We start from the raw sequence: 144,179 nt of genomic DNA on the forward strand, positions 1-144,179 counted from the left end.
AAACATAACAGTACTGTGAATTTTCTCTTAGAGCCAGACATTTTCTGTCAGTAGGCGTCCAGTCTGTGATGACCCTTGCTCTGTCCTAGCTTTGTTCGTTATCTCCCATTCTCCTGAGGGTAGAGGCTTACAATTAAGGTTAATGTTTTGCCATGGTTCAAAAGTAAGATTTGTTTCTCTTTAAAGTAATCTGAAAATATTAACATGTTATCCATCCTTTTGGGGTTTTGAAACACAATTACACATGCAAAAATTCAGCATTTGCCAAACAAGAGTTTCAACAGCAACTAGAGAGATTTTTAGGATTCCAACCTCATGTAATTGACAGAAGTGTAATTACAGAAGGATTTTCTAAATGCTGTCCCGAAATACCAAAATTTCAAAAGGACACACTTATCTTGTCAGGAAAATACCTGCACAAGGTACAGAATTAGATAGTCAATACAATATAGATGAATAAAATATTACTGTTTTACATAACTGGTAGTGCACAAAAACGACACACAACTGGATGCCAGGCTGAGGCCCCTAAGAAAAACTTTCTCAGCCTATTTTTTTACAGCCTGTGTAGAAAACAGCTCTGTTGCCAGATGTTTTGTTGAAGTTAGATCTGTGATATCCCCTCTGGAATGGCCAGCGTCTTTGTAAGGAACAGCTTAGCTTATGCCTTAGCTTTCCAGCATCCCACTGATTTTGACAGAACTCTATGTCCTCCTTTCTGGTTTTGAAGCTGCAAAAGAAAGTAATGTTTAGTTGGCTTGTGAACCAGTCTGTGAACATCTCGGGACTGTAAATTACAGCATGCTTACTACAGTTTGCTTGGATTGGCAGAAACTAGTTGTACACATGTCAGCATCCTGTGATTATTAGCAGCAGCAGAAACTGGAAGAGCTAACATAATAGGGACTAAATGAGATATCTGGTAAAAATATTTTTGAGGGTTGCTGTTATTCTGTTCTGATTCTTCCATCCATGTGATAAATTATTCTGCTCTTGTTGGTCTGAAAACATTATGTTCTGGTAGGCAATCATACAATCTTTTTGAATTTTAAAAAAATAACTCCCAGCATTTTTATTTATACCCTTTCAAATTTATTTGCTTGTTTTGGCACTCTTTTTCTCCTATATCTAAGAATTGGGTTTGTGCACTTTTTTTAAAAGATTCTAATCTGACAGAGTCTAGGATTCTGAATTCCATGTCATCTATGTCATTTACTTCCTGTGTGACATACATTGTATGCATTTACTTCATCTGCAAAGACAAATAAAAATATTACTATCATAAGGCTGTTGTTGGATCTAGTGTTTGTAAAGCACACTTTAATCCCTTCCATTCAGAAGTCTCATGAGAGAAAATTTACATTGTTCAGAACATTAGCTCTGAAGAACATATAAACATATAAACCACACATATAATTAAAAATCTCACACTTTGGCTTTGAGTTGAATAAGTCTATATTATGTATGATTCATAGCTATCCCCTGCATTATACCCATACCAATATGGAAAAAAAAATAAAAATAAGGCATTAAGGCGTTTAAGTTCTTATACAGTGAAAAGGGAATGTAGGAGAAGTTGACAAATTACACGAAATAAAGTTTTTGTAATTTCTGTCATTTCTTTATCCCAGATATCAGATTTCCCCTCATATTATTGCTTATAAAGTATAGTTTTGTATATTTGTAATAGCATCTGTCTTTATAAGAATAGTTTTATCATTAAGCCTCATAATACCATATGGATGAATTTGAAATATCCATGAACATCAAGGAAAATGTGAGAGGCAGGGTCCCAGGTAAAGTCTGGAGTAGGATTTAAAGGACAGAATTTAATAACCTGCTGTACCAGAGACTTTCTTTCTGAGAAGTCACAGTCACTGTGTCTTAGGGTCTTCGTTTCAAGGAAGGGAAATAGTGTGCTAACATAAATTTGCAAGAATGTAGATATTCTGAGAATCTTATGTTTCCAGATACCTGCAGGGATTTCTTAACAGGATTTCATCAGAATAGTTTGTGTCACTCCATGCTGACTTAGATGTACTTTTATTAGCTGCTTACATTGAGAACGTGGGTGCCAGTAACTGAAAATTAATTTCTATATGGATTCTTCCATAGTGTTGTTAGATGAATATGCGGTTTCTAAAAACTTCAGTTTTGTTGAGCTATCATGCCTTAATCTGCTTTGTTTTCATGGAGGACCCACACCAAGTCCAAATAGAAAGAACTCGGTAGGAATTTGCAGCAAAACATTTTTCACTGAAAATGCATATCAGCAACAAAACTGTTGATGGAAAAGTGCTGTCTTAATTAACATTTCACGGGTGCATAGAAAAGGGTGTCTTAAATTCTAAAAATGGGACTACTTTGAAAATGAATAAAATGTCTTTACTTTTTCAGTCACTAATTTTGAATTTTGAGAAGTCTACATAAAGACATTAAGTGCTCTCATTTTATCCTTTCTAAATTTTTCCTCTATATTTTTATCTCGGTAGCAAGATACAACTGAGGGGTATGAAGGGGTTGTTTGTTGGATAATACACGTGACGACAGGCTAGGACTAGCAAGCTCCTAGGTTAGATATTAAAGGTGCTCGCCATCGCTTTGAGAGCAGCTGAGTCCTCGCGGGCCAGACAAGCTGTCAGTCGGCTGGGGAAGGGCCAGGCTCCTCCAGACGGGCTGACCTGCCCTGCTGCTGCTGCTGAGCTGCTGTCTTCCAGTTCCCCGGAGCTGGCAGGGGGGAAAGGTCCTACAGTTCTACATCAGTACTTTTCCCTTTGAGTCTTGGAGCTGTTAACTGTTGCTGCTTCAACGGTTGCACTTCCATCTGTTTTTACTTTCCTTATCTTGCCTAATTTTAGCTCGCCTGCTTTCTCACACCTAAACAAGAGTTTTCTCAGTGAACTGGAGCCAAGGTCAGGTGGAGGGGCCGTACAAACTAGGGCTGTGGATCTCGGACGGCTGAATCCCACAGCAGAGGGTCACGCAGCAATTAATGAGAGAAGTTACTGGGAGAAAAGTGCTGGTAGAGAAGCCAAGAAGGCAGTGAAACAAAAAATCAAAGTCAGATATGGGAAAAATGGGCAAAAGAGCATAGCATAAATGGTTTAAGACACTGGATTCATCGTATGAGTATGATCTATTCAAAATAGTCTAGCTTTGAATTTCACGTCCCTGCATGCAGGTATGAAGTCATGGCCAAGTATCAAGGTATGATGATGAAAGAAAACTATTAAAAGTATCAAAGATAATTATATCTTTTTAAATTCATATATGTAATTAAGTTGACTTCTGTAATACATTTTTGATTTATATTGATTTGTTTTAAAATATCCGATATTGACTGAATTGGGAAAAACGGCAACATTTGATGCTTTGTGTCATGGCCCTGAGGCACCGCGAGCCCTGCCTGTCCCTGCCCAGCCCTGGGGCTCCCCTCACCCTGCCCACAGCCCAGCACCCCACTGGGGCCCCTGCCCCAGCGACGCCCCAGCCAGGCCGGTCTCCAGCTCCCCACAGCTCTCTCACAGCTCCCCGGCCCCCAGAGCCGGGCCCATGTCCCAGCCTCAGCCCATCTCCATCCCCATCCCCAGGGAGGTGCCCCATGCCCAGCGCTGGGGCTGCCCCGGTGCCCCAGCTGCCCTGCTCCTGGCAGGAGGAGGACCCGTGGGGAGCCCCCGCCGCCCTCCAGCCCCTGTGGTACCCTGACACCTTGCACGAAACTGTATTCAGAGAATATTAGCAGTAAAAAGTCCTACTCACAGGACTATTCATCAAGGCACAGGATGTCCAAAAGAAATGTTACAGTCTCATAATGAATATTTTGGTATCGATTCAAAGAGCAGGTGAAATTTAACCATGAAGGAGGTGATATAGACCGGTTACTACTGCATTGATGCTCAGGACATTATTTTCTTTTTTTCATGGTTCTGCTATTGAGCAAGTATGATAAAGTCAAATAACTTTACACCTAATTTCTCTATGGGAAGATGAGAATAATGATACTTTCACTTTTGTTGAAATCTGCTTTGTAGAGATTTGTTTGGGGTTTTTTTTTGCCAAGATCTGTGGATGAAGAACTGGTATCTACTATTTCATACATGTGCATGATATGAGTTAGCCAAATTCTGCTGAAATAGTTTCAATAACTATTGTGCTTTACAACACACAGGTTGAATTATTATTCAAATACCTCTGTATTGTCCCAATCTCACAGCAGGTTCAGGCTGGGTGGAATTCAGTCAATAAAGTTGTTCATCTTCACTCTTCAGGGTCTGCTCGCAGCGTTCATTTCTGGAAACGAACCAGGCAAGACTTCTGGCTTATACATTATACGTGATTTGATTTTTAAGCTTATTTTAACAGTACAAAAGCTTTATATGATCACACAGTAGTGTTGAGTTTGGATACTATAGTCTGACTCATAGTGCATAAGGTACATAGTGTTCCACAGAACAACAAAACATTGCTTGTTACTAATTTTTAGGTCTTGTAAACATCATCATGGATAAATAATTTACAAAGTTACTTAACTGTTTATCAATATTTCCTTGGTACCCTTCATTTGAAACAGGTTATTCTTAAGCCCAAGTGCCTGTACCATTGTCTCAGCTTCACTAGTCAGCTCCAATCAGAATAACCTACTGGTAAGGACTCTCTTAACTAAACCATTAAAAGTTTTAATAAAACTGATATAGGAACTGATTTAATCTTTTCCCATGCAGGAGCCACATGGAGTAAAGTTGAAACAGTATGTTTCTAAATACCTGGAAACATGTATCCCTCCCAGAATGTAGCCATATAATTGAGCAAAAAATATCTGAAAACACTAATACGTGTGTCATGTATGTCCGGTCTTCAAAAGGTGGCAGAACTGATGTTTTTCACATGATTGGAAATGATAGCACATGTGCTGAGAATTCTCCCAGAACATTTTTGCTGCTGGGAAAAATGGAAAAAAAATTCCATTTACAACATTTTTTCTCTTTGTATTTTGCCATGGTGACAAAAGCCATCATTTTAGTCTAACTATAGCCAAGGTTTCTTTGTCAGAATCTGAATCTGTAGTTTCATACCTTATTAGATTTATAAACAATGACTTCTGCAGCACAATTATTGCTCCAGAAACAAGTATTTCCTAGAGAAGGTTTGTACACTATCAGAAGAAACAAATAAAGATAAATAGATAGGAAAATAGTTATTTAAAATATTATATAAACAATAATATAAATACAAAGATATTTTCAAAAATCCTAGTTGTTTCTATAACTCAATACATTTCAGTTTTGCAAGCTTGCAAATTATTTGTATCATAGTATATGCAAAAGATTTCATTTAAGCAAAGATTTTCTTGGTTTCGGCACAATTTCATATAGATAATGTAAATGCTTTTTAAACTGCTTTATTAGCTGTTTCTATTAAAATTCTCCATTTCTCCTACTCTAGAATATTAATATTATAGCAGAAAAAAATCTGAGCTAACTGTGGTTATGTGCTCATAGGGAAAAAAAGAGATACCAGAATAACTTCTAACTTTAGTTGTAGTCTACTTCAGGAAACACATACAGAAAGCCTGATTATAACCTTATGCTGTTTAATATTAGATAACCTATTCTCTTTCACAGTTGTATTCTGTTGACTTTTACCAACCTCAATTTGTTTGTGTATTTAGTTATGTTAGTATAGCAAATGACACATCATAGATATATTAGGAGAATTATAGAATACATAAATGCATAAATATTGAGTAAGAAAGACAATATTTGAACAGGTAGTTAACATTTTGTATTAGACATTTTTACATTGTTGAAAAAAAAAGTCATAATTTTGGGCAAGTTTTTTTAAGCTATGTTACCTCTCCCAAAGGTCTTGCTTCTTTCATATGTTTAGGCGATCATGTATCTAACAAGGCTTAGAGGAGAACTTGAACGGGAAATCTAATTGGCAAAATACAAAATTGTTCAGTGCCTTCAAACATTAAAAATATTATACTTAGGCAAAGTAGGAGCAAGCTATCACCACTTCTTTGGTTCTGTACATTATCCACTTTCCTCAAGTGAAGAGAAGTACGTTGACAAACTACATCAATTCAACCTTTCAAGTTGCAGCTGTTGGCACTGGTTGACGGTGATTCCTTTGTAGCATAAAACATCAGCATACTCATAATCTTTTCTGCTTTTTACCCTTAGTTAGAAGTTAAAAAGTTTCTGTCAATGTTCTTTCTGACTTCAGTTAAATCTAGTTTTCAACTGGCAAAGAAAATTTTTTGGCCTGGGGAAGAGAAGGCATCAGGGAGACCTTACTGCAACCTTTCAGTACTTAAAGGGGGCTTATAAGAAAGATGGGGACAAACTTTTTAGCATGACCTGTTGTGACAGGAAAAGGGGGAATGGTTTTAAATTAAAAGGGGGTAGATTTAGACTAGATACAAGGAAGAAATTTTTACAATGAGGGTGGTGAAAGACTGGAACAGGTTGCCCAGAGAGGTGGTAGAGGCCCCATCCCTGGAAACATTCAAAGTGAGGTTAGACGGGGCTCTGAGCAACCTGATCTAGTTGAAGATATCCCTGCCCATGGCAGGGCGGTTGGACTAGATGACCTTTAAAAGTCCCTTCCAATCCAAACTATTCTATGATTCTATGATATTTTTAGTTTAATCAAACATACCTCCAATGAAATATTATACGCTAGTAAACCATACTAGTACAAATTAACTGTGTGCTCAGCCTTATATAAAAAAACATGGAATGAACTTTAGGAGAGGAAATTTTGTCATATATCTCCTTGGTTTCATCTAGAGATACTGCACGAGTCAGAGAGAACTAAGGGGAATATTAAGTGACTGTGAGAGGATTGGAAGGAAGTACTTTTCTATCCTCATGGAGAAATCTAGGGCTCTAGTGCAAGGCACTCGGGCCAGGCACCTTTGGCAGTTCTACCTTCCCTGCCAGAAAGGATCTACAATTGGCTGAGTCTCCCCACAGCTGCCCAGAGACAGCCACAGCAGAAAATGCAGTAGAAGCTAATAGCAATGCAGGTGTTCTCACTCATCATGAAAATCAGACATCTAACGATTTATAATCTGCTGAAAGCAGTTTTTCCAGTTTCTCTATCCTTCTACTTGCTAATTAAATCTTGTAGAGCCATTTCCACATATTGCTCAGAATTTCAAGCTTTAGAAGATAATAATCTTTTAGATGAGATAAAGTAAGGTAAATGTGCTCTGCAAGTGGTATACCTTGGCCTTGGAGGGCACAAGCCACCTGTGCACATATAAGATATGTTCTAACTATATGTGATGTTGAAACTGGAAAAAGTAATAACTAAGGACTAACAGGTCAAATTACAATTTCATTTAGATTTATAAAACAGAATTCATGGATTATTAGTCAGGTGTCAGATCTTGGTGCACATAAAGAAGAACAGTGTAAAGCCAAAAGCATGTGGTTGATTTTAAATAACCTGATGTCATGTGTCTCCTCTTAGAATTTAACATTTGCTAAAGCCAACGAGGAAGAAAAAGCTCATGCCAAAGATAAGATGTTTTTATTATTTCATGAGTGCTTTTTTGAGTATGAAAGCATATTAGTATCAGGATTGTGAATCTTTTTGATTCATTTAAATTATCTCTGCCTTATATCCTTGTATATTCTCCTTTTATTTATACACACAACCTTCAGAAATGGTAATCAGCTGGTAGTAGGTTTTATCTCCTATTTCAGTGAATATCACCTTGCCATCTAATTTATCTTTTCATATAAATTAAAATACTTCGTAGCCAGGCTATAAAATTAATTTTCACTAAAATATATCCACGGTCATATGCATGAGCGTGGGGTTTTTTCCTGCATTGGAGAGATAATTTTGTCACAAGATACATAACAGAACACTGCATTACTTGTGAATAAAGACAAGGCTAAAACCACACATAATTTAAACTGACAAGTTAACTTCTTCAGATTGATGGATTCTGAAGATCAATGGATTCAAATTCAGCCACAGATATAGAGAAAATGTAATCCTACTGCATAGAAAATATACGCATATGAAAAAAAAAAGAATGGAAAAGGAAATGATCTATCTGTCTTTTAAATCTGTTCTTTTAGTCATGGGACTGTTGGCAACTAGATCACTCAAGTTCAGGGTCATATAGATATATTTAGCCAAAGGGAAATAGTGGAACTTTTACACTTACCTTCATCAGCAGTAATTCTTACTGCCAGCTGAATAAAAGCAAGTACTGACAATTTAACAGAAAGTGGCAGTTTTTCTTTTTCTTAAGAAAAAAGTTATTACATCCAATGTTCTGAGAGCAGAATTGTAGTTGCTTTTCTAAATGCCACGTACATTAGACAAAATTAGCACTTACTTGGGACGTTTCTTGTTTTGCTTATTTGAGAATTAAAATAATTTCCGCTTCACTTCATGCCAGCATCCCTTCACAATACTGTTGACATTTCAATTTACTTACTTCAGCTTAAAAAGATAAATACTTGCATAGTTTTGATTTGTAATCAATAAGACATTCCTGTTGTCATTAAATCTTTTCATTGTGGTAAATTAACTTGCTATAATACATCACATAATACATCAAAATATCAGACAGGTATAACAGTAATTTTTTGTTTTTAAAACATCTTGTATTTTCCTTTCTTACCACCTTTCTGTCTTTAATTGCTCTCTTGGAGTGTGAGCGGAGAGAAGAAAAAGACACAATTGGGCAGGAAGGTGCAATAGAAGTTGTATATTGAGTTTTTCTATGTCTTCAGAGACATATCATCAGCAAAAATTTTTAACATTTTTAATACAGATCCTTTGATCTTTGTAGATAAAAGCTCTAGATGTACAGATATGATAACAAATCTCCTTTAACATTTCCATAAGACTGTTTGTAATTTATTTATTTCAACATTTTTCAAGACTATATTACCTAGAAGATTTTAACTGTACCTTAAACTTCTAACACTAGATGAATTCAGACTTGGCTAAAGCCAAGTCAAAATGATGCTGATCCTAGCCAAACTCTGACAAGTGAAAAACAGATCACGTGTTCAGGTATTAGGCAGGCCTTAATTCTCAGTCCCTGTTTATAGAACAGTAGAACTCATCAGGCACTAAAAGATTTAAGGCTTATCACTGTGACAGACTAATGGTAGCCACCGCCCATCTAAAAAAATAAATTTATCAGTAACCTAAGTACGCTTGAGTTACTAAATTAGTTAATTGATGGTTTCTGTTTCTAATTCTGATATCTGAATTTGCCTGCATATTTCTTCTCATTACAAATCCATATTTTTGAAGCATGTTTTTGATTTACAACAACACAGTTTTTAGTGATCATTAAAACTGAATCTTCATAGCTAAATTACGAACTTAATATGAACATAGCTAAACAGAAATCCTTTTGTGTTAGAAAGTGGTCTCTCTCAACTCTAGCACTGATTTTCTTTAGGCAAGGAATAGAATGGAGATTTAGCAGAACAAGGAAAAGAAAAGTCTCACCAAAGAATACTTTCTTTGGTGAATGCTTGCACTCTAAGACAAAACTAATTTTTTTAGAATACAAATAAAGATGCTGCTGTAAGGGTGAAGGGATCCTTATTTATAGATATTTTCATACATAAATTTGGTTGGTTTGCTTGTGTGTGGTGTTGCACACACACACACTTTCCATATGTTATTCCCACCTTCATTTAACTATCCCAAATTTAGAATGAGGGATTAAGTTACTAATATTTAGAAATTTGAAAATGATCCTTGTAGCTGCTCACATTATCTGTCTGAATTTCATTAATGAGCAAAGTTTCTACAAAATAGTTTTTATTCTGTTTCTTGCTTTCTGTCCTGGTTTCAGCTGGGATAGAGTTAATTTTCTTCCTAGTAGTTGTTATAGTGCTGTGTTTGGCCTTTAGTATGTGAATAATGTTGATAACACACTGATGTTTTAGTTGTTGCTAAGTAGTGCTTACAGTAGTCAAGGACTTTTCAGCTTCCCATGCTCTGCCAGCTAACCCAACTGGCCAATGAGGTATTCCATACCATATGATGTCATGCTCAGTATATAAAGCTGGGGGAAAAAGAAGGCGGGGGGGGGGACGGGGACGACATTCGGAGTTATGGTGTTTGTCTTCTCAAGTAACCGTTATGCGTGATGGAGCCCTGCTTTCCTGGAGATGGCTGAACACCTGCCTGCCGATCGGAAGCAGTGAATATATTCCTTGTTTTGCTTTCTTGCGTACACGGTTTTTGCTTTACCTATTAAAGTGACTTTATCTCAACCCATGAGTTTTCTCACTTTTACTCTTCCGATTCTCTCCCCCATCCTACCGGGGGGGAGTAAGCGAGCGGCTGCGTGGTGCTTAGTTGCTGGCTGGAGCTAAACCATGACACTTTCCTGTCCTTTTCTTCTTGTTCAGGAGAAATGCTAGCCATCGACTTGGGTCAAGTTAAACAGTATAGAATGTATTTCTTTAGCTTATCTGTGGTAGGATCTTGGATATTGGGAAAGTTCATCCATTCATTTCTGCTAGGCATTCCTGTGCTTAATTATGATGGAAAGCCACTAAGAATAGAAAGAAAGAATTAGATTAAGCAGAATACATTAGTGAGAGGATACTCTGAAGCAGTACAAGATTGTGCTGAGCAGTTTGCTATTGAAAAAGGTGAAGAAGTTAAAATATAAAAGAAAGTGTTAAATGAGAGAGTAAATATTTTTAATGTATACACCTCAGTCTGTAGTACTCCTTTAGAAATGACGAAGATGCGTAAGTCCTTGACAAGCCCAGAATGCAGGTAATAAGCAGTGTCCTTTTCCATTTCAGTAAAAAAGTTGTAAAACAACATGGCCAAAGCTCTAGTCACATTAATATGGAAAATAAAGTTTAAACTGGATTCAGGATTCCCATTGATATATTCCCATTGATATGTTCCCATTGAACATAGCCATTCAAAATAAAATTCAATCAACTCAGTAGTAATCTTAATAATTTCCTGGGAAATGGATGTACTTCTCAGGCTAATTCATAGCAGCCACTTTCATGTGTTAACTTCAGGTATCTCAAGGGTATAGTTATAATGGCTTAGTTTACCAAGGGAGACCTTGTTACTGAGGGATTATGTGGAAGAGTTTTTTAAAAAAGATGTTCTGCAAGAAGCGTGGATTATCTTAGATGCAAGACATTTGCAACAATCTTGACCCTCAGCTGTGTCATGTTGTCTTCATGGGTATTCATCTGTTCAGACCATTGCTGACAGGTAAACTTTGAAAGGTTAATAGAGATGGCTGTGAGACCATATGGAAAGAGCCAGATAAATTGTGCATAGTACTTTTAACAAGAGGGTATTTTTAAACTACAATATTAATGTCTTTAGATTAATATCAACTCTCTTTTACAACCACCTCTAGTACTTGCAGCTTGTTTGTACATCTACAAATACTGTTCCTGTTGTCATAACTGAAAAGTGGTTTGCACTGCAACTTAATTCAAGACATTTGCCTGACATTCTGCCCAGAACAATGCATTCTTTTTTTTTTTATGCTCTTCAGTAATACTGTTGGAAGTAGTTTGCAAATCTCTTTGTGGTACTGTCTTATGCTGTATATGATAGTCTCAGGTAATTAATAATGTTTATTTTGAAGGTGTGATTAATTTTTGCAACCATAACAGGTAGGTTAACAAACAATAGAGTAAAAGCTTGCATGAAGAGATTCCTGTGTTTCTTATTAGGCTGATGAGAAATTACTTGTTAACTAAAATTGGTCACTGAATTATCCAAAAGGAGTACATTTTTGATCATGCTTTAGTGGTGCAGAATAGCCTTGAGTAAAGAAAACTGCAGAAAGATAAAAATATTCTATTGCTGTAGTTATTATTTGTGTAGGAAAAAAACCAAAAAATAAATTACATCGATCCTATCCAAAATCAAAAAACAGACTCATGCTTGACATATAAATGTGATCTGGGTTCTAATTTTGATTTAATCCTTAGTAAGGACAACTGACCTAATCAAAGTCATGACAGGAGTGTGGAGCAAGGTCTTAACATTCATGCTTTTTATGGCCTCTTTAACTGCTGTTGACCTGTAAGTAGTGCTAAGACACTAACTTTCAACATCTGTATGCAGCTGATGTTTATCTTCATTTCGGACTACAGGAAAAAATCAGGAACACATCTTCCTTCAGATGTTCTTTATAATGTGCTGATTTAAAGTCCTAATTATGATAGCTTCTTTTCTGAAATAGATACAGATGAAGCCCAGATATTCAAAAACCTAAATGAAAACATTTTTTTTATTAATAACATAGAACCTTCAATCTTGCCAAGTTTTGTCACTTAAAATGCTGAAGATACAAGATGTTTTCATTATTGAGAATGGCAACCCTACAGCCAGAGAGATACTGTTGCTTGTAAAAGTGAATAAACCATAACTTTTTAACTCAGTAACTGTATTTACAGTGATTAAAGTTTTTGTGGCAGTCACTGTTGCTGCTTGAATATTGAGTATCTGCAGTAATGCTATCCTAGTAAAGGAAATAACTACTTTTAGATCAAAAAGGAAATTATAAGTTTTCATGTACTGTGAAAAATTGGAAATAATCAGTTTTTCAGAATGGGATAGGTGGTGTTTATAATACAAATTTAGACATCTTCCCTGCTTTAGGTATGGTCTGATGAAACTCTAGTCACATCACATTGCTGTTACAATCCCTTGTATAAAGCAGAGGTATTCTTGTGGAAGATACTATTATTCTTAGGTTATAGGAGCGGGAAAAAGAAAAGGTTGTTTCTAAAGCTGTGCTTGTTAATAGCAGTCACATTCTAAGGATGCAAAGTAGCATCTCATCCTGCAGCCTTCCCAACGTGATGTTGGAAGATACATATACTTCTCGTACATTTCATTGCAGTATTTGTCAACCTTTTTTGAAAAAATATTTATTTTATTATTGATATCTGTGGAAAACAAACTGAGATATCTGAGCATATGAATGATTCATCAAGAAATGTATTTCCCTAAAAATGTGAAGCTTCGTAATTTTTATTATAGTGTGGGACCTTTCACATTTTTTGTCAGAAATATATGTAGAGATTACTTGATTTCTTTTATAGGAATGTGTTGATTAGTACTGATTCATTCAAAGTCAGATTTTTGTGTTTGATTGAAGATAATGAAATGAAAAATTGTGCTAAGTCTCTGTCTTCTTTGCATCTACGTGTGCATGTCTTTCTAATCAGTGCATTAGTGAACAAATCTAGAATTCACAGCAGCATCACACCTGTGCGCAGTGAATGAAAGATTTGGCAAGGCAACCTCTCCATACACTCTGGTTACACTGAAGAGCAAGAATAACCATATCTCTTTGACTCAACTGGTTTTAGTTTTTCATATTGAAATATCAGACTAGAAACAATATTTTTTCCTTCATAAAAAAGAAACTGCTTAATTTATTCTTAATTTGATTCCATTTAAAATTCTTCTAAAGTATGTTGCTGCCATTTCAACATTACATTATTTCAACAGTAAACTGTAAATACAGTTATAAATACAAATTATGAAGTTATATTAGTGTTTTCTCCATCAGATGTACCAGATTTTTTTAATGATATTTTTATTGATATTTTATTTGGAAACTATTTTGCTGAGTTATTTATAATGTATGGAAAAGGGAAACATTTCTGTAGGCATTCAGTAGAGAATAATATGAATATCACAAAAGGAGAAAAATTCTTGCATTTTTACTTCTGCTTCTCATCTTAAAATTGCTGGAATGTTGTCCTCTTGCAAATTCCATAACTTTAAAAAATAACCATCAACTGGTCAGGACACATCTGGAATAAAATCAGGAACAGTTGAAATAACTAAGCTGATTTCTCTTGATTTCTTTATTTTTTTTTTAAACATAAAACACAAATTCTGCAACCATGTGGAAATAAGTTTCAGTGCACTGAAATCTTCAACTTTAGAACCTATTTTATAACCTGCTCTGTTTACATTTCATGAATTTTGGGAATCAGTGGTAGTTCTGCCAAGCTGAGGCCTCTTGAAGTATACTTATCTATAATGAGCAATCCAGTTTCAGGTGTTACGTGTTAATTTTCACTAAAGAGCATAATGAACTACAGAGAGTGAAGCTTATATTTACAGTGAATCTTTAAGAAAAAATGTAATTTTATCACAACTTTGCTATATGTGCTGTGAAGTATTGAATAGCCTAACACCACTCAAATGCAATATGTAGTTTTTTCCTGTTTCACTTCTAATAAGCAAAGAAGAACTTCAATCAGCAGCACAGACCTGTACAAGATAAATTGTCTACATTTATCTGCTGTAACTGCACCTGTGAATCAATTTAACTTGCACAGGTGCAGTCAGAATTGGACTAACAAGCTGAGCAAAGTGTTAGCTCTACATAAACTTTTTCCTGTTACGCTTTATGACTGTGACAGAATAAAACTAAGAAGTTTTCTCAAGATATTGCTGTTTGGTGTTGCTTGTAAATTTTACGTTCTGTTTTAATGTTACTTAGGTAGGAGAGAGGTGTTAAATACAGAAGTGGTTTTATTCATGTAATCCTGTTATGCCAGTGTGTAACCTATTGCCTGCTTTGAAGGTTTTATGACAAATACCCTTGTATATGTGATGATTATTTTGTTCAAAGATCACTACTTAGGTTTTTAAGTTAGTATTGTTAATAGGTAATGTCAAATTAATACTACTGAATTGAAAAGCTATACAAGCAAAGCTTTCTTATGATTGCTTGTTTAGTACATGCTAGAACTTAGAAAAAAATAAGGGGAAAAATATTATTCCTCTTCTAAATTTCTGATTTTAGAGAGAGATTCTAGAAAATAATTACACTAACTGTGTCTTCTTCCTAGTGTGTGTATCAAACATGTGCACCATGTTTTTCCACACTGACTAATCTATGCACGAGGTTTGGTGGTGTCTCATTTTCGGTGGTTTTGGTTATTGACTTATCCCTTCTGTAACTAATCGTATCTTCATAGGTTTGCTTTTTTGTTATGAAAGTTTAGGCTTTGCTGCTGCAGAGATTAGATTAAAAATTATATGACCTTTTTGCCCCTATTTTCTCTTCCTTCATGCCTTGAAGGTACCTTCTACTGCCAAATTGTCTTCTATTTATTTTCATCGTCTAAGGGAGCATGTCTGGGGTTGAGGTACAGTAAAGGATGACCTTCTATCCTTAAGTTTTCAAATGCATTATGATGTTTATTGCTTCACTTGTATGAAATTGTGTGGAATTGTATGTAAAAATAGTAAGATTAAAAATGAGTTTCATCAACAATGAAGAACTGGTGTATTTATGTGTTTTTTGAAATACTTGAGGAAACCCAATTTCAAAAGGTTACAATTTTAGTGCTTTGTACCCCTTTCTATTTTCCAATTTAGTTAATAGGAATGTTCCGATTTATTGCTATTTGTGCTTGAAGTGCTTTATTGTTTTTGGTTTGAACAGTAAAGCGATTTAATTTCTTATATCTGCTAAGGAAATTGCATCAATATAGTAAATATTGTTAACTTCTATGTTCTGAAAAAACTTGTTCTAACTTTCTCCTCTGAGAGGAATTAAATAATCTTCTTCATTGGCTCAGTAATCCTGAAAAGGATCAGGTCTCTTCCTTTGTGACCCCAAAGGGATGGGTCCTGACACTTAAAAATTCAAAATCGGCTTTCATGTTCTATTAATGCTTCTTTGTGGATCTTGGAAAAAGCAGATCAGGCATGCTGCCAAAGTTCAAATATACTCAAAGTGAAGGGAGTTTATCCCACACTAGTCAGGGGTGCAACAGTGTAGTTGACAGCTAACGCCATGTATCAAAACATATGTTCTAGGGTATTTGTGCTGCCTACAGTCTTTATCATATTTTCTCAGTACAATTTTCTTACAAAAATAATGACCACAGTCTCATTCTCTTGATGAGCATATGAATGTTCTTAGTATCAACTTACTAAGAATTGTTTACATACCTGGAGATTTCTAGGAAGACAATTCAGCTGCGTATGTGAAGGTCATGCGTTAACAAGCTTGCGTGTTGGCAACATCTGCTGTAATTATTACAGTGATAGCCCTAACATCAAGGTCAATGGTCAAATGAGACTAAAAAGGAAGAATATATTTGCAAGTAAAAATAACTATTCCACTTTTTTTTTTCCATAAACATTTAAAATTGCTTATGAAGTCTAGCACCATAGGTGTGTCAGGTTCCTTGCTACCTTTCCGCAATAGTACCTCATAATACTTTCCCCAGTAGTTCCCTAGCATCATGAAGAGTTGCAATCCACAAGCTTATTTAGTATGAAAAGTTTTTTGTTTTGTTGGGTTTTAGTTGTTTGGGTTTTGTTTTTTTTTTTTTAAATTTGATTCTCTTATCAAAGTCGACGATATATTTCATCAAAGTTTATAAAACACGTCATTTGCATAGTTTTGTCGCGAATGAGTGGTTTAGAGGCCACTTAAAGAATCGCCATCAAAGGTATTAGCAGAAAGTGGTTTTAATAGAGATTTATAAAGGTGTGACCTAACAGAATTCGATGGCAAGGTCCACTCTATTACTTACTACACAGATGAAACATGTAAAGAAAAATCATCTAAGGGTTTATATCTTAGGGACTATATGTGTTTAGCAGCAGTCTAGGGTTCATTCACAGTTTAGCGTACTTAATCATTAACTAATTTAATATTATGAAATAAGTGTTAGTAAAGTCTACTATAATCACGACTTAATTACAGATTATGCTTACTATTAGTCCACACATACAGACAGACAGAAAAATATGTATATATACAGAAGGTATACCTGTTAAAAATTCCCCTCGAGTTCAGTGAAGAAATATTCACATCAAATGTATAGGCATTTTTTTCTCAACGGGCGAAGGGTTGAGCCTCAAGGAGTGAAGGATTTCAGTCCAGGTCCTGTCGTCAGCTTTCGGCGACGGTCCTCCGAATATCACAAACGTGAGAGGTCGCGAGCTCTGAGAGGCGTCCCACTCAGAGGGAGATGCTGGGTGCAGCCGCTGCGGTCCAGGAGAGGTCAAAGGGCCTCACTTAGGACCACTGTTTAGAGGTTCGCAAGATGGTTGGCTTTAGTCATCCATAAATTTCCATCCTGGCCACAGTCCCAGGTGGTAGTTACTAAAAATGCTCAAGGTTTCAGTGATGTTCTACTTGACCCCTGGGCCAGGCAGCAGGGGTACATTCCCAGCCTCAGCTATGCAGATCTGATACGGTCAAGGATGTTAGTAGGGAAGTAGAGATATGTTCCTTAAACCTATGAGTAAGGAAATCTGGCTTCTCAGTCTGAGATCATGACATAGGAATTGTCAGTATTCTGTACATGATGAGGTTTTTTAATTAGAAATATTTAGCTTTTCAGAGCTATGGTAAATCAGTTCAGCTGTGTCTGACTATATCAGTTTTATGCCTTGAGGACCTATCATTTAGGTGACCTATGATATCAGTCTTGGGACAGTGGTGTCATGCTTTGTCACATGTCAGTTACAAAAATGTTTGAGTATTCTTTAAAGAAATATTTCTTACTTCCTATATTAATACTGTAACACTAAATTTTAATGCAAAGGTACTTCATTTTTCAGAAATGAGCTGTTCAAAATCCATATTTTTTTACCGTTCCTCACCATGTTTTTTTCATGTCTCTGATAATCTAAAATACTACAATTTTTCATAATAATATCTAACAGCCTCTGGCCAATTATTGAGTCAATTATGAAAATACATGTATTAGCTAGATGATATACAGTCATACAGAGGGAAAAACTAGTCTTATTATAGGATATTTAAAACTCAGGAGGTATACCAAGAGCAAGTAGTGGCATAAGAATCCGCCCAACCTGGAAAAGACTAGTACCTGTGCTTCATTACTGTGATTAGAATCATTAATTTAAGCTTATAAATAATATTTGAGGGACTGGGGTCAGAGTCTTCAGTTTAGAAAGGGAGGGAGAAATAAAAACTGAATAAAGCAATACTTAGTCAAGAACAATATGGCAAAAAGTTTTATTTTGGATAAATGACTTGTACTTAAAGGAGAAATGTGATTTTAGTTTTGATAAAGCCTGAAATGAGAATCTTTTTCAAGTTACTTTGGAGTGGCCTTAATGCTGTAAATAATCCTGTTGGCCAAGTCCCAGTACTGTGCAGATGAGAAAAGGATGCAGGAAATTCTGTTGTTTACACATGTGTCTGTAACACTGAGAAACAAGAGGAGCCCAGCAAACCCAGAGGGTAAGGGGTCTTAAGCCTGTGGGTTTATTGTTTAATTTTTATATTTCTCTTCAGGGACAAAGTATGGGTTGCTATCATGCTGATGGTAAGGAGGAAAACAATCTGAAATACCCAGCAAAAGTATTGAAGATCAGAAAACAGATAGTATTTTAAGTATGTGGCTAAGTTAGATCTAGCTAGATTTTTCTTTTCTGTCCTTTTCACTACTATTGAGTAGTATTAATTCTAACACCCCATTAAACATAGCTTGTTTTCAGATATAATAGGATCCTTACTTACTATAACCAGGTAAGTTTTCAAAATTTTCAAAAAGTGGCAGTTTGTTAAATGGTTATTTCTTATTTTTGATTTACAAATTAGTATAAATGCAGAAAGTTCAAGGATTATACTGTTTCAATACTGAAAACCTTTTTTAAATCACCATGTGAAATGCATCTGCAATAGGATAAACTAGTAAAGCTTTGGTAACTTTTAATCATTATCAGTATTATGAACATAAGTGTCATGAGAAAACTGCTATGAGTTTGCAGCAGTTTATATTGTGTTTTTTTGTTAGAAAGCAATGTTTTTGCAGTGTTTCTATTTTCATAAATTCCACTAATGAATTGTATAATCCTAACTTACTTCAAAAAATATCTGATGATAGGATAAGAAAAAAGTGTGTTCTTGGCTATATGATATTATTCTAATGCAATGAAATATAATTTATTGATACTATGATTTGTTGATGCTGGACAAAGATATTTAGTTTGTCATTATTTGAAAGGCAAATATCCCAGATGGTATAAGACTGTAGGGATGATCCATCGCCAATGAGAACCAAGGGTCAAATTTCAAAAGTAATGTTGATGAGTTTAATAAGTATATATAACAAATAGTACTGGCAGGCCTGCTACTGACTATCCAGATAGCTGCATTTTTTCTGACTTAGTTCTCACTGATTCTTACAACCATTTTGTGAAGCAAACTCTGCTATAAATAATCCTATTGCTAGAAGCCTAGCTTTTGTTTTAGATTATCTATGTTAGAAAATTTACACCTTTTTAGTTTCTGAATGCAATTCTTTGCATAATATAATGAAGATAAAAGGATTTCTGTAATATATTAGGTATCATTAATAGAACTAATCATATCACTCTGCCATGAAACCTCCCAGAGAATTTAACAAAAAACTTAGTGAAAAATGTGAAATAAGATGTCTCTCATTTTTATGTATTTGCATGTAGCCAGTTTTGAATTGAGGCCACTCTTTAACCTTACATATAAATATTAATGTTAACTTCAGGTAGAGCTGAGAAATAAATCATTAGAAAATGCATACTCTAAAGCAGCTGGTAATGAACAGACTTAAAACACTGTCGTTGACTTCAGCACCAAGAGGGTTAGATCTTGGAATCATTTAAAGTGTACAAATTTGATGTTCTGCTAGTTGACTCTTCTGGGATTTGAAGAGACAAGCAAATGTTACCCACAATAATAATTCCATATCGATGACCATTATTCCATTAGAATCTGCTAAATTTAACAAACAGAAAAATAAAATTTTATGTTCTAAATCGCTTTTCACAAAGCATTCAGAGTAAAGCAACATGTCTACTACCTCTTTTATTAAACAAGTTTTATTTTACCCTTTTTCTCTGAAGTATAATTGGCAAGAACATATGGACATTTAAGGCAATATTCTATCACAAAAAACTACTAGTGCAAATTTTAATTCAACTAGCTGGTTTTTTTGTAGCCTATAAAAAAAACTATATAAAATATTCTTACAATGAAGTATATATTATTTTTATTTAAATACTACTTTCTACATTTTTTTGCTTTTTTTTCTATATCAAATACTTATACCAATTGCTAATAAATGAAGAAGTCACTACAATAGTACAGCAGAATAAAGTATAAGCAGAATTCCAAGGTAAAAGCAATTCTAACATTGATATTCAGGCTACATTAATTGGATCTGTAAACAGGCATATATAGCATGTTCTCTGAAGTGAATAGTATAGCTTTTCATTGTTTGGTTTGATTTCATCCACTTCAACAACTGCAAACAACCCACTTAACACTCCAGCATCAAGAAAAGGAATACAGGGCACTGTGGTGCGTACAAGCTTAGTAGATGTGTCTTACTGTCCATCATTAAAAGTTTCATCGAGGTATTTAAAAAAAAAAAAAAAAAGTCACACAAGCATGAACTTTTCTATTCTAAAGATCCCTGTTTGTGCAATGCAAGGTACTTCAGAGAGAGATGTGAAATTTGGCTCCCTAGGGGAGGTAGGAAACAGTTCTTTCTATGCCGGTAAATCATTTCTATACATGTGAAAGGTACTGTTACTAATGTCATTATTGTTACTTTAATTGAAAAGACTGTGGGTCTGGTTATGGTGCATTGTGAATTCCATAAACATGGTCCATCTTATAAGTAGTCACCAGTGGATCTAATGCAATTACCTTTCTATGATGGAGGTATCCCAAGAAAACTGCATTTGGAAACAGCAGTTTTAAGGGAAGTCCCACGGAAAACAGAAATAAGTACTTTATTTGCATTTATATGCAAATATATATATATGCAATATATATATATTTTAGTAAAATGGAGAAAAGGGAAGAAAGAATAACAACAAACTTTTGAGTAATATTGAAATCCTCAATTTAAGTTTGTGTGTTTTGTTTTCCTAGCATGGATTGATTCATAACTTGTATTCCTATAAATTCTAAGTGTCCATCCTCTTTAATGATTGTCTATTCTTTAGCTTCCTTGTTCTTACTCTTCACTTCTTTCTCAGCTTTGAATCTTCCACTCTACTTAACTCAGTGAGTTACAATGGTAATTGAAAACCAAACATTAATCTCTCAATTTTGTAAGGGCTGCTTTTAATGTCAAAGATTTTCCTGCATTCCCAAAACAGGAGATCTTTATTGCAGTTACAATTATGTCTGATAAGCTTCTATATAACTAACAAAAAAGGCAAATTAGCTTCTAAACAACACTTTTATTGTTATTAATAGTCCATTCCATTTGTAGAGACCCTTACTGGGCTTTTCTTTTCCAAGTTGTTAGAAACCCCTTTTTTTCACCCTGTGTCTTTTAATAAGGTATTAACAGGATTGTACAACAGAGATTTACTTTTTATTTAACTGACGTCACATGAAGATGTATCGATTTGTAGAAACTACATTATCTTGGTATTAATTTCATGTTAAGACATGCTACAAAGCATATTCTGCATTTGTTTGGAAAAGCAGGTCTCTAAGCAAAGGACGCTTTTGCTCCTATTCCCTTTTTAGACCATACAATAATCTTTCATTGACTGGTTTATTGTGAAAATGATCCTCCCTGAACAGCTTGATTCTCTGCTCATGCCGATTTGAGTAATTTAGGTCGGATTTACATTGGGTTAAATAAGACAGGTTTTATGCCAAATCCATTCTTATTTAATGTCAATCACATTACTGGAGGAATACCAGGGAGGAAGTGCCATGAAAGTTCTTATTGTTTTGATTTTTTTTTTTTTTTAATGTCTTTTCAGTTGACTTGAAGGTTTCTCCATAACTTTTATAAGTATCCATGTTGGCAAAAGGATGCCAACTTCCCTTCTGTCTGAAGGACAATATTAAAAAGAAAGTATGCAGAAGGAGCCAGGCTGAGTAACCATTACTTATACAATTAATTTCTTCTCTTTTGGTGGGACTACTCATTGACCTACTGTGGGCACTGAGAGAATAGAGATGCTTCTCTATGAATTTAAGAGACCTCTAGGATGCAACATATGGTGCTTTGTGGATTATTTTATGTGACTGCTCTAGTAATTGTAGAACCATGGCTTATGTGACAATATGAATTATTTCTTAAGTACATTTCCCTCAAAGAACACTTAGTGAAGTTGGAGTCATCACAGGATGCTATCTTACAGCATTAAATCCCACAAAGCAGTCCTTGAACTGTCGAAAGACAGAAGATGGTGTTAAAACAGTACAGTGATTAAGGACAATTAAGAATAATTACATATAATGTCCAAGTAGTAGTCTTTTTTTAAAAAAATATTCTTTACAGACCTAATTATAAAAGAAATGGCTTCTAAAACTATTCTGATTAAACTGAGCGTATCTCTGCACAGAGAATTGTTAATTCTGATACAACTATATCAAAGTAGTTGAATAAGCCAAAGGGATGGGCTCTGACCCAGAGAAAACAAAATATTCATGAGCATTTTTACTTATCTGCTTATGTGGGTGGGAAAATCACTGTTTCTAGATTGACTCTGAGTGGTGTTTTGAAGAAAAAATGTTTTGTGTCTACTAAGCATTGGAATGTTTTATGTCTTGGTCTGAAACAATGCATCAGATATCTGTGATTAATTTTCCTTACTCTCAGTGTTATGAAATTGCTTTTGAAAGTAGGTTATGTTTTGAATAGAAAAAGATAATAAATGATTACAACTATAACAAAACAATTCTTAATCTCTCATATCATAAAGCATATGATTTTAAGATATTATCAAGAATTTTTAAAAAATTGAAGAATTTCTCTGAATATAAGCAGGGATTAAAAACTTAACTTTTTCAGGGATATGCCTTTACATCTTCACCTACTGAAAACAAAAAAACCACCCTCAGTGTTGTTCTGTTAGTAAGCAAAAAAGCCTGTAAATGAAGTGAAGCTATCCAGTTTAAAGTCACTTTCCAACTGAGTAACGTACAAAAAGTTGTTAGAAATGTGGTATAAACTCTAGAAAATAAACTTGTGATGATTTTTGTTTAAATAATGAAGCTTCTCTATACATTTAAGTGACCTCTACTCTTTGGATGGACAGGTTTTAGCATTGTGTCTAACCTAATTCTTGTTCAGTAAAGCGCTCTTCACAATGGTTAAAGAAGTCTGTCTTCAGTTGCCTTTTTCAACTTCCTTTTGAAACTGAAAGGAGCCCAGCTGACCTGATCTATAGCCCAATCTGAAAAATGTGGAAAAAACCCACAGATCTTTGAAGTCCTTACTGCCATTTGGGAGTAGCTGAGCATCGTAAATCTTGGTTATACCCAATAAGAACTTACAGAGGCTCTCACAAAGAGATTAATTTTGCTTTTTAAAATAAATAAAACATTGAATAGTAGAATGCTAATGTTAGTAATGGTTGGGAAAGGAACCTAACCATTGAGAACCTGATATGATGCAATGGTCTTTGGTCTGAATAGTGTGTTGTAAGCTTATTTAAAGCTTCCTTGCAAATATTTATGTTTCAGATATCTTAAATTGATTAACAAACACCCTGGATGAAAACGAACAGCTGAGTGAAATATTTTTAACTTTCTTTTCTTCTTTGACTTTAACTTACAACTGGCTTTAATGCTTGCAAATTATAAAAAGACTTTTAAAACCAGTGATGAATGACATGCTTAAAGGCAGATCTAACCTTGTGGATGATGTATGTCTTGGATATTATTTCCATACATTTCTGGACTCTTCCCTCTTTCTGGAAAGTTTAGAGCAAATCCATGAAAGATACTCTTCTGTGTCGTGTCAAAGGGCTATCTGTCAGTATAAGCAAGATAGTGCATGTGTGTACTGGCTGAGCTGCGTACCCTGTAATAACACACTGACAATTCTGATTGTGTGGAGTCTTGAGATTCTCTGTTGTTGACTGACAACTGGTTCTGTTGCAACTGAGCTGACCAGTGTAAGAAGCTACCTGCTTAGCCTACTTGTCTCCAATAAAGGGGCTATGACACCTTTAGCACTGCTGTTCATTTCAATGTGGGATAAAAAACGTTTGTCCCATTAAACACTCACTGAAATTAACTTACTTTGCTTTCTGTGGAAACAGGGGAAGAAGACTCATGCACTTGGTTATTCTTTGCCTCAGATGTGGATTAAGAGCAAATCTTATTGTGTCTGAAGAACAAGATGCCTAGGTGTTTTTATAAATAACAGAAAGTGTGTTGTGTCTCAAAAGCTACAACTAGCTAGTTAAATTGTGTTCAGCTTATCTTGGCTCCTTCTTAATACTTAGTTCTGTTTGAGATTGTCTGGGAAAGTTGCTTGTTTCGCACATGCTCCACTCCCTCCCTTCATGATCTGATTATAGAACTTATTTTTTCAAATGTAGTGGCTGAGAAATGAGTATCAATTCTACAGACTCAAATGTATAAAAATTATGGTTGATATATTATGGAGGCTTGTAATCAAACAAAACATTCTTGGGGAAATGAAGTTACTGTAAATTATTTTTAAAGCAGTACTTTGGAGATTCTTTTGGCCTTACGGGTAGTAAATGACAACATCTGTATGTACAAATATTTATGTTACCCATATTTAACCCTAAGGATTTGAATAGAACTTCAAAGACGTGAAGAAACATAAGCTTGTCTATGTAAAAGATCTTGGAAGATATTGCAATGATATGTAATGACTTGTGTTAACCAGCAGACCTAAATCACAATTAGTATATAATACTGGTTCTCATCCTGAGGAAAGAAAGGGAAGAAACAGGAAGAACCAGCAGAAAAATACCTGGCTCCGAGCAGAAAATTCAGCAGAATTTTGGGGTTTTGATTGTGGATTGGTCTAGATGACACCAGGCCTGCTGGTGACAGACAGGGTACACCTGTCTCAAAGAGGTAAAAGGATCTTTGCACAGGAGTTAGCAGGGCTCATTGAAAGAGCTTTAAACTAGATTTGAAAGGGGAGAAGGGATAAAACCAGGCTTGCTAGAGGTAAGGCTGGGGGTGGCATGCCAATGTTTGAGGGACGGTGTGCTAGTGAGGTCCTTCAGTCTGCCGTCTCAGTGGAGATAGGGGATGGAGATCCATGTGGCAGCAAAGATACAAGGGTTATGGATGTGTTAGAAACCATGGAAGCACCTGAGACTGGTCACGTAGGAATTAGGGCTTCTCCCCCAAAAAAAGGTGGTGGGATCAATAACCAAACTGAAGTGGACCTACACCAATGCACGCAGCATGGGCAACAAACAGGAGGAGCCGGAAGCCATTGTGCAGCAGGAAAACTATGATAGAGTTGCCATGACGGAAACATGGTGGGATGACTCCCACAACTGGAGTGCTGCAATGAATGCCTATAAACTCTTCAGAAGGAATAGGCGAGGAAGGAGAGGTGGTGGGGTAGCCCTGTACGTTAGGGAGTGTTTTGACTGTCTATATCTTGATAATGGTGATGGTAGGGTTGGGTGTTTATGGGTAAGAATCAGGGGCAAGGCCAATAAGGCAGATGTCATGGTAAGAGTCTGTTATAGACCACCCAACCAGGATGAAGAGGCAGACGAAATATTCCAGAAGCAGCTAGGAGAAGTCTCACAATCACTAGCCCTTGTTCTTGTGGGGGACTTCAACTTATCAGATGTCTTCTGGAAATACAATACAGCAGAGAGGAAAGAGTTTAGGAGGTTCCTGGAGCGTGTGGAAGATAACTTCCTGACACAGCTGGTGGGTGAGCCAACTAGGGAAGGCACCCCATTGGACCTGTTGTTTGTGAACAAAGAAGGACTTGTGGGTGATATGATGGCTGGAAGCCATCCTGGGCATAGTGATCATGAAATTGATAGAGTTCTTGATTCTCAGAGAAGTAAGGAAGGGAACTGCTACCTTGGACTTCTGGAGGGCAGACTTTGGTCTGTTTAGGAGACTGGTTGACAGAGTCCCTTGGGAGGCAGTTCTGAAAAGCAAAGGAAGGCTGGACATTCTTCAAGAAGGAAATCTTAAAGGCACAGGAGCAGGCCATGCCCATGTGCCAAAAGACGAGCCGGCAGGGAAGAAGACTGGCCTGGATGAACAGAGAGCTTTTACTGGAACTCAGGGGAAAAAAAAGGAGGGTTTGTGACCTTTGGAAGAATGGGCAGGCAACTCAGGAGGACTACAAGGATGTTGTGAGGTTAGGCAGGGAGAAAATTAGAAGGGCCAAAGCCTAACTAAAACTTAACCTGGCTACTGCCATAAAAGAAATACAAAATGTTTCTATAAACACATTGGCAACAAAAGGAGGGCTAAGGAGAATCTCCATCCTTTGTTGGATAGGGGGGGAAATATAGTGACAAAGGATGAGGAAAAGGCCTTCTTTGCCTCAGTCTTTAATAGTAAGACCAGTTATTCTCCGGGTACCCAGCCCCCTGAGCTGGAAGACGGGGATGGGGAGCAGAATGAAGCCCCCATAATCCAAGGGGAAATGGCTAACGACCTGCTACACCACTTAGACACTGACAAGTCCATGGGGCCGGATGGGATCCACCCAAGGGTCCTGAGGAACTGTGGAAGTGCTCACCACACCACTTTCAATCCTTTATCAGCAGTCCTAGCTAACTGGAGAGGTCCCGGTTAACTGGAGGTTAGCAAATGTGACACCCATCTACAAGAAGGGCCAAAAGGAGGATCCAGGGAACTACAGGCCTGTCAGTCTGACCTCGGTGCTGGGGAAGATTATGGAGCAGATCATCTTGAGTGACATCACATGGCTGTCGCGGTTTAACCTGGCAGGCAGCCAAGTACCACGCAGCCGCTCACTCACTCCCCCCACCCCCAGCGGGACGGGGAGAGAATCGGAAGGGTAAGAGTGAGAAAAAAACTCGTGGGTTGAGATAAAGACAGTTTAATAGAACAGGGAAAAAAAAGGAAAATAATAATGATAATGATAGAATATACAAAATGAGTAATGCACAATGCAATTGCTCACCACCCGCGCTGACCGATAACCAAGTAGCGATCGGTACTTCCTGGATCACGCCTACCCTTCATATACTGAGCATGATGTCACATGGTATGGAATACCCCATTGGCCAGCTGGGCTGGCTGTCCTGATTATGTTCCCTCCCATCTTGTGTACCTAGCTCAGTCAGTAGGCACGGGAGCTGTCCTTGGACTAGGAGGGCACTTAGCAACAACTGAAAACATCAGTGTGTTATCAACATTCTCCTCGTACTAAATCCAAAACACAGCACTAGGAAGAAATTTAACCCTATCCCAGCCGAAACCAGGACAGTATCCACCCCTTATTCCATACCATTTACGTCGTGCTTAGGTCTCACATCTTTTTTAATACATTTCAATTAACCACCACTATCTTTCTTTATATATACACACATATATATATATGCACGCACAGATATCATTCCCTCGGTCTATGGACTATCCCTCTAAAATGTCCACTGAGTTCATTTAGTCCATGACTTTGGGCTCCATCTGTTATAACAGTCTTTCAGGGCCGAAGAGATGGTGTGCGGTGTTGGGCCGTTGCATCCTGAAGCCAGTTCTCATTTCGGTACTGCTGCGCTCGTCCAGTTCTATCATCGTTGCACTTCGCTCGGTTTCATTGGAGTTAGTTCATTCTTCACTAATCTGGGTGATTTTCACTGCTATACCGCTGCTATATCATAGAAATAATGACATACAATATCATGTAACAGTTGACATCAAAATTCAGTTCACTGGCTATTTTCACCCAAAATCAAATCCCCTTGAGGTACACACCGGACTTCCCCATCCTTTCGCATCACCCACCAAGTGTACCCAGGTCCTTGAGCAAAAGCAATCCCACGGATGGGTTTTCCCTTGCCAGAGGCAGGAGTAACCCAGACTGTCTTCCCCAGCATATTTCTCATATGCACGACAGGGACTTTATCTCCATCTACAGTACGTAAGAGTCTTGACTGGGCAGGGCCAGCTCGATTGGCAGATCCCCTGGTATTGACTAACCAGGTGGCCTTTGCTAAATGTGTGTCCCAATGTTTGAATGTCCCACCACCCATTGCTTTCAGCGTAGTTTTTAGCAGCCCATTGTATCGTTCGATTTTCCCGGAGGCTGGTGCATGGTAGATGTGATAGATCCACTCAATGCCATGCTCTTTGGCCCAGGTGTCTATGAGGGCATTTCGGAAGTGAGTCCCGTTGTCTGACTCAATTCTTTCTGGGGTGCCATGTCTCCATAGGACTTGCTTTTCAAGGCCCAGGATGGTGTTCCGGGCAGTGGCATGGGGCACAGGATATGTTTCCAGCCATCCGGTGGTTGCTTCCACCATGGTGAGCACATAGCGCTTACCGTGTCGGGTTTGTGGGAGCGTGATATAATCAATCTGCCAGGCCTCCCCATATTTATATTTCAACCATCGTTCTCCATACCAAAGAGGTTTTACTCGCTTGGCTTGTTTGATTGCAGCGCACGTTTCACATTCGTGGATAACCTGTGCAATAGCGTCCATGGTCAAGTCCACCCCTCGATCACGAGCCCATCTATATGTTGCATCTCTTCCTTGATGGCCTGACGCGTCATGGACCCACCGAGCTATAAATAGTTCACCCTTATGTTGCCAGTCCAGATCCACCTGAGCCACTTCAATCTTTGCAGCCTGGTCCACCTGCTCGTTATTTTGATGTTCCTCAGTAGCCCGACTCTTGGGTACGTGAGCATCTACATGACGTACTTTTACAGTCAGGTTCTCTACCCGGGCAGCAATATCTTGCCACAACGCGGCAGCCCAGATGGGTTTACCTCTGCGCTGCCAGTTGTTCTGCTTCCATTGCTGCAACCACCCCCACAGGGCATTTGCCACCATCCATGAGTCAGTATAGAGATAAAGTACTGGCCATTTTTCTCGTTTGGCAATGTCCAAGGCCAGCTGGATGGCTTTCACCTCTGCAAACTGGCTCGATTCACCTTCTCCTTCAGCAGTTTCTGCAACTTGGCGTATAGGACTCCATACAGCAGCTTTCCATCTCCGATGTTTTCCCACAAGGCGACAGGACCCATCAGTGAACAGAGCATATTGCTTCTCGCTTTCTGGTAGTTTATTATACAGTGGGGCTTCTTCAGCACGTATCACCTCCTCCTCTGTGGATATGTCAAAATCTTTGCCTTCTGGCCAGTTCGTGATCACCTCCAAGATTCCTGGGCGACTGGGGTTTCCTATTCGGGCCCGTTGTGTGATCAGCGCGACCCACTTACTCCACGTAGCATCGGTTGCATGATGTGTAGAGGGGACCCTCCCTTTGAACATCCAGCCCAGCACCGGCAGTCGGGGTGCCAGGAGGAGCTGTGCTTCAGTACCAACCACTTCCGAAGCAGCTCGAACCCCTTCATATGCTGCCAATATCTCCTTCTCAGTTGGAGTGTAGCGGGCCTCGGATCCTCTGTATCCCCGACTCCAGAACCCCAGGGGTCGACCTCGAGTCTCCCCTGGTGCTTTCTGCCAGAGGCTCCAGGTAGGACCATTCTCCCCGGCTGCAGTGTAGAGCACATTCTTTACATCTTGTCCTGCCCGGACTGGCCCAAGGGCTACTGCATGAACTATCTCCTGTTTAATTTGTTCAAAGGCTTGCCGTTGCTCAGGGCCCCATCTGAAGTCGTTCTTCTTCCTGGTCACTTGATAGAGGGGGCTTACGATCTGACTGTAATTTGGAATATGCATTCTCCAAAAACCCACAACGCCTAAGAAAGCTTGCGTTTCCTTTTTGTTAGTTGGTGGAGACATGGCTGTTATTTTATTGATCACATCTGTTGGGATCTGACGACGTCCATCTTGCCATTTTATTCCTAAAAACTGGATCTCCTGTGCAGGTCCCTTGACCTTACTTTGTTTTATGGCAAAACCAGATTTCAGAAGGATTTGAATTATTTTCTTCCCTTTCTCAAAAACTTCTTCTGCTGTGTTGCCCCATACGATGATGTCATCAATGTATTGCAGGTGTTCTGGAGCCTCACCCTGTTCCAGTGCGGTGTGGATCAGTCCATGGCAAATGGTAGGGCTGTGTTTCCACCCCTGGGGCAGTCGGTTCCAGGTGTACTGGACGCCCCTCCAAGTGAAAGCAAACTGTGGCCTGCACTCTGCCGCCAAAGGGATGGAGAAGAAGGCATTAGCAATGTCAATGGTGGCGTACCACTTGGCTGCCTTTGACTCCAGTTCGTATTGAAGTTCTAGCATGTCCGGCACGGCAGCACTCAGTGGCGGCGTGACTTCGTTCAGGCCACGGTAGTCTACTGTTAGTCTCCACTCTCCATTGGACTTTCGCACTGGCCATATGGGACTGTTGAAGGGTGAGCGAGTCTTGCTGATCACTCCTTGGCTCTCCAGTCGACGAATCAGCTCATGGATGGGGATCAGAGAGTCTCGGTTGGTGCGGTATTGCCGCCGGTGCACTGTTGTGGTAGCGATTGGTACCTGTTGTTCTTCAACCCTCAGCAACCCCACAACAGAAGGATCCTGTGAGAGACCGGGCAAGGTGGACAGCTGTTTAATTTCCTCCGTCTCCAGGGCAGCTATACCAAAAGCCCACCGGTACCCTTTTGGGTCCTTAAAATACCCTCTCCTGACGTAGTCTATGCCAAGGATGCACGGAGCCTCTGGGCCAGTCACAATGGGGTGCTTCTGCCACTCATTCCCGGTCAGGCTCACTTCGGCCTCCAACACAGTTAACTCTTGGGATCCCCCTGTCACTCCAGAAATACAAATGGGTTCTGCCCCTTTATAGCCTGATGGCATCAGGGTACACTGTGCACCGGTGTCTACGAGAGCCTTATACTCCTGTGGGTCTGATGTGCCAGGCCATCGAATCCACACAGTCCAGTAAACCCGGTTGTCCCTTTCCTCCACCTGGCTGGAGGCAGGGCCCCTCTAGTTCTGGTCATAGTATCCATCTCTCACTTCTTGCAAACGTGAGTCAAGAATTTCTTCATTGCAATTACAGTCCAAAGTAAGATCAGCCCGTCTACTCTGTCTGGGGAACTGTTCACTGGAAACTGGACCGTCGTGAGACAGGTTTTTCCTGACAACTGGAGCAGCATTTTTCCTGGGAGAAACCCCTTGTGTGATTGTTTTTCCTTGCAACTCACGTACACGTGCCTCTAGGACGAAGGTAGGTTTTCCATCCCACTGCCTCATGTCCTCTCCGTGGTCACGCAGGTAAAACCACAGGGTGCCCCGTGGTGTGTACTTTCTATATCCTCTCTCTTGAGGAGAAAAACGCTGACTCCTAATGGCTGAGATACTGGTCCGTACAGGTGGAGAATAAGACATATCCTCTTTGAGTTGCTGGACCTCCCGGGACAGTTTCTCCACAGCCGAGACAAGGGAGGAGGAGATAGTTTCTTCAAAATCCCGAAGTCTGCTAACCACCTCATCCACCGTTGGTGCTTCTTCCTCTTTCCAGCACAGTACTGCCAACGAACTGGCATACGATGCTGGTGCGCTCCGTACCAACTTCCGCCACATGGGTCGCGTGCACTGGACGTCATCTGGATCTTTGGGTGTTAGGGGGTCATCCAGGTCACTATAAACCACCTCCAGCACACCTAGTTCTCTCAGGTACTGGATACCTCTCTCCATAGTGGTCCATTTGCCTAGGCGATATATAACATCTTCCTTGAAGGGATACCTTTCCTTCACGCCTGACAGCAGTCGCCTCCAGAGGCTGAGGACCTGTGTCCCTTTTCCAATTGCTTTGTCAATACCTGCTTCCCTAGCAAGGGATCCCAGTTGTTTGGCCTCCTTCCCCTCTAATTCCAGGCTACTGGCCCCATTATCCCAGCATCGGAGCAGCCAGGTAACAATGTGCTCGCCTGGACGACGGCCGAAATCTTTCCGCATATCTCGCAACTCATTCAGGGATAAGGATCGGGTGGTTTCCGTCTCGTTTATGAGTTCTTCCTCTTCCTCCTCCCCTCCTCGTGATGTCCCTGCTTTTCTATCATCCTTTTCTACACGACCTGACTTCCGCTTCAAAGATTTCTTCTTCTGTACAGGGGCGACGGATACCAGCGACGGTTGGTCCTCTGGTTCAGCTGTAGTACCCGTCGCGAGGGTTTGGGTAGCTGCAGTGCCTGTTGCGGGGGTTGGGGTAACTGTAGTGACTGTTGCCGGGGTCTGAGTAGCCATAGTGGTTGTTGTGGGGGTTGAAGTAGCCACGGTGCCTGTCGCAGGGGTTTGAGTAGCCACAGTGGTTGCCGTGCGGGTTGAAGGAGCTACAGTGCCTGTCGTGGGGGTTTGAGTAGTCACTGTATCTGTTGCTGGGGTTGATCTCTGGACAGTATTCCTGAAGAGTTGTTTAACTCTAAACAAGGCCTGAACCACATTCAGAAGACATAGCAATATGAACATGCTCGTTTGAACATCCCAAGGATATTCAAAATTCTCAGGGAATATTGTAGACGTCTTCATGAAGAGGATAGAAGAAAAAGGAGTTTCTGAAGATATGGAGGGGAAGGTGAACAAGTGGGAGAAAGTGTCCCATCCTGTCTCCCCCCTAAATTCATCCTCTGAGGTGAAGACGTAAAAAGTGTAATTATTAATAGTTTCCAAAAGATAGCTCCTGAAGAACAGGAATGATGGCAGTGCTGAGTACAGGCTCGTGACCAATAATTTTATCATAACATAAAGCCAGGTCACACAGTATAGCAAAGCAATGACCTTAATCCATTTCCCAGAGATGACCAACCCCACATAAAAACTGATAATCAGCAGTATAGACAGCCAGTAAGGTGCTACATACCAAAACTGCAAGAACAGATCCAAAAACTCTGAGAGCAAATAAATCAACATTGTGAACATCGAGTACTAGATTGATATAATGAATGCTTATAACAAATTTGTTTTAACCCGTTCGGGTCAGATGTGTCGTTATCTCAACCCTTCGAGCCCCACGTTGGGCGCCAAAAAGGACTGTCGCGGTTTAACCTGGCAGGCAGCCAAGTACCACGCAGCCGCTCACTCACTCCCCCCACCCCCAGCGGGACGGGGAGAGAATCGGAAGGGTAAGAGTGAGAAAAAAACTCGTGGGTTGAGATAAAGACAGTTTAATAGAACAGGGGAAAAAAAGGAAAATAATAATGATAATGATAGAATATACAAAATGAGTAATGCACAATGCAATTGCTCACCACCCGCGCTGACCGATAACCAAGTAGCGATCGGTACTTCCTGGATCACGCCTACCCTTCATATACTGAGCATGATGTCACATGGTATGGAATACCCCATTGGCCAGCTGGGCTGGCTGTCCTGATTATGTTCCCTCCCATCTTGTGTACCTAGCTCAGTCAGTAGGCACGGGAGCTGTCCTTGGACTAGGAGGGCACTTAGCAACAACTGAAAACATCAGTGTGTTATCAACATTCTCCTCGTACTAAATCCAAAACACAGCACTAGGAAGAAATTTAACCCTATCCCAGCCGAAACCAGGACAATGGCACATACAGGACAACCAAGCAATCAGGCCCAGTCAGCATGGGTTTATGAAAGGCAGGCCCTGCTTGACTAACCTGATCTCCTATCACTAAACGTGACCTGCTTAGTGGATGAGGGAAAGGCTGTGAATATTGTCTACCTAGACTTCAGTAAAACGTTTGACACCATTTCCCACCGCATTCTCCTGGAGAAACTGGCTGTTTATGGCTTGGATGTGCGTATTCTTTGCTAGATAAAAAACTGTCTGGAAGGCCGAGCCCAAAGAGTTGTGGTGAACGGAGTTAAATCCAGTTGGCGGCCGGTCACAAGTGGTGTTCCCCAGGGCTCAGTATTGGGGCCAATTCTGTTTAATATCTTTATCAATGATCTGGACGAGGGGATCGAGTGCATCCTCAGTAAGTTTGCAGACGACACCAAGTTGGGCAGGAGTGTTGATCTGCTTGAGGATAGGAAGACTCTGCAGAGGGATCTGAACAGGCTGGCTGGCTGGGCCGAGGCCAGTTGTATGAGGTTCAACAAGGCCAAGTGTCGGGTCCTGCACTTGGGTCACAACAACCCCATGCAATGCTACAGGCTTGGGGAAGAGCGGCTGGAAAGCTGCCTGGTGGAAAAGGACCTGGAGGTGGGTCGACAGCCAGCTGAACATGAGCCGGCAGTGTGCCCAGGTGGCCAAGAAGGCCGATAGCATCCTGGCTTGTATCAAAAATAGTGTGGCCAGCAGGACTAGGGAAGTGATCATGCCCCTGTACTTGAATACTGTGTTCAGTTTTGGGCCCCTCACTACAAGAAGGACATGGAGGTGCTGGAGCATGTCCAAAGAAGGGCAACGAAGCTGGTGAAGCATCTAGAGCACAAGTCTTATGAGGAGCAGCTGAGGGAACTGGGGTTGTTTAGAAAAGGAGGCTCAGGGGAGACCTTATCGCTCTCTACAACTAATTGAAAGGAGGTTGTAGTGAGGTGGGTGTTGGTTTCTTCTCCCAAGTAACAGGTGATAGGACAAGAGGAAATGGCCTCAAGCTGCGCCAGGGGAAGTTTCGATTGGATATTAGGAACAATTTCTTCACCGAAAGGGTTGTCAAGCATTGGAACAGGCTGCCCAGGGAAGTGGTTGAGTCACCATCCCTGGAGGTATTTAAAAGACATGTAGATGTGGTGCTTAAGATCATGGTTTAGTGGTGGACTTGGCAATGTTAGGTTAACGGTCAGACTTGATGATCTTAAAGGTCTTTTCTGACCTGAACTATTCTATGATTCTATGAAGTAGTATCCAAACTGCTTATAGTTTATTGACAGTGGCAGCCAAAAAAGGAACAAAAAGAGTAGAATTTGTTTAGTCTTTAAATTTATTATAATTTATGACTACCTTCCAAGTTGTTTTTTTATGAATGGATATGCGTACAGTATGTATATAATCTGTATTCCATAAAATATATTCATGTGTTTAAAAAGAAATTGAAACAGTGAACAGGATTTCTATATTCTTCCTATTAAAAGTTATTTATGTTATAAATTTACTTGATTTTTTAAAAGAAATTAGCTGGAAGAGTTGCAGAAGTCAAAAATGTGGGTATGCTGTATGGTTCCTGACAACAATACAGAATTGCTGCTTCTAAGGCAGTTCAGTGTTGTCACAAAATGGCCTTATTTCTTATTGCACTTCCCTACTTACATGGTGTTTTGTGAACCATTTGGCTAAAAGTTATGTATTCAGAGATTCAAAATTTGTGATCTCGATTTCTTCTTGTTTCCTGGCTGTTATGGCAATGTTGTTAAAACTGGGAGAAGCAAGCATGCACAGTTCCTCAGAAATCAAACTGCTCAGAGAATCATGGAACGGCTGAGGTTAGAGGGGATCATCTAATCCAGCCCCCCTGCTCAGAGCAGATTACTCAGAACTTCTGTATAGCAGAGTAGAGGGGCAGAATTACTTCCCTTGACCTGCTGGCCACACATCTTTTTATGCAGCCCAGGATACGGTTGGCCTTCTGGGCTGCAAGTGCACATTGTTGGCTCATGTCCAGCTTTTCATCCACCATCCCCCAAGTTCTTCTCTGCTGGGTTGCTCTCAATCCCTTCATCCCCCAGCCTGTATTGATACTGGGAGTTGTCTGACCCAGGTGCAGGACCTTGCACTTGGCCTTGTTGAACCTCATGAAGTTCACACGGGCCCACTTCTTGAGCTTGTAACCTTGTCTGTCACAACATTTTATATAATAGTAAAAAGCAATTTTCCCTATAGAAGTACCATTTTCCTGAAGTTACTTTCTGATTTTGAACTTTTTAGGCTTGATACAGTAGTTAACAAACTTTGTTTCTTGATTTTTCAATAGAAGGCCAAGGTGAAACTTGGGTCTCTTTTTTTGCCTTCTTTCTCTTTGTCATATTATTCCCTCCCATCATTTAGCAATGATCAACTCAGACTCCAGTTTTGCATAGATTCTACTAGCAAGTGCTTACTTACATTTGGTCCTACTCTTTTTTTACTGCCTCTGGAATGTTTTAACCTCTCCTGAGATTAAATTTGTTTATTTATTTATTTCCAAGGCAAAGGTGTTTATAAGTGGACTGCTAACGTAATAATACACTTTCTGGGGGTACTTCAGAATCATAGAATCATAGAATGGTTTGGATTGGAAGGGACCTTTAAAGGTCCCTTTAAGGAAATAATGAGGAAAATAGTGATATTCGGTTTTCCCAATATTTTATATTTGGCCAGACCTATAGGAAATGTATAAGGCTTTACTTAGCACTTCTGTCATAACTTATTCTCAGCCAGTCTAAATATTTTGGATTTATTTTTCCTCAGTTTTATCTTTGTTTTCTTTTTTTTTTTTTTTGTTAAAAGATCTGAGTTTTAATCCTGTCCTTTAGGAACTTCGAAAATTAAGGAATCTTAATCTTTTAAATTAAGATTTAGGGCTGACGTTATCCCTTACACTTCAAGAGTTCAGGCTGAGGACAGGTTACAGAAGGAAGATGAGGTTGCATAATTTTTATCGTACGTGTCAGGACATAATGAATTGTGGCTGTGATCTCATTTGAACTCAAAGACACACTTAACAAACTATACTTTCCAAACTGATGCAGTGAGAAAACCTGTTTCTTACAGGCACTTTACAGATTTCATAACCGGACAAAAAACTCAAAACAAAACCCCACAAACCCACAAACGTTTCTCTTTGTGAAGTTAGAAACATAACTTTATATTTTATGGTTTTCACAGCATAAGTGTTTTTAGTTACTGGACATGAGAAGTAAATAAAGTGGGTTTTGGAAATAAATTAGATTTTTATTGATATTTTGATAAAGGAATGTAGCTAGAGAAATGTAAAAAGGAAAAAAAAAATGATCAGATAACTCCTGACAGGAAGTAAATAATTTGCATTGTTTGTCTCTTCAGGGCATTTATTGGCTGATTTTTAGTTATGACACATGTAAGGAATATAATGTTTGGAAACAACATAACTTAAAAATATACCATATGGTTTAATATTATTATGTTTTATAGATGTGGAAAAAATAAACAGAATGATCTTTGGCTGTGCATTGAAAAGTCTTGAAATCGACATCTTTTAATTTTCAGTTCTAAAATAACAATTTTTTGAACTTGCTAACAGAGACCATGATCAGACTCAGACTGTGGAATTATGATAATCTGCATATGTTGTCATGGTCTGTTTGGATCTCTCAAATTTACAGGACAATGTACTCTGTAAATTAAACTTTATTTTATGAGCTCATTAAAAAAACCAAAAAACCAAACAAACAACCCCCCCTCCCAAAAAAAAAAAAAAAAAAAACCCAAAAAAATCTCCTCCCCCAAAAAAACCCACCAAAACGTACAAAGACATCAAACAATGGCTGTGCAAACATCATCTTTGTACAGTCTAGTCCAACACGTGAATTCACTAATTCCTTATTTCATTAATTCATGAACTCTCTAACTCACAATTTCTCTAATTCATAACTCGCCTATGAGCAAAATAGTTACCGAGTGGATGATGAGAGTCCTCATTCTTCCTCCACCCCTCCATGGTGGGGGTGTCCCCTGGGGGTGTCACACTGGCAAGCACGAAAGCCTCAGCAGTCTGACTGCTGTTGGATCTGCTTCAGAAACTTTCGGGGTAAGCTGACGTACTTACGCGTTTCAGCTCGGAAGTTTGGTCTATAGCTTTTCCATGAGTTAGTGGATTCTGAAGAAACTGCTAGGCAGTTTTACTTTGCAAGGATGCAGGAGATGATGGCTGCAGTTGATACCAGCCCTTGTCTCTTCCTGTCCACTGTGTCCTACGTACATGTTGCTCTTGCTTTGACTTAATGGTACTGCTCCCAGCATACGTCAGGCTTTAGCATGAGCTGTGTGTTCATTATTGTCATATTTTTACTACTTTTTCCTCTAAGCATTTGCCAGGTCATTCTGGTTACCCTAGCTTCAGTTTCTCCTAATACTGATGATTTATTTGCTAGGGTTTCAGTATCAAATTAATTCAGTTCTTACAACCAATTTCACCCAACAGAGTTTGAATATCTCTTTTAGTTCTATGTCCTATTGGTCTATGACTTTGTAGCCACCAGTCATAAAGATGGTCACTATAATCAGTACAAGTTTTATTTCATGCAGTAGTGTATACAATGGTTAAGTTCAAATGTACATTCATTGTCATTAATTTTGGAGCCATAATCATAGGCTCTTGTCCATCATGCAATTGCATTAAGTGAAGGGTACTTTTATTAAGAAGTTGTCTGGATTGTTTTTTAAGATACACAATCAGGAACAAATGGTATTTTAATTTTGTCCATTTACATTGACTTGCCGAGTGATTATTAAGAATGTTTATGAAAAAATTGCCATGTATTATTTTCTCATTGTGTACAGTTAGTGTAACTATTATGGGCCACCAGTGTATGATTAGTTGCCTGATATGTCTGTAGTACCCATTTCACTCTTGTCACAACCATGTACAGCTTCACATCCAGTGTTACTACATGTAGTTAAATTCAGGTTAACTTTAGATCTTAGGGTTAATGTAACATCATCACTTACTGTCAATACTTGTCCTTGTGGTGTTACAGATGGTATTCCTCCTGTAACTAGTTCTAAAGGTGAGTTATGACTGATTTGCAATACCTGAGTTGTTCCATGGGCAATGTTAAAAGGCAGAATCTGTTAGACATAACTTTTGGGTATATGTTCCGGTTATCAGTGTTGCTGCGGTGATGCGGTAAGGCCACATTTTCTGCAACAGAAGACACTCAGGTCTTGGACATAATCCAAATCTCGATTATTGTTAACTTGCTCCCTTTAGTGTCTACAGCATCCCATACTCCTTTTTCATTGTAAAAGGAGAGTCACCCAGATAACCTCTGAGTTGGATATTTAACTGCAATCTCATTTTATGGACTTCAGGAGGGTTTTACTTCTGTTTTAACAGGAATTTAGGCAGCTGCTAATGAATCCCTATCTATGGTACTTCCCATGGGGGTTTGTCACTTGTTTAGCGAACTTACAAGTTCCCACAGATGGGATCCCCACTTAGAGTATTAATAGATTCACTCTTGTGTAGCTGCTGGTTTAGTAGTCCGTTCCATCAGTCTACTGTCCCATTACTTTGAGATTGATACAGTAGGTAGAAAATCCATTGTACAACATTTGAACCACTCCAAGCTTGTACTACTTTATTCTTAAGATGTTATCCATTTTAAGATTGTATTTATCGGGATAAGGGAAAAGTAGCTGGCTTAAAGCAGCAACAGCTGCGAGACCAGTGGTAGCTTAGGCAGGGTGCACGTTCCCTATACCACTATTTCTACTCCTGTAAGGGTGTCTTTCCACCCTCCAGGTGTTCGTTCTAAGAGATCAATATAATCTACATACCAGGTTTCCCCAGATTAGTTTGCCTTCCCTGGTAAAATGTTGGTGACATGTGCTGTACCATTTTTTGACAAAAATGGCAGAAATCTACAATTTGTTTTGCCAGAGCTTTTGCCACTGGGGATCCTTTCCTCACAGCCTGTTGAAATAAATCATAAGTCCCAGTGTGTCCAAGCCATTACTGTAACCAGATACTCATTTTGCCTCAGAGTTTTGTGCTACATTTATTCTAGCCAAATAATCAGCCACCTGACTCTACGTTGCCTCAGGATTTTTAGGGTTTTGGTGACTAGATACATGTTCTATGGATATGTTCTTAGATTGAGCTATACCACAAATCACTTTCCAGCATGGTGGTTTTCCCCCCCGTACATTTCTACCATTTACTTGTCAATATTTTTTCACCCAATTCTCTAGGCACTGGGTGGAACCCCTAAGGTTAACAGCTTACTAATTAAAATCAGTTTTACAAGAGGAATAGGCATACATAACTTGATCTCCTTTTCTTGAATTGATGGCTCGGTAGTTAGCAGCCCTTTGTAAACAGCCAAGTTTTCAGAGTGTGACAGTCGTCTTCCCATAACGAACCCATCACCCCTGCCCATCTTCTCGAAGCCTTCTTCCTTTGCAGGGGTTTGTTGATTAAAGGGGCAGCTGCAGCAACATCACAGGAAGTTCTGACCTTCTAGTTGCACTTACAAAAGCACGCGTGCAGCTTTAATGATTCATTTTGCCTTATTACATTTATAGATTAGACAAAAGAAAATTAACTGGCTTAATCTGAAGCAGACATTTTCTGTAAAGATATAGGATCCCTTTAAAAAAAAGTTTGGCTGAGGTCTTCATAATTAAGAGTCATGTAACTAAAGATTAAGTCATGCAATTAGTAAAAGGGTGTTGAAATATTATCTTCAAGTTGCTGGAAAACCTGAGTTCAGTGAGCAGGTATTAACGTTGGGGAAGTGTAATAATTCTTTTCTCTCCTGGTGATTTTAACTGTGCTACCACGGGTTAATATATTTCTCTTTGCCCTTATCAATAATAGCTTGTAATAATAAATCAAGAGCTCTTCTTTTTCTTACTGGTGTTTATGATCATTAGGTAAATAAGCAAAGGTTGCAATATAATGAAATATGGTTTAAACCTATATTCCTTGAAGTGTTGGCCAAAAGTCTGCACCTTTTTTTTCCCTCTGAGAACCATCAGATCTCCCTCTCTCTCTTTCTCTCATACTATCCCCACCCCACTCGCATGATACAATGAATGTTGCTTTCCATATTTTGTGCATACTTATTTTAGATCGTTCAGCTAAGAAAAGCTACTCTGAAAGGGATTCTGTGTTAATTTTTATCCCTGAATTGTTAAGAGTGGAACTATCAGGAGGTTTCCCTGGATAGAAAAACCTCACTTTCATTCTATTCCCTAACTTTATCTTATCTTTCCATCCAATTATCTCTTATTAAGTAATTATGCTCACTGAGCTCTATGCTGTGCTAGCTAGTCTGCTGCTGCAAATTCAAGCTAGCAACTTTAAAACTAGCTGCAGACTACTTTTTCCCCTCAGTTTTCAGACTTGTGACATTTCTGATGTTTAGAGGTCTGTTTCTGTAACGTTATTAACACATATCTTTCTTCTCGTAGTTATCTTTAACATACGCCTTAGAAATTATTCTTGTTCCTCTCTGGAACAGATTGGCAATACTCTATAGATGAGAGTTTTCAAGGTGCAATGTAGATATGTGATATTTTACCATGAATTACTTTTCTATGAGGTGGTCATATACCAGAGAAAAGAATTTTTTTTTTTTAAAGTATCACTGTAACTACAGGGATGATTAAAGATTCAGTATCAACTAATTCAGTATTACAACAGTCTTCAGTTAAACTTTTTTAAAATTATGGTTATTTCATCAGTGCAGTATTTTTGAAGAAAAGAAAGATCAGATTGATGCGAAGTGTAAAAAAACCCCATCATAATCATCCCTCTGGAACTGCGAGGTTCTGACTTTTATAATAATCAACACATTTTTGTTAATTATAAATCTTTGCTTCCTTTCAAAACTAATATTTTAGTCTATTTCTTTTAAAATAGATACAAGCACAAGTCTTAATCGTTCACAGTTGAAATAGAATTCCTATTGCCATTTGTATCAGAGTTGCTCTACAACTCTAGCAACAGAGTTGCTCTGTGGCTGCGTAAGAATATTCATCTTGATGCTACCAGTCTTGTGTTTTAACACTCATGGAAAGCTATTAGTCTTCTGATTAAATGTAAATGGTTGTGAAAAATATGTGCAGAAGACTTAAACATTACATTAAAATGTCTAATCTAGACATTCTAGGATTTTTCCACAAAATACTTAAAAAAAAAAAAAGTTTGGAAATACCATTATAATGATTTGTGGCAGTTTAAAGGGGAGTTCATTTGCTTTCATCACCCATGGTCTTAGAGGCTGACTAACCTGACAGTTAGGGTTACCATAGTAGATAAGCATGATACATTGTAGTTGTTTGCCAAGAAAGGAAGTTTGTAGGCAAAAACTCACTTTAGCTGAAAAGACGTTCCTGCCCAAGCCTTTTCTCCATAGGAGGGCAAATCTGCTCTAGTCATCACTGAAATAGAGTTTCCTCTTTCAGTTTCATACAATATTCTCACAAAAGTCACATACCGTGTTTTAAGTATACAATATATAGATTTTTGTTCTGTTTTGTTCACAAACTCTTGGCTGTTGCTCCCTGGATATTACTTATGCAATTCAACTAGCTATATAAATTGAATACTGTTCTGTGATGCTGTCAAAAGGGACAGTCCTACTTTCCTTCCATCTCGTATTTCTACACCATGTTTTGTGGAAACGCTAGGTTTCGTGCAGCCACTACTGAAATATGAGGGCACTACTGAAGCTGAAAAATTACTAGCTGCAAATGTTGCATCTCTCTGATCTGATTATTTCACTACTTTTACTAAGAGGAAAAACTACCTAGTCAAGAACATGTAGATGCATGTGTGAGAAAGGAGGGGCTGTCTTTTCAGCAGCAGTGGATTTGTGCTGATTTACACTGATCGTGAAAGCACAGCACTTCTGCAAAGTGGAAAATCCTACTTTCATTAATGCCAATGGGAAAACACCCTTTTACTCCAGTTAAACTAGGGCTGTATGCAGAAGACTTGTGGATGTTTCACTATAAAATGAAATGGAAATTCAACAAAGTAAAAACAGTAGTGTGATTAGGTTGTTTTTTTTTTCCTTGAGGTTATTAAATTATTAAAATCAGAATAAGTCATGAATCATGCTTCCCACTTATAATGTTAAATTAGAAGGTATTTCTTAAATTAAGAGGCCGCCACTGCACCTTGCTCACTAAACAAAAGGTAAATCTAAAGGACTTCAAAGAAAGATTGCACTTTTTACACTTCTACTGTTTTAAGTAAGTGATAAAACTTCTAATATAAATTGCATAGAAAAAATCCCATGGATGAAATAGAGATCTGAAAAGCCTTCAGTGAATCGTGGGCTCTAGTTACCTTTCATTCTTTTATTTTTGAGAATTTGGCTTCATCATTTCCTCTGTGCTTCAGTGATAATATTTGATTGTCTGCATTGTGTGCAAAGGGGACACAATGAGACAATCTGTCCACAAGTGATGAAAGTTACTAATTATTTGTACATATAGCAGGGTGAAAATGGACTACGTGACGAAAGAAAATTTGCATGTGTTTCTACATAGTGAAACACCAAGATATTTCAAAGCTGTATTTCCAATACAACAGTTATGGATTCACATGTAGATCCTTCAGTGCTGTCCTTCTACTTGAAAAGAAAAAAAATATTTGCACACCTAGCAATAACAATGCATAATTCTCTGGGCAGTGCTTTTCAATAATAGTTTCAAACAGTAAATTGTCCTCATTTTACAGGTAGGGAAATTTAAGTGTGTATTGATGATTTGCTATTTGACTGACTTCTGTCAAAGGGGAGACCAAAGACAAGGTCTGTTTTTCTAGTCATTAACCTACTGTATCTATTTCATCAATGTTTAAGATTATTCATGGTCAGATGTCAGTTAAATGATAGTTCTTACCAATATAAATACAACGTGCCTACATAGGTGTCAGAGTTTTTCTTCAGTAAATTACCCTAGCTGCTGAACAAAAGAATTGCTCCATGGTGCAGTTTTAGCTTTTTTCTCTATTTTTTTTTTCTCCCCCTAAGACTTTATCCTACACACTGACAAGAATGTTCTTCAGTTTAGTCAACCTGTTCTACAAGTCTCTATTTATTTGAATTACATTTTAAGCACTAATAAGAAAAATTAGAGGGATGATTCTACAAAGCCACCAGATCTTGAATGGTTTTACAGGTTTCTATCAATTTACAATTTGATGTTTGGGGTTTTTTTTTCTTTTCAAATTAAGCAATTATATTAAAAAAAAGTCCTGTTTGCTGAAGACCTTACTTCAAGATTAAAGAGCAAATAATTCTTCAATAGTAAGAAATCTCCTTTGACTATCTTCCAGTTAAGAAATGTCCTCTTTTCACCTGAGATAAGTTTAATTTAGGAGTTTGTGGAGAAATCAAAACCTTGGGCAGGCATAATGTGTGTCATTAGGTGACATCTGTGGTACTTTGTTGAAACAAGTGTCTGTGTGTCTGAGCTTTATATTAGCAACGTCAACCCTATTTATCTCTAAGAAATGGTGAACAAAGAAGCTTAATGTGCTTATGCTGTATTCTAAAAGTTGAGAAATCAATTAAAATAGAGATGATGAATGTAGTCCTATTTTCTAGACTGCTCCCTGTTTTATTTATTTAGTTGGATCATTTTGGCTTTATAAATGAATTAATAAATAGGTCTTAGCTGTACACTATGAATCCATTCTGTGGCAAAGTCTTTTTACATCATGTTCATCTTTATATAATAAACAATATGTAGAGATGTATCTTATTTGGAATGGGGTAATAGGGTGGTTTTTCTTTTTTCCCCAAGAATTTCTGGGAGTAGGTCAGGCAACAAGAAAAAGGCTTGACCTTGATCAAGCTTTGGCAGCAGCTGTTCTACATCTGTGTAGTGGTGTTGTGGTGGTTGGTGGTGCCACACCAGACAGTGATAATGAAGGGAGTTAGAGTCCTTTATTGTCCTTTTCCTTCTCTTCTCTCATATCCATACTCAACTACAACAGTTCTCCAGAAACTTCTAACAAATGGCAAATAAATGTCCTGGAAAGCACTGAAAAGTTGAAAACAGCTGGGAAACTGGAACCAAAACTTCCAAACCAAAAATTTCTGTTCAGTTGAAATGAAACATGACTGAATCATAATGCCAAGACTATCTACTCTTTAGTATTTTGTTTACTGCATTAGCCTTTCATAACACCTTGTACAGGTGTTAACACTGATCGCTGTAACATATAAGCATGATTTTTTTACAGATGGATGTTGGAATATAGGAGTAATTTTTTTACTTTAAACAACTTAGTCTTCTACTGGTATAGCAAGATTTTAGTGGTGTTTTGGTTTTTTTTAAGATACTCAAGAGGAAAAAGAAAGAAGGTATAAGTGACTAGTCTCTACAGACTGTCCACATCAACATTTTCTCAGCATTTCAGCATTTCAGTGGGAAAGCAATTTCTGAGACATTGGTTTTCCTCTGGGCTGAATCTGTAGTAGCAGATAAATAATGAAAAGGAATGCAACAAGATTTACTAGCAGACTCATATCTTCATGAGGTAGGCTATACCGTACAGTAGGATAGTGCTACCTTTTCAAGAATAATATGAGAATATAATTCCTGGACAGCTTCTGGAATGTAGACGGCAAAATAAGCCCCCTATAAAAAATGTTTGATTTTTCTTATGAAACAAAGAAAATCCAAATCTGTTGGGTTTTTGGGGTTGGTTTTGTTTGTTTGTTTGTTTGATTGATTTTTTGCTTAGGTAGGCAAATTATAAGGTAAGTTTTGCCTAGTATGAAGTTCCACAGTTTGGGAAAGAAAGCAAGTGAATCTGTGATTGTAGTTCTAGACAAATACTTTCCTCTTATTAGACATTTAAAATATATATTGATTCAATTTAATCTTGTCTTGAAGGAAGACAGCTTTTGCCTGGTTTCTCTAGACTCAAAAATTTTTGAAAGCATATGATTACTGAATGACACTTGCTTTGCTAGCAATTCCTAGTCAAGTAATGTCTTGTACTCAAAAAGTATTACATAAAATATAATTTAATAACTATTTCTTGTTGATGAAGCACATTTCTAAAACATCAACAGTATTATTAAGATTATCTCATTATTATAGCAGTAAAATAATCTGTTTGGGGTTATTCATATAATTTAATTGAGGGAAACTAATTTATTGTCTTTCTTTGTCTTTTTTTTTAGGAGTGAAATTAGATTATGAATAAAAACATGAATTTAGGGTCCATTCAAAAGCTAATGGAAGAGACACAGGTTTTTGGGACCCCACCAAGACAACCTTATAAATTAGCTGGAAGTTGCCAACAAGGTGGCCATCAGTGTAATTCAAATCTGCCATCTCAAAGTTTCTACCTATATTCATCTCATCATCCACACATGCACACAAATTACAGAAGTGATTGGGAAATTTTTGAAGCAGTAAGAATTCAGGAACTGGAAGAAGTCAAAGCCAGAGCTGCCCAAATGGAGAAGACCATGCGCTGGTGGTCAGATTGCACCGCTAACTGGAGGGAGAAATGGAGCAAAGTTAGAGCAGAAAGAAATAAAGCCCTTGAGGAAGCAAGACAATTGAGAATCAAATTAGACAGTGTTGTAAAAGAACTGAGCATGCTTAAAAAAATAAATCAAGATTTAGCAAGTGAGAAAGAAAAATTAGAAAATGTAACTGCTTGGAAAACAGAATTCAGTTGCTTAGAAATATCTTATATTAAAAAAGACCTCAACCAGTTAACATTTCTGGAACAAAAACCTGTGAAAGAACTGAGCAAAACCAACAAGATTCCTGGGGCAGAAGACACAAAGAAGGTAAAGAATGGGGGAATTTTTTTTAGTTCATGAAGAAGTTGGAGATTATGGATGTATATCTAAAAATGGGATTTTTCAAGGATTTTGATCAAAATATTACCTGATCCATTCAATAGTAAACCCACTTTTTTCACCTATCTAATATTCCTAATATAGAGAAATATGGAGAACAGTTCATACTCTTCAACTATGGCTAAACATTTAAGTAACAGAGGCAGACTGTTACAGCCAAAAACTTAGAGTATTGTTCTGACTCTCCCTCATGTTTTAAGGTAACAGATTACCTCTGTTATCTGAATTCTCCATGTTTTGTGTACTTTTTTTACCTCCAAAAAAGAAATATAGGTTCCTGCCTTCTAAAACAGAATCATTTAATTCTTCCTTAATGCAACTTCTGAAATGAGGGAAGAGGTGAGGCAAATTCTTCTGCAAAGTGGCAAGATTTTTATTTGGCAAGGAGAGCAATTACGTTGTTACGCAGAATTAAACAATCAAGTACGGGCATGGTTTAATACAGCTCTTAGTTCTATACAAAAGAACCAATTATATTCATCAAAATGGAACTATTTGCTCATGTTTTACCAGTTTTAATTCTGTGCCTTGGCATGTATTATATAGTCTTCTCAGACAGCACCGTGTAAAAACTATACTTGTTACTTGTCTGATAGATAGCAGTCATTGTAGATGTAGGAAATTTTTTACTTCAGTTCAATGAAAATTACCAGGATCTTAGGCCTGAATGTATTACATTCAGAATTTTCACTCACTCTGTAATGCACGTAAATTAAATTATATTCCTGTGAATTCTGAAAAAAAACCACCATAGTGTTAGTAGCGAGAATAAATTTGGCAAAAAAATGCATGCTTTTCATATTTTTGAGCAGACAAATGGGCCATAGGAAGGAAATGACACAAAATATATTTTAACTGTTTCTCTTTCTCCTTAGTATAAAATACTGAACTACTTTAAAACTGAAACTTTATACATGAATGGAAAACAGTCCTATCTTTTCAGCAGTTTCTAGTATTTTCTGATATATATTTCAGACATTCTTCTAAAAACTCAGAAGAACAGAGTGGTATGAAATAATACTGTTGGTAATCTGCTAAAATGAGATTAGCTTTTAAACACAATTCATCAGAGGTGATAAAACTTAAATACATTTCTAAAGGAAGCTATTGTTTATAAGAGATGTTCAGTATTCCTAATAAAGATGTATTCTATTTTTTAATGATTTTTTCTAATTGTCTTTAGTTTTGCTTATGTTTTGTATGCAAAACATGTATCTTCAAAATAGATATCATAGTGCTTTTAGTTTCTGAATGGGATTCAAATTGGTATGTTTTGCAGGTAACTTTGGTCCTTATTCAAAAATTTTATAAGTCCATCACCTGCTTCAACATGATTTACATTAGAAATTTAAGAGTTCTTAATGTAGAGTTTCTCAATATATTATTTGTAAGCATAAATTGCATTCCTGGTTTTGTTAGTTGCAGGATTCTGTCTTCACCATAGTTATAGCCAGCTAATGATAACTGGAATCTATTTCTTTAGTAAAGATACATTAGAAATATTTTAGATATGAAGCTTGTCATAAGGTGTGAGACGTCACAAAATGACAGTGATCCAACTACAATGACTTTTGCACATTCTATCCATATGCAGTGCAACTGTATAAGATGTTATTCCCTTTTTTCTCCTACATGATTTAAATGTCTAGAAGAGCCTTGGTGGGCCCTGCAGAAGTTATGTTAGACTTTTCCCTTCATTTATGTTTTTCTCGGATGTCTTATTTTTGTCTTCTCAGGATGTAGAGGTAATCAAAGACCAAAGCAATCACAATAAAAAAATCACTCCAAAGCCTCCTGATTCCTTTCCCAATGGAGTTCCCAGCATCTATTTGGAGGAACCTAAAAAAAGTTTGGACAGTACGGCTAAGACAACAGAGAATGATTTAATACATGTTTCAGTCTTGCATTTGGATTTGGCTGAGATGCAGAAAATCTTACAGAAGGAAAGAGAGTAAGTGCAAAATGCATCCTACTTGTGGAAATCTCTATTAAAAATAAAGGGGTTTAAGACACTTTCTAAAATAGATATGGTGATATTTTCATTTATAGCTCATATGTTCTCATTTCTAAGTTTTATTAATTGATGTTTACAAGGCTTTGATAAGAATTTAGAGAAAAAATTCAGCATAGTGAGTTTATTGTTTTCCTTGGCTTGTCTGTCATTTAAGTAAGAAGTGCTCCATGCAGAAGTGTTAAGAATGTACAGTTAATTGAAAAATTATATTTACTAGCTATTTGGTACCAATGCAGTGGTATCTAATGTATGTTATGCTGTTATTGGAGTGCTTTGTGCATAATAACAAATTTTCATATACTCTATCAGGAGACTTTGAAAGAGTCCAACTGCAGAATGACTAAGGATGTTTTTTAATTAAAAGTACATGAATAGAGCTGCAAAATGCTGTTGATCTTAACCTCTTCACTTGTAGTAAGGTCTATGTCAAAAGAAGATAACAGAGAGAGAATAACACACGTATTGTACACTCGTATCATATCAAATTTACCTTACATAAATACTAAATGTGCATTTTGGTGGCCTAAAAGAAGTCATATGTTGATTACACACTATATGCTAGCATGTGAGTCTTTGTGTTGGTAGGAATTCCTTGATGTTTTGTATAGATGATCAGTATTGAGCAAGACTGAATCACATCAAAAAGGCTTTCCAAGGAAACACGCAGTACGTGATGTATGATGGATGTTGTAGGAGACTTCAGGCATTATGTGACTGTAACTTCAAAAATAGATGAATTTAATTAGAAAATTAAAAGGAAGAAAATGCCCCCTCTGTTGCAAATACATTCAACAGTTCCAGTTCAGAGAGTCTGTAATGGTAAACTATGATGAAGAATTTCTTTCCTGTCAGTTTTTTTCACAATTGTCCTGTAGATAGTACAACTCCGAATTAAAAAAAAAAAAAAAAGAAGAGAAGAAAAAAATCCTTTACATTCCTAACTAATATTTACTGTGTTCTGTTATATGAATTAGGTAGTTGTAGAAAACATACAATAATTATTTATTTGAATCATATTGCAGCAGATGACCAGAAGTATGTTTTATCTCATTAAAAAGGATTTAGTGTTTTGTGGAAGCAAAAATTCCAGAATGCCTAATTTTTCCAGTTTGTCATGGTGAGTTGAGACTGATGCCTCACACATCCATTCTTCTCTGGTTAGAATATTTGGGGTCCTAGGTACTTCATTTTTCAACAGCAATCACAGTATATATACATGTATATATAAAACTTTCCTTTTAGAAAGGTGATAATTTTTCAACTCTTATTTTTTAATCACTCCTTAGACAATATTTTAATAAACCCTGGTTCTACCTCCTGGTTTTGGTTTGTTTGTTCATGTGTTTCTCCAGCCAATTTGTAACTGCACTTCAGAAAGACAGATTTTGCCATTTATCCCTAGGTGTATACTGACTATGGTATACGCTAATAAATTTACTGGCACATGGTAAGAACTGGGGCATGTCTACGCTGTGCAACATATGACAGTGCCAACCTCAGGCAGCAAACGCTCACAGAGCAGTGATTTCCACATAACAGCGGGCATTGGCGTAACAACTCTCTCTCTAGGTCACTTCGGGCAACATTTCCTGAGTGCAAAGAGGTTGCAGAATATATGCAACTTATGCAAGTATGAAGCAATTATTTTTGGCAATGCACGCAATAAATAGCTAAGAATAATGTTACTAGGACAAGCATTAACATAGTCACCAGTCTCTTGAGACACGCTAGAAGTCTTTGTTGGACAGGCTATCACCTGCCAGCTCAGAAAGGGTTGGTCTGCACTGCTTGCTGGAATGGGCTTATTTTGCTGAGTTTCAATCTTCAGATTCCCAGTTTTTACTCTTAGGGTTTTATACTTGTTCATGTCAGTATTTTTGCTCCTGGATTCTGGAGCTGCTAATAATGACTATCTCAACAATCTCCCCCCTGTTTGCATTTTTACTTTTCTTATCCTGCATGGCTCTAGCTTAAGTACTTTCCCACAGCTTCTTTCTCACAACTTAGCGATTTTCTCAGTAAACTTGAGCCAAGGACACACAGCTGTGCTGCATCAAAAGCAAGCTTGGATCACAGACAGCTTGAACCCCAAGGCCAAAGGTTACCTTGGCAGTCAGTACGATCTTACTCATACAGCACAGGACTTCTCAGCAGAGTTTTCTGGTTTACATGCAGTACTCCCAAACTGTGGCCACATTCTTTCCAGAGTCAAGTTAGCTCATGCAGATCCAATGTTTGAACTTGCCCTTAGTTACCTAATTAATCTCTCCATAAGATGTTTTGCTTCTTCACCCTGAGAGAACCTATGCTTCTTGCATTCTGTTTAGAGCTGTCTTCAGTAATGCCAATATACCCATAAGCCACAGATCAGGCTTTGCAAAATATAAAAAGAAAGGAGCTCTAAAAAAAAAAAAAAAAAAAAAAAAAGAGAGAGAGATCAAAGTTTGTTTTGACTTTCAAAGAACTTCAGGGTTGGGTTTACAATGTAAAATCACACCAGAATCCTCTACTGGCACTATGTCTCATATCAAATACACATTTGAGGTCCCATTGACATGAAGGGGAATTAAAGACCTTATGAGTTGTTCAGCATTTGCCCAAAATAGCTACCTTTAGTCATCTTTTGGATCAGTGTTCTCATCTAAATGTCTTCTAGTTTCAAGATCTTAATTTGTTCTATAATGAACTTAAAAGTGTTTCTTTGGTCTAAAACCAAAAGCCCACCAACTACACTGATAGCTGATAATATCGAAGAGGAATTGCTTAGGGCTGGATGGTAGACTGAGGCAATGGACACAGGAGTCTCTGTCTGAGCATCAAGAAACACTTTTTTTCTGTGAGGGTGACTGAAGACCGACACAAGTTGCCCTGACAGCATGCTGAGTCTGCATCCTTAGAGACATTCAAAAGCCGCCTGGACATGCTCCTGGGCAACCAGCTCTAGGTGACCCCGCTTGAGCAGGGGGGTTGCACCAGATGGCCTCCAGAAGCCCCTTCCAACCTCAACCATTCTGTGTAATTCTGTGATTTAATTAAATAGTAAGGAGTTAAAATAGGTGTTTACAAGATCCATTAAAAATGCTCTGATCTTTATCTTTTGTTTAAGTAGTAGTAAGCTGCTTCACCAATCTCTGCTATATTCTTTCTTCCACTCTCTGTTTTCTTTATTTAAATAGTAAACTTCATGTAGTCAGGATCACCTATTTCATTTAGTAGCATCAGAGGGACCTGATCTCACTTAAGTGGTACTGTAACACAAAATAAAAGTTGTATCTTCTAAGTGAGCACCACATACTGAACATTCCTCTTTTCAGATTAGACCTTTTCTAAGGACTTTCAATGCATTCAGTACAGTCAATACACTATTGTTCAAAGTATTAAACTGTCATCTTTCATGCTTTCACTTTCTACTGTATTAAATGTCCCTCTTAACAATTCTTTTAGTTCCCCAATGAAGTCATGATACCGTTCCGCTGAGATATCCCATTACTTTAGAAGAAACACAACTCAGTTGAAATGCATGTCTTTCTATATGACAGAAGTCATCTTGCTCCACTTTCCTTTGTGAATGATGGTGTTTATTTTATTACTATAATGTTACGGGAGCCATAGGTGTTTACTAAGATAAACTGTGCTATATCTGTGCAGAAAAATGAGATCCCTGGTTCAAGAGCATTAGGGTTAGTTGTAAAAGAAGAGAGAATAAGAATATACTTTACTCAAGTGGATTGCTTCATTAATGTAACTAACATTGCTTCCAGGACCTGAGCCAGACCAGTCAGTGGTAACTCTTGGTATGTCTGCGCAAGCCTGCAGTATGCTGCATAGACATGGCCCAGACAAATCTCATCAATACCCTTTGCTTTAATTCCTTAAAGTTAACAGTGCTGTTGTGGAAGATGAATTTTAAACCAAATATTCTCAGAATGTGGTTATAGTCAGTTTGGCAATAATATCTGTAGTAAAAAGTTTGACAAATTCCATTAGCCTCAGAATAGAAAATAACAATTGAAGATTGCCAATACTAAAATTTTCTTTTTAACTTTTTCAATATTTTTCTCTTTTCTGGTATAGTAGCCCTTCATCCCTCCATTTTCACAGAATTTCTATAATGTAAAATTTTCATCTCCCACTGTAATAGTACTTATGCGGTTTTACTGTTTTTCAGATTTTAGATTTCTTCAGCATTCTGACTTTATAGGCTTTATTCCTATATTTATGTTTATAGCCAATGGAATATTCCAGAATTTTAAACTGTGATTTGATTACATAGAAATGTTAGAAATATAATTGGAAAGCTTTTATTTGTAATTAAGAATTTTTTTCTTTCACTTTTAATTATATTCCAAATTCTATTTTGTTGCAAAATTGCAAAATTATGCATATGCATTACACAAATACAAAATGAAATTATGAAGGAATTTTATAAAAAATTATGAGAAGTTCGTTTTTGTCTTTTGAACTTGGCTAATAGTGTTTCCTGTGAACACAGAAATGAGTTTTTAATTGGTCTCAAAGACAAGAACATCACTAGTGCCTCTGCTGCTTCATAGTTCTTTCATTATTTGCTGAATGACTGAAAATATTTTAATTGGTTAGAAGAGGGGTAAAAGTAAATATCAAAGTTCATTCAAAGTTTCAGTAATACAGTACCTTTCTCCAAGGAATCATCATTCGTTCTTTCTGAATTGTGTATCCTAAATATTTTTTCCTGAATATAGTAATGGACTTTATGCTCAAATAACATCCCAGAGGCAAATGCTTAATGAGGGTGTAGTACCTCTAAGCTAAATAATCCATTTTCCTAAAATTCTTCTAGCATTTTCTTTCAAGAGCAATTATTTTTTTGAAACATGAAATATACATATTTTAATTTTTTCTTTTTACATCAAAGTAGATTCAGTTTATCCCAAAAATTTATTTTACTTAAAATTTTAATTCTATACTACTCTTTAGCTATTATTTTTGGTAAATCTCTTGGAATAATTATATGATGATAATATAGGTTTTTAATAAAAACCAGATACACTGTTGACAAAGGCAGCAAAATATAACTGAAGCTATGAAAAGGAAATTCAAAGTAATTTGTCTGTTGTCAACCTCAAAAAGATGTAATGTTGACTTTTAAAATACTTTTTCAGAATGAATGTATTTCTGGAAAAAGAAATGGAAAAGATAGAAAATGAATTATTTCTTTGGAAATGGAAGTATGAAGAACTGAGACAAACGAAGCTGGAAAGCCTGAAACAGGTATGTTAGCAGTACATGATTATCACATGGAGTAAGAAACAAAATTGAGACTTCTGATTTCTTGTGTTGTAACTAAGAGCAAAATCATATCTAGGGTTACTGAAAGTGATAAATCAACCATTTATCAACTATTTATCTCTGTAGCCTGGGGACCTGCCAAGGGTGTGTGGAGAAGCCCAGCTCCAGCACAGCCACCATGCACTGCCATGGCAGTACCGGTGCTGGGGAGCTGCGAGGGTGGCACTGGGGTGGCTCTGTAGTCTTGCAGGAAGGGACCGGCCGGAGGAGGCAACTGCTGGTGCCCTGTCCCCAAGTGTGGTGAGGGTGGTGGCCCTGATGTACAGTGACCTATGGTCAGGGTCCAGCTGGGCTTGTGTTTGGGATGAAGGGGCCCATGTGGGGCAAGGGGTTGTGTGGGGAAGCCCTGCCGCCATGAGGACGTTGCCTCCGGGCTACCAAGTGGGCATGGTGGGGGTTGCAGCCTGGCAAGGAGGCGGGCAGTGTCCTCAGAAGTGGTGAGGGCATCCTGAAATCTAGGCTGTGGCCAAGAGAGGTGAATCCTGCTTAGGGAGAGCTGAGTGCCCATTCAGGTGGCACTGGGGGAGAGCTGTGTAACTGCCAGGTCCAGCGCACAGGTCCCAGGCTGTGTCTGTGGGGAGCGGTGGCTTGTCCAGCAGTTTGTATGTGGGAGGGGGTTGAAAACGTGCTGATGGCAGCATGAGACACACCAGCAACAGTAGTGGCACATCCTGGGGCGTGGTGGCCAGCACGAACTGGGGCTGCTGCTGCTGGCATAGTAGAGACTTCAGCTCAGAGATGCTGAGGGAGGATGCAGGTCCCCAGGCTTGGGCTGCAGGCAGTGCCTGATACCTTCCCTTGTGGCTGGGACAGGGGAAAGGGGTGTCCATGCCTACAAGAGGTGTATGCTGGTTGAGGAAAAGGTTTGAGCTGCAGGAGGAAGTGAGCAGGATGGGCAGGCTCAGGGATAGCAAAGAGGAGACTAACAGGATCTTCACAGGGTCCTCAGAGGTAAGAGAGTCTGGGCCACACAGAGACTGCAATCAGTTGCGAGGTAAATAGAGTCCCATAGTAGGAAGGCTGAAAACTTATGATCTCCAGCAACAGGAGGATGGCTCTTTTTCCACATGCAGATCTGCAGTTGCAGAATAGGTTCAAAAGCCTGGTAGCAGAGTAGGAGAAGAAAGCTGTGACTGGGGAGGAATCAGAGACAGCTTTAACCTGAACCATGCATTAACATCAGGAGGAAGCAGTGAGTGGCAGTAGTAGGAGACTCCCTCTTGTGGGGAGAGAAACCCCTGTGTCCCCCACTTGCCTTTTTGAGGGTTATGTGGCCTGCTGTGGGCTTGGATCCAGAACATTTCAGAGAGATTGCCAAGGTCTGTCCAGTCCTTAGGCTACTACTGTTCCCTGCTGCTCATCCACGTAGGAACCAGTGGGGGCATATTGGGAATGACCACACAGTTTTGGGGTTGAGGTCATGTGGGCCCAGGTGTTGTCTCCTTGATCCAACAATCCGGCGAACCTAATGAGGAGAGCTTTGAACTAGAAATGGTGGGGGTGGGAGATTACTGTCGCGAATGAGTGGTTTGGAGGCCGCTTAAAGAATCACTGTCAAAGGTATTAGCAGAAAGTGATTTTAATAGAGATTTATAAAAACGCGACTTAACAGAGTTCGATGGCAAGGTTCACTTTGTAACTTACTACGTGGATGAAGTATACAAAGTAAAATCGTGTTATAATTGAGCTAGAATGATTTGTACAGAGACCAAGGATGAAAAGGGTAAGGAAGACCCTGCCGTTGAGTCACGAGGTTCAGAGAAGACCCAGCTAGACGCAATCTTAGTCTCAGACTTGAACAACAGTTTATGTCTAATACAAAAAGGATAAGGAGACCCTCCCATAGAGTCACGAGATTCCGAGTAGAACTGTCGGGATCTACCCTTGCTCCCAGACTTAGTCAACGGTTTATGTCTAAGGGATTATATGTGTTTAGTGGCAGTCTAATGTTCATTCACAGTTTTAAGGTGGATCACAAGATTTTAGCAGCACTTAATCATTAATTAATTTAACATTTCCAAAGTAAGTTAGTAGAGTCTACTACAATTCCGACAGTGATTTAATTACAGATTATGCTTACTATTAGTTCACACACACACACATACACACAGAGAAATATATATAAATGTACAAAAAGTACCTGCTAAATATTCCCCTCAAGATCAGTGAAGAAATATTCACATCAAATGTCTTGGCATTTCTCAACAGCTGAGAGATGAGCCTCGAGGAGTGAAGGGTTTCAGCCCAGGTCCCATCGTCATCTTTCAGCGATGGTTCTCCAAATATCGCAGACCCGAGAGTTCACGAGCTCTGAGAGGTGTCCCACTCAGAGGGAGATTCTGGATGCAGCCCACTGCGGTCCAGGAGAGCTCAAAGGGCCTCACTTAGGACCACTGTTTATAGGTTTGCAAGATGATTGGCTTTAGTCATCCGTAAATTTCCATCCTGGCCACAGTCTCAGGTGGTAGTTACTAAAAATTCTCAAGGTTTCAGTGCTGTTCCACTTGAGCTATGACTCAGATAAAGGTATCAAGGAATGACGCCTGGGCCAGGCAGTAGGGGTATGTTCCCAGCCTCAGCTATCCAGAGTTGCTGATACAGGCAAGGAGCGCTCAACCACCAGACTCAGTACACCAAGGCCGAGGTTTCACAGGAATTTCTGAGATCAATAAGCGGCCCAGATCAACAAGCGGCCCAGGAGAAGGGGGGGAAGGAATGCACCACCACAATTACAGACCACAGTAAAGTGAAGAAGTAGTGGTCAGGGGTGGAAAGCTCAGGGTGCAGGTTGATAGGAGCAAGAAAGACTTCAGGAATGATAAAACAAAGTGAAGGGACACCTGCCTCAAGTGTTGGCACAGAAATGTACGCATCCTGGGAAACAAGCAGGAAGAATTAGAGCTGTATGTGATTACAGAACTACAATATTGTTGGAGCAATTAAGATACTGTGCCACGCTCATGCAACTGGAGTACTATGAAGGACTTCAGGAAAGACTGGCAAGGAAGGGCTGAGGGGGTGGAAGTTGCCTTCAGATCTTTTGAGCAGCTCAGATCTTTTGAGCTCTCCTCCGGGATGGGTGATAGTCAGACCTGAGGCTCAGGATCAGAGGAGAGGCCAGTAAGGGTGACATTGTGGTAGGATTTTGTTACAGACCACCCAATGAAGGAAATAAAATGTTTAACGAACTCAAGTCTCTGAGTTGTAGACCCTGGTTCTCATGGGGGACTGACTGTACAGCTGCTAGAAGGGCAGCATGGCTGCTGCAATCAAAGAGATTTCTGGAGGGTTTCAGGAATAATTTCTTGCTGTAGGTATTAAATGGACCAACTAGTGGTGATGCATAGGTGGATCTGCTGTTGACCGATATGAAAGAAACTACTTGGGCATGTGATGATGAATAATTTCCTTGTCTGTAATAACTTTGAAATAGTGGTGTTTGTGGTCCTGAAGGAAGTGAGAAAAGCAAGCAGCAGAGTACAGACCCTGAACCTAAGGAAAGCAGAATGTTGGCTTAGTCAGGGAACTGTTGGGTAGGATCCCATGGGAGGCAGCTCTGACTAGTAAAGAAAGGAGTTCACCAAAGCTGGCAGGTCTTGAAGTACAGGATCTTCCAAGTTCACAAAGGTTTGTCCTAATACTCAGGAGAAAAGGTAAATGTGTCAGGATACTGATTTAGCTTAATAGGGAACTCTTGGTGGAGTTGTGGTGCCAGAAAGCAACGTACTTTTATAAAGGCAATCAGCCTTCAAAGGAGTAATTTAAGAACATTGCCTGGTTATGTAGGAATGATGTTAGGAAAGAAGTGTTCATTTCAATCCAAGTTCATGAATAGAAGAATAAGAAATATTTGTGTTGCAGCTCTTAGGATTTAGCTTTCAGAACAATGGGTTGAGGACATCTTAGATCCAACAAAACTCAAAATGTGTATCTATGTAACTAAACACAGATAGAGAATTTAAAATTTCCTATAAATTTAATATCTCAGATTTGGAATAATCCAGGAAAATTAATTAGCTTTCTTTTCACATTTTGGAAAAGATTGCAAGCAGTCTATTAAATTCCAAATTCTAGTTACAAGGTGGTGCATATGTAAATGGAATTTCCTTCACAGATGAACATCCACAGCATCAAATTAACATCTATCTGTCATATTTGAGTTTCTTCAGATTTTAGTTCTTTATTTTCTGCTTGCTCATTAAGTAGGACTTTAGCTTGTCATACTTCTGCACAACAGAGGAATTCTAGATTTAGTTAATTGTTTTGCTTAAGAAATATAGTCTTTATGTTTTATGGCACTGTCAGCAGGAAGTACAAGAAGTAAAAACTTGCTGAGAATTGGTTGGAGATTGATAGATTCACATTTTTATATATGTGCATGCATATACACATATATATGTATTGCTGCTTTTGTCTTGGGAACATGCTGAATTGCTTTAATTGCTAGCAGGAGGTGATATTTTGAGCATTCTGTTTGTCTTCTGAGATTTATAAGACTTATACATTTAGTTTTTAAATTACAGGAAAACATTGGTCTTAATGAATCTGACTAATGTGAATGAAATTACATTTGTGGGTTTTTTTGTAAGTGAAAATTCTTCCTTTATTACAGTCTGAAAGACACAAAAAGTGTATCTGAGTCTGGTTAGTTAGGTCTTTGGACTCTTTGTAAAACAGAGCAAATCCTTGGTATGTTGCCCTGATGTTTGTAAACACAGAATTATAGTTAGCAAGACTGTTAAAGTTTTAGGTTTTAGAATGCTCATTTAATCTTGTAACATGCATAATAAAACATTCTTGTTTACACTCTTTGCAAGTCTTCTTCAACATTTTATATCTGTCTTTATCATTTCTGAAGGATATGTTTTTCTGGTGGTTTAAAAGCTAAATAAGGTGGAATATTTACCAAGCAATTTTACATTATACTGAAAACAGTAAAAAAATGCATGTACTGCTATATTCCACTGGTGTGCACTGTAGACTTACAAATGCTACTATAGACAGTGACTTCTGTGTTGTTTAAAATAATTTTCTGCTAGCTGAAGTACAGAATATGCTCTTACTCTACACTGTCTAGTGTGTTGGTAATTAATGAGGAAATTAATATTCCAGTTTATGGGATATGAGGCAAAAATTACACTAATCGGTATTAAAGCCTATTGGAACATCAGTATCAAAAGAAGTATCCTTAGATGAAAAGGATCACAGGTTAAGTTAGCATTCTGTATCTTAGGCAGAGACATTTCTATTCTTCCTCTTTTTTGCACAGAGTTGAAGGTAAGTCGCCAGCACTGTTGATTTTGCACTAGAGCCAAAGAAATATCTTTAAACATCTTTTAAAACAAATATTTTCTGTTCTCTCTCTCAGTATATAGATGCTTTACACTGTATGTTATGGCAATATTATCACTTAGGTGCATCACTTTCTTTAAGAGAATGGTAACAGTTCCCTACCTGTTTTTTCCCAGGTGGAGGAAACTCCACTGAGGCAAGTGAGGCTTCTGGATAAATCAAGTCTTCTACTCTTACTGTAGACATTTAAACGCTATTTAAAATGGAACAGCCTTTTTGGAGACTCAGGTTGTTAACAGCTAGTTCTTGTTAAAGATTCAGCATTATTTCCACCTTTTCCAGAAATTTTTATTCTGAAGATGCTGCAGAGTTGCTACCTGTAATTGCTATTTTTATTCAATTAGTATATATGAATTAGAAATAGTGATACTCCGATAAACTTACAGGAAAATTAGATACATGTAGTAGGCCCAACTATTCTGTCCCATACTCTTTGCCTGACCTCAGAAATGCCTTCTGATTGTCCCCTGAATCCTGCAGAAAACATAATAATTATCATATATAAAACAGTAGCCTTAATGGCTATACTGGCTACTGTGAATTGTTCTGCTTAACTCTCACCTAGGATGCGCAGAAATATTGCATACTATGCATAGCTATCATGGGAATAAAAACATGTCCCAAAAATTAAATTTGTGATGATTTTATATACTACAGAATAGCCATTAGTCTGTTTGAGTGAGCTAAAAGAGTCTTTATAAAGTTTGATATCAGAATCCTCAAGGCTGAGTTTTAAAATATCATTAGGCAATTTTCTGAGAACAACGTCTGAATTATTTGAGAACTCAGATGATTTTATAGAGTGGAAACTCAGTGCAGTTAATTTTCCTGCAGTAAAATCTCATTATTTTTAGACTAGATCTAGACTATGGAGTGTTCCTTACTGGGCTCAATCCTTCATTTGTTTGAGAGGCTGGAGTGATTTTCAGACTGCATGAAATGGGATGAAGTTGTTACCACACATCTGACTTGTGGTTTGATAAAAGTACTTAAAAAATTACTTTAGATATACACTTTTCTTTTTCCTGCTTAAATTACAGTAGCTTACAGGTAGTTTGAGAGTAAGGAAAGAATTCTGGAGCGTTGCTTAAGCAAAAATTCTTGTAGATCTTTAACTATTCTTTCCACTGTTTTCATAAATCATGTGCCAGTTCATATTTAGTGGTATCTTTAGAAACTATGTACTTAATGTGAATGTTTTCCCTGACCAACATAAAGTATAATTTGTGATGGTGCATAATGTCAAGGTTTCATTTCATTGCCTATTTTCCTACAAATGTAATTTGGAAAGTGCTGGGAAAATCTACTGTTTCATTGACTTTTTTTCCCCCATAATGGCTTCTAACAAGATATTTAAACTGTATTGTGTTGTACTTGTCAATATTTCCTGGGTCTTCATTACATGTTTGGCAATAAAAATACAGACCAAGACCAGGATTTTTTTTTTTATTTAAGGGCATTCTGTTACAACTGAAAGATGAAAATTCATAATTATTTCTGTGAGGAAATATTTTTAGAAGAAGCATATGTGTGCATACTGAAACATAATCTGTGCATAGTGATTTTCTGTGAAAGGAATACCATGCCAAAGCTGCATCATTTGTACAGGTTTGTTTTGCCTGTTGGTCTGCCACCAGCAGAAAATATAACCTAGTGAGAAAATGTTTTGAAGATGAGGGAGGAATACGCATGCACACACTTATATATGTGTGTGTATTGGATTTTTTTATTTTATTTTTTTTCCACGGAAAGTAACCATGTCACCTTGCATGCTCTTGTCACCATATGGATCTGTATCAGAAATTTTTTTTTTTGCAATATATTGTTTAAAAAAATCACCCCCCAAAAAGCTCTTCTCATAATGTTAATAAGAAATGCATAAATGGTACTTTATTTATCCAAGATCTAACACATTTGTACTTATAAACAGTTTCTGTTCTGGACTCAGCAGGACTGTTAGGAATCACTGCCTATGTTGAGTCACAAGTCTATGCAAGCCATGAAGGCTTGTGAAATCCATCGCTGTGAGTAATCTAGAGTTTCTGGTTTACTACAGAGTAAATGGATTAAGTCATTTTTTGCATACCTTTGAAGGGAAAACACATGAAGAACTGGAATGAAGTTTCTTGTTTTTAAAGGATCTTATCATGTTCTATGAAATAAAGAAGGTGCCTAAACATTTAGTGTTAGAATTAATGTAGCTTCATGCCCTACAGTTATATTCATACAGCTTTCAGGATGATTAGGTAATTTTGCTTCCTTACTGTTTCATTGTGGCTGCTGAAATGAAATTTTCTTTTTGACTCAGCTATAGCATATTCAAGAGAGCTGTAGTGCCCCCGGAACAAAGTAGTAGTACTTTCATGGGAGGTAGGAAAGGAAGAGAACCAGCCATGCTTTTTTTTTCCCCCTTTTTTTTCCTCCACTTTCTTTTTTTCTATTTAATGTGTAATAGGAATTTTCCTCTTCGGTCTTCATGCTTAAAGAGAACTGTCTGACACTGAACTAAGTGCCTCTGCACTGAAGCATTATATTTTCGGATTACTTTCAAACAAAGGACTCAATCTTAGGAAAAATTAATGAGTGTTTTGTTTGGATACAGTCAAGAGCTTTCGTTGTTTACATCAGTGGAGTACTGCATATTTCTCTGAGCAACAACATGAGTGATAGCCTGAAGTCAATGAGAAATCTGCTGATGTCAACGAACTTTGGATCAGTTCCTAATTTAAACTGTGTAGTAACAGGTGATTAAAAACTGTGCCATAAGATTCTTCAGGGACCTTTGTAACTTCAAAATACCAAGATAATGTGTTATTGTAGGTATAGTTCAGATAAAAGAGAAGAGATGTCATGTAAACCGTGCTGAAAACAGTAGAACTACCTCTACAGGCACTTGCCATCAGACCATTGAGCTATAGAAATTATCTTATGTAATTGCTTATTTAGATCAAGTGACTAAAGCTGTATATTTCAGGTTCACATTCTGTGGAGGCAATGTTCTATACCGTATTTATATGAAGTCTAAGTAACGCAACACTTTAAAATTTCTTTGAACAAAGTCAGCTCCTGCATTTCTTGAATCCTGTTGAACTTTCAGTTCAGAAGACAAAATAAGCCTAAATACTGGTTTAATCTGTCCGGTTTAGCATAAGCTCACTGCACCAGAACATGGCAACTTTTGGAATCTGGTGTAAAGGACAAATTACCTGCACTTTAAGTAATGTTGGTGTAATAGTCTGGTATTCATCTAGCAACTTTGATGCAGTCTTGATTTTCCTGAAGATTTAATATTATGTCCAATCAGACTTGCAAATTTTTATTAAGTATGTTGGTATGGATTGTTTTGCCTACAGGAAAGTAATGATTAAAATTCTAGCATGGTTTCACACTAGTATTCTAGTAATCTAAGACATGTTTATTTTGAGAGATCTACAATTACAGCAAACATCCTATTCCCAGCACCACTTAATTATTAATCTGAAAAGTCAACAATATCCATCTGTAAGATAAGTGATCTTGCATAGTTCCTGTCTTAAATGTAGAGTGCTTTGACTGTTGCTGTCTGTTTTGATGTACTGTTGGTATGATTCATAAGCAGTTACATTGAAAAATGTACTGTAAACTGAGATAATTTTACTTAGTATTTCCTTTTCTATCAATTAGCATTCTTGTTACATCTTTAACATTATTAATTAAATAATTTCTAATAAGTTGGGTTGAACAGCGTTCTGATCTGTAGCACATTGTACCTATACAGTCTAGGAAATTCTTGAGACTGATGACAATTGGAACTTGCTTTGAGTGCTTCCAATCATGCTGACCACTATTGATTTACTGTTTTCTTACAGTTCCTTATTTATCTTTACATTTGGCTCAATAAAGCAATGTAAAGTCAGGATGGAAGGTTGGCTTGGAAATCAGTTGGAAAGAGAGAGGTGTTGACCTTCTGCATGGCAAATAAAACTTCAAAAATTAAAAAAAAAAAAAGAGAGCGAGATTACCCATTGCACTGTTTACTTCTGTTTTCAGGTGATTTTCGGCATGCCTACATTCATCTTCTTGTGACGAATCCCTGTGTTTTTTGAGTAAGGGTTATCATCTTCCTTTTACAGTGCTTATTAAAATGGCTCATGGCTTATTCTAGTCCCTGAATTAGTTACTAATAATAACTAATAACGTTACTAAACACACAACAATAGATAACTACTTGAAGTAAAGTGAGGTAGGCTGTTATAGTCTGGACTACAATTAAATTTGTATGCTGTTTATCTGTAAAAATCCCAAATTTTTAAATTATCTTTGGTAAATTATAGATAAATTATCATTGTTCTGAGAGTTAAGACTAAAAATTTAATCAGTCATCCTTTTCCATAGAATAGAAGCTTATTTTTGCTTCCAGAACAGTCTGTATACATATTTCTACTCATAGGCATACAAACAGACAAATCTGTTCTTTATCTTGATGTTGGAAAAGATTTGCATGAGTCAGTCTCAGCTCTCTAAGGGGGTAGTCTGTGTTCCTTATTTTGGGAAGAACTTTGTTGTATTAGATTTGGGGAGGAAAAAAAAAAAAGAAACAAAGCCACACACACCCCCAGTTCCCTCCCCCTGATAACAGCACTAGTAACAGAAGTAAATTAACTTCAGATCATAAAAACTCTTAAACTTCAGCTTCCATTGCAACAATACTTAGATGAAAAGGGAAATAAGCAGAGTTTAATAAAAGGTTTCAAGTGTCATTTAAAAAAAAAAGGTTCTCAGCAGAGGCCTATTATACCTTCTTTTGAAATATAAACGAAAATGTCTAGTATTGAACCTTTAAGCACACTGGGGAACTAGTGAGCAGTCTTTTTTTTTTTTTTTTTTTCCCCCTCCTTAAAGCTAGGATGTCACTGAGGCAAATTAAGGGATGAAAGCTTATGCTTTGCTTCAGATCTTTTTGGTTAAGAATGCTCCAAACCAGCTGCCCTTTGAGATTTCACATTAAACTAGGAGAAATAATTGCTATAATCCCTATGCCTAAAACAATCTTTGCCATTTTCTCAGTTTTTTTAACACAGTTTGTTTAATTTATTACCACTGTCACCTCTGCTGTGTTCTGTCATAATCCAATCAACTGCAAGAAACGCATTCTACTGTTTGTAAAGCAAAAAAACATAACCCTTTTAGTGTGAATGTCAAGAGCTCCGGTTTTCCCTTGCTCAGTAGTGAAACATAAAGATTAAGGTGTGATTTTTTTTTTTTAAATTATGAAATTAATTTCAGATACATTTCCTAAATCAGTTGATTGTTGGTTAATATGGGAATTCTTACTTGTTTATTCCCTGGATTAAAAATCCAACCTCTCCATACATAGCAGCAAAAGCAACTATGTACTTGTTAGCACATTGGAATTCTGATTCTCCAGATGAGTGATGGCTTGTCAAGTTCTGAAAGTTTTGGTTGACGTGTGTCCCTTATAAATTTCAAGCAATGTTCTCCAAGGGATTAGCTGAGTTGTGAATTCTTTTCTTGACTGAGATTAGAGAACACTTTAAAGTCACCTAACAACTGTATAATGTTCATTTAGATTAATCTTGGTTGGAACTATAATTATTGTGTTCAGCTTTAGGCAAAAAAGGAAATGCAGTTTGATAATTAAGTCATATTAATCCCTTCTAAAATATCATTTGCATTTAGGAATATAGCAAATGGGCATGTTTTACATGCCATTTTTATGTAAGATCATGCTTACATAGTTTTTTAGGCACCAATATTTTGATAAACGTAACAAAAAATTGAGAACTTGAAGAGCTTGCAATAAAAAGGATGTTACAAACAGATGCCCAGTACATCCAAAGGAGTTTAGATCCAGTCTCTGTTTCTAATTATGGGAAGCACTTGAATTTGATGGTTTTTGTCATTATTCAAAAAAAATAACCTTCAAGTCAAAGGCTACTTAAAATGTGCCTAATATTAAAGTTACGAGTATATAGTTACTGAATTCTGTTGGAACCAAGGCTTCAGCTTTGGTTTCTGCAGTCAGGAATTACTCTGAGGGTCACTCTCTTCAGATTTGTACAAGAAGGAATGAAAAGTGTTTGATTTATGAACAATTTCAAGGAACAGGGAAACCTTTAGAAGTGGGTAGTATGAAGAAGAAGTAGGCTAGAATGGATCCCAGGTAGAAAGTTAATATTGGGTAGCCTGAAAGACATAGAAAAAGGGGACTTTCTTAAGCCATGTAGTAAATTTGCAGAGTCAACTTACTGAAGTAAGCTAGTGTAGCATTTTTTTGGCACAGCCGAGTAAGGCCAATATGACCTTTGATGTAGTTCTTGGTACATTTTATAGCACTAGCATTACTTTTAAAATACAGCAAAGCCATAGAAGTAGGAGGGCAATATACTTGAACAGTGTCTAAAATAAGAAACACAGCAGGCTAGGTTGCGAGTGACACTGACAGAAGTTCTGGAGGTGAGGTTCTTTGTCCCAGTCTGAGCCAGAAACTCGGGTTAGGGTTGAGCAAAAGAGATGCCGTTGCAGTGGGGCTGGACAGTTAGGACAGCCAAGAGATCTGTACTGCGAGGGCCTTTGTGGTGTGAGCCAGAGGTGGGAGCCTTAATCCCAGTCAGACCTGGAAAATAAGATTAGGGTTGAGCGAAACAGAAAGCCTAGTAATGTTGTTGGTGTTGGGGGTGGGGTGAAGAAAAAAATAGAGAATATTAAGTAAAATTTGAATATGAGTCAGCATGTTTTTAAATACTCATGCAAACTCATTTTTTGGCAAGCCTACAAGAATGTCTGCTTGACAGAATTGTCCTTACATCTTATGGCTCTCAGATATTTTATTTATAGTATGTGTTCGTATATCTTTATTCTAACAGTCCTTTCTAGTTCTAGCTGGTTTCCTAGATATTTTTTGCAATAGCTTGTTATTCACATATGAAAATGTGAAATAAGAAAGCAGTACTGTACAACTTGGTGGACACTGGCAGTTTGGATATTCCTCTAGTCTCAATCTTTTTATGAATTGTGATTACAGTGAAGAAGGCTAGCATACAGCAAGAAGCCTTCTGTGTTTCTTCAGTCATCTTCCTTATTTTTTCCACCTGAAAAATGTAAACATCTCTTTTGTTTAAAATAAGATAAAACATAAAAACACTTCATAATTTTACTGTAAAAATGAGTGCATAATGTGTTGGTGTTCTCTTTACTGATCTCAACAGTTTAGATAGGTAAAAGTAGTTACTCTGAAGTTTTTAATTATTTTCAGATAATTGGTGAAAGTAGAATTTTGGAGACATTATGAATAATTTTCTCTGATAACCATTGACAGAAAAACTTTCTTCCTTGAATGCATAGTAGATTCTTCTGAACAGCAGATGGTTGATGTTAAACAATTCTTCATGTGAATTCATTGTTTTAAGTGGGGCTCCACCAGATACATCATGATCCATCCAGATGCTACGTTTGAGACATGAATGCAGCAAACAACATCTGAAGTATCAGGACTATCATGTGCTGATAAACGTGTTAATGTGGACTGTTAAAGGATTATTTAAGATGGACACTATTCCTAGTTTTTCAGTGAAGGTGTTAATGTTTATTTAGTTTAATGTAACACATAGTGCATATCAACTTGAACTTAAAAGAAACTTATAAAAGCAATGCCAGAATCAGCATATAAAGAAAGATCTGTGAGATCAAGGGTAATTTTCCCCACCTCACTCCCACCATTTTCCTTTTCCTGAACATATGTATGCTTCTCTGCATATATTATTCATGATTGTTTTAAGGTTTCAGCCTTTAAGTTTTTTATGTATCTATGGACAACTTATATTCCTGCATAAATCACTTGTGGTAAATTAGTCGTACACACAAAATAATTTTCTCCATGTGCAGATGGGGAAGAGAAAAATAAATGCCAGTAAATCAGCAACTTTTCTTTTAATGTCAACATAGTGCAATGATATCAGCTTGCAGCAGACAAACATTTGAGTAGTATCGGAAGGAAGAAATATTTGATTACTAAACATGCTGGAGCTCAGATACATGCATTATTATGAATATAAGCATTCATTAAAAAGTTGAATTTGTTGCAAGGCTTGGTGTCTCAAGATATTGTCAGGCACAATAACATTTATCATGCTTTCAGTATAGTTTCTGATGGACTAAATGGTGTTCTTGGCAGACTTGCTCACAGTAAGAAAAAAAGCAAAGTAAATTTATTTTTTCCTATATTGAATATTGAAGTACTTGTCAAATAAAAAGGTAGCCAACATTTGTCTTCCCTTTCCTGTGGAAGGAGTGCTATGGATTCTGGTAGTCTTTGATTACTTCTTTTAGATGAAAAAGAAACAGAATTCTAGAAACAGTCACATACACTGTAAATAATCATTGCAAAACTGCCTAGTGTCACACATGGTGAGTAATAGTTTTGCTTCCCAGCAAGCATCACACCTCTGCACAGTAGTGCTGGGCTTGGAAGCAGGCAAGCTGATGAGTCTCCTTTCAGACCTAGGAGCTTTTGCAGATGTCACCAAGCTCTCACAGACTTCTAGCAATAGAAATCTCAAACCAAATAAAATAAATACACCCCCCACCCCCACCCCGCCGCCCCAACAAAATAGAGTATATTGCAGGTAATGAAGATTCTTGAAAGTATTTCCTATCCACTTGGACATGGGTGTCTTGCTTACGTGAAGTCTGTCTTTCTCTTACACCTTTCCCAAAGGGAGGTATGCAGTGGGATGGAACCACTGTCATCCTCCAAGTTCTGTAGACACTTTTGACCTAAAACCAAAAGGCATTTCAGAGAATCAGATTCAGCCATCTAACTGATCTCTTCTGCTTGTATATAATATCTCTTTGAAGGTGCTTCTGCCTGTATCAGGTTTTTCCTGATCTTCCAGTACAGGCATTTTTTCCTCCCACTTGTGTTGAAAGAGCATCTTTGACAGTTTATTACCATTCCTTTTAGATCATTGTTAAAAGAGCTTCATTTCCACCATTCACCTTAGCAATTATCCACTTCACTGAAAGTACCTTGACCTCACTCTATGCTTCCACCATTATTCTGGTTTTCCTATTGAAAATTAAAATTCAGTGCAAGTTTGTGGAGACATTTTCTGGAGGGAAAATATTCACATTTGAATGAAATGAAACATCCCGAGTATTTTCCACATGTAACATTGAGTTGCAAATTGTTTCTTTCATTTGTTGCTTTCAATTCCTTTATGAATCAGAATCTGTAGTTCCACCCAAGAGCATCGAAAATACTTATTTTCTGTACACATATGACAATGTATATTTTACATGGAAAAAAAACCCCTGAAATTCTTTTCAGTATAGATCTGAGATAGGTATCACTGCTATTCAGTCAATTTGCATTTTTAAAATGAAGTTTCAGTAATAAATTTCAAAGTGAAAAATAAATATTACTGTTCTTGTGAAATGTTTCTGTATGAAAAGTGAAAGGAGACAGTAGACTTTAAGGCAGCAATAGATTAATTTAAAGACCATGGTTTTTTTCATGTAATGAAGAGGGGAAAAAAAAAATTTCAAAAAATGCTGGGTTCCCTTTAAAGAAACACAGGAACATGTCTATGTGTATACACATATACATACATTTATGTACTTTATATACACATATGTACCTACAGAAATTTCATTCAGTTTTTTCAAAACAGCTACCGCTTTTTGAACGTGTGCCTTGTTTTGCATTTTGAATAGCATCTGGCTCAACTTCCTTATTGAGAAAAGTTCCTATAGCTGCTTTCCTCACCTTGCTGTATTAGGTCTCACAACACTTGTTTTCTGTGGCTGCGTAGTGGAAAGGAAAGCAGGTCTGCACAAGTTAATTGCACAATGGATGAGGTGATTTTCAGCATTTTGAAACTGGAAGCATAAAGTAGATCAAAAGATCCCAGTCATTGCCTGGATTTATTAAAGGCAGGTCCTGCTTGACTAACCTGATCTCCTTCTATGACCAGGTGACCCACCTAGTGGATGAGGGAAAGGCTGTGGATGTTGTCTATGTAGACTTTAGTAAAGCCTTTGACACCATTTCCCACAGCATTCTCCTGGAGAAACTGGCTGCTCGTGGCTTAGACTCGCTGGGTAAAAAACTGGCTGGAAGGCCGGGCCCAAAGAGTTGTGGTGAACAGAGTTAAATCCAGTTGGCGGCTGGTCACAAGTGGTGTTCTCCAGGGCTCAGTATTGGGGCCAATTCTGTTTAATATCTTTATCAATGATCTGGACGAGGGGATCGAGTGCATCCTCAGAAAGTTTGCAGACGACACCAAATTGGGCGGGAGTGTTGATCTGCTTGAGGATAGGAAGGCTCTACAGAGGGACCTGGACAGGCTGGCTGGCTGGGCCGAGGCCAACTGTGTGACGTTCAACAAAGCTAAGCGTTGGGTCCTGCACTTGGGTCACAACAACCCCATGCAATGCTACAGGCTTGGGGAAGAGTGGCTGGAAAGCTGCCTGGTGGAAAAGGACCTGGAGGTGCTGGTCGACAGCCGGCTGAACATGAGCCGGCAGTGTGCCCACGTGGCCAAGAAGGCCAACAGCATCCTGGCTTGTATCAGAAATAGTGTGGCCAGCAGGACTAGGGAAATGACTGTACTCGGCACTGGTGAGGCCGCACCACAAATACTGTGTTCAGTTTTGGGCCCCTCATTACAAGAAGGACATTGATGTGCTGTAGCGTGTCCAGAGAAGGGCAACGAAGCTGGTGAAGGGTCTAGAGCACATGTCTTACGAGGAGTGGCTGAGCGAACTGGGATTGTTTAGCCTCGAGAAAAGGAGACTCAGGGGAGACCTTATTGGTCTTCCAGAAAAGACTAAATAGAATCATAGCATCATAAAATAGTTTAGATTGGAAAAGACCCTTAAGACCATCGAATTCAACCGTTAACCTCACACTGCCAAGTCCACCACTAAACCATGTCCCCAAGCGCCACGTCTACAAGTCTTTTAAATACTTCCAGGGATGGTGACTCAACCACTTCCCTGGGCAGTTTGTTCCAATGCTTGACAACCGTTTCAGTGAAGAAATTTTTCCTAATATCCAATCTAAACCTCCCCTGGCGCAGCTTGAGGCCATTTCCCCTTGTCCTATCGCTTGCTACTTGGGAAAAGAGACCGACATCCATCTCGCTACAACCTCTTTTCAGGTAGTTGTAGAGAGCGATGGGGTCTCCCCTGAACCTCCCAGTCCTGCTGGCCACACTATTTCTGAGACAAGCCAGGATGCTCTTGGCTTTCTTGACTGGGCACACTGCTGGCTCATATTCAGCCAGCTGTTGACCAACAGCCCCAGGTCCTTTTCCACCAGGCAGCTTTCCAGCCACTCTTCCCCAAGCTTGCAGCATTGCATGGGGTTGTTGTGACCCAAGTGCAGGACTCTGCACTTAGCCTTGTGAAGTCACACTTCAATTAGAAAAAAAGTAGTGCGATTCTTGAATGGGATATTAGTGCTGTGAATATCTGTATTTCATCTTTATAGTATGGTGAACAGCAAGAGAATATAACATTGTAACTTCTGACTCACTTTAAAAAAAAAAAAAAAGATATGTATAACGACCCAAATTTCTTTTTTTATGGATTCAAATGCACAACTAAAAGCTGTAATAATACTGTACATTCACAACTTTTCTGAGGTCTTTGTAGTGAACATACTGTTGCTTCTATCTATTACTGAGTAATCAGTAAGTCATTAAGATGTTTTAGTTCCTAATTAAATTAAGAGAGTGAAGCTAATTCATGGAATAAGTAAATGAACTTGCATAGGAAATATTTCTCACACCATATACATGCAGTACCCATACTGCTTAAAGAGTTAAGAGTTGCTAAAATTTTTTTTGAAAATATGACTGAGTAACAAATGATAGGTAAAATTGGATTCATGTATGTCATTGAACAAATATTGTAAGCAGCAAATATTCTTCCTTTGAATTTTTTTTCTACAAATATCAACATATATCTTTACACATTCTCATTATTCTGTGCGCCAGAAGTATCCTACTTAAAGATTGTAATGACTTGATTAGATTATCTATTAATATAGAACATAAAAATTCAGAAAAATTAATGTAAAATAATATTAAGTCTCAATGAAAATAAATGTGTGCATCCTTCTTTACTTTAGCAAAGATATTACCAACAAATACTTCATCAGTAATTTTCAGTTATTTTCATACCAAAAAAAAAAAAATATCTCCTTCATGGCCTTTATAATAGCAATATTTCCGGTTTTTTATTTTTGTATTTTAAATAAGTTAAAATATATAATTTCAGACATAATTAATTTTATTTGATTCAAGGTAAAAGATGTTGAAAAGTTCATATAGAAAGATGAGACTAGTAAGTTCAGGAACACCTATTCCTCATAAAACAATAGGGGTATCAAAGCTGTTTTCTGCAATCTATATTATATTCGTAAGAACCTCTCCTGTCTCCTTTAAATGCAAATATGTAAATATTTGCAACATAGCTCTGTCAAGGATGGGGTGTGGAATATTCAGATTAAAAGCAGCTTTGAGGCAAAGAGAGACTTCCCTCTGCTGAGTCTTCTTCCAACTCTTTACAACATCTCTTTACAACAGCTCATATCAGGTAGCTGGCCTTAAGTGCTGCCAGCTGAACTCCTGGAGCTGGAAGGGCCCTGACAGGGGTTTTGGGGTGTGGGTGGGATTAGGAATACACTGCACAGGTGTGGGAGACAAATTCTGTCTGCTCAAGAGAAGGTTGATCTTTTTAGCTGGGAGTGACAAAGTCACACATGACGACTTTGTGAAGTTGGCATTCTGACTTGAAATCTGAAAGTTGGGATCTGGCATCTCTCTTTTTTTGCACATTCTTTACCAAAGAGGAAAAAGAGAGCAAATACTTCCTATGAGAGCATTATATGAAAAGTGTTATTTGGAACAAGGATAAGGTATAGTTTGGGAGAACTCTAATGAACAACAAACCAATCCTGATTACTCTGAAAATTAGTGTTTCAGAAAATATGAGTTCTAGTACTTTGCTGGATAATGATTTATAGTAAAATCAATGATACCAAAATTGTCTAGTCATGATTTTGTACAAGCTAGTATTTTTTTCTGACTTTATTATGGAGTTCTTTATGTATATGGTATATTAAATATTTAAATTTATCATTATTAGAGCTTGTAGACATCTTGGGTGTAATGAATTGAAATTTTACCAACACAGAGATAAGTAAGTTTATTTTTGACATCAGATCTTGGTTTGGTAGTCATCTTGTGCTTAATTGCCTGACTGAAATTCAACCTTGGATGGCTTTGTGAGTTCCCTCTACTTGAAGTCTGCCAAAAATGAATTGGTATTGATTATTGTCATCACTGTGAAAAGGTGAACTTTCAGGCTTAAAATTTGAGTCATGTCGTTTGGCACATGCTTTGTAAGAACATAGGGCTTTTTTGTGTTCCAAATCATTCGTGGGTACTTTTAGGACATTATGCCTGCATATTTATTTAGAAAAATACAGGTTTTGTGACTGTAGTCCAGTAGATGGTATTTGAACAACTATAAATCTGCACAATTTGAGGAGGGAAAAAAAAAAAAAATTTGGTGCTAAATAGAGGTATGTGATCCCTTCTTTTCCGGTTATTGTACAGAAATTCAACAGATAGAGTTTAAAGACCTCATCAGGAACATGTGAGCATCTAACATTGTCTTGTGCATTGGAATTAATATCTTGTACTCTATCACCAGTGGGTAGACCAAAAAAAAACAAACGCAAAAACAACGGTACAAAATTATCCTTCCCTGATTCCCTGTTTAATCTCAGTACAGATATTTACCACATTGTAAGGAGTTTAGCTTGGTAAATAGCCTCTAAAGACTGTGTGGTAGCATGAATATAAAATACATAGGCCTTTCAGTCTGTTGCATTTTTCTTTACCCATATGGACCACCCCCAAAACTAGTAGTTTTGTAGCTGTGTAGTTTTCGTACAAGAACAAGTCCATAATGTAAAGACAACTGCTGAATAGCATGATTGTTTAAAAAGGTAAAATTAGTTCCCAGTTAGTCTGCCAATATGATACAAAGTATGAAAGGAATATATTCCTTTCTTTCTTACTTGCTAATCTTAGATCAAAGGCCCATTTTAGTTTTAAGAACTGTTTCAGAGTTCTCTCCAAATAGTACCCTCCAACAGTGTATCATGATGTTAAGACTGGCCAAGGTTTTAGGAATTCTGTTGGGTGTGCATTGGGAGGGTTGTTCATTTGTTGTTCTTGTTGTTTTCTTTGTTAAGGGGAGCAAATAATCCACGATGAGAAGGAACAGCCTGAGGAAGTGTCTTTTCTTGGTAAAATAAAATGCCTTTTAACATAATCCATTCAGTTTTTAACCCTTTGACAACTGACTTTTCTAAGTGAAGTAGTTGGTACTCATCCTTTGTATTTAGAATCATAGAATATCTCAAGTTGGAAGAGACCCGTAAGGATCATCAAGTCCAACTCCCTGCTCCTTACAGGAGTTTACCTAAAGCTAAATCATATGACTAAGAGCGTTGTCCAGAACTCTGTCCAGAGCTCCTTGAACTCTGACAGGCTTGATACCATGACCACTTCCCTAGGGAGCCTGTTCCAGTGACTGACCACCTTCTCAGTGAAGAACCTTTTCCTAATGTCCAGTCTGAACTTCCCCTGACGCAGCTTCATTCCATCTCCTCGTGTCTTGTCACTGGTCACCAGAGAGAGGAGATCAGCACCCCTCTTTCTGCTGCCCCTCTTGAGGAAGTTGTAGACTGTGATGAGGTCACCCCTCAGCCTTCTCTTCTGCAAGCTGAACAAGCCAAGTGACCTCAGCTGCTCCTCGTTAAGTCTTGCCCTCCAGACCTTTCACCATCTTGGTCGCCCTTCTCTGGACACACTGTCATAGTTTGATGTCCTTCTTAAATTGAGGCACACAAAACTGCACATAGCACTCAAGGTGAGACCACACCAGTGCAGTATGGAGTGGGACAGTCACTTCCCTTGACCAGCTAGCTATGCTGTGCTTGATGCATCCCAGGACGTGGTTAGCCCTTTTGGCTGGCAGGGCACACTGTTGACTCATACTCAAGTTGCCATCAACCCAAACCCCCAGATCTCTTTCCGTAGGGCTGCTCTCCACATTCTCATCCACCAATTTGTATGTACAACCAGGATTACCCCGTGACAGGTGGAGAATCCGACACTTGTTCTTGTTAATTTCATACGGTTGGTGATTGCCATATAGTATGTGAATTGGCTTAAAAATGGAATTTGGAGATGGCTGTAATTAATTTGCTAATGAAGTATTTTCTTATCATTTCTTAGTTCTTTTGTCTTTGATTTCCTATTTATGCCAAGATTATACCGTAATCTGTAGATGCAACTTTAGTTCATAAAGTGGCTATCCCTAAATAATGTCAGCCTTTGGACATTATGAACCTCATTTTCAAATGGATAAGCTTATGGTCGGGGTCTGATTTATATATGGAAGCTGTTTGAAACATCAGCACTGCTGTCTGTCTTTTGTTGTTCTTCATGATGAGAAGATGAAGCTTGTGGAGCTTTTTTCTTCCCGCTACTTTACTCAGTCTTTTGGGGAATCCTCTAGTTTATCACAGAATACTAGCTAGAGAAATATCTGGAAAAATATTGGTAGCAAACAATCACTTGTTATTTTCCATTGAATATGATTTTTGCCCTTACTAGAGAGACTCAGAAAGCATTTCTACTTTCCTCTGAAAATCTGAATAAACCTCTTTAACTTTATAGAGTTTTAATTGTTTTTATTTACTCAGGAATAGGGTAGGAACAGACAAGTATACTATTTGATTTAGCTAGATAATCACATTGTTACAATTCACAGGGTCTGAATTATGTTTCTCTGATGCTGTAACACCTCATTCTCTGCTTCACATTCAGTGGCTTTTCATTATTTGCCAGAAATTGATTTTAAAATAAAAGTAACCAATATCTGAAAAAGTACACCTCTCTGGCTCTTTCTAAAGCCTTGTTGGCACAGACATCCTGTTTCTTCAATGAAGAAGTGCCTTGCACTGTTGTCAGTCTCCACTTTTATCAAATAATCGATTTTAGTTCTCACAGAACTGAAAATTCTACAGTTCTTAAAATTTTGACTTTTATGTATTAGCATTTCTCTTCTTTTTTTCATTTCAGTTGAAAGAACTGGAATCTTTCATTTTCACATTTTTTCATCTATCTTTACCTCTTTTAATCTTCTCCTAAATACCAGTTAATAATAACTTGTTAATAGTAAGTACTTGTCAATAATAATCTTCTGATAAATATCTGTTAGTACCTGATAAGTACCTGTTTTGTGATAAAAAAAATCAATTCATTTTACCTGTTTCTCTTTTGAACTCTGAGGAACATTTCATACATTCTTGACAAAACCTCTGTCTAGTTGTCTCTGAAGAGTAAATAAAATCAGTTGTTAGATAATTACTTTATATGACTTAGTAACATGGCTTTTGGTTGATATATTTAATTCATCCTATATGTGGATTAGATAAATGAATTCAGAAAGCTTGGTTATCCTAAATTAAGGTTACAGCATTGGCCATAAAGGATAATATTTCCGTTAAGACTGTTAATTGTGACCTCAAGAAAGAGAGTAGTGTGAAAACTTAAAAATCCTTCCTCTGCTTATTAGGATAGTGGTTTCTAGTACTGAAGACATACTATAGAACTTCTTCAATTTAATGAATATTCATTATAGTCCTTCTAAAGTGTAAACAAACTATAAAAAAACACATGCTGATTTTTCATCTTTCGGAGAATAAAAAGTAAATTTTGACACTGTCAGACCAAAATCAGTCTCAATGTTATTTAAAACAATTTTTTTTTTTTTAATACTGTTGTTCCATAAATAGCAGGGAAAGAAATAAGATTTGGTTACTAGTTACTATATTAAGATATTACCTGTGCTTTACTTTTGTAAATGTACAATTAAGGCACCTCTTGGTTTCTTCCTTTTCAAATTCAAGTACTTAACTGTATGAAACATGGAAAACTTATATCTTGGACTGATTTCTAAGATGCCCACCTTACTCTGAGGTGAGGCCATTAGCCTCACCCTGTAAAGAACAGGTTTTTTAAATCATATTACTCCTCTTTCTTTTTCTCTCTTTTATTTGTTCTTCTCCCCACCCCAATCCTTCCCAGCTGGAAAGACTGCAGTTTGAGAATACCTCTGAATGGGGAAAGAGAGAGAGACTTGAAGCAGAAAAGCAAAGTTTGGAAGAAGAGAACAGAAGATTGAAGTTGCAGGTAAAGGAAATTCAGGGATTTCTGGAGATGAAAAATAAAGCAACACTAACTAAATCGAGTTGTGATCATCAAAATGCACAAAGTAAGCTGCTGGTTAAAAATAAGGTATGTGCATTGCTTAGTTTGATTACTTGGGGAGCATTCCCAAAAAGTATTACTGTTTCATAATGTCAAAATGTGTCCCTAAAACAAGGGTTGTGCAAGACAGAACAGCCCTGTCTGCATCTCAGACCTGGACAATTAGAACTCAGTGACTTTGAATTTCTGTAGGGTACAGACACAGAAAGAAATATCTTTTCATTTATAAAAGGAGCAGGGGGAGATGACAATTCTGACAAGACTAGGGAGCAAAAGTGAAGACTGGAAGGAACAGAAGAGATTAAGTAAGCTTTGGTAGTTACAGAGTCCTGATGAAGGTCAAAGCAAAAAAAGCTGTAAGCCAAATCATTTCTCTGTCTTACTGAATATTGAATCTCTTCTTAGGGAAGAGAGAACTGAAGGAAGAGCCTTATTTCTTATTTTTTATTCCTCTAAAGATCTGTTCACTTTTAAACCTTATTATACTGCTAAAAATGAGGTGATAAATTACTCAGAAACTCTTAGCTGTGGGTATTTCCTTTATTTTATGGTTTTCTATGCCAATAATTAAGTAATAAACCAGAAGGCTCCCGCTTTCATTGAGACTCTGAAAGCTGTGTAAGAGAAAGCAAAAAAAACCCACCAAAACCAACCAATCAGTAAATGTACATACTTGATGTTACAAGTTGGGCAGTGTGAAAGAGTAACATTCTTATTTGCCTAAATAAGAAATAATTTAATGACATATATGTGTATTTACTGTTGAATAATGGCAGTCTGAGAAACTAGGACCAGATCTGGGGTATAGTTACACTTGGTAATTTCTCTTGGGAAAGATTAAGAGGGAGAGGTTCTGTATTTGAGGTCTGCTTTTAAATGTAATGATATGATTTGTCTGTATTTCTGTGATGGCTCAAGAACAGCAAATTGCAATTCACACATATAGCTTACTTTTATAAAATATCGTACATAACAAACACCTGTTTTGGATTTTTCTTTACTGGTATTTATTTTATCATATCCTATCATATCACATCATATCATACCATATCATATCAGCATTTTCATGATTTCTTTGTAATGCAAGTAATTTGAGGTTAGAGATGTAGCTGGAAAGATGCTTATTTGCTAAGCTGTATTTCAAATATCTTTTAGTTATATGGATGTGTTGGGGGGGTTTTTTTGTTTGTTTTTTTAAATGTTACTTACATAGAATATTAGACATCTGTGATCAGCTCTGTCTGTTAGTATAACACCTCTAACTGACACAACTTCACATCTTTTTATAAAAGTCAAAAGGTGGAGACGGAACCCAGTCATCTCTGTTTCCTTATCATAAAAGTGGATGTCCCTGCAGTGTTTGCCTTTTCATAGCTGATGATTTTAGGATAAGATGGTCTTCAAAACTATTGTTTATCAGTTTAAAGGAGAAAATTAAAAATTGTATTTCAGTGTCAGCTGAAACTATGTAATCCATGATCTGGTGGATTGGTAAGAGTTATCATCCAAAAACTAGGGTGGGAACTGCTTTAATTGCAGCTGTTTCTATCTCTGATTCACAAGAACTGCAAATCATGGAATCACAGAACAAGTCAGGCTGAAATGGACCTCAGGAGATCTTCAGTCCACCCTTCTGCTCAAAGCAAGGTCAGCTCTGAAGTCGGACCAGGTAGCTCAAGGCTTTGTCCAGTGGGGTCTCAAAAACCTCCAGGACTGCACAACCTCTCTGAGCAGCCTGTTTGTGATGGGTTGACCCCAACTGGCAGGTAAGCTCCCACCCAGTCCTCATTCACTCCCCAACAGTGGGATGGGGAAGAGAATTGGAAGGGCAAAATTGAGGAAAAACTCGTGAGTTGAGATAAAGACAGTTTAATAAGTGAAGGGAAAAAAAAAAAAGAAGTGATGCAAAAGCAATCACACACCACCAGCAGACCGATACTCAGCCAGTCTCCAAGCAACAGCTACTTTGGAAAAACCACCATCCCTTTATTGCTGCAAGGGACCCTTCCTTCCCAGGTACAGGACTTTGTCACTGCTGAATTTCACAAGGTTCCTGTTAGCCCCTTCCTTCAACTTGGTGACAGACCTCCTTGATTGGAGCACAGCATCTACAGGCAAGGATATTGCCTCTGCCTGCCTCAGTCACAGAGGGAGATAGCATGACCTTGATGGGAGCATTTTCCATCCGGAGCTGTGAATTGAGGTATCTGCTGTGCCAGGAGCAGTTTCTCCAGTTTGGGCTGGGAACCATGCCCTGTGGCATCACCACCAAGGTTGAGCAGTCCTGTAGTCTTCAGCAGCGTTTACAGCCAGGACTCCTTGCCAGGACCTGCCATAGTATCCTAATCATACTTGCTCACTGTCTCCAGGGCTCCTGGTCTCTGGCTGCAGACAGAGCAAATGGTACCACCATAAACATTCTTCTGTGATAACAAAACCCCATTGACAACATGAGTAAAATAAAAGGTCAACAGTATCAGAGGAAAGAAGGAACGTGATAAACCCTTAATGCCTCAATGAACTCTGTATTCACAGCAGCAAAAAGTTAGTAAGATAGAAACAGCTGTCTGAGAAAAATGACTGTACAAAGAGTTCATCTCCAAATCAGTAATGGAATTGGATACCTGGTCAGCCATATGTGGAGAAGACAGGGGTTTGCAGTGTTAGTTAGCACATTTTTTAACCTTGCTGCTGCCATTAAATGAAAAACAAGAGTTAAGGAAGTAGAGAATGGCTTTTTCAGGGATTCCAGCCTTGAAGATATAACTCAAGTTATGTCTTAGGTGGAACCTGTCTATTCCTATGTAGAGACATCAAAATGTCGCTGTTGAGCTTTTCTAATTTCTCAGACTGTCCCTATCTAATTTGCTCTAATACTATCAATAACCTGAAAAGAATGACTTTGAATTCTGATTCAGGAGCCTTTTTCTTCTGGGATGGTAGCTTGAGTCCAAATAAAATAACATGTTATATGCAGGGTTAGAAGTGTGCAGAAGGATGATTTCCGTAAAATACGGGTGATGGTTAGATGTTTAGGTTAGCAAAGGGGACCATATGCAAGATTGAAACCACAGCTGTCTAAAGATCTTTGTGCATCTTAACTTGAATGATTAGGGCTTTACTTAACAAGTAGACACAAGGGATATGGGTAATGTGTTATGGAATGAATTCCAGAGCAAAACACAGTTGCCTAATACCTTAACTTCTCCAAAACCTGTATTTGTGAGATGATTTGGGAGATCAATTGTAGTTGTTTAGAACAATATACAGAGTTATTAATTGACGTATGGCTGACTTATACTTTTAAAGGTTATAAACAAACAATGACAAGATTTTTTCTTTAACAACAGTTTTAGGAAGATTAAAAATGGTATCAAAATACAGACGTGAAGTCCTTATGACATTGTCTAAATTATTCACATTGACATTTAATTATCTTACTCTTTAATATGTATACCTCCACAGAATATAGAATTTGTGCAATCTCTTGCCACTTATGGTAGTAAATAATGCAAATTGAAGTTCTGAACACAAAAGTTAATATTTATTATGTTTTGCACAAAATGTGAGTCCTTAATATTATGCTTAGCTGGCAGTATGTTGGTTTAAAATGTTTCCATATGCAGTTTTTGAAAGGTTAACTTCTGTTGTACAAGATGAACAGAATTGATGAAACTATTGAGATCAGACATTGTTTCTATGCAGTTTTATTGATTGTACTTCTTGGAATGGAGAATACGGTTTAAATTAATAGCTGTATTATTTGACAAATAGCATAATAACAAATATTAAATGGATCTAACTGGTTCATCTAGGAAGGGATAAAATGAAGAAAAAAAAACTTGTTGATGGTATAGATCAATACTCAAAACATGCTGTTTATGGAAAGAGATTTTCTATTTCATCTGTGAATATGACCTTGAAACAAACTTACAAATTAATTTTGAGGAATAATAACTGTTCTTTTTGTATTATCTCTAATTATTATTGTAAATATCTGGCTATTAAATATTTGATTCATTGAATATATTTTGTAGTGGATTTGTACAGAATCTAAGTGCAAAATGCTAAACTGTGGAGTTTGTGGATGCATAGATTAATTTTTTTTTAAGTTTAATTTCTGTCTTTAATATGATAAGGTTATAATGTTCTTTTAGGAAAAAATTCCACTGATTTTAAAGATGGAATGATGGACAACATGTATTTTTAAGATGAAACCATTTTAGTTTAACATTACCTAGCAAGATGGTTTTTAAATCATCAACATTTTAGGTTTGATTTTTCAAAAGGAGGAAGCACTCAATTTTTTATGCAAATAGTTTGAAAAATAGTCTGTATTGGGTTTACATGGCAAGGTTTTGGTAGCAGGGGGGCTGCAGGGGTGGCCTCTGTGAGAAGAGATCAGGAGCTGCCCCATGCCAGACACAACCAGTTCCAACTGGCTCCGAAAGGAACCCACCACTGGCCAAAGTTGAGCCCATCAATGGCGCTGGTGGCACCTCTGTGAAAACACATTTAAGATACAGTAAAAACGCTGAGCAGCAGTGTGTGATAGGGAGGAGTAAGGAAAAAATGTGAGAAAAAGCCCTGCAGACACAAAGGCCAGAGAAGAAGGAGGGAAGGAAGTGCTCCAGGCGCTGAAGCAGAGTTTCCCCTGCGGCCCGTGGAGAAGACCACGGTGAAGCAGGTTATCTCCCTGCAACCCATGGAGGACCATGGTGGAACAGATACCCGTACTGCAGCCCATGGATGACCCCACGCCAGAGCAATTGGACATGCCCTAAACGAAGCTGCAGCCTGTGGAGAGTCCACGCAAGAGCAGGCTCCTGGCAGGAGTTGCAAGCCATGGGGGACCCACGCTGGAGCAATCTGTTCCTGAAAGACTTGCCCCATGGAAAGAACCCATTCTGAAGCAGTTCTTGAGGAACTGTAGCCTGTGGGAAGGACCCACACAGGAGCGGTTCATGGAGGACTGTATCCTCTGGGAGGGACCCCACGCTGGAGCAGGGGAACAGCGTGAGGAGGAAGGAGCAGTAGGGAGGAGCTGTTATGGACTCACCCATAACCTGCCATTAGCCATCTCCCTGTGCCTCTGGTGCAGAGGGAGGAGGTAGAGGAGTCAGGAGTGAAGGAGTGAAGTTGAGCCTTGAGGAAGAAGGGCTTGAAATTGAAGCTTCCTCCTTGAACTTGAGGAAGAAGGGCTTCCTCCTTGAACTTGAGGAAGAAGGGTGAGGGGGAAATAAGATGGTTTTCATTTCATCTTTGTTTCTCGCTATCCTACTTCATTTGTAATTAGTGATAAATTAAATTAATTTTCCCCAAGTTGAGTCTGTTTTTCTTTGAAAGTAATTTAACTCAACCCATGAGCCCGTCCATCGTATTTTCTCCCCCTGTCCTGTAGAGGAGGGAGGGTGAGAGAGCAGCTGGGTGGGCATCTGGAAGCCAGTGAAGGTCATCCCACCACAATGTCAGAGGTGGGTGGATGTGTTCCTCACACTTTATAGGCAAAAAGTCATTTTTATGATAGCAACTTGAATGAGATTGGTTTTCTTTGTATTTTTAACATAGAGGGACAATGTCCACTCTCTCCTTTTCCTCAGACAAAAGAAGTGAAAGGGGTATTTCTTCCTCCTAATTACAAAACGATATATTTGATGATGTGTTTCTTATATGGATGAAACTACTTAACCTGCTGTAGTTATAAAGCCTTTGTAATTTCACAGTATCACTGAGAAATCTGTGTAAAGTCTAATTTTTATGGATACAAACTTTTGGTACGGGAATAGAATCATAGAATCATTTTGGTTGGAAAAGGCCTTTAAGATCATCGAGTCCAACCACAAACCTAAAACTGGCAAGTCCACCACTAAACCATAGTTACAATGTGAATGACATGCTTCCTAACTTTAACTAAAAAGCACCAGTAAAGGCCGTGAGACAAAATTGCTGCTCCCTAAATCTATTTTCTTACTTGAATAAGGAATCAAAGTTCACTCATTCCTTTTTTAAGATCTAGAAAAATCAAATTAACAAAAATTTCAGAATAGAAATTCTGTTTCTGTACATCTCTAAGGAAGATGTTATAACACGCTTGTACTCACTTCCAGGTTTATTATCAAGATAGTATCTTTTTCTTCCTTTCTCTATAGATTAAGCAACTGTTTGAAAGACTACCAAACTACATATGCTGTGATCTGTCTTGGTATGCGATTGTATGACAAAGATTTCAAAGTGATTGAAGTATTGGGTGTATTAACTGGGGGGAAAATAAACTGTAAATTTGTGGAAGTAATGAAGTACTTACTTGATTCCCAAGAAAGGGAACTGCAAATACCAGAGTTTTTAAACTTGCAGCATCATAAGGTTCTGTTTCTTCATGATTCAGGGAAAAATATTACCAACTATTTTTCATCTATAGTTAGGAACAGCTTTTTTTTAAAAAAAGATCGCTGTATATATCAGACCTCTTTGTTTCTAGTGTCTGCTGTGTTTTAATGGGTTACCACTACTTACATGTAAATCCTTTGGATGAGAAGCTGTTACTAAGATCACTTCTTAGTAACACATATTTTATATGGTATATGAATCACATATATTACATTTTTTAATGAAAGCAAAATTTCAGTTACAGTTTTGGCAACTGAAGTATTAAACGCTTTTTTCTTTTGCTAAGAAAAATAATATAAAATATTCAATACAGGCAGATAAAAAGATTGTTTATACTGTATTTTATTTTTCCCAGAAATATTTGGATCATTTTATTTGTTCCAACTATTTACTATTTACTGGAATGTAGATATACTGGATCTGGCTATTAACTTTCCTCATAGCAGCCCATGCAGTGCTGTGCTTTGCACTTGTGGCTAGAACAGGGTTGATAACGCACCAATGTTTTGGCTGTTGCTGATCAGTGCTTGCTTAGGATCAAGGCTGTCCCGCACAAAGGCTGGGTCTGGGCGAGAGGTTTGAATAGGACACAACCAGGACAACTGACACAAACTAATCAAAGGGATATTCCATACCGTATGATGTTGTGCTCAGCAATAAAAGCTAAGAGAAGTGTGTGTGTGTGGGGGGGGCATTTGTTGTTAAGGTGTTTGTCTTCTGAAGCAGCTTCTATGTGTACTGAGGCCCTGCTTTTTAGGAAGTGGCTGGACATCGCCTGCTGGTGGGAAGTAGAAAATGCATCTCCATTTATGGGTTGGGGTTTTTTTTTGGTTTTGAGGTTTTTTTGCTTTGCTTCCACATGCAGCCTTTGTTTTTTCATTAAACTTTCTTTATCTTGACCCATAAGGTTTCTCATCTTGTTTTCTCCCCCTGTCCTGCTGAGGTGGGGGAGTGAGAGAGCGGCTTGGTGGGCACCTGGCAGCCAGCCAAGGTTATCCCACCACAGTAGAACACTTTTAACAAGAGACAGCCTTATTCTCTAAGCTCCATACAAACTTACCACAAATTGTTAACTAGAACAGTATCTACAAGTACAGTTGTGAAATAAAATTTAAGAAGTGGTTGAGAAAAATAAATGGAATGAGATTAAGTGACAAATGCTGCAGTTGCATTAACATACTTTAATATTTTGGTTCAAAGAAGTAATATGGTTTTAAGGCAGATTGCCTCATCATTCCCCCTTGAATTGGTATTGCTTTAGTTCAGAGTGATTTTGTGCACGCTTAATTCCTTCTGAAGGAAACTATGTGGGAGGCTCTGCTTCAGATATTCACGATCCTTGCTCCAAGCCCTGAGGGAGTGGGCAGGGCTGGACCAATTCCAGTTTTTGGCATGGCCTCATACCGCTTGTGGATTAAGGGCCATAGGAGCAGGCAGAATCTAGGCTCTTGTGTTTGTGCATGGGCCTCAGCACCTGCTGCTGTAGTCTACTTACTGACTTCTGTTGTGCCGACTTACTGGTGCGAATATGGCCAAATATAAAAAGAGATGCAAATTGCTTCCGTGTCAACAGTGATCACAGTAGATAGTGATCTGTCTACCAACTATGTAAATGCATGCGATCTGCCAGAGGTGTTTCGAGGAGGCACCACAGTACACAGGAGGAATTTTATTAATTTGCCCAGATGACGTGGGAGAAGTTTGAATAGTAAAGGCTTATACTAATTGCCATGTGTTTCATTCCTGGTTTTGTGTCACAGATCTCTTGGATTGAATTTTTATTATATTTTTTACTCTTCATCAGAACAAAACTCAAGAGAAGACACAATTGTGGTATTATTGCTAAACACTTTGATACTTCACTCAGCGCTGTTCATCCAATGGAGAATTATCTTTGTTTCAATGCAAACCTCTGGGGCTGGTTACTGTGATGGTAAAGCAGTACTGGCTGCACAATATTCTCTTTTAACAGCTTTTTAAAACGCAGTATGTTTTGTCAGAATTACCACTTGGGATACAGTTGGTTTTATACTATTTTTTTTCCTAATTACTTTTCTGGTGAAATGCTCATTTCAATTCCTTAGAAAACCCACTAAAGTGTAGGGCTAAAAACAAATAAAGAGGGAGTTTTATAGATGTGTTCATTTCCTCTAGCAAATTCTGCTGATGTTTAATAATAGCAAAGAAAAAAAGTACTAGATTACAAACTAGCATGGATCAACACTCAGCACTCTGTACTTTCCTCACCAAATTGTTTCCAATTTCAAAAATATTTAATTCAGAATTCCTGACAAGAAGCAGCTGAAGGTCAAAGACCAGATTTAAAAATGAGTCTGTCATTTGCATGTGACTGGTGGCATAACTTTAACAGTACTAGTATGCTTCAAATTTTTCAGTTAAGTTTACTATTTTATCTCCTATTTTCTAACTTCTTGAATGGGACTGTAAATTGTAGTGATAAAATTTTCAAAGACTGTATAAAAATTTTGAATTACATATTTTATAGCAATGATAAAACCAGAAAAACTATAGGTTTTGCTGATGTGTGTGTATAATCAGCTATTCTATATTGTATTTTTTTTTAATTAGGATAAGATTTTGATTTCACTTCGGGGTATATATTTAGTATTGACCTGTAGCTTTCACAAAAAAGGTTTAACAGCATGAATATCTTAATGTGATAGTATATTAAAGGATATATTCTAATAATAAAATAATAGAAGGTCTAGTTGGAGGAGATCTCTTCAGTCGTTCAACCTTAGTGATGAGACCAAAGCGATGAAACCTGCAGTTTTTCATGGAAATGTAAATGTAAAAAGTATTACCTATACCGGTTAGAATATTTTCTTCTTTTTATACTGAATTTCTCACTGTTGCCTTTTATTTAAAAGTCACTGGAGGCTATTCATGGCAGACTGAATATCTTGAAATGCATATGGGAGATAAACACCTTTTTGACTATCATCCTTGCAACTATAGATGTTTACAAAATGCAATGTTTCCACTCAAGCTTTTCATTAAGCAGTAAATTATGTACTTATAACGAGAGAGTTTTTGCAGTTCAGAAAAAAAAAATTCATCTTTTCTTTCTTATGAAATTTATGAAGTCAGTATTGGGTTTTTTTTCCCCCTTCTTCATTTTTCTATACATAGCTTTTCAAAGTTTAGAATGCACAAATGAAAAATTAAGGGAAAAAAGAAAATTTTAACTTCTCGACTTTATTGCACCACCTCTCTCCCTTTTTTCCCAGCCAGTTGGGGAAGCTTGCTTTTAAATGCCAGTTACGTTTTTATTTTGGCAGAGTAGCATAGAGTACTTGCATGCTATCAGAACAAAAGTTCATCTAGCCCCGTATCCCATTTCTGACATTGATTAAAAAATGGATATGTATAGAAGACTTACTAAGAGCAGAGCAAAAATAGTTTCCCAAAGCACTATCATGGCTTCTTAGCAATTTATGGCTTAGAAAGTTCCAGAATGAGAGTGGTGTTTTTCAACTCTAATACTTTTCACTGAATATTTCTTAAGTGAATTTTTTCATTTTTTGAACACGTGTAAACATTTAACATTGACTATGGCCTGCCATGAAAAATTACAAATTTAGCTGTACATTGGGTGAAGTATTTGTGTTATTTGCTCTAAATCTACATCTGAAATTTCATGATATTGGAATAGAAAATGAATTCAGTTCCCTCTTCCTTCACTCCATCCATATGTCAATTCACTTTGTTTTTTTCCGCTCTGACTGAAGTCCAGCAATTCCTTACCATCAATTGCTTATTATTATTTCTCTGACTTTCCAGTTGCAAACTTATATAATTGGAGTGTGGGGAGGGGTGGGCACAATAGTAAACAGAAATACACTATTGAACATGTTAATGTATGACTGGAATAATTATATTTTCTGTTTTGCTTAATATTATTTTCCTAATAACTCTTAATCTTCTGTTTACTTTTTTACTGTTATTGCACAATATTTTTTTTTAAATAAAAAGCTGGTATTTTTAAATAAGGGTACCTTTTATAATTGTAAGATCTCATTTTTAGTGATAATAGTAAATTCAGAGCTGCACCTCTATCAGTAGAATCAGAACTATTTTGATTTTCATTACTTTATATTTTTTCTCTTTTCATCACTAATTATTGAAAGCCTTCACTAGTTTTAGTCCCCTAGTATCTTTGTTTCTGTTTGTATTTACCTAGCTTCCTAAATGATTTTGTTGGTTTTTTTTTTCTGTGGCAAAAGCCAAGCATGGTTCCCTTTGTGTGTCTACTGATATGATCTTCCTACAGCATGGAAACTGTTCATGTATTCTTCTCTTCTTGTCCCTTCTCCTAATTCTCCTTTTTTTCTAATGTAATAACTAGATATTCCAGCATGTGAGGGACTTTTCTATTTCAAAGGCAGCTAAGTTTCTGTAAGAATCATTGTGGAAGGCCTTTGCTAAATGCCTTTTGAAGGCCTGCCTAGACCTCTGACCCAGCAGTCAGTTTATTGACTCATTGAGAAAACTGAAATAGATTTGAAAGACCTAAGTTTTCTTTCACAAAAATTGTTTTGATTCTTCTTCAGTATATCATATTTGTCCATGTGTCATCTTATTTGTAATTAAGAATGTCAGTTTTTCTGATACAGGTATTAGGTCTTTTGGCTTTTTTGATCCCCTCTTGAAGCATTTTAAAAATTGTTATTGTGCTAGCTGTTTTCTAGGCCTTCTGAATTCTTTAATGATTGGTATCTGTTCCCAGGGGTTTTTAACTACCCATCTTGTCTGTTTGTTTCATGACAATGTTCAATGTGAGACAGATCTTATGATGTAGTCCATATATAAAATATGGGCGCAGGATTATTTCCCTGCTTCTCCTATGTGAATATAGAGGAAATTCAAGTAGCTCTCTCGTTTCCTTCATTTTTCCTATTGATTGTGTAATGGTCAACAGACCATCAGGTTTCTTGCTGTTGATAGGGTGACCCGCCTAGTGGATGAGGATGTGGTCTACCTGGACTTTAATAAAGCCTTTGACACTGTCTCCTACAGCGTTCTCCTAGAGAAGCTGGCGGCTCACGGCTTAGACAGGTACACTCTTCGCTGGGTAAAAAACTGGCTGGACGGCCGAGCCCAGAGAGTTGTGGTGAATGGAGTTAAATCCAGTTGGTGGCCATGTTCCCCAGGGAACGGTTTTGAGGCCAGTCCTGTTCAATATCTTTATCAATGATCTGGATGAGGGGATTGAGTGCTCCCTCAGTAAGTTTGCAGACAACACCAAATTGGGCAGGAGTGTTGATCTGCTTGAGGCTAGGAAGGCTCTACAGAGGGATCTGGACAGGCCGGATAAATGGGCCGAGGTCAATTGTATGAGATTCAACAAGGCCAAGTGCCGGATCCTGCACTTTGGCCACAACAACCCCATGCAACGCTACAGGCTTGGGGAAGAGTGGCTGGAAAGCTGCCCAGAGGAAAAGGACACCTGGAGGTGTTGGCTGACAGCCAGCTGAACATGAGCCGGCAGTGTGCCCAAGTAGCCAAGAAGGCCAACAGCATCCTGGCTTTTATCAGAAATAGTGTGGCCAGCAGGACTAGGGACATGATCGTGCCCCTGTACTCGGCACTGGTGAGGCCGCACCTCGAATAATGTGTTCAGTTTTGGGCCCTTCACTACATGAAGGACATTGAGGTCCTGGAGCATGTCCAGGGAAGGGCAACGAAGCTGGTGAAGGGTCTGGAGCACAAGCCTTATGAGGAGCGACTCATAACTGGGAACTGGGACTGTTTAGTCTGAAGAAGAGGAGGCTGAGGGGAGACCTTATAGCTCTCTACAACTACCTGGAAGGAGGTTGTAGTGAGGTGGGTGTTGGACTCTGCTCCCAAGTAGCAAGCAATAGGACAAGAGGAAACGGCCTCAAGTTGCGCCAGGGAAGGTTTACATTGGTTATTAGGAAAAATTTCCTCACTGAAAGGGTTGTCAGGCATTGGAACCGGCTGCCCAGGGAAGTGGTGGAGTCACCATCCCTGGAAGTATTTAAAAGACGTGTAGATGTGGTGCTTAGGGACGTGGTTTAGTGGTGGACTTGTGGTGTTGGGTTGACGGTTGGACTCGATGATCTTAGAGATCTTTTCCAACCTTAATGATTCTATGACCCTGTGATTCTGTTTTTTTCCCCCACTATTTTATTCATTCCTAAAATATGTTCTTTACATTATTGCTGTTGATAGAAGGTCAGGAATTTTCCCTTTTTTTTTTGTCTTGTTATTAAGTTGTCAGCTGGTAAAGGGGGACATATGCATCGAAGTGTCTTGACGCTCAGTTCAAGTTTCATTCCTTTAAATTCAGCCTGTCAAATCTAACAGTTTCAGTGATTAATCTTTTCAGTTAGATAGAAACTTTGGCCCTATGTGGAATATATGTAAGCTTTTCTCAGTTGGCAAGGTACTTCTTACAGTTACTGAATAACTTCTGACTTGTGACTTCTTTGAAGTAGCAGACTTTCAAATTCATTTGTTGACAAATTCCTTTTTAAGAAAAAAAAATAAATAAAAAAAGCCAAGAGAGGCTAATTCAGGAATTCAGCCTTCATTTTTGGGCATCTTTTAACAGTCTTGGAAAAAGAGAGGAAGGGATGGTTCTTCAGCAGTGTTCCTCTTAAAAATGCATACTCATGGGCTTGAACTGTATTTTGTGATATATCTTACCAATTTTGGAAATTTCAGGTCTTTAAACAGCCAGCAGTAGATGCTTGGAATATCCTGCTGTGTTTTGTCTTGCTGTGCTATGCATACCTCATTGCTTTCAGGACAGCTATCTTGGGTTATTACATTCACTGAGGAGACCATGGGCTCAGTTATCCCTGAACTGCCCTCTCACTTTCTAACCCTTTTAGCCAAGTTTGTGTAGAAGACAAGTCTCTGTGTAAAGCCTCATAACGTCTCTTATTCCTTTTTTTAAATTTATTTATTTTTGGTTTATTTATCCCAGTATATGGAAAAAGTAATCTAATTTGAAGTAGTCTGATTTTTATTCAACACTTGCCTTTTGTGCTCATTTGAGTTCCTGTTAGAGTCACTGAGCCCATGAAATTCTAGTTATACTGTTGGTTACACAGGATTGTCTTTTCATTACACTACCATTTTTATTTCCATGCTTTTCAGAGGATATATTTCTTCACTGAGTCCTTATTTAAAAACAAACAAACAAACAAACAAAAAACAACAAAAAACACCCCAAGACTTAAGAATTGCATAAAAAAATTAAGTCTTGTGCCAAAGGAGATAACAGAAATAACAGCTTTTATTTTGTTATTAGATAAAGTCATTTTGTCAAGAGATTGCTTAAAAACAACCCTTGTCGCTTGTGTACATTGGAGCCAGATAGTCCCCAAATGGCATAAATATTGATTTATAGAGCTGAACACCTCTTGTCTGACCCCGTCACTTCCTGTATGCTTTGTTTTTCTCAATTTAGGGATATTGACCTCCCTGTCTTTCTCTGTTTCAGAAAATTTGTGAGGAAGAAAAATAATAGTTGATATAAGATAACCAAAGTTATTTTTCTATTTGAAGTTAAAATTATTTTTTTGTTTTTTGTTTTTTTTTTTTTTTAAAGATGCTTTGACCAGAATTTTATTTAATACTTGACGACGATAAAGGTGGTTCCTTAAAAGACAATGCTGTAACCTAATCTGCCCTTCTTAATGCAGAAACATTGTGGAAGAAAATACTCTAAATTTTTTTTGTAAGTAAGTGAAACATATTTAATATCTCTAGTCTCTTTGTTTAATTATAGTTTAAAAGTGGATATTTAAAAAAACTATTTCAAGACATTCTTAATCTGTGTTGTCATATAACATAATTGCAAAGGAAAATAAATAATCTTCATCGTTATTTTTCCTTTTGTCTACAGTCAGAAATATCAATCAAGAAGTCATTTAGCAGGAACCCTTAGATACCAAATAAGTACTGATTTATCCAGTTTGTAATTGGGATATTTGGGATGATTGCTTTATTATATAGCTCTCAGCTTGTGTTACACACATTTTCTCACTCACTGATTCATTCCATTTTGCTTTCACTTTCCTTTCTGTGTTTCTTTCAGATAGTTGACATTGTTTGGTTACTTACTTCAAGCCATGCATTTTACCAAGGAGATTTATTTTCATATTACCAAATGTGTAATACAGATGAGTAGCAACCATGTTGGAAGATTTCATTTCTTGAGTACCTAATAGTGTATTGTATTTAATACGCTATTGTATACCCTGTCTGAGCAAGGTTGTAGAAACCTTTCCGAAAGCTGCCTAGAAAATATTTTTCTGTCATTGTAGTGTTTGCAAGAGGTCTTTGTAACTCAGCCGGCGATTAGTCCATGGAGACTGCTTTTTTTGCCAATGTTGTATAGATATGTTTTGGCTGTAAGTATTTGGAATCCAGAATTCCTCTTACTTTGTACTACTATAATTTTAGTATCAATGTCAAAATGAGTTATGGTGACCTCTACCCCAATATGTGGGAGGGGCGCCCGCTCCCTAAGGGAAGGAGAGCCAGGAGCTGAGCACGGGACCAAGGCCAGGAAAGGCAGAGATCTTACCCAGTCCCACAGCACCCGAGGAAGCAAAGCAGAGTAGGTCTGATAGTGGCATCCAGGGTCAGCTGAAAATCCGCATCATCAAGCAAGTCCATAGTGACTCTGATGCAGCTGAGGCTGGAGCTGAGGCAAGGCTCATGGGAGAATCTCAGCATAAAAGCTCTCAAGGCAAGGAGGAGCAGCCCTTGCTTTTGGTTTCCAGCAGAGTTTTCTGGAAGAGCTTTATTTAAGGTCCTTTCTAAGAGGGGAGTAGGGGCAGGCCCTCAGCTACACTATCTCTAAATTGGCCCTGAGCCCAGGCAGCCAAATCTCAGGAAGAGGAGGATGCCCTTAGAGCCCTGATGTTCCCCACTTCTTATTATCAAATGACTGTATCAGCATTAGAGCATGGCTAAGAGACTATTCTACAAAGCAGTAGAACAGGGAGAAGTTCAACCCAGTCTAATTCACCAAAATATTAAGTGCCTTTGTCTTCAGATTGATTAAATATGATCTGGTTTTTAGCATTATTTTGTGATTGTTGGTTGTTCTGATAAATTCATGAATTAACAACTTTTATGTCCCGTTGAACGCCAACACTGGTGATTGTTGACCTTCAAATGGAAACGACTGTAACGGACTCCTGTATAGTTGAGTGGAAATACCTTTTACCAAGTCTAATGGCCTAGAACTGATGAAGTTTAAATCGGTTACTCTACATTCACACTCTTGTGGTTTTATGATTACTAGGTGTAAAGGTATCTGCAGTTCTGAATTGTCTCAGACATTTACATCTCATCACATGACATACAGAAGCCATATACCATGATTGAAGAAGCTGCTTTTTCATGAGAAGTTATATTTACGGCTAACTAAGTGGAAATGAATGCTTTTGGCAGTTCTGCATCCCTGGCTCCAGTGGTATAAGATGCATCAATTTACATGAAGAATATTGTTGATGAAATCTGAAAGGTCATGGTACTCACACATACATAATAGGCTGCCTCCTGAAAAATCAATCTGGCTGCAGTGATTAGGTGAAGAAAGTTATTGATGCTTCCGTTTGTTTCAGAAACTGATGGTTGTGTTGAGACTAAACTTTTTTTCCATTGGCCTTATTGGGACTTCTTAAATCTAATAAAGTTGTCTTGTTTTTACATACAAGAATAATCTTTATGATTTAGAAAATATCAACTCCATAAATCCTAAGTTTTGAGGAAAATATGCTATGAAGAGAAAGAGAAAGAACATAAGGTCCTACAATTAAATAACTTGAGAAATAGGAAACCTAAGCTATTATCTAGTCTGGGGTAGATCCTCCTAAGACTGTTTCAGTGCTGCTCTTCCAAACGTAGTAAATCACTGCAGATATGATTGAGGTGTTCAGTTCCTATCCAGCCTGAACAGTCTAACAGTTAAGTCACTATGAAGACTGTGTGTATCTTATTTTTGTTCGTCTTTCATTGTATAGCTTTTCACACTGAAAGACATATAAGCAACATCCCACTCATGCCCTTGGGTTTATTCCAACATAAGCTGGCAATTTTTTGTCTTTCAGTTTCATGGGTAGGAAGGCTGTTGAGCTTAATTCCAACACTGACAAGCCCCTCAAAGAAACAGTTTAATCCTACAGATTTGAAAACAACATTAACCTGAAACGTAATAAATAATTTGTAAAAAGGAGCAGTCAGTGTTTGGAATCGAGTTTTATTTCCATTCTCTATGCTTACTTAATTCAACTGGACTCTCTTTTTTCCTATTTTGAACTCTTCAGAAAGTAAGAGTTTAGATTCTTGATGGACATTGCATTCCAACTTGAAGATTAGTTTTTTGCCTTTAAAGATGTACTTTAAAGTTTTGGCAGTAAAGGATTGAGACTGGATTGAGGTATAAATTAATTTGTAGTGGTGATGATGGACTTTGGACTTCCACTTTCAGATTTTTTTTAATTAAAGAAGATACGGTGATTGTTAAGTCCAAAAGCTGGACTGTTAAGATCAACAGCTGGACTGTCGTCACCAGTAGACCAGAGGCATTTGTATAATTTTTTTAGCAATACTTGGAACATAAACTGAGTGTTACAGTTCAATTCATGTAGGCCTTTTTGTTATTTTATACTGCATGAAGACACTTTCAGTGTTTTATTTCAGTTCTGCTCTGATATTGGTGTATATAACAGTGGAATGCTTTTAGATTTGTTTGTCACAGCAAGATTTAGTTAGTGGATTATTTTTCATCTCACTGAGATTTTGTAAGTTTGCATAGCTGTCCTGTCTTAGTTGTACTAGTTACTAGTTATCCTGGTGTGTAATAGAACTGTCGTGGTTTAACCCCAGCCAGCAAAAATAAACGCCACGCAGCCGCTCGATCACCCCCCCCCCGGTGGGATGGGGGAGAGAATTGGGAGGGCACAAGTAGGAAAGCTCCCGGGTTGAGATAAAAACAGTTTAATAATTGAAATAAAACTAAGTAGAACAGTAATAATAACAGTGAGAACAACAACAATAACAGAATACACAAAGCAGGCAATGCACAACAGAACCGCTCACCGACCGCCGACCGCGTGTCACGAACGGGGGGCGAGCCCCCCCACACACCTGGTTTTTATACTGAGCATGATGTCACATGGTATAGAATACCCCATTGGCCAGCTGGGTCCACCACCCCGGCTGTGCTCCCCCCTCCCGGTGCAAGCATCACCCAGCAACAGCCAAAGCATCAATGGGCCATCAACGCTCCTTTCACACCGAACCCAAAACACAGCACACCCCCCAGGCTACTGGGAAGAAAGTTAACCCTGTCCCAGCTGGAACCAGGACAATATCCACCCCTTATTCTATACCATCTACATCATGCCCAGGTCTCACATTTTCCCATACATTCCAATTAGTCACCGCTCCTTTTCCCTGCCTTTTGATATATACGCACACAGAGATATCATTCCCTTAGTCCATGGGCCATCCCTCTAAAACGTCCGTTGAGTTCATTTAGTCCATGACTTCGGGTTCCATCTGTCGTAACAGTCTTGCAGGGCAGGAGAGATGGTGTGTGGTGTCGGGTTCTTGCATGCGGAGGCCAGTTCTGGGCGCTCGTCTGGTTCTATCATTGTTGCACCTTGCTCAGTTTCATCGGCGTTCATCCTAAATTAATCTGGGTGATTCTTACTGTAATACTGTTAATATGGCATATGGTAACCATAAAAGTGATGACATACAGTACTATGTAATAACTAACATCGTACAATTCAGTTCATTGGCTATTTTCACCCAAAATTAAATCCCCCTGAGGTACACACCGGACTTCCCCATCCTTTCTCATCACCCACCAAGTGCACCCAGGTCCCTGAGCAAAAGCAATCCCACGGATGGGTTTTCCCTTGCCAGAGGCAGGAGCAACCCAGACTGTCTTCCCCAGCATATTTCTCATATGCACGACAGGGACTTTATCCCCCTCTACAGCACGTAAGGGTTTGGATTGGGCAGGGCCAGCTCGAGTGACAGATCCCCTAGTGTTCACTAACCAGGTGGCCTTTGCTAAATGTGTATCCCAATGCTTGAATGTCCCACCACCCATTGCCCTCAGTGTTGTCTTTAGCAGCCCGTTGTATCGTTCGATTTTCCCGGAGGCTGGTGCATGGTAGGGGATGTGATATACCCACTCAATGCCGTGCTCTTTGGCCCAGGTGTCTATGAGGGCGTTTCGGAAGTGAGTCCCGTTGTCTGACTCAATTCTTTCTGGGGTGCCATGTCGCCACAGGACTTGCTTTTCAAGGCCCAGGATGGTGTTCCGGGCGGTGGCATGGGGCACAGGATATGTTTCCAGCCATCCTGTGGTTACTTCCACCATGGTGAGCACATAGCGCTTGCCCTGTCGGGTTTGTGGGAGCGTGATATAATCAATCTGCCAAGCCTCCCCATATTTATACTTCAACCATCGTCCTCCATACCAAAGAGGCTTTACTCGTTTGGCTTGCTTGATTGCAGCGCATGTTTCACATTCGTGGATAACCTGTGCAATAGTGTCCATGGTTAAGTCCACCCCTCGATCACGAGCCCATCTATATGTTGCATCTCTCCCTTGGTGGCCTGAAGTGTCATGGGCCCACCGAGCTATAAATAATTCACCTTTATGTTGCCAGTCCAGATCTACCTGAGCTACTTCGATCTTGGCAGCCTGATCCACCTGCTGGTTGTTTTGGTGCTCTTCACTGGCCCGACTCTTGGGTACGTGAGCATCTACGTGTCGTACTTTTACAGTCAGGTTCTCTACCTGGGCAGCAATATCTTGCCACAATGCGGCAGCCCAGATGGGTTTACCTCTGCGCTGCCAGTTGTTCTGCTTCCACTGCTGCAACCACCCCCACAGGGCATTTGCCACCATCCATGAGTCAGTATAGAGATAAAGTACTGGCCATTTTTCTCGTTCGGCAATGCCCAAGGCCAGCTGGATGGCTTTCACCTCTGCAAACTGGCTCGGTTCACCTTCTCCTTCAGCAGTTTCTGCAACTTGGCGTATAGGACTCCATACAGCAGCCTTCCATCTCCGATGTTTTCCCACAAGGCGACAGGACCCATCCGTGAACAGGGCATATTGCTTCTTGTTTTCTGGTAGTTTGTTATATGGTGGGGCCTCTTCAGCACGCATCACCTCCTCCTCTGGGGATATTCCAAAATCTTTGCCTTCTGGCCAGTTCGTGATCACCTCCAAGATTCCTGGGCGACTGGGGTTTCCTATTCGGGCCCGTTGTGTGATCAGCGCGACCCACTTACTCCACGTAGCATCAGTTGCATGATGTGTAGAGGGGACGCTCCCTTTGAACATCCAGCCCAGCACCGGCAGTCGGGGTGCCAGGAGGAGCTGTGCTTCAGTGCCAACCACTTCCGAAGCAGCTTGAACCCCTTCATATGCTGCCAATATCTCCTTCTCAGTTGGAGTGTAGCGGGCCTCGGATCCTCTGTATCCCCGACTCCAGAACCCTAAGGGTCGACCTCGAGTCTCCCCTGGTGCTTTCTGCCAGAGGCTCCAGGTAGGGCCATTCTCCCCGGCTGCGGTGTAGAGCACATTCTTCACATCTTGTCCTGCCCGGACTGGCCCAAGGGCTACTGCCTGAACTATCTCCTGTTTAATTTGCTCAAATGCTTGTCGTTGCTCAGGGCCCCATCTGAAGTCGTTCTTCTTCCTGGTCACGTGATAGAGAGGGCTTACGATCTGACTGTAATTTGGAATATGCATTCTCCAAAAGCCTACAACGCCTAAGAAAGCTTGCGTTTCCTTTTTGTTAGTTGGTGGAGACATGGCTGTTATTTTATTGATCACATCTGTTGGGATCTGACGACGTCCATCTTGCCATTTTATTCCTAAAAACTGGATCTCCTGTGCAGGTCCCTTGACCTTACTTCGTTTTATTGCAAAGCCGGCCTTCAGAAGGATTTGGACTATTCTCTCCCCTTTCTTGAAAACTTCCTCTGCTGTGTTGCCCCACACGATGATGTCATCAATGTATTGCAGGTGTTCTGGAGCCTCACCCTGTTCCAGTGCAGTGTGGATCAGTCCATGGCAAATGGTAGGGCTGTGTTTCCACCCCTGGGGCAGTCGGTTCCAGGTGTACTGGACACCCCTCCAAGTGAAAGCAAACTGTGGCCTGCACTCTGCCGCCAAAGGGATGGAGAAGAATGCATTAGCGATATCAATGGTGGCGTACCACTTGGCTGCCTTTGACTCCAGTTCGTATTGAAGTTCCAGCATGTCCGGCACGGCAGCACTCAGTGGTGGCGTCACTTCGTTCAGGCCACGATAGTCTACTGTTAGCCTCCACTCTCCATTGGACTTTCGCACTGGCCATATGGGACTGTTAAAGGGTGAGCGAGTCTTGCTGATCACTCCTTGGCTCTCCAGTCGACGAATCAGCTCATGGATGGGGATCAAGGAGTCTCGGTTGGTGCGGTATTGCCGCCGGTGCACTGTTGTGGTAGCGATCGGCACCTGTTGTTCTTGGACCTTTAACAACCCCACAACAGAAGGATCCTCTGAAAGACCGGGCAAGGTGGACAGCTGTTTAATTTCCTCCGTCTCCAGGGCAGCTATACCAAAAGCCCACCGGTACCCTTTTGGGTCCTTGAAATACCCTCTCCTGAGGTAGTCTATGCCAAGGATGCACGGAGCTTCTGGGCCAGTCACGATGGGGTGCTTCTGCCACTCCTTCCCGGTTAGGCTCACTTCCGCCTCCAACACAGTTAACTCTTGGGATCCCCCTGTCACTCCAGAAATACAAATGGGTTCTGCCCCTTTATAGCCTGATGGCATCAGGGTACACTGCGCACCGGTGTCTACGAGAGCCTTATATTCTTGTGGATCTGATGTGCCAGGCCATCGAATCCACACAGTCCAGTAAACCCGGTTGTCCCTTTCCTCCACCTGGCTGGAGGCAGGGCCCCTCTAGTCCTGGTCATCATATTCGCTATCTACTTCTTGTAAGTATGAGTCAGAAGTCCCTTTGTTAAGGTCGGAAGTGGAATCAGCCCTTCTACTCTGTCTGGGGAACTCGCTGGAGACCGGAGCAGCGGTTTTCCTGGAAGAACCCGCTTTTGTGGTTGTTTTCCCTTGCAACTCATGTACCCGTGCCTGTAGGACTGAGGTAGGTTTTCCATCCCACTTCCTCATGTCCTCTCCGTGGTCACGCAGGTAAAACCACAGGGTGCCCCGGGGTGTGTACCCACGATGTCTCCTCTCTTGAGCAGAGGGACGTTTGCTCCTAATGGCTGAGACACTGGCCCGTGCAGGGGGGAAGCAGGACATATCCTCTTTGATTTGCTGGACCTCCTGAGACAGTTTCTCCACAGCAGAGACACAGGCCCGTAGGGAGGAAGAGAGACTTTCTTCATATTGCCGGAGTTGGCCAGCCAGTTCATCCACTGTTTGTTCCTCTCCATCTCTCCAGGTCATTACTGCCAATGAGTTTGCATGTGACGCTGGTGCGCTCCGTACAAACTTCCGCCACATGGGTCGGGTGCATTTGACTTCATCTGGGTCTTTGGATAACTGCTCGTTGTTCAGGTCATCATAAATCACTTCCAGCACGGCTAATTCTCTCAGGTACTGGATACCTCTCTCCATGGTGGTCCACTTGCCTGGGTGGCATATAACATCTTCCTTGAAGGGATACCTTTCCTTCACACCTGACAGGAGTCGCCTCCAGAGGCTGAGGACTTGTGCCCCTTGTCCAATTGCTTTGTCAATGCCCCCTTCCCTAGAAAGGGATCCCAGCTGCTTGGCTTCCCTACCCTCTAATTCCAGGCTACTGGCCCCGTTATCCCAGCATCGGAGCAGCCAGGTGACAATGTGCTCCCCTGGACGACGGCTGAAGTCTTTTCGCATATCTCGCAGCTCACCCAGGGATAGGGATCGGGTGGTCACCATCTCATTTACGGGTTCTGCCTCCTCCTCCTCCTGTTCTCGTGATGGCCCTGGTTCATCTTCATCCCTTACTAGACGAGCTGATTTTCTTGTGCATTTTCTTTTTTGTATAGGGGCGACTGATACCGGTGTGGGTTGGTTCTCTGTCGCAGGGGGCGGAGTAGCTGCTGTGCTTGCCCTGGGGGGTGGGGTAGCCGCAGGGCCTGTTGCTTTGTCATCAGCTGCAGAGACGTTTCCTTCCCCTTGGGGGTTCTGAGTGGTGTTAAACAGGGCTCGGTAGGCGTGGGCCAGGCCCCAGCACATTGTGGTGATTTGCGTCTCCCTGGAATGGCCAGGGTGACAGCATACTTCTTCCAAATATTCTACTAATTTTTCAGGGTTCTTCACTTGTTCAGGGGTAAAGTTCCAGAACACTGGGGGTGCCCATCGCCCTAGGCATTTGCCCATGCTATCCCACTCGCCCTGCCACTCATAGCTATCCAACCTTGGGGCAGATCTCTGGATGACATTCTTAAATTGCTTACTAACCTTGGATAAAACCGCAACAATATTCCCAAGGAGTACCAAGAGATATATCTTAACTACCCAGGGATGTTCAAGGTACTGGCAAGTTATTTTAACAAAGGAGATGAAGGTAGTGAGGGTGCCATTCTCTATTTCCTCCATAAAAAATCTCTCGGAGGAAAAGGTATAATTGCTAATGGTCTCCATGAGGTGGTACCCGAAATGCAGAAATGGCTTCATTACGAATCCCAAATACCAAATAACCCCCAATGCCAGCGTTTTAGTAACAAATCTCCCAGGCAAAACATCATTAATCACGGCAGAGCACAACAGACTACAAAACCCAACTCCAATTTTTAACAGGTACAGTAAAAACAAGAGCATGGTGCAGAACAAACGAATATGTCACCAGATATAAATTCCTTAATATGTTCTAAATAATCTGTTGTTATCTCAACCCTTCGAGCCCCACGTTGGGCGCCAAAAAGGACTGTCGTGGTTTAACCCCAGCCAGCAAAAATAAACGCCACGCAGCCGCTCGATCACCCCCTCCCCTGGTGGGATGGGGGAGAGAATTGGGAGGGCACAAGTAGGAAAGCTCCCGGGTTGAGATAAAAACAGTTTAATAATTGAAATAAAACTAAGTAGAACAGTAATAATAACAGTGAGAACAACAACAATAACAGAATACACAAAGCAGGCAATGCACAACAGAACCGCTCACCGACCGCCGACCGCGTGTCACGAACGGGGGGCGAGCCCCCCCACACACCTGGTTTTTATACTGAGCATGATGTCACATGGTATAGAATACCCCATTGGCCAGCTGGGTCCACCACCCCGGCTGTGCTCCCCCCTCCCGGTGCAAGCATCACCCAGCAACAGCCAAAGCATCAATGGGCCATCAACGCTCCTTTCACACCGAACCCAAAACACAGCACACCCCCCAGGCTACTGGGAAGAAAGTTAACCCTGTCCCAGCTGGAACCAGGACAAGAACATATGGCTAAGGTACCCCAACTTTCATACTTTGTCTTAAAAGAAATGGCTTCAAAACTTGTATCATATTAACATACCTAAATCCACCAGTATGGCTTCTGACTGCAGTTACTAAAAAAACCAGAAATTATTTGGTTGTCCTATCAGCTTCTTCAAGAAAATAGGAAGGTCTTTGCTAACTATGAACCTTTGTATGAAAGGGACTGTACCTTCTCTTCTTATTTGGAAGATTTATGTATTTGAAAAATTGGTGTGGATTCATATGGATACAAATAATTACAACAAAACTATTACAGTCAGCTCTGCTAGATGAAGACTTGATCATATCAGGTCTTTGAATAAGATCTAATGCACTAGATTTCTATCATAGCCGCTGCCTCTGTGCATCACTAGAGTTTGAGTGCTAAACCGTATACAAAAAAGTCTGTACAAACAGATTTATTGTTCCCATAGCACGCTATTAAAAAAACCACAGTGTTCTGTAGCAAAGGACACAAGAATAAACATATTCTTTAGCACTGAGCACAGAGCATAAAAACAACCTGAACACTTTGGTTTTGATGGTGAGATCATCAACAGTTCCATGATTCCCTTTATTTGAAATAAGGTATTGATTATTTGACAAGTTCTGTGGATACTCTGAAACTCTGCTGGAATTCTCAGTATTCCTCTTTTTGTTGATACAAGCTGTAAGAATAGGCTGTAAGAAGACTGTATTTTCTTATATATTTTTCATATGTCTCAACATCTATGCTGTCTCTGTTTCTTCAAGTTTGTGTGTTAGTAATAATCCCACTGCATGCTTTAAATGGCAAGATGTAGATATGTATAATTCTCCAGACATACTGTGTGTTTCTCTTTATCTGTATATTTATATAAAACTGTGGGCCATATATTATCACTTTCCTTTAAACCATAATTCGTAAGTATCTCTCTTTTTCCTGGAAGGGAGGAAGTACAGTTTAGCATTTTACACATTGTTCGTATGGAAAAAAAATTCTCATTTCATTACCACAACTGCAGATCTCAAAAAAAAAAAACAACCAGAGGAAGCACTCAGATATTCTATTTGAAAGTTTATAGGGTTATAACACACCTTAATCTAATCTTGGATTGTGGACAGTCTTTTTTTCTTCATTTTCAGCTATGAAGGAGATAGCAAGGCGTTAGATTCTTTGAATTATGTATTTTTTCAGAAGCAACACCATGAAAATTACACTTCAGTCTTACCGTACTACAGTGATATGACTGAAGTAACATGGCTGAGATGCTGTGCTGTGGAATAAAGTATTTAAAATAATCTTTATCAGAAATAGTTCATCGTATGTGAGCAAAATCCAGTGGTTTTGTTGGTGTAAGAAAAAATTGTACTGAAGGTATAATTATAAATATGCATGCTTTTTAAAGAAAAAGAAGTATTTACATTTGAAATTGAAAATTGAGCTCTTGCTGTTTAATAAAACAAAAGGAATCATATTGTCAAAAATAAGTGTTCTGTCACCACAGAAATTTCGATTGGAATGAAAAACAGATTTTCTTTCGTTGTTTCATACAGCTGCAACTTTTAAACTCACCTTAGCATCTTTTTCCTCATCCTTTATTCAATATTATATTCTGAGGTAACTCAGCTGAATGGTTTATTTAGATGGTTTGGTTATATCATTAATTTCCTATTCATTAATAAATTTAATTCAGAAGTAAATCCTTAATGAGTTTGTATGTGGCAAAAGTTGTGATAGCTGGCTTCATTCTAGTGTTTCACTGTTTATCTGAAACATTAATAAAATGATAAGGTAAAAATTATTTAGGTAAAAAAGTAACTAGGATAACTTTTAAAAAGTAGAAATAAATCAGATATTTTGGCACGTTTGCACGTGTTGGTCCGATACTCTTAAAAAAAAAAAAAAAAAGCAGACTGAGGTTAAAAAAATAAAAAATGGGTACTCTTAAAGAGTACTCTGACAAAAGACATGGTGTAAATTACTATATTGAAAAATATTCCAGTGGTGTTACCTCTATGGAGACGCATATACTGTAGTATAGAACATTTCTCAAATTTTGCCATAGGAAGGACCAAAGGATGGCAGCGAGTTAACACTCTTTGAGATGCATGTTCCATTTTATTAAACTTTTAAACTTCATCTTAATGTCTTTTTTCACGCCTGGGTAATAAGGTTTAATTTAGGAAGAACTCCAGGTAATATAAATATTTTTGTGTATTTTTCTGAAGTGTTAAAGATCTATAAAGAATTAATGTAAAAGAGGTCTAATTTGCCACATCTATAATATGATTCTGGACAAATACAGTAGCTGTAACAGTTACGAATTGGTTTCTACTTCTTATGTGTTTTATTCAATAAAAATAAAGTGTGCTATTTTGATACAATGAAGAGAAAACCACACAATAAAATGTGAGTAGCTAATATAGAGTGTCTGTGATGTAACTCTCTTACAGATATTCAAAGCTGTTTATAATACTGCCGTTGGTTCCTAGTAGGTAATGGATGGTAACTGATTTTTTATAATGTGGTTTACTATAACCTGAAGGTATTTGTCATAATGTTGTGGAAACTCTTGTAGAAAAATGAGGAGAAAGCAATTTGTCCATGTTTATCTATGAGGAAATACCAGAGTTATGGGCTTATGTAGCAGTGTCTCTTTGTTATTTTTACATTTGTGACTGCATGTGGCTGCTTTGTTGTCCTAAAACAATAAAACCCAGTGTTTCTGCACTGCTTTCTTCCTAGTTAAGACAAATGTATTTTTAGCCCTACGTGTATATGAAATCACTTTCATCATGTATATTCATAAGTACTTAGAGAAAAAAAAATATTTTTGGCAATATTTTGCATCAGAATTTATTCAAATTCAATTGAAGTGACGGTGGTGATATTCAAGGAACTGATATATCACTATGTTCTCACTCCAATGGAGACACCTCAAAATCACTAGACTACAACAGAACTCAAGATATTGATCTAAAGAGGGGAGGTATGTGTTTTGGGAGGTTTCTTTATTTGTTTGTTTAAACAAATAAATTGTAAAGAAATTGTAAATCCCAAAATAATCTAGTGCCACTCATACTTTTTATAAAAATGAGAAAGTATGAGACATCAAACTCATAAATCAAATCTGCCAGATGCAAATCCAATGGATGTTAGATTCAATGCTCTTCCAATTACTGTTAATTAATGAAATATATTTTAATATTTTTCAATACCAAGAAGTTTGCTTTACTAGGCTTTCTGTAACTATGTTATCCTCAGTTACTTTATAGCAGTGCATAACACTTTCATGTGGCCTTCAATTGCTTAAGAAAGAAGACATTCTAAAGAATGAGGATTTATTGTTATTATAATGAAGGAATAAATGAGTATGGTTCAGATGTAAGGCAAACAACATTAACTAGTCTGTGGTACTAGAAATAATTTAGCAATGGAACTATAATTTTCTAAGGACCTTTGTGAATCTGTTACTATTTTGCAGGAGAATGGTGAAAATCTGAACTGATGACCATAGTGCTTTGGAAACAATTGTTTTTGGAACAGGAGACTTTAATTTGGAAAAAAAGCGAGTTAAAGAAAACATGCTACATTTTTTAAATGTGGAAAAAATCCCACAAGTCTCAGCAAAGCTTAATTTGACTCTATCTGTCTCTTCTGTCTTCAAAACATTCCACAAAAACTTGCACCTTATAAACTCTTAAGTTTTCCATCAAGAAATAATGAATGCTTCAATAATGTTGAAAAATTGTGTTGTTAACACTAAGAGATGAAGTATATTGAAGATAATTAAAAGCCCTGAATGCTTACAGATTTTTTGATGAATTTATGCATTCTCTGAAAATAGGAAGAAATATGTTAATGAAGTGATATGCCCTAACATTATTGTGACTACAATTTACTAATTTGTTACTAATTGATTAGGTAACAAAGGATTAGAAATCACTTTTTTTTTTAATTTCCAGGCCCATTTTTCACTATACTAGTTATTTCTTCTCCAAGATCAATTTATTTTTATTTTTTTCCCAAGTGCTTATTTTTCTGAAATGTTATAGGTCATGAAACTCAGCTTATAATTTTTTTATAAGGAATTTATTACTAGTGACCCAGATAGATTCACAAGAGGTTTTCAAGGAGACCTTTCAGTGTGTGGTGCTTACTAGCTTCTAAATGCAGACAGGTTAATTTCATTGAATGGTGGACACAAGCCACACAGAAATGTCAAATGAAATGCTCCAGAATATTCCTGTATTAAATTTCATACAAACAAATCAGGCTCCTGTGTGTGAAGCAGAAGTTTTGCACTCTGGAATGCTGAAGGTCATATGCCAATCAAACACAAGTTGTGAAAACTGGAGTTTATGAGGAACAATGACTAGAAATGTTTCAAATCCCACTTATTCCTCCTGCGGAGAAAAAGGTTGTTTTTTTTCTTAATGAAAACAAGATTTGTCTCTGAACCTTGGATATGATTCCCTAACTTGCATATAGTACTGTGGAATATTAAAATATGTTCTGTATCATCTTCTATAATTTTCTGAATAGGACTATTCATCCCATGCATTTGTGTTTTGTCCGTTATAAAGATATATTCACATACCGAAGTAATAAAATCAGTTGATGAAAAAAACCAACACATCTATAATCAAAAAAATGCCGTAGTGAAGTTTTTGAAAAGGAGTTTTAAAAATATTGGTGTTCAGTAGCGTAAGCTAAGACTTTCTTTATGTTCTCTAAATCGTTAAATGTTTAAATACAGTACATTAATGGGTTTTCTTTATCCTGAAAAGGATATAAAAAAATAAAGAAATGATGTTAGGATCACTTGTAATTACAAAACTTCTATAAATGGTTATACAAAGCTAGACACAGTAAAAATTAAGTTTGACTTATCTGGGGCTCCTTGCTTTGAAGAATAGGAAAAAATTGAATTATGCTTTAAAATTACAAGGCCTAAAAAAAGACTGTAAACCTGTTTGGCTTGAAGGCATATCCCAAACCACAACTGGGCTGTTTTATGAAAATGAAAGAGTTCTTAGCTGGTGTGTTGGAAATGTACATTGTATTTCAAATATACTTTTTTTGTTAGGATTATTCCTAAACAGAAGGTAAAAAATAACTAAATAGCTTTTCTGATCATGGGTAAGACATGGGAAGTACAAAACTTTGGGATTTTTTTTAAACCTAAAGCACTTGATATGAATGACAGAGAAACCAATCAATAAAATATAGCCCTGTTACATATTCCTAAGCAGTATATATAGTTTGTTTTTCTATAAATACATATTAAATATAAATATAAACAAGTATGTTTCATAGTCACAGTGAATCACAGGAAAAGCGTGAATCATCCAGTTCATGGCATGTTCCAGAACTCAGGTATATTGATGTGAATTCACTTTCTTACAGCTCCAAGCAGTAAATCAGCATAATAGTAGAACCATTCATCAAAAATGCTTGACAGATACTATTTAGGAACTCTGAAATACTGTGCAATCTCTTATTCTACGTGGTGTATCTTTATCTTAACACAAGAATTACTATAAATTTTGATATTCAGTATCTGAAATAAAAAGGGTGCTCTACGTCTAGACTAGTAAACTGTGGTTTTGGAGGGGTGAGGGTAGGCTGATAAAGTCCAGCTTGGATGTGTACGTAGGTTGGAGTACTTCATATCCATCTTTAACTGTGGACAAAATTATAATGCTCCGTATTTTTCTTACCCAGTGCTGCCCGGATAAGGAATTTCTCTTGCACTATAGTGTTTGTGTCTCAGAGACTCACAAAATCAAATTAGGCAGGTGATAGGAAAAATAAACTTTATTTAAACCAAAATCGTTTAGCAGAAAACTAACTACAAATGAGGCTTATCAATTACCAAATTAACACCCCATCGACGTCAATAAAACACAGGTTCAGGATGGTGCCCAAGGAATTAATACTACACAGCCATCTCTAGGAATGAGGATCCAAAATGTGCACAACCACTCACCTGTAAGAGCGCTCTCAACCCCGAGGAGCCGCCTTGGGCGGCGTCCCGACCCGAGGGGAGCGTCCCCCACCGCAGACCCACTGCTCCGCGGAGGCCCGGCTCAAGCCGCCCGCCGGCAGGGCTCCATTTACACCCAACTCGAATCTGACCAGTGGTCAACTCTGATTGGCTGAGGGCCTTAACCTCGCCACTTTACACCCGAGGTGCACACGCGACCTAAGTGCATACGTGACGCTCCGCACACGCCACCTAAGGTGTGAACGTGACGGTCGGCGTCGCACCACCCTGAAGGCGCGAAAGTAAGGGCGCGAAAAGTGAGGACGCTGCGGCCCTAATGCCCGCGGTCTTCCATCAGGGCGGGTGCACTTGCCGCGAATTGTTCAGTTTGGCTCTAGAGACACGGGAGCTGTGTTTCATAAAATCAGCTAAACTGATATTTAGAAATGTCACCCACGATATGGTGGCATTTTCTGACATATCCCAAAGTAAATAGAACCTTTCACTCAAAATTTTCGTTGTTGAAATTACGTGGTTATATAGCCTGTTTCTTATTTGGAGGCTTTGTGATTGAAATGATACTAAAAAAATAATTGGATTTGCAAGCAGATTTAGCTTTTTAGAGACATTTTATGCAGTAGTTACCCATGAATTATCTTTCATTATGCCAGATAATAACAGGTAATATGAAGTATTTGAATATAAATATGTTGTAAACAGTCTCCAGAGAAAGAAAAACTGATTTACCAGTATTAGTTTCACAATGCTTTGTGTTAAGGTCATCAGCGTCTGTGCGCTATGATTATACTTCATTTCAGACAAAAGATTTGTCTGTATTCCCTACTTAAAACATGAGAAACATCATTAAAATTATTCTCTTTCTAAAATAAAAGTGATCTTTCAGCATGCCCACTGAACAAGGCTTTGGTAACACCATAGTTGTTGCTAGTGGTTTGGTTTTAGGGTAGTCTGGAGAACACAGATAATGGAGAATAGTCCATTTTTATAAATGTAGCTGTTACCTAGCCACTGGGCCTTCTCGAGAAGTAAAGAATACATAGTCTGCTGTCTTGCATGATCTGAAATAGCCACAAATTGTTGATGCTGAGTGTCAAATTGAAGATTATCCAGCGTCCTGCATATCTTTTAAAATCTAATTTACACAAGCAAAATACATTGTTTATTATTCATTCAAATTTTTAAAAATTTCCATTTTTCTACGTCTATTATGGTCTTCATTAAATTAACATATTCACATATTTTTGGGCCAATGGCTACCATAACATTGTGTCAGGCACTTTATCCAGACTTTGAACATATTTATATCTTTTTGCCTCTCAAGATTACTGATTTCCACTATTTATACATATGGTACCATGTCATTAACATGGTAGGAAATGGTTGAGGAGAAGTTGAACGGTTGATTAAGTAATTCCCGCTGAGGAGGGGAAAAATGGACCTTGTTAGACTGGGCAAAGAGGAATTTTTGGTATGAGAAGCATATATGGGAAATGGTGGGAAAGCATACATATCAACTTTTAGGAAACGGTGCTGTCTTTCTATGCATAACCTTCAGAAACCAAGAAGAATGCCATAAGACTTCCATCTTTAAACTTTTTTACTTTTTCTGTGTATTGCGTCCTCTTACCCTTTTATCCTAGCCTGCTGCCAAACTAGGCATTATTCCCTTGATGACACCAGCAAAAGTTGACAGGAAAATTATGCTGCTTTAGAATAGTCCTCAGGTAAATTGCTTGAGAGAGCTGTCAGAAGTGCCTTACGGGTTGCATAGCACATTCATTAGAGGTACCTTCTGGGTGATCTGAGGGAAGAATAATACAACATACTTTCTTCTTCAAGATTGGAAATACAATATTATCCTGCAAGAAGGCTTTAGATGTGCTCTGGAAATTGCTTATTGTGAATTCTTTCCACCACAGTGTACTTACTCAATGACTTTTAGGAACATATCGAAATTATACAGTATTCTTTTTTTTTTTTTTTTTTTTTTTTTTTTTTTATCCTTTGAGCCAGGTAGCATTTCTGTGTGGTTACTGCGGAGATCTGTTATTCACAAAAAAAACCCCAACCCAAAACAACCAACCAACCACCCCCTCAAGGTTATTATATTGCTGTGAGGTGGGCAGCTCTCAATTTACAAATATAGTCAAATACAGGGGATCAGTAAGACAGAAAAATTTAACTAGAAAGTATGAATAAAATAATATATTGTGCTAATATAATGTGCTAAAGTGTATTTAGGACAACTGTATGACAATGCCTACACAAGTCAGTAAGATAATCTAGATGGAAAGGTTGCTTTTAACTTTTCCATCTGTGTTAAATATGCAGCAGATGCATGGAATTAGTAAATTGAACTAGATATATGAGATAACATATACTACAGAAGGACTGTACTTACAGAAGGACTGTAATTACACTAAGTACACACTGGGAAAACTAATGGTTTTGTCAATGTGATAGCACCCAGTTCAAGATGTAGCACAAGATTGCATTAAAAACCAAGCAAACAAAAACTTATTGTTGTTTTAGGCTAAGGCGTTCATATCTCTTCTCCTCCGCCCCGTCCCCAGAAATTGTATTCCAGGGGCATTCAAAGGTCTTGTTTACAGATGTTTGGGAGTGATCTTGTTCGAAGTACAAGTCTTGAATGGATTACAAAATTTCATAACTGAAAATTTGGGGATTTTGGACATGTCCATTATGCAGATCAGCTTCATAAGACCTGTGCAGCAATCCCCTGAATTTCCCATTTCGGGAAATGCAGAAGTTGTACTGCAGATGCTCTGCATCATTGGTCTGACCACACGGTATACCATCTGTGCACATCATACCCAATAGATCTGACTTCTTGGAAATGTTGATTCACTGTACTCATGTGCTAAATAAGACACATGTACATGTTGCTGAACACTAGAGCAGTATGACTACCTGAGAAAGGTAAATGGTGATAAAAACAAATGTTTCTTATGTAGCTTTTCTACATATTCAAGGTGTGATGCAGTGGATTATTTGAATTATTTCCCTAGCATGATTCTGTTACCTTAAATATGTGCAGCTCTTTGTTAATGGCGCCAAATCATGCTTCAAGGAACAGAGCTTGAGGAACAAACAAAATGCAGTTGATTTCATGACATGCCCGAGAAGTACTTACAATGATGTGGTGCATGGATGTTTGTTAAAGAGGTTTTGCATTTTTTTTCCCCCTTTCTTTTCATGCTGTGCATTGAGCTTATGGCTGTGCAGTCTTGCTTCTTGATACTATGGTTAGAACCTTAGTAATCCAATTATAGTTCATGTAATCTATTGTTGTGGTTTAACCCAGTGTCGTGGTTTAACCTGGCAGGCAGCCAAATACCACGCAGCCGCTCACTCACTCCCCCCACCCCCAGCAGGACGGGGAGAGAATTGGAAGGGTAAGAGTGAGAGAAGCTCGTGGGTTGAGATAAAGACAGTTTAATAGAACAGAAAAAAAAGGGACAATAATAATGATAATGATAAAATGTACAAAATGAGTGATGCACAATGCAATTGCTCACCACCCGCGCTGACCAATAACCAAGTGGCGATCGGTACTTCCTGGATCACGCCTACCCTTCATATACTGAGCATGACGTCACATGGTATGGAATACCCCATTAGCCAGCTGGGCTGGCTGTCCTGATTATGTTCCCTCCCACCTTGTGTACCTAGCTCAGTCAGTAGGCACGGGAGCTGTCCTTGGACTAGGAGGGCACTTAGCAACAACTGAAAACATCAGTGTGTTATCAACATTCTCCTCATACTAAATCCAAAACACAGCACTAGGAAGAAATTTAACCCTATCCCAGCCGTAACCAGGACACCCAGGCAGGCAGCTCAGCCCCACACAGCCGCTCACTGACCCCCTGCCCGGTGGGATGGGGGAGAGAATCGTAAGAGTAAAAGTGAGAAAACTCATAGGTTGAGATAGACAGTTTAATAGGTAAAGCAAAGCTGCACACACAAGCAAAGCAAAATAAGAAATTAATTCACTAGTTTCCATCAGCAGGCAGGTGTTTAGAGCCATCTCCAGGAAAGCAGGGCTCCATCATGCATTACGGTTACTTCAGAAGACAAGCACCATCACTCCGAACGTTCCGCCCGTCCTTCTTCTTCCCCCAGCTTTTACTGCTGAGCACGACATCATATGGTGTGGAATATCCCTTTGGTCAGCTGGGGTCAGCTGTCCCAGCTGTGTCTCCTCCCAGCCTCTTGCCCACCCCCAGCCTCCTCGCTGGCGGGGCAACATGAGAAACAGCAAAGGCCATGACGCTGTGCAAGCACTGATCAGCAATAACTAAAACACCGGTGTGATATCAACACTGTTTTGGTCACAAATCCAAAATACAGCACAATATGAGCTGCTATGAAGAAAATTTACTCTATCCCAACCAAAACCAGTACATCTATGAAAGATTCTTTCAGGTTACATTTCACTCCTTTTTACAGACAAGTTAAAGTAGTATTACTTTGCTTAAAATGAGACTTGTATGTTTACAGCATCTACTTCAATAATTTATTTTACTTGTTTATGTTGATAGAATCTAGGCAATGAACAGAGAGAGTGGATGAAACTAAACAACGTGAACAGCGTATACTTATGTAATTATGTTTATGGAAAAACTATCATTATGCATTTCTAATTGGACATTTGCTTCTAATAGTACATTTTTGTCAGATATAGATTCACAGGCTTTAGAACAACAGCTTTTAGTTATGATCTGGAGGTGGACCAGGATTCCTGAATTCATCTTTATTCAAAAATAAATGTTCCATCTGCCCTTTTTTTACATGACATATGGTGACAATAGCAAAGTAATAATACCTAGGAAAAAAAGCACCATCTTTCTGTGTAATTAAGGATGACTGTGTAGTAGTGTGGGTTTCTGTTACTATTGTTCCATTACAATATATTACAGAGGCAAAAAATATATTTTATTGGTCCAAATTGATGATGTTTGTGGTAACATTATAGTAATGTTTTAGTAACATGAGAAGTTTTGTGGTCTGGAGAGGATTGCGTTAGAAAATGACTGGTATAATAATTCTAGCTATTTCAATATTAACAAAGCCAAACTAAAGGAAAAAGAGACCAGTAACTTCATATGTTACAATTTAAATAGTAAAATACACATGAAACTTTATTTGATATAATTTTTTTTTTATCTATTTAAAGAATAATTCTATCATGTGGTTCCTGGCTCACCCAAAAGCCCTTTTCTAGCATGTCGGAAATTCCATGCTCCTAATAAATAAAAATGCAGAATATCTCAAACTTCAGTTTAAGTAAATTTTATATTTAGAATCTGGCATAATGAAAGTTTAAAATACTGATTAAATGAGCTTGATACTGTAGGGGGGGGAAGGACCATAGATGAAATTCGGCTTGAATGTAAGTAAAAATTACAGATTTTTTTTTCTCTCTAAAATTTGAAAGTCTAACAAAATCAGCCTTAGAGTGGTAAAGATCAAATTTACAACACAAGTTAAAATGAGCTGCTTGGTTAGTTCTTAGTTGGCTTCTTCTTAGCAATTCTTATGTGATAAAATTTGTCTTTTTTTAAATAATTATTGTCTCTAATTACTTGCCCATATTTGAAGATTCACTTTTTCAAGATAATTCCTTCTTTGTTTGCCGTAGTTCAATCTTAGCTGCAATGTCAGCATTTCATTACAGTCACTTACTTCTTAAGACCGTCTCTTCTGTTGGCAGGATTAACGACAGAAAAAGAGAATCACTGCCAACTACTCTTCCCTTGCAATATTTTAGATTGTTCTTTAAAATCTTTTTATTCTTTGCCTGTGTACCATCAACATAAAAAGATCATATAAAATACCAATAATTAGAGTTCAGCTTTGTTATTTCAGTTGCTACTTCATTATGTATCAACAGCGTTCAGAATACTTAATGGAATTTTTTCTTACCAGTTGAGCTCTGGAAGGGCATTAAATCTCATCTCTTCCTGTTCTTTGAGGGACATGCCGTTGTCCTGCAATGCACTTTTTCTGTAGGTGTGCAAAGTTCTCCTTCACATCTCAAAATAAGAAGACTGGAATAAAGCGGAAAACATCCAATTAGGTCTGCAATGTCTGACAGTTTGTCAAATTATTAGCTTAATAAATAGAATATCCATCCAAAGTGAAAAAAAAAACCAAACACAAAAGTGTCTTTTTCTTGTGCACCAGAAATGGACATTTTTGTTAAAACCAATGAGGACATTAATTTTCAAACTTCGTTTGCTTCTTGATTCACAGCAATAGATGTTGCACAGGAATTTTTCTAGCCTCTGTGGTTTTTCTTTTCTACTAAGATGGAGTAGAAGCAGAGTAAAGAATGTTACTGCTGGTGGTGGTTTTTTACTTTGAATTCTGTTAGTAGGCAATAGATTAGGTCAAGTTACAATTATTAGTATGTGTCTAGATAGCATTCAGGTACTCCAGGATCTGAAGAATACCTGTCCTGTTAGTGGAAAGAAAAAAATCCAAGAAAAAAAAATATGGTTTCTTCAGAATGCTGATCATTTTTTTGTTTATTTGTTTTTTGTTTTACTGGCATAGTGGCATAGACACTAAAGAAATAATCATTAATTAAATGCTATTTTATCACATTCTTCAGTGAAAATTAACTGTCACTCTATTTAAGATTTGGATATCACTACTGTGAGTAAATCACAGTTTATTGGTGTTATTTTGAGCATAATGAACTTTGAACTTGTCCCTAGTTTATTTCTGTTTCTTTTGGAATGATTGATGAATGTTGTGGAGTGGCAGTTGTATCAGAATAAGACAAAGAAAGAAAACAGCAAAAAAAGGATTTCATAATGAGGATATCTTGAACTTAGGAGGTGCATATCATGGTGGTACTAATTCCGGAATCTCATCCACACTTTAGATTATGTTATCATACCTCTGGAAAATGTTGCATATCTAAAGGCTTACCATCCAAAAGCTACCGATGATATTTTAATAGGAGCCAGGATAGCTCCTTAGCGTAAAACCCTTTTTGCATATTTTTCTGTACAGGATTCATCATCTTGCCTGTGCTTTGAACATTGCATTTAAAAATACATACAAGATCAAAACCATTTTTTAACAAAATATGTTCTCAACTTTACTGCAGGAATCACAGGCCCTATTTCGCTATTCCTGTAAGGCAAGAATTGCATGACAGCATAAGTTAGTTTTCAGGCAACTCACTCTCTTTTTTTTGAAGTAAAAAATAACCACTTCTTTCAAATGTCTAATCACACTTTATATCTCCTGTATATCACAGAACACAAGTTTTATCTTGAAGGAATAAATCTAGTTGTCTGTGATGTAGGAGTAGTAGGCAGGGAGATGAACAGAGTGGTTTCACTTCCCAAAGGGCTCCATTTACTCAGAAGTCCTGGTTTCCATTTAACCATCTATATACTTCGCATTACGTGCTATTTGAAGAGGAGTTACTTAAAGCTCGAAGTTTTAAGGGCAAAAAGGAACACACTGTACATGCAAAGCTGATAACTTATTGTTAGTCTAATTATCTGTGTAATCCAAATATGCAGTTACTGTCTCAGTTACAATGACACTAACATTTACAGGTCAAAATATCTAGGTAATAAAGTTTCAGTAGCAATACAAATAAATTTGTTGTACCACAATTACCCTAGTTTTCCACTCCTTTTCTCTGATGTTTTGTTCATCTTTCTGGTGTCAGTCTAGTATCTAAGGTCGGTAGTAATCCTCAAGAGGGATGGGGTGAGGGTGAGCATTTACAGAAAGTTATCTGTGTCCCGAGTTCTTTGCATGGAGGAGTATTATGATTGGTGGTGAGCATTTCTTTCTTCTCAGACTTGAGTCTGTCTTGGGATTACTTTTTTATGTTTTCAAACGCCATCTCTTTATTTGATTTTTCTTCATTGGCTGCTACTTAAGTTTGACTGTCTTCACTGCTTTGCTATTAAATGAGGTTCTATGATAGCCTCCTCCAACCCCACTTAACATAAAGGGGTAGTGTTTTTTACTCATAAACTTTATAGATTTGTTAGGCCTTTGCCATAAATAATATTCATAGGCAATAGTCACTTGACTGCTAGACTTTATATCAAAGCTAAACTCAATTCTGGTCATGACAAGACCTGAGATGCTGCAATGCCAAGTTAATAGAAATCCTGTGGCCTTCTACTAGTAATGGCAAATCACAACATGTAGTGGCATCACCACCATGCCGTCAGTATAAACTTTGAAATATATTCCATGTAGATATTCTTTACTGTGTGGATTTTTGCATTTGGGTTTAGTTCTGCTGTTTGATTTGGGGCGGTTTAGTTTTTTGGGTTTTTTTCTCCTGCTTTTTTGTTTGTTTGCTTATTTCTTTTAATTTGAATGAGTGAGACTACTTAATGAAAGAAAAGTTTGTTGGAAGCTTAACTGCTGATCCTCTAGTAGGTAGTTAGAGCCAATCTACAGCATAATTTTCATTGTATTTAGCTGAATGTTCCAAATAAAGTTGCATCAGATTCATTGTCAATAGCTTAAGAGTATTTGGGAGAAAAAGACTAATAGAAATTTAATCTTTGAAAAAATGAAAGTGAAGTATAACTCAATATAGAATGCCAGAGGGAAACCTCTGATCATATACACGCTCCTGTTTTTTAAAAGATGCAAGGCTTGATATTCTACAGCCTTACTTGATGACCATTTTTCCTTTTTACTTTTTCATTTAAGAGGAATGAGGGAAAGTGATGTCTCCAGAGGTATACTGTGAAACTAAACAGCTTCAGTGGAACAGTCTGCCTTTCTCATTTTTTGCTTTCCCAGTTCCTAACTGATAACAACACAAAAAAAGATTTGTCTCTTCCCTTGCTCTAAAATGCTTTCTTCCAGACTGTAATAACATTTAGTTGTGTTAATATACATGTCGTAACACCTGTTGCTCAAAATCCTTCTACCTAAGGAACTTGGGGAACTGAACAAAAAAATTTGCTACAGTGCTGCAAATATCTATGACTGAATGGCTTGGGTTTTGTGAGTTCTTTTGAAGGTAGCTTGTTTAAACCCATATGTAACTGTTTATACCACATCCTGGCAGAGTCTGATCACGTGATGACCTATAAAAGCTGGGAAGTGGTTCAGCTAATACCTGGAAGAGCAAGTGATTGGCTTGGGAGTAACAGGAAAGGCTCATTCAGTGACAAATAACTTCTTTCCTAAGATATTTCCAAGACAGTACTTGTAAAGGAATTTGCTAGGATTGAGACTGAGGAAAAAAGTCAAAAGGACAAGTTTATTTTGAAAGTTTATATTTCGATCTTATGAGTGCTCATAAATAAATGTGGAAAACCAACAAACAAATTTTTAGCAAGAAGCTTGACTAGTAATTTTGGCTCTGTTCTTATGACTTTGAATGGATTTAAACCTTTGAACAATATTTACTGTATTTTAACAGAGAAATACAGAAAAATCAAGAAAAGATGGTTGTAATCCCAGTGTATATGTATTAGTAGGTTTAAAAATTATCTTTGAGTTGCCTTTTTGCAGTACTCAGTATTTCTGTAGTGGAGGGTTAAAGCAATTGCAATTTCTTTTCCCAGTTTCTCTGACTTATTAAAATTCAAGAATTTTTGGATTCAGTAAACTGGCAGTTCTTTATGTCCTCTGAGCAGAGAGGATAGTAATTCTTTTACCTTGAAAATCTAGGTGTTTGATGCATTGAACTCCTGTGGGTAGAAAAACTAAGGCAATACTGTGACTTAGGTCATATTTGACGGATTCTGCCTGTTCAAATTCGCAGGTATGGATGGCTATACCACCATAAGTGCCTGTACTGCAGTCTTGAAAGCTACATTTGCTGTTGACTTTTATTTTCTGTTTCTGTGAATCAGATGATTGTATAAGATTTTCTGTTGTTTCTTCATGTCATTCTCTGACAACTGTTGGCAACAGACCTGAAGAACTGTCAAACAAATGAATCATAATTGTTAGTTGTGTGATTTTTAACAGGAAAAAGGACTCATAATTTTACAATGTTTGCATGAGTAAACTTGACAGTAGTGTAATGCTCTTGTCAGGGTATACTTCATGCCTGGTAAGCAGAATTTCTTATTTGGCATTTTACATCTGTGGAGACCTGCCCTTGTTTAGCAAAAGTCAGATGTAAAGTCAGGAGGATCTTAGCTTGAATTCAATCCCCATGTAGACATACTTGTTAAAACACAAGTAGTACAGGCAACTGACCCAGTTTGGAGGTAAGCAGATCTACTCAGAGACTTTATTTTAGGCAAAGAAGGTCGGTAGCATCAATTTCTTACACTTCTTTTTGCAAATTTGTGGATAGACAATCACGCCAAGTAAATAATTTTCCTGTTCCCTGATTTTTGTTGATCTTTTTGACATATCTGTTAATGATGTTGAAAATACCTCCTGGAGTTAAAAGAAATAATTATTGGAAGTAATTAGCGATAGTTTGAAGAAAAGTTTCAGTGCCTAAGAGCAGTAAACTGTATGATAATATGAGGTTTTTACTTACTGCTTCTACCAAACTGACAATTGATAAGTATGGAAGGTTTTGATGTACAGTGTATTTTATGCCTTTTATACCTACCCTGGAGAATTTTCAAGCATTGTGAGAGGAATGCACGTAAGTTACATCAATAAATAGACTATCTGCAGTCCTTTTTTTACAGTACTCTAAAAATTCACTATTCTTTATTTGCTCCTGACCAAGTGTGAAAGCAATGATAGTCCTCAACAGGAGGCATTAGTGGGAGGTCAAACAGTATTTACCATAAATATCTGGCATCAGTATGACATCAATATGCATTAATATGATATAATTTTTTGTGTATAATTTTGAAAGACAGAACCATCTTGCAGAGTTGTCTCCAAACTTCTGAAGTTATGTGAAGTGTAAAAGAGAAGAATTCCTAGTTGAGCTCTGTAATGGTACGTTTCCTCTGCCTCCCCCACAATGATCTTATTGAGGAAATTACTCCTTAAAGCTGCTGCATGTTAAATATCATTCCTTGCCAATCATTAATGAGGTGGTCATTTAGAAAAGAAAGGCTAGATTAAGCCTTAACAACATATAAGTCCTGCTTACCCATCTTTCTCTAAAAGTTAATGAATGGCCTAAAGGATCAACAGAGACTGTTTGCTCTATCTCAAGCACATCATTCATTCAGCACAACTTCCATCTTTCATAATACCTCAAATTCTGGTGATTGAATATCTGTATCTCATAAAATTGACTGCAAAGTAAAATACAACTCTTCCCATATTTGTATATGAATGCAGAGGGCCTAAGAGGTACACTTAGAAGATAAAATATTAGTTAATTGTTGTTCAGAATTTGATCTTAATCAGTAACAATTAATAGCCAACAGTAATTTATTAGACGAGTAGTGCTAAATAATTTGCAATGTTTCCTGTATCTACAGTAGCTCCAAGATATGATATCTGAATAAGGATTTAAAACAATTTCCACACCAATAAATCTTAGCTTTGAGATTATATTTAGTGCTCTATGCTTTAGGGGCGCTAATTTTGATTTACATTTACACAATCTGGCAACTGTAGCTGAGAAATCATTCAAAGGTAAGAAATTGCAAAGAAGAGATGACTGTGAATGCAATAGGAATAAAAGCGAAAAGATTCTTGGCTTGCTTTAGTGTTGATGTACTATACTGTTAAGTAACTGCAATAAACTCAGCAAGTCTCTGCAAGGTAGTGATTTTTTAAGCATTAAACTTCTGGTTTGTAGGTAATTTTAGCCACTGCTACAGTCCCTTTTATGATGGGGAAATGTTTTAATCTCTGTGATTCTTTTCTGAGTGCTGCTATAAGAAATCAAACTAAAATAGGGTAAAAGAACAGGGGATCTTTTGGTGTGAGTAACTGCCATATGTATGTATATCTTTATGTTCTACCGAAGTAAATAAGGAAGAAGTCAGGAAAAGAAGAATTTTCATTTAAGAACTTTAATCATACTGGGTTATCATCAGTAAAACTTCTACATTCAGTCAAATTTCAGCATGCTGTATTTCAATAGAGGACTCAGATTTAGAGTTTCTATATCTTCAATGATTTTTTTGGCTTAAGTAATGAAAGTCTCCCCAAATAATCTTATAACAGAAATTAGCAGGGAGTCCACCACTAACTGAATAGAATAGGTTCTAAAATTACTATATCTTGGTTTTCACCTCAGTTTTACTTAGCTAACCTCCACTAATAGTTCTTCTAAGCAGAGAGACATTTTTTTTTTAATCTTGATTCTTAACTGAATTTTATTTTAAAGACCTCTCCTTATTTTCATTACTTTGATTTAAAAACAACCTTTAAATACTTAAAGTGAGTTATAAAAATAACTGAAGTATTGATAAAGCTGCAACTCTATGGGTTTTACCTTATAAGAAATATACTGAATTCATTGGAATTCTGAATATTGATCATGCTGAGAATATCAAAACTTTGATAAAGTGGCAAAGATTGCAATTTAAACCAGAGCAAATGAAGCTGAAAAATTAAGCAAGCCTTTGGATTAGCATCGGTAAATGAACTCTTAAAATATATCCACATTTTAAACCTTTTTTTGTTTCATATAAACTATAAAACATTGAAGCTGGAAATGAATCTAATCTTCTGTGAATGTTAAGGATATATTGTTCATACTGAAAAATATTATACACTTAAGTACAGTTACTAAAATCAAGGGACAGGGAGAGAATATCAACTTGTATATAACAATAATATAAAAAAAAAGCAGCGAGGATAGTGACATCATCTTCCCGTGGTATTTAACTTGGATGCAATTCAGAGACTCTTCAGACATTTTCAGGTGCCATTCAGACAGTGCAGTCGTACAACAAACTGTTGAACAAATTAGAAAAGTGAAATATAACATCGTTAGAGTTGCGAGAGCCTGAAGAATACTGCCCTACTAACGAATGGCTCAGTCAGTTTGGTCAGAAACAAGATTTTTGTCTATTGCTAAGTAGCAGCAGGGCTGCTGCTGATCAGTTAACGTGACCATCCTGCTAGAAGGCAAATGATTCTGTGCTGCTCTACCATTTCACCACCACCGTTTGTCTGTCCTAGGTGTATAAACTTGTCCCTAGACCCTGGTACGTTTGCATCACCTGAACAATCTGCTGAGATTTTTAATTTATTCACTGCACATTCATTTGTCACCATAGTATTATCTTTCTTTTTTTGTTTGCTTTGCCAGGTAATGGCAATAAGGCTACATGTATCTACACTTTCCTTCCAATAACTTTTGAACCTGTTAGTCAATAACAGTCAAATGATTAAATCAAATGAGAGATGCTTCCCGAAAACTGAGTTCCTACAGGCTTTGTGAAAATCTTCCTGCCTGCAAGAGGAAAAAGACCCAAATTAGTTTTCTTTCCTGCTCCTCAATGGGAGTGGATAAAGAAAACAGGCAAAATTTGACTGGTATTTGTTATCTGTGGCAGCAGCTGACCAGCCAGTCAGCATTGCACATAAATTCTGGATTAGTCACAGTATGTACTGTTTGTTATCCAGAATGTGTCCTATGGAAGATAAGAGAAGTTAAAGAGCAAATCATACATAGGACAGCAGACTAATTCTACTATTCATAGAAATGTGTTTCGTCTCCAAAATAGCTGTGTAAAAATAATTAATTAGTATAACCATCACTTGAGACCTTGACTAATGCAACCTGGTTTTATCTCTGCATTTTTTTCATGATAAAGTTTCCAATTAATGATAAATATTTTATTTATATGGAGCAGGTTTCTGTGCATTTGAAAGGGAGGGACTGTAGGGGATGAAAGGTAAAAACTATCATAGTTTGGTTTACTGTATAACAGTTTGTGGAACTGAAGGTGGAAACTAAGTGGATTACATGAGAATTACATCCATAGCATTTATTTTGCTGTAGACATCGTGGTTGAGGGGGGAGACATGAGTCCCATGCTCCAAACACCTCATAATGCTTGTAAGAAGAAAGAAATCTTTGATTCCAATACAATACTCAGTAGTGCTTTGTTCTCCATCTCCCGCTCTTGGGTGAAGATTATTTCAGGAGTCAGCTGCAGAAAACAGCTCTTACAGTGCCAAAAGTTCTTTTTAATCTCAGTCAATTAGGTTTTAGATGTGGGTAGAATAAAGAAATAAATGTAATGTACTAAGATTCTGTTGGCAACAGATAGCAGCAGAGTATGAACAGTTCCTTTATTTTGTTGGTTACCATGGAAACAATCAAGTATGAGATGTTGCTGACAAAACTGCAGGCTGCAGCAGCAATCATTAACTGTAGAAGGGCTGTGCTTTGTGCTTGATATATCTGAAAAGTAACAGTGGGCGTTTTTTCTTGCATTTGGTTGTCTGTTCTTTTCAATGGGGTAAGCAGTGGTAAGCAGTTGTCTGGTCTTTTCAATGGGGTAAGTGCGTATATGTTTACACGTGGTCAGGTTTACTTGGCAGAAGCTCCACGGAATGTAATGGTGTAATACTTCTTATGTGAGAAGAAATGAAAATGAGGTTTCTTCATGGTTCTCATGACTGATGAGATTTGTGAAATGAGAGGGAGTCCAATTACTAAACAGTGTTTCAGGCAAAAAGATCACTGAGTTTCTCAGTCACTGCTGACTGCTAATCAATTTGTTGAGTGATGATTAAAATGTTTTGCTTTGACCTAAAATGACTTAGCAGTTTGAGTCCTAGCTAAATGACTCTGATAAGGAACCGCATTCCTCTTCTCTATATAAGCTCTCAGTTCCCTGTTCTAAGAAGAAAAATTGTGAGTCGCTTTTTCAGAGTTTTATAATTCCCTCCATTTTCACTTTATTCAAAATAGGAATTTGTCATCTTTATAATACTTAAATAATTTTTTGTTCACGAAGGTAGGAAAAGAGGATGAAGTATGTCAGAGATGAAGAAGATGCTGATGTTTTAGGAATTTTTTTTTAAGATCTTCCTCCTTAACATTTTTACATACTCATATTCTCTTTTATAAAGGGTTGTGGGGACAAGGGTGCAAAAAAGTACGTATGTGTATGCAGGTGACTTTGTGTTCTAGATAGGAAACATAGGAAAATCATCTTTCTTAGATAAGTCAAAAAATATAAAACATACTAAATTGTAATAAAAAGCTTTTGGAATTGTTTTCTGTAAGAAAGATTCCATGCAAGAGTGCCAGCATATTTCTATGTTTTCATCTGCGTTGCTTAGATATTATTAGAAAATATATGATTGTATAGTTATTGTATTATTATATTACCAATAAAGCACAGCAACTTTCAGAAAAAAAGAAAATGCTAATAAAGTGGTATCCCATGTGCAGGTAGTCCAGATTTCAGTGCAGCTCTTCAGATGCATACAGGTGATGCATGGGTACGAGCCAGTTAAAATTCTGTAGAACAGAGGCATCATTCCTCATAGCCTCAGTAATCCTTTTGTAAGATTTATCTAACAGTCAGGTAAGATCGTACCAAAGTTTAACTTGTTTGGTCTGGAAAAAAAATGCTGGTACATCAAAATGTCAAGGTAACTGATAACATTGAAGATAATAAACCTTTCCCTCATAGTAACATATGAAATCCCTGAACCCATCACTTTCCAAAGTAGATTTATGGTATAAAAGCTTTGTGCAGAGGTCAGGTATGATTTGAACACACAATTTTGGTCAAAGCCCCAGCTTAAAAAATGCAGCATTAAATCTATTACTGGTCTAAAATCCAGACTTCTTATAAGTGTTTGTACTGTTTATGAGGTGATTCAAAACCAAAAAAGGTCTTGATACTCCTAAGCAGGTTTATTTAGGCAAAAGTTAAATTTGCTTTAATTTTTATTTTGAGGAAATGTTAGCTTGAAAAAATTAGGATATATGCTAATTAGAGAATTAATATATGCTAGCTTAGAGAACTGAAATGTCTTCGGAAAGCTCTAACAAAATATTTTGAAAATTTTTTACTGGTCTGTATTTCACTATTAAAATTCCAGTGAATACAATTGTAGTACATGTGTAGAATTTTTTTTTCAGAGTTGATTTTCTTTTGGATTGATCATATTTAAGAGAGTGAATACTTTAATTCAGGGCATGTGGAAATCAATAAGAGTGTTACTTTCATGTATTAAGAGAAAAAGTCATATTCCATATGCAGAGTTGTTTTGTTTTCCTCTTTCTGAATATAACTAAAATCTTTAAGCACCGTAAATATTCCATTAAAATAAAATAGAGAAAGTCAAATGCAGAAAGCAGTATCAAGTCTTTATCTGTGTATGAACATCTATAACAGCAGAACATGTAATAGACAAACTTTCTTGAAAAGTGCAAAGGGGGGAAAAGCTGAATTAGCTTATCCACCACCTACTAGCAGGGTCAAGCTGTTCTTTGGAATAGTTTGCTTAGCCCACAGGCAGAAGTAGTGCCAGTGTTTCCCTCTCCACATTTACTCTAGGCAGCAGAGATTTTTTGGGAAACCACTCTAAGCAATGCTAAGCAGGAAGTTGGAATTGCAGAGCAAGCAGACTGTATGCTTGTGGGGAGATGACAATCTGGCTGTGCTCGGAGGAGTAACATCTCACTTTAGCAAGATTTATTGCAGCTTCAAGCTGAAACAAGTTTCTTGATAAAAAAAAAAAGAATATGTGGTGGTCTTGATCAAAGCACTGTCCTAATGATTAATTGTTCTGTGCTGTATCTTCAGTTTTGTACAGGCTTGAAGAAGACAGGTAAGTAGTTCCTTGCTTCAGATTTCTCATCAATCAAAATGGATAATACTTTCCTTCTTTGTTAGTTTGTTACAAACAAAAGTTATCGCTTATAGGGCCTCTAGGTACTGTGGGTCCATAGTATCAGAGAGAAACTTAAAATACTAATATCCAGTACCTCTACATACTTGCATACTAATACTTCTTCACTGTGTTGTGATCTCTGCCATGTGATTGGCCCACTGGTCTGTTTGGCTTTTAAGCAATTCACCTGGTTGTGAGTGGCTTTACCTTTCATTTCTATGTGCATACATGGAGATGAACTTTGCAGCTTCATTTTAGCTATACATCATTCATATGCATAATTATATGAAAGTTCTTGCCCTTTTAAAACCGCAAATTATAAAAAAAAAAATTGGAAAAATGTATATAGACCTAGTTGGCCACAGATGTACACTTAATAAACATTATGAATGAATCTGTAATGAATATATATGTTCATATGAGATAAAAATTCTCTATACTCACTGCATGATGAAGCATGTCTCCTTCTGTGTATTACTAGATATTTATGATTTTCCAGTTTTCCATGATACCCTTTTTACAGAGAAGTGGTGTAGCTTGAATATCTTGAGAAAAACCCAGGTGACCTACCAGCAGAGAAGTATTTCTTTAATGAATAAGCCCTTTAATTATATTCTCGTTCTGCTATATGCTCAAGACTGTAAAATTGCTGAAGAGAAAAGTAATTGAATAGCAATTTAAGTGTGAATTTATTAAATCAATTAGATTTACAAAAGTAATTTGAGACACAGTGCTGCTATATTGGGCACATCAAGTATATAAAAATTTAAAATAGATGCTTTTAAGTGTAGCATAGTTTCTAATGGGAATTTGTCTTGGTTATAATAGTAAAAATGATTGATTCTACATGTCTTGCAAAGCTTATTCTGTAAGTTATTCTTATCCTAATAGCACCTCAGAGGTAGGCCATTTCATTTCAGATTGCTGGGGAATCCCTAAGCATAATAAAAGATTTCATAAACTGATGAAAATTTATAACAGGGGTTCAAATATTTCTGTGCTTTTCTTTTCCACTAAAACAAACAATATCTTCTGTATTAACTAGTTTGATAAAGCTAGTCATTTCTCTACACTCTGACCTTCCATGTACGTTATGTTAAAATTTTCTGTTTAAAGTACTAATATTTTATATTTTATGCAACATTTTATATGGTACTTTAGAAACCTAAAGGAAAATGAATTTGTGCAGTTTGGTGGGTCTATGTACTGTAAGTAGCCAAACGGAAGGAGAGAAAATGGTTACAAGGACTTACATCACCAATAGCTACTTTAACTTATCTGACGAGATGGACTCATACCATGGTGTTACGTGCATTATATCAGAGTGTGAGAGAAGTTACTGGGTATCAAAAACCTCAAGAACTGAGTCTAAAGATGAGGAGTGTGACTACCTATTCATTTCTTACCTTTTCTACCTTCCAAATAGTGGGAGAGGGTATGTCTGTTCAAGCTTTCCTTAGTGTGATAAAATAAGATGCAGACTTTATTGTCTCTTAATGGAAGCAGGACCTCATGATACAGTTTTCATTGTCCCTCTGGTTTGGTGACAATCTCCTTTCTCTTCTGTCTCCTGTAAGGTATCTGCAATCCTCCAGAACATCTTGACCACATTTCCTATCCCACGAGACTCTGTTTCACTGCTTGCTATCTGAAGATATACAAGACTTTGAAATACAACTTCATTCTTAGGGATTTTTTTTCTCTCCACTTTCAAATGTCCTTTGACATCTGATAATTAAAACTCCAGTCACTATTGTTATATTCCTTCTTCCCCCCTTACTTTACCTCCACCAGGTTGCTTGGATATTCAGGGTCCCCTCCCTCCTCTCTGATTAATTAATAGTTTAGTTTCCAGTTTAGTTTAGTTTATTTTCTGTATATTAATTTTTCACTACTCTCCTCAGTCATCTGCATTCAGGAAGTTTTCAGTCCGAATAGGAAATTTTGATAAACATTTATTATTATAAGAATTTGTTCCTGATTACTCCACTGTGTACAAGGTCAACATGGGGGCTACATATTAGTATTAACATCAAAATGAGGTTAGAGAGCAAAATCAAGAATATTGTTTGCTGGAGAGTACATACATATTCCCTTGATGTACGATGAAGTATCATAAAGATAAAAACAGTAAATGAATGTGTTCAAGATTAACTAGATAGATTCATCATTTATTTAACTGAAAGTGAGAGTTGAAAAACATTTGGTTTCAAAGCACAAAGCCAGTAGGTGAAATGATACTAAGACTATGCACAGTTAATTTTGTCCACAGAGGGTGGTCTCAGAATACTAGTACAGGCAAATCCATTTACTATCTGTTTTTAAGGCAATAAAAGAGAAGTGTGTGTAGACTACCACTATCTGTATCAGCTTCCGTACTTTTTCTATGGCCTCTTTGGGTATTAGGCAATCATTTATGGAAGTAAAGTAATAAAACCCCTGGTCTTAAAATATTACAGCTCAATGAACGTGCAAATATCCTGAAATTTTGTAAGTTATGAAGTGTTGGAGAAGCTAATGAAAAAAAGTAACCTTGAACTGGTTTGTTTTACTAAGGTTCCTGTACATTTTGAATTTATAACAACAAAGAAAAGTGAAATGTGGAGAATGGAAAACTGTTACAATTAAAATCTGCATCATGTCTAATTCATTGCTGGAACAACCAATACAAAAAGCTGATGTGACATTTCTTCTTGAACAGATACTTATGTTCAGCCATCAGTGATGGGTTGGGTAACACTTTCTGTACTCTGGTAATATTATTAGCAGCAGGCATCACTAACACTGGGGAAATATAGCAGTACCTGACTCTTTGCCAGGTTGGGGCATCAATAGGCAGCACTATGTCTCCAATATCCACAATCCCTACCCTCTGCTATCACATAACTCGTGATAGCAAAATGAGTTATATTCCAAATCCCACACCATCTTCTAGGCCTGAACCTACTGTCTTAAACTAGTAATGAGTTGCCCCATCTTGCACTAGCATCCAACTCCACATATCACCTTGTGTGCTCTCACATACTACCCATACCTCAATCCCTGCCCCTTATTAACTACTTGCATAGAGCCATTGCCTAGCTCATTGTGTAGGCAGTTATTTACTAAAGCATAAGAGCCCTTTAACTGTCCTTACTTCTCTCATTTTGTGAGGAAAGAACACGCAACATACAGGAGTCAGCCAAAGAGCACTGATGGCTTAAGGAGATGCTGCTGCAGATTCTTGCCCCGAGGAGTCTACTTGTTTAAGGATTCAGAAGTGAATGTTCTGCTGTAAAGTAGGCAAGCAGCATGCTAGTCACTTCAGAGCAATTTTGTTGACCCTTTTGAAGGAATATGTCTGCTGTCAGTGGGTATAAAGTAAGTGATGCCTAATGGAAAACTTCCTGAAAACTGGCTAGTAGTAGAGGCCATCAGGAAAAACTAAAGAAGCTTTATGAACTTGCAAGAGTTTGGAGTGGGGTGAAGGCCCTGAGATTTTGTTCTGTTTCTTTAGGGTCAATGATTTTTTTTCACTTTCTCTCTTCATCTGAAGTCCCAATGCATCAAAATCTAGCAGCATCATAACTCAAGGAGAGAGTAAATTTGATGGAGAAGATATCTGTTACTTTTTCACTTGTGGATAAAAGGGTCACAGATGCAAGAAATGTATTCTTCTGGTGCTGTCTGGCCAAACATCTGACCAATATCTTATTAACTAATGCATTTTAGGTGTGAGCTCCTAGTTTCAGCAGAAACAGTGTGATTCTAGGGCTAGTAGATTCTGGATTTGAACAGTGATTCTTGCGAAGGCAGATCCTATCCTCTATACACAAGATATTTAATAGCAGGCCTTTAAATTAACATCACCCTGATGGCATGCTTGAAGCCAGGCTGGCATGATGTGGTAGTATTGATGCAACAGGTAATAACAATTCTGTGACTCGTCAGGCTGGTCTAGTAGATCAATTCCAGAAATAAAGTCAAGACATATTGTACAGTTCTCAGGGGAATGACAAATAAGAAGACACTTCCTTTCTACTGACCTCATAATTCATGGCTAAAATCTTACTGAGAGTAGTAAGGGCCTCAGTAAGCATCAGCTGAGCCACAGCAGGTGTGGTAACAATCACAAGGATCTTGGGTAAAATGTGGGAAATTACGTTAGTGTGCTGTGGTATAAAAATGCGCCAGCAGAACTCTTTCAAGAAGTGGACCATCTTATTTCTCCTAGAGGTTACCATTTCTTGGGGAACGGTTAGGTGTCACTAAAAATGTCTTAATGAGTGGCTTAGTCCAACTGTATTAGTCCTATCTAACTTACATTGCTTTTCATATACTGAAGGCAATGTTCGATCTTGATTCCTCAAACTACTAAATGAAAGTTCTCACAAAACTTAATCCAGCTGTCCTTTTCAAAAGAAAGTGTGCAGGTTCCCTTTAAGTATGAAATGCTAGGCTCTTGGCTCTTAACAATTTTGGTACCTTCTGTCTGGACCACATCCTCTGTTTGGAGTTCTAGAAATATGGATGAGCAGAATACCCCACCACACTTGCAGAACTGCACACCCTGATAATGGCATGATGTTCTGAAGCATCTTGTGATTTTAAAATCTACACTGAAGGTAAATTTACTGGAGGGGCAAAACATTGAATTGAGTGTCCAGATTAAAAATAACAATAACAATAATAATAATAATGAAATAAAAATTAGTGGGCAGTTTAGGATTTGGAAGATTAAGGATTTTCGGTGAAGTCCTCCTAAATCCAGGAAGGATTTTGGCAGTAAGAACTTACCCAGAGTTAATACCGTAAAGGAGTTTAAACTGTTGAAGCTATTTTAATTTGCTGTGGGATAAGGCTCTAAAAAAGCTTGTTTAGAAAGTACATCTTTAAAATTAGCATTTCTTTAAAGCTTGAATGTCATTAAAGGATTCATGTAGAATACTTTACATTCTGAATAGGGAATCAAGCCAGCACTCTCACAAGAGAGGGGGGATGGTGTACTACAACATCTGAACTAAAAGTTCCTGCTGTGGGAACAGAACTACATTGTTAGGAAAAAATGCCTGGATGTAATGCGGCAACTGAACTATTTGAGACTTTTTTAGCTTCTGTGATCGATAACAAAAATGGTTGCAGAGCTCAACCTCGCGGCTAGTACAAATTAGCATCGTGTTCGAGATACATCACTGGCAGGGACCAAACACATGGAAAGAATGGATGGAAATTTACTTCAGCATGGCAATTTTTGTGATCCTGTATGTCACCATCACTAGTTTAATGTAAATTTGACTATGTAAAGCAGAAATAACTAGAAAATGAGGAAACTAATGTGGTCATTATAAAGTTGAGAGCCAACACTGGATTTATTTGTTGATGACTTAGCACACATGAAGAGAGAATCTGAGATTTTTTTTGATTTTGTGGCATGTAATGTTAAAATGGGAAACGATATAGGAAAGTACTGTAAGCAAAATTTGGAAGACAATACTGAGGAGGCTACTTTAAAAATATTGTGTGGTTTTTGCATTCTGTAAAACTACAGAATGAGGAATGAACTTGAAAGGACACAAGTCACATATAGAACTGAGTATTTGAGAGTATGGATTTAAATGGCATTTTTAAAACAGTGGCACTCTGCAATAAATTAGTGAATAATAGAAATTGTCTTGTTTGTATAATTTTTATAAAAATAAATAACATGTAACAATAAGTGATTCATGCAAAACTGCTGCAAATATGGTATTCAACTATTCTTTCCTAGTTCTCACTGGTTAAACTTCTGTTCCCCTTTCTCTTTAGGAATTTCGATCTTGCATACTTGTTCTCCTTCCGAAGCTGACAAATAACAGGTTTTCTTCCAATTAAAAAAATGTACTTTGGGACTCTCCTTGAGCCACTTGACAGTTTTACAAACTATGAACAGAAACTAGGGCTAAACTTAGCTTAATTATCAAATAAAACTTCAGCAGGTCTATGCTCCCTTTGCAAATATAAGTAAGTAGTTAAAATGTGAGTTTACTTGACAGGGGTTTTTTTCTTTTTTTAATCATTTTTTTTTTTAAAAATTGTTTTGGTGATAGGTGATTGGCACGTTATCACTTTTTGCTGATTAGCTTTCTTGACTACTCATGCTGACCTTTCTAGAATTTTTGCTGTAGGTTTTCTAAAATCAGATGACAATGGAAAAGGAGAGAAATGTAATTTTTAATATAAACGAATCTATTTCATAATAATGGTAGGAGACTGACCAAAAAAAAAAAAAAAAAAATTGTCCTAAAGAGAATTTTTATTACTTTTTTGAATTTTTGTTGTTGGCGTTTTTTTAGTGCCTGAACTCTCTTAATGAAGTTCATGTATGCTGGTATTTTTAGCTGAAGTTAAAGTTTGAATATGGTAAGACTGAGCCCAGAGACACCAGACACACTTCAATACTCTGCATAATGCTTTGTCTGTTGTTGGGTTTTTTTCCTATTATGTGCTTCTTTTAGGCTTATGGTTGATGTGTCTAACTCATTTTCAAATGAACAGCTTTGATTATGGTATTAGTACGTTCTGCACTTGAGTCAACTTTTTGCCATGGAAGAATAAGTGTTCCTGTATATGCCCCCTATTAAATCCAGCTGGAGTGTAACAAGGCTATCAGCACAATGCAGTCAAGCAGGACAGAGTTTTGAAAGTATGGTTCTACTATAATTGTTATTATAGTAGAATATTATTCACCTGCAAATAGGTTCTCCCTGAAAAATGGCATAACTATGGGAGTTATAACTGCAGATGATACTCCTTTCATCATATGGTGCTGATATGATCAAGCTATTCAAAAAGCAAATTAAAAAAAAAATAAAGGAAAAACTTAAATAACTTTTCTTTGAAATTGCCTTTTTTTTTTTTTTTAGAAGACCCAACTTGATCTGCTCCTATATAACATTTTAAGTTTTACTGCAGCTGTATTAGTATTAGATGTCTAGATGTGTACTGTTCTTTTGCCTTTTTTCAAACTCTCAAAAAATGATTTTAATAGGGTTTTTTGTTAAAGAAAGGTTTTTGCATGTCAGACATTTCATCCAAAAGTAAAGCTTTGTTCTTAATCATATCAAAACCAAAAATAAGTAAAACATCTTTATAAAAACTACATTTATGGATAATAGTAATTTATATTTCCTATGACTTTGCCTAGCCTTTATTCAGCTTTTAAATGATAGCAGTTAAAAGCTACCAAAAATTACCCAGAGTAGTGGGAGAATAAATATGGTTGGAAGTAAGACCAAATGCAAACATTCATCTTATGTTACAATTTACTCTTGGGAAGAGAGTGGGGTGGACAAGAAAGAACAACATGGGTAATTTCTGTTGAATCCAGTAATAGATGTTAAAAATTGAAATTTCAGTAGCATAATGTCTGTATATAACAGTCAAACAAAACCAAATAAAAAACCCCAAGCCCCAATATATCTTGTTATTCTAGTAGGTGTTTCTCTCTCCCTTCTCTATTGTAACTAAGTTCTGACTCACTCTCTGTAAACTGACTATATAAAATATTTTGGGCAAATAGTTAAAGTAAGGTTGATTTCAAATGTCTGGCACGTCATTAAATCAGTAGTTTGTTGGTTTGTTGGCTAAAATGAAGACTGCTGTCAAAATGTGACTTCTTTGAAGCCCAAAGAAGGCCTTTCTTTCTCCTCCTGTTTTCACATTATGTCACATGCTGCAACAGAAAACAAAACTATTACTGTATCTTCAAGGAGGATTTTTTTTTGTTGATAAATGGAGATCATGATAATTGCTGCACAACACAAAAAGATGTTAGGAAATTATATTTTTCCCTGTCAGAACAGTCTGTATATGTTTTTTTCAACTTTTTCATAGTTGCCCAGCAGCCTAAGGTACAGACTTAGGTTATGATATGTGTGATATTGCAAAGTGGCAGATGTCAAAAAAGATCACCAATTCTGCTTAATTATGAGATAAGTTAGATTTTGTAGGTTTTCTAGATTTCCAGAAAAAGTTTTCCATCTTCTGGCAGTCCAGGGTAATAGCTGATATTTATGTAATGGATGAATTTCACCTTTTGCTTTCTGATGCTTGATGTTAGAATGGCTTTGGAATGACATTTCATTTAGTGACAGCTGTCACTTAATTTTGTTATCCTTTCATATATTGGGGGCAATTATAGCTATAATACTTAATTGCCAGTTTTCAATTTTCTGTTGTATTTTAATTTCTGTGTTTTTTCTATTTCATATTCGCATGAGAATATTTATTAATAGTTACTTAATAGGTAATCTAAAAGGACAATTGCTAACTGCAGAACAGTGAGCCAAAGTTGTACTTTCAAGTGAGTATTTATTTTTATTGCTGTAACAGCTAAGTTCTCAGTCAGGGACCAGTGGTCCATAGTGTTCAGCACTTGTAAAACCACAGTGTATCGAATTCATTCTTGTAGCTTTTTAAAAAACTGTGAGTTCCTTTACTCTATTGTTCTTTCCTCTTTTGGGGGACTGTTCCAGTAATCACAATTATAACATGCACTTTCTGGTATCACAGAATATTCTGACCACTGTAAAGGTGACCTAGACAGAAAATAGGATCTCCACTGTAACGGGAATGGTGGAATCTATGGGTTAGGAGAATTACTGCAACTGTGCTGATGTTCTTCAGTGAATTATATTAGCTCAATATGTTAGTGTTGCTGCAGAAAAAGTGGCCTGAGAGGAATTAACACTTTTGCCTGAATCCTTTAAGCTCATAAAAGGCATAAAAGTTCAAATTCTCACCAACTTCATTAACAATTAAATTGTGAATTGGAGGAGTCATAGGCATGTATTTCGTTCTTCAAATTCTGTTGTGGGGGTAGAAACCAAAAGATGAGAGGGTCAGGGGTAGTAGAAACCTCTTCAAACATTATAGATAAATGCACCAGAGCTGAGCTATTGATGCTGATTTTTGACAACTTTTGGGTAATGATTGATTTGAATTTAAGTAAAATGTATCTGTGTACAGATTTGCACTTACTCTTACAAAGAATTACACAGTTCAAAATGAAATTACTCTATTCTGGTGTTGTATTGAGTTTGCATGGCAATGTTTTGGTAGCGGGGGAGCTACTGTGAGAAGCTGCTAGAAGCTTCCCCATGTCCGACAGACCCCACGCCAGCCGGCTCCAAGACGGACCCACCGCTGGCCAAAGCCGAGCCCATCAGCGACGGTGGTAGCGCCTCTGGGATAACATATTTAAGAAGGGGAAAAAGTTGCTGCACAACAGCAACTGCAGCTGGAGAGAGGAGTGAGAACATGTGAGAGAAACAGCCCTGCAGACACCAAGATCAGTGAAGAAGGAGGGGGAGGAGGTGCTCCAGGTGCTGAAGCAGAGATTCCCCTGCAGCCTGTGGAGAAGACCATGGTGAGGCAGGCTGTTCCTCTGCAGCCCATGGAGGTGCATGGTGGAGCAGACATTCTCCTGCAGCCCATGGAGGACCCCATGCCGGAGCAGGTGGATGCCTGAAGGAGACTGTCACCCCAGCAGGCTCCTGGCAGGACCTGTGGCCCTGTGGAGAAAGGAGCCCATGCTGGAGCAGGTTTGCTGGCACACTGGAGCAGTTTGTGAAGAATTGGAGCCCGCGGGAAGGACTCACGTTGGAGAAGTTCATGGAGGACTGTCACCCGTGGGAGGGACCCCAGGCTGGAGCAGGGGAAGAGTGTGAGGAGTCCTCCCCTGAGGAGGAAGGAGTGACAGAGACAACGTGTGATGAACTGACCTCAACCCCGGTTCCCTGTCCCCCTGCGCCACTGGAGGGGGAGGAGGTAGAGAAATTGGGAGTGAAGTGGAGCCTGGGAAGAAGGGAGGGGTGGAGGGAAGCTGTTTTAAGATTTAGTTTTATTTTCTCATTACCCTACTCTGATTTGATTGGTAATAAATTAAATTATTCTTTCCCCAAGTCAAGTCTGTTTTGCCCGTGACAGTAGTTGGTGAGGGATCTCTCCCTGTCCTTATCTCGACCCAGGAGCCTTTCATTACATTTTCTCTCCCCTGTCCAGCTGAGGAGGGGATTGATAGAGTGGCCACCAGGGTCAACCCACCACAGGTGTGTACATACTATAATACAGACCTTGCTGGCTTATTCCCCTGTAGTTGCTTCTCTTGCTCTTTGTGTGGACATGCACACACGCAGGTGCATGTACACACACACAGTGTCTTTGCATTCACGCATTCCCAGACACGGTTCTTTGCAACCCTTGGTTGTGCCATGGAGAGTTGTGATAGAGGTAAGTGTAAATAGCAGTCAAATTTTGTTGTGGCTGGGTTTTTTTTGCTGTTGTTTTGTTAGTTTTTTTTCCAAACAAAAGTTAGTTTCACTGCAAGGCTTTCTTTTTTCTACACATGGGCACTCAGCACTTCGTGGCTTACCTATAGTCAGAATATTTTTGTGTTGGCTTCTCTGGTAGTAAGAAGGATAAAAGTTTTAGTATTAATCACTGTTTTACCCCTTCATGTAAACAGCTGGCTTTCTTTGACAAAAGGATATTAGAAAAGTTAGGAGATAAAAGATCTAAGATTATCATGATGGCTGATTGTCTCACAATGTAAATTGGCACAATTGAATCCCACACCTGTGAAGCAAAACAAGGCAGTAAAAGACAGTGTTTCTGCAGTTTCTTGGTATACCTAGTATATCCAGTATACTCCGTATTGCACAAAACCTTGGCAAAACTTGTGGTACTGAACTGATAAGAGTGTTCTTGCTGTAATTTCCAGATAGAAAATTAGAGCCATGTTGAGAGATCATTTCTGTTTCCTCCTTCAGCTATCACTTCTAATATTAGATTACCATGTGTTTGTAGGACTGAAGCGCTCTAGTGTGGATAAAGTGTGTCACTGCATGCCAATACTCAACTCTTTCCCCATTCCTTCACTTAAGGGTTTAACTTACAAAGTCAAGTACTACCACCCTCAGAAAAGTATCTTTTTTTTTCAGTCACCCCAAAAGTAAACAGTGTGTTCTAGCTATTAAGGAAATTCTTATTTATCTGGCTCTGAGTGAAGAACCTGAATAAATGTTCATTTATGGCTGCTTTTCTGAGAAGTGATGAACTTCTGGGATTGATATTTAGGTGTTTTCCTGTGATTCTTCAAGATCTCATGAAGTTCACAGCTTCTATGTAAAATAAATTTCTAGTTCACTTCATAAGTAGGGACAGTTATCCTCCTGTAGTCAATATTATTGCATCAGTTGATACGGAATGCAGAATCGATAGACAGAAAACAGTAAACTGTTGCAGACATATTAATGCATGTGTTTATAGCAGCTGAACTAATTTGCAGCAGGGAAAATATAGACATATAGAGGAATTAAAACAATTTTTAAACTGTGTCTGTTAACATTCAGAATTCACAGACTGAAATTTTGTATACTAGTTTTCTACGAGTCTCTTTACTTAATCATAACTTTTTACAGACACTGCTATCTCTAAAGTGCTTTTTGGTTCTGTCAGAGAATTGGACATATGTATTTCCAAGTATCTGGAGTGAGTCTTGTCAACTTTGAAAGTCATAAATGCAGTAACCTATTTCAAGTCATGGTTCTTAAATTATTCCAAGACATTTTTACTGCCAATACTGTCTATTTGTATTTATCTGTGTGGGGGAAGGGAAGGAATTAAGCACTGGTAATAGTAAATAGCAGTAGAATTCTAATTTGTGTTTGTAGCTAACTAAATATTAGTGATAAGGGTCTACTCTCTGATGGAGGGTGAAAGTTTTTACACCTTAGCTCAGAACGGACGTGGGTTGTGTAACCTTGGTCTTCTGGATGTCAACTGGTAACAGAGCAATTAGCTGAAAAATAGAGTGTATTTAGTAAAGCCATTTACTATGTTACACCATAATAATAGTATTTCTCAGTTACTTTTAATTGAATAGAAATATTCATTTTTTCTTTCTTTCTGTTTGCAAGTTCTCTGCCTGCATGAATGCAGCTCAGGCTTCAAATATAACTTTGGATACAAATAATGAAACTCATTTCACTTAATTTAGCAGAATGGGCTATTTTAGGATACAGTTCATTTCATCCTAAAGTGGATGTCTCTCTGAAAATGTCTGTTATCCAACAAGTCACACATGCAGCATAAACATAGTAGATGAGGTATGAGTGTGCAAGGTCCAGAAATGAGTAGTTCACTGCACTTAGAAGCTCAAAACAAATTTTATTCAGTTCAGTCATTACAAATGTCATTCTGACATATTGTTGACCGTTTGGGAACTACAGGAGCTGAAAATTACAGTAATAGATGGTGGAGATGGGAATTATGGACCATTTCTTTTATATAATCACTAATGTAGGTTTTTTCAATACTAAGAAAAATTAACAGTATGGTAGTTGATAATAATTGTTCAACTTTGCAGCTGATGGACCAGATTTCTTCACATTTAACTTTTAGTCAAGTTTCATTTTATTTATGTTCTAAGTTGTTCAGGGTCATGATTACTTTTTCTGCTTGCTCTTACCAGAGTGTAATGGTACTACACTGTAGTCTAATGGTACCTAGCACCAAGATGATAAGAAACGTGGCTTTTGTTCTTAAGTCACTTTCACACATTTGTAGGCTGTATTGCTTTTGTTTCTTTTAAAAGTTGGTTCCATGCTCTACCTTTACAAGAAGAAGCCTATAAAAGAAACCCTGCTGTCATTTCCCCACCTGCGCAGATTTTATGATTCCTGACCAAGTGCCAACTTTATCACAAGGGAGGTATGGTATTGTCTTAATGTACATGTACAACACTAGTGCTCAGGAGGAAATAGCAGATTGTGCACGGGATTGGTAGGAAAGCACAGGATGAAAGTGATAACTAGATAGTTCTGTAATCTTTCTGCTGAAAGGACTATTCTTTCTTTGTCCGTGCCTGGAGCAAGGGAATCACCATGCTGTGATAAACTATGGCAGTGACCTTTGACAATTTACACCAGCTGCAAATATGTTGCAGTGGGTTTTTTTAAAATCCCATTCTCTTTTCCAAATAATTCCTGCCATTGCTTACATTCCAAATATAGAAACATGCTTGTTGGTATAAATAAAGTAGGAATCTTTTAAAATAAGTCTTAAATAAGTCTTTGTCTCTGAAAGTCTTACCCTAAGAACCTAGATAATATAGGAAATGTGGTGAAATACAGAATTAAAAAAATACAGTATATGTTTCAGTTATGTACCATTTTCAGTGTCTTTGTCCACACATATTGTGAAATGTTATAATGCTTTTTTTTCCCAGCAGTAGTCAGATTTCTTGCCCTAACTCTAGATAAGATCTTGGGGTCTCAGTTGTATTTTTTTGTGTTCTTAATTAAAAGTAACTCCAAAATTTGCAACATGCTTACACCAAGTTAAAAAAAGAGTATCAAGAAAAAGTAGCAGAACTGATATATGCAAACAGAGAAGTAGAACAGCAGAAAACTGAAGTTAAACCGCTTCGTGGTTTAAAATACCGAGAATTCTTAGGAAATCTTAGGGAGCTAAAATAGTCAAAAGTTGAGGTAGATCAAAGTAAAAGTGACCAGTAGTATACTATTTTGTCAGATGCAGTTGACTGGCATATGAAAAAATAATACTATTAATTTTACAAATTTATATATTTATTGGAAATTAATCAAGACTTATACTCTGAATTTAGACAAGGATCAGTCTAATCCATTGTTGATATTGTTCTTTCTATCTCTCTCCTCTATACATATATTTGCTTTCCTACCTCTGTGTGTGTTTGTATGCATACACTTCAAAATTTTTGTCAGTGTTTTTATACATCATTGAGACTGTGACAGGGTAATTTATAAAACACTGCATTGTTTCGTAAAATGTTAATACATGTTTTAAAACGTAATTAACTAAATTTCAACAGTCATGTTAGTATAAATTCAAAGAAGTTGATTTTTGCTCAGGTCTCAGAATGATTTACTTTGAAGAGGACTGAAGGAGTTATAAATTAAAATTGTAATGAGATGTGAATTAAACTAAAGTTTGGTATCTAGAAAATAGTATTGGGCAGAAGCAATGCACCTTTGTTAATTAACTAATTGTAAATAATTTTTAGCAGTTTCTTTAAATTCAGGTTTAAGATACACATGAATATTTAATTTTATTCTTCCCTCAAAGGAGATGTTATGAGAAAGAGAGATTAATCTTTGCCTTTAAAACTGTTTGTGCAAGATATACATTCTTCCTTCTTCTCTGTCTGTTCTCTTTCTTAAAGTAGTCTGGCTTAAAAACCGCTTTCTCACCAATCTCAGAGTAAAGATGATTTTTTTTTTTGTGAGTAAAGTATTCTTAGTTAGCTCATGAAACTAGCTGCCTTTCCCATTCTCTGCAAAATGGACTTACATTATTACACTTCATTTCAAGAATCACTCTTCCTCTAGAAGTGCATGGAAGTCACATATTCGCTTTCTTCTGAATTCATGGAAAGGGGCAGACAGAGGTAAATCACTAGCTGCATTTTGAAATCTATAAAAATCCTTTCTGTAATCATAGTCATGATACAGTATAAAGAAGACCTCCATTCACCTTTGAGTTTTTCTTTCTTGTATAGAAGTGTGTAAAGATAAATATTTTCTTATCAAAGAATATGACCCTTGTAAAATAACACAATGTATAAAAACTCAAGTGAAGATGAACTAAAAAAGAAGTTCTTCCCTTACCCTGAAGAATAAGTGGCTTTTTTTCCTTGAGCTTTTGTTAAAAGGTTTTTCATTTCCTGTGGTTGACTTTCTGATAGTCAAATACACCCAAAGACCAGATCCGAGCAAACGGATCTCAAAGAAAAGATAGGAATGGTAGGATTAAAAGGAAAATACAGGATGGTGGTCATTGATAGGTTTTTTGGGCTTGGTTTTGGTTTGGTTTGGTTTTGTTTTGTTTTTTAATTCAAACTCTTGCTATATATATTCCTGTTTAAAAACTTTGATTGTCCCGCTCTAGCTGAAAAACTGAAATTTGTATCATAGCTTGCTTGTTCATGATCTTCCTTAGTCTTGATCTGAACCTCACCTCTGCTTTAAGAGGTGACCCAACAGCTTGCTTGTAGATTAGTTGCACACATGCAACTGCACAAAACTTTAACTGCCACAGGCTCCAAGTTATTTAAAAATCTGGGTAACATATCAAGAATCACAAACTATTGAGTTATAGTCAGTAGGGTTGTCTCTCCAGAGAAAAGACACTGACTGCAGAATGCATAAGGAACATGTCTCTATATTTTTTATCAATAATGTCTGTACAGTATCACTAATGTACAGTAGTACATTATAAATAAATATACATATATTGGGGGTTCATGCCCAAACATTTTTTAATGATGAGGGTGCATGATCGAAAGTGTTTTGAGACCACTGGACTAGACCATCTCCAGAGGTGCCTTCCAACCTTAGCACTTCTGTGACTGTGATTCTGAAATTAATTGGCACATCTGCTAGAAGTGTCAGCAAAGGGTTTATGTAAGGAATGAATACAAAATAATTTAACTTCCTTTACTAAAAGATACAAGTTACAGTACTGTAAGGGGATTTTATAAAACTACAGCTCATCTTGAACCTTTTTTGTTGTGTGAAAAGGCAGATTTAACTCCATGATGTTGTTTACCTACTGAATTCCCTGATACTCAGTAAAAGGCTTCTCTCTTAGTCTTTCAGGGGTAATAAGTAGAACAAAGGAAAAATACCTTCAGTAGTGGAGTAATATGTTTTCCATTATTGCTTTAAAAAACTCTTGTATAAAGGAAGAGAGAGATACCTTGTATTTTTAGAGAAAGTATCACATTTATACTTATGTTCTTTTCCCTAATGGAGGGGTTTAGCAAAAGTATGAAGATCCTCTTTTCAGTTTAAATCTTAGTGGCAGGAATAAAGGGAGAAGACTAAATGCTAATGTAGGTTTCTTTAGATAGTACTGAACTACAGTATGTTCACTGTTAATATACATTGCACAAAAGAATTGTACTTAACACTACAGGCAATATCTCTTTAATACACCACAAAAGTAGTTTGTTGTTTTCTCTGTTTCATTGCAAGGAAATTATGTTGTGTATTCAGATGAAATGTGCAATGGGAGTATTTGTATTCTCAGACTCATAGGAAGATGGAAAGTTCTCAGTCTTTCTGACTCTGCTACTTTTTATTTTACTATATGATCCATATTAATTTTCACTGGCCTTCTTAGGAGTACATTTTTATAGTCATAGCCTAACCTAGCAGGTTTTGAAGGGATATTTGACATGCAGTTAACACTTAATATGATTTATGCAGATTAATGCAGCAATCTGAGGTGCTGTCTGATTTTCTCATTATTTTATGTACTGTTTAGGACATGCATCATTGAAGTAATCAAGTCTTTTCTGGTGTAAGTGTGATTCCAAACACTATTGTCAGTGAGTTGGTAGTAAACTCTCCAATTGCAAGGATAAAGGGGTTAATTTTTTCTTTAGATTTGTTATTCTCAAGTGAAATAAATTTTACAATGTGTGGTAACAATATGTAGCACTTAAGTTTTGTATGTGAAATTACATTTATATACAGCTCTAGATATTGCTGCGAATACTAATATTACCTTGTTTCAAACAAGGTAATAGCTCATTATTATAATATCTTCCTTTACAATGGAGTATGTTTTCTTTTTTTCCTATGTTTGTAAATGTTTAGATTCTAATCATGTGATTGTAGATTAACTTCTTTATGATGGGTGAGGAAATATATATTTTTCTCATGAGAGTTGAGAAAGAGATACTCCTTTAAAGATTTACATCAAATATTTTTTGCTGTATAAAAACACACTTACGCAACTAGAGTAACATAATGAACAAGGTGTAAGCAATATCAGTTATTTATAAGCAAACAGAATGTTTTATCCCCAAAACAACATAATGTGGAGCTGTTTGAAATGAAGAGAATTTTGCTGCAGAAAACTTTTCTGTCAATAAATAAAATCAGAAACTCTTATATTTTATAACACTGCTAGGGCACTGTAGGATACTGCTTCATGAATTAATTTCTTTTGTTAGCATGAATTCTCATTTGGTCTCTACTCTCTGTAACATCTTGTGGTCTGTCTTCTTCATGAATAAATAATTGGGGCATTTTATTCACGTAGTCATTTTAGAAATGTATTTACATTATTCCAGAAGTTTTTGTGTTAACTATTTTGTGTTTTCACTTAAACAAAAAAAAAAAGTTAAAAATGAAAATGTCAAGAGTAATGTTGAGCCTGTGTCATGTATTTTCTGACAGTAATCTGCAGTTAAGGATGCAGTGAGATTTGTGCTTCACAGAAGTACCTGAACTGATTTAAGTCTTTCAAAGATAGGAAGTATGTTTAAGCATCATCTTTACTGAGTTTAATCTCAATGAAGAGTGAGACTTTTTACACTTAACTTGAAAACTGGCAGTTGGAATGGTAGGGAATAGAGAAGAAAGAAGGCCTTCCACATACAGTTAGAAGCAGCCACACGTTCACAGGCCCTGGTCCTCCCATCAGTAAAACCCTCATGCCTCAAGCGACAGAGGAGCTAATGAAGAGAAGTAGACCTCTGCTGTATTCACAAACAAGGAGAGACTCATTGGGGATGTGAAGAGAAGGCAGCCTTGGCTGTAGTGACCATGAGGTGGTGGAGTTCAGGATCCTGAGAGGAGGGAGGAGGGCACAAAGCAAGATCACAATGCTGGATTTCAGGAGAGCAGACTTTGGCCTCTTCAAGGATCTTCTTGGTAGAGTCCCATGGGATCAGGCCCTGGACAGAAGAGAGGCCCATGAAAGCTGGTTAATATTGAAGGATCTCCTCCTCCAAGCTCAAGAGCAGTCCATCCCTTCAAGGAGTAAGTTGGGTAAAAATGCCAGGAGGTCTGCATGGATGAACAAGGAGATCCTGGCAAATCTCAAACACAGAAAGGAAGCCTACAGAGGGTGGAAGCAGGGACAGGTAACTTGGGAGGAATACAGAGACACTGCCCAAGCATGCAGAGATGCAGTTAGGAAAGCCAACACCCAAATAGAATTTAATCCAGCCAGGGACGTTAAAGGCAACAAGAAGGGCTTCTATAAGTACATAGGTGACAAAAGGAAAACTAAGGACAATTTGAGTCTGCTGCTGAATGGGGCAGGGGTCCCAGTGACACAGGACATGGAAAAGGCTGAGTTCCTGAATGCTTTCTTCACCGCAGACTTTACTAGCAAGATCAGTTTTCAGGAATTCCAGGCCCCAGAGATCAGGGGAAAAGTCTGGAGCAAGGAAGACGTACCCTTGCTGGAAGAGGATCAGGTCAGGAAATATATAAGCAAACGGGTCATACATAAATCTATGATTTATGTATGCACCCACTAGTGGGATGCACCCACTAGTGTTGAGGGAGATGGTTGGTGTCATTGCAAGGCTACTCAATAATCTTTGAGAAATCATAGTGATTGAGAAAAGTGCCTGAGCACTGAAGGAAAGCCAGTGCCACTCCTATCTTCAAGAACGGCAAGAAGAAGGACCCAGGGAACTTCAGGCCAGTCGGCCTCATCTCGATCCCTGGAAAGGTGATGGAGCATATAATCCTGGAAACCTTTTTGAGGCATAGGGAGGACAAGAAGGTCATCAGGAGTAATCAGCATGGATTCATGAAGGGGAAGACATGCTTACCTAGCCTGCTGATTGCCTTCTATGATGAAATGACTGGCTTGGTAGGTGAGGGGAGAGCAATGGATATTGTCTACCGTGACTTCAGGTTGGCTTTTGACACCGTCTCTTGCAAGATCCTTGTAGAGAAGCTGATGAAGTACGGACTGTATGAGTAGTAGACAGTGAGGTGGATTGAAAACTCGCTGAATGGATGGGCTGAGAGGGTGGTGATCAGTGGCTTGAAGTCTAGTTGGAGGCTAGTAACTAGCAGTGTACCCCAGGGGTCAATACTGGGTCCAGTCCTGTTTAACATCTTTATTAATGATCTGCATGATGGGGCAGACTGTACCCTCAGCAAATTTGCTGATGACACTAAACTGGGAGGAGTGGCTGATCACCAAAGGGTTGTGCTGCCATCCAGAGGGACCTCAACAGGCGGGAGAAATGGGCTAACAGGAATCTCATGCAGTTCAACAAGAGAAGTGCAAAGTCCTGCACCTGGGGAGGAACAACCCCAGGCACCAGTACATGCTGGGGGCCAACCATCTGGAAAGCAGCTTTTCAGAAAAGGACCTGGGGATCTGGTAGACACCAAGTTGAACATGAGCTATCAATGTGTGATTGCAGCAAAGAATTGTAATGGTATCCTGGACTGCATTGGGAGGAGTGTTGCCAGCAGGTCAAGGGAAGTGATCCTTCCCCTCTACTCAGCTCTGGTGAGGCCACACCTGGAGTGCTCAGTTCAGTTCTGGGCTTCCCAGTACAGGAGAGACATGGACATACTGGAGAGAGTTCGGCGAAGGGCCACAAAGATGGTAAAGGGACTGGAGCATCTTCTGCCTGAGGGAGGGCTGAGAGAGCTGGGACTGTTTAGCCTAGAGAAGAGAAGCGTCAGGGGGATCTCATCAATGTGTATAAATACCTGAAGGGAGGGTACAAAGAGGACAGAGCCAGGCTCTTTTCAGTGGTGCCCAGTGACAAAACAAGAGACAATGGGCATGAACTGAAACACAGGAGGTTCCCTCTGAAAATCAGGAAACATTTTTTCATTGTGAAGGTGACCAAGGACTGGCACAGGTTGACCAGGAAGATTATGGAGTCTCCCACCTTGGAGATATTCAAATGCCTTCTAGACATGATCTTGGGTAAACAGCTGTTGAACAGGGGGTTTGGACCAGATGACCTCCAGAGGTCCCTTCTAACCTCAACCGTTCTGTGATTCTGTGATTCTGTGAAGGCAGACTTGTTACTGAGACAAGAACTAGGGCCAGAACGTTAAATGTTTATTTGCTTTGCAGACTGCTTTGAGTATTTCACAAGGACTAGGAAAAGACCATCTAGCAATATAGAGCAAAACAGTGTATTAAAATTCATACAGTAAAACAGAATCATCAGGTACACTACAAAGACAACACAGTTCTAAAGTTGAATTTTGTGGGTATAAAATATCTCTTAAATTAGCTTCTCAGCTAACATATTATGTTTTCCAGAGGGCAAAGTAGAAATAGTGGAAGAGGAGTTATATCCAGTTGGCAGTCCACGAGAAGGTGAGAAGCAATCAGCTACAACTAGCTGCTCCAACTTGGGCAGGAAGAACCTGTCAAACATAGTATGGTTCTAGATATTGGGTTAATTTTGTGAGTATTAGGATCTGAATCTGAGCAATATGCAATTCATATGCATATGCAATGACAGGACTGTCTTCATATAAAAAAACATTTGAGAAAAGAGAGTGGATTACATGAGAAATATTTACTTCTGGGTCTTATTTCATTCAGAAATCTCATTGATGGGTTTTGCACTACAGTTAGTTGAAGGACGGATAACACTGTACTCCCTTTCTCACTTTCAACTGTTTCTTTTCAAATGCCTCTCACAGCTCCTGTACTTACACAAGCTGCAATCATTAAACTGACTTGTGCCTTTTCTTTTTGTAGATTAGCAATTTTTCTTAATGGTTTTTCAATTTCATGATCACATGAAACATTTCAAGAAAAAAAGCCTGTTAACCTTTCACTGAAAAGCAGAGAAAAACTTTCAAAACCATGACTGTTTCCTTTCCTAGCTGCATTTGCCTGCTTTTGATCTCAATTCTGCTCCTCACTGTGATAAAGAGCATAATATTTCTCTCCTACACACTTTATCTCACTCTATATCAATGCCTTTGTAATGTATTGTTAAAATAGTCTGTTCATTTTAATTTCTATCAAATCTACACCTCTCTTAAATGATAGCAGTTTGCAGAAACTACTGATGCTAATTTTATTCATTCAGTTCAATGGGGTTTATTAAAATTTCTTTAGACTGCCACCTTGAAGAACTATCAGAACCAGGTCATTCTCATACATTTGTTTACAAACACCAGAAAACGCTGCTCTATATATTCTAGAATATAGGTTGAAACAGGTATGTAGAAATCCTGATATGTAAATGGTTCACCTAAGATATGTATAAAATATTCTCATATGGTAGCAT

The 144,179-nt window shown here is 37.9% G+C and overlaps 1 protein-coding gene across 2 annotated transcripts; it reads left to right on the top strand.

The window, feature by feature from the left end:
- Positions 1–18,203: 18,203 nt before the first annotated feature.
- Positions 18,204–105,542, top strand: CCDC102B (coiled-coil domain containing 102B). Of its 2 annotated transcripts, XM_075142168.1 has the most exons (6): positions 18,256–18,547; positions 45,688–46,308; positions 48,117–48,331; positions 53,536–53,644; positions 76,252–76,356; positions 103,784–105,542. In XM_075142168.1, the coding sequence occupies exons 2-6, from the start codon at positions 45,703–45,705 to the stop codon at positions 103,805–103,807; spliced, it is 1,059 nt and encodes a 352-aa protein (XP_074998269.1). In that variant the 5' UTR covers positions 18,256–18,547; positions 45,688–45,702; the 3' UTR covers positions 103,808–105,542. The 2 variants fall into 2 exon arrangements, with proteins under 2 accessions (XP_074998268.1, XP_074998269.1); XM_075142167.1 differs by lacking the exon at positions 103,784–105,542 and having other exon boundaries at positions 18,204–18,259; positions 76,252–76,524.
- Positions 105,543–144,179: the final 38,637 nt, after the last annotated feature.

The sequence above is a fragment of the Calonectris borealis genome, chromosome 2, assembly GCF_964195595.1.
Source record: "Calonectris borealis chromosome 2, bCalBor7.hap1.2, whole genome shotgun sequence".
Lineage (NCBI taxonomy): Eukaryota > Metazoa > Chordata > Aves > Procellariiformes > Procellariidae > Calonectris > Calonectris borealis.

What these genes read in the sequence shown, in the direction of transcription:
- CCDC102B (XM_075142167.1), top strand. Translation starts at nt 45,703, where the DNA reads ATGAATAAAAACATGAATTTAGGGTCCATTCAAAAGCTAATGGAAGAG. An exon ending in GGGCAGAAGACACAAAGAAG is followed by an intron (nt 46,309 to 48,116) that starts GTAAAGAATGGG and finishes TTGTCTTCTCAG; the next exon opens with GATGTAGAGGTAATCAAAGA. An exon ending in ATCTTACAGAAGGAAAGAGA is followed by an intron (nt 48,332 to 53,535) that starts GTAAGTGCAAAA and finishes ATACTTTTTCAG; the next exon opens with AATGAATGTATTTCTGGAAA.